At 44.9% G+C, this 144,179-nt stretch overlaps 1 protein-coding gene across 1 annotated transcript; it reads right to left on the reverse strand.

The window, feature by feature from the left end:
- Positions 1–209: 209 nt before the first annotated feature.
- Positions 210–69,064, reverse strand: EZH1 (enhancer of zeste 1 polycomb repressive complex 2 subunit). The gene is given in 25 exon segments (XM_040436081.1): positions 210–682; positions 1,453–1,510; positions 1,513–1,536; positions 2,253–2,333; positions 5,219–5,300; positions 5,380–5,475; positions 5,574–5,752; positions 8,129–8,254; positions 10,453–10,493; positions 14,390–14,437; positions 14,439–14,479; positions 15,377–15,573; positions 15,760–15,940; positions 17,231–17,322; positions 20,452–20,615; positions 23,081–23,183; positions 25,147–25,248; positions 29,501–29,644; positions 36,382–36,492; positions 37,086–37,206; positions 43,193–43,312; positions 43,415–43,543; positions 49,540–49,660; positions 56,581–56,685; positions 68,879–69,064. Coding segments are annotated over 24 exon segments (2,499 nt in total). The 5' UTR covers positions 56,625–56,685; positions 68,879–69,064; the 3' UTR covers positions 210–588.
- Between the last annotated feature and the right edge of the window lie 75,115 nt (positions 69,065–144,179).

Consider the following 144,179-nt stretch of genomic DNA (forward strand, 5'->3'; position numbering starts at 1 on the left):
GGGGAAGATCCTGTGTGTATTAGCAGTGTCATTGTACAGCTGGGACTTGTAGTTCTACACATACAACATGCTGCAGATTCTCCCAGCAGGCAGAGATACCACTCAGGGCAGATCTTGTATTCACTCCCTTAGCAGTGCAGGGGGAGGGGCAGAGATTGTTTTTATTGCAAGTAAACAAAGGGCCAGAAGAGAACCAGGGGAATGAGGAAATAGATCTTTTTTTGCCTAAAACTTGCTTAGCTTAGTTATATATCGCTGACGATCAGATTTACAGTGCTATATCTTTTTTTCCATAACTCGGACAACCCCTTTAAGCAAATTGAAATATACATAATTTTGAAGAGTTTGTGCTTTAAACTGTATGTGACCCACGACAAGCCATACTTTTCGCATTTGACTTAAAGAGCATCTATGAAATGTTCAGACCAATCAATAATGTCCATAGACAGCTTGGATATGTGACTGATTGTACAGCAGGCCTGTACATAGCCACATATTCATGGATCACCTCATGACCTTCCATAATCATTTTTACCACTACATTTATAAAGGAAATGTATTGTATTCACAATGGACAAACAGACAAATTTAGTAGGTTATTGCTTTGGGTGGGAAGGATATTAGGAGGAAATCAGTCTCTCTTTCTATGCCCACCATATTCAGAGCATCCGCCTGGCTGTACCTGAAAAGAGAAAGGAGAATATAAACCTGGGGTGACAAAAGGACAGATGTTCTCCAGTTTTTCTTTACAAGTAAAATGTGTGTATCAGTATATAAAGAGTTAGTATACTGCCTGTACAACAAAGCTTGGTGGCCCCTAAAAGTGCAGCTCCTTCTCTTTAAAGCGGTTTCTGAGACTTTAATACTGATAACCTATCTTTTGGATAGGTTATCAATATCTGATCAGTGGTGGTCTGATCAGCTGTTTCAGAAGGCACTTGCGCTCGCAGTAGCGGAACAGCCTTCTCACAGCTTAGCCTAGTCCATATGACGTCCTGTTCATCAGTCACATGGCCTAGGCACGGCTCTTCCCCATTGAAGTGAGTGGGGCTGAGCTGAGATACTAAGCACAGGAGTCATACAATGTATGACACTGTGCTTGATGAGCTTCCAGAAGACTGTGGCGCTACTGCAAGCACTTGTGCCTTCTCAAAACTGGGGGTCCCACTAATCAGATACTGATGACCTCAGAAAACCCTCCACAAATTGACCAGGACCCTGTAACATCTGTATAGATAACTTTTGGGTGTATTGTGCAGGGAATAAGATTGTAGATTTATATTCTATCAGATCATTAGGTATTTCATATTTGCACATGCTGATGTTCGCACCAGTAATCTCCTAATTCTCATGCATAGTTATCATTCAGCATATTGGGCAGACTAGTTGGGCCAAATGGTTCTTATCTGCCGACACATTCTATGTTTCTATAAATACTCAGTCAATTCTCACCGATAGTCAAAAAACAATTCTTCTCCAGCCTGGATTCCTCGTTTTGCAAATATTCCATGCGGTGGTCTCCATTCACCATAACCACTGCAAGACACATAAAATACAAAACTTACACATGTCAGTGGTGCAAGGTTTTCAGCAAAATGTGTTCTTCATAGGAGAAAACATCCAGAAACATGTAGAAGATGGATTAGATGATAACTGATAATCTGTAAATAATTGTAAGGCTATTAACAAGTAATAAAGATTACAAACCATTTAACTCTGGTTCAGTGTTGCATACAAGCTTGTAGATAGGTTCCCATGAAAACAGCCAGACTGAGAATACAGCTGTGCATACACCAGCGAGTAAAGCTATTGTTTTACAAGTTCTTATGTTTTTATATAGAATATCCATTTAAGTTGTAAAATTGTGGCAACAGGTGACAAACCCTTAACCGGAGGTGTACCCATTTTCCTGGAACATGTAAAGCCATATTCCCATCTGTGTCGGAAGCTCTGTTAAGGGGATGCCACTGCATATTCCATATAAAAATCCAGATAAAATCGCGCACCTGTACTAATTTATCTGGAAAATCCAGCTCCCTGATGGAAAACTAGAGGACCCCGTTATCGACAATGGGAAACACTGGCATCATTCTTTCTGTCATATGACGAATCTGATGATGCCTCTTTTTTTTTGTTTTTGTTTCTTGAATGGAAGAGAAAAACAGAAAAGCTAGCGCAGATGTTGTGAACGTAGCCCAAGATGACTGACCCATGGTTCCCCATCTTCTGTCTATGCAAGGAAAATACACCACCTTTAGCATAGCAATTGGGATTCACAGAGTGGGTTTGCAAATCGGATTTTATTTCCTTTCTTGTAGCGTCCACAACAAAATCTGTCCAGGTGAAAAGACAAAGTGGAAACGTTATGAAATTTTTTTCTCTTAATTTATATCTATAGTTTATGGGAATGTATAAATGATAATACTAGGTCTCCATAACAACTCTGCACTTGATAGAAATCACAAGAGGGTTTGGGGCCTGTGTCGTCAAATGATCATTTATCAGTATAAAGACAGATCTCCAAAAGAAAAGTCCCCACCTCCCCCTTTTGTCTGCAGAGGACTATCTGGAGACTGGACGTATTTCCATTTAAAGGTGTCCAAGGCCCCCATACACATTAGTGTATTGTCAGGCAAAACCGTGGAGAACAGGTTCGGCTATAAATCTAATGTATATAGGGAGCTCCCAACTCTTCTCTACAGATGATGTCAAGGGAGTGAGGGATCAGGCAAACTGAATAATTTTGCCCAATCCTTTTGTTCTCCCAAAAGATAAGCAGTGGTTTTCTCCTCTCTCCCCACTGACAACATAAACAGCCAGGTACATAAATATTGTGACATCGACACAATTCTAACATTTTTGACTCTATACACCACCACAATGGATTTGAAATGAAACAAAGAAGATGTGCTTTAACTGCAGACTGTCAGCTTTAATTTTCAGGTGAACGGTGAACGGTGCAGGAATTACAACAGTTTGCATATGTGCATCCCACTTGTTAAGGGACCAACAGTAATGGGACAGAATAATAATCATAAATCAAACTTTCACTTTTTAATACTTGGTTGAAAATCCTTTGCAGTCAATTACAGCCTGAAGTCTGGAACGCATAGACATCACCAGATGCTGGGTTTCATCCCTGGTGATGCTCTGCCAGGCCTCTACTGCAACTGTCTTCAGTTCCTGCTTGTTCTTGGGGCATTTTCCCTTCGGCAAGTGAAATGCATGATCAATCGGATTCAGGTCAGGTGATTGACTTGGCCATTGCATAACATTCCACTTCTTTCCCTTAAAAACTCTTTGGTTGCTTTTGCAGTATGCTTTAGGTCATTGTCCATCTGCACTGTGAAGCGCCATCCAATGAGTTCGGAAGCATGTGGCTGAATATGAGCAGATATTATTGCCCAAAACACTTCAGAATTTATCCTGCTGCTTTTGTCAGCGATCACATCATCAATAAATACAAGAGAACCAGTTCCATTGGCAGCCATATATGCCCACGCCATGACACTACCACCACCATGCTACACTGATGAGGTGGTATGCTTAGGATCATTAGCAGTTCCTTTCCTGGTACTCTTCTCTTCCCATCACTCTGGTACAAGTTGATCTTGGTCTCATCTGTCCATAGGATGTTGTTCCAGAACTGTGAAGGCTTTTTAGATGTCGTATGGCAAACTCTAATCTGGCCTTCCTGTTTTGAGGCTCACCAATGGTTTACATCTTGTGGTGAACCCTCTGTATTCACTCTGGTGAAGTCTTCTCTTGATTGTTGACTTTGACACACATACACCTACCTCCTGGAGAGTGTTCTTGATCTGGCCAATGTTGTGAAGGGTGTTGTCTTCACCAGGGAAAGAATTCTTCGGTCATCCACCAGTTGTTTTCCGTGGTCTTCCGGGTCTTTTGGTGTTGCTGAGCTCAGCGGGGTGAGTTCCTTCTTTTTAAGAATGTTCCAAACAGTTGTTTTGGCCACGCCTAATGTTTTTCCTATCTCTCTGATGGGTTTGTTTTGTTTTTTCAGCCTAATTATGGCTTGATTCACTAATAGTGACAGCTCTTTGGATCTCATCTTGAGAGTTGACAGCAACAGATTCCAAATGCAAATAGCACACTTGAAATGAACTCTGGACCTTTTATCTGCTCATTGTAATTGGGATAATGAGGGAATAACACACACCGGGCCATGGAACAGCTTAGAAGCCAATTGTCCCATTACATTTGGTCCCTTAACAAGTGGGAGGCACATATGCAAACTGTTTTAATTCCTACACCGTTCACCTGATTTGGATGTAAATACCTTCAAATTAAAGCTGACAGTCTGCAGTTAAAGCACATCTTGTTCGTTTCATTTTAAATTCATTGTGGTGGTGTATAGAGCCAAAAAATTTTGAATTGTGTTGATGTCCCAATATTTATGGACCTGACTGTATATACATGCTTGGCCGAACTGAACGTGTATGGGGAGACAAATGTCAGCCGATTGGTCTTGAATGGCTAATTTTAGATAGCTGGCAGATAAACACATATTCTGCAGAATGGTATTCCTCCCAATCTCCTTATACACATGTTCCCTCAGTTCTCCCGAGCATACACAAGTGTACTACGCAGAAATATTGTAAATTTTGGTACAATTGTCATTTACATTTCTTTAAAATCTTTATATGATGACATTTTTATCATCAAGTTTCTTCTTCATTTCCATTGGTCAATTATCGCTATGTTTGCTCAGAAGGTTCCTACCACTTGTTTGGCTGGGCGAAACGTGTCTGATTATGCTATGGGGAGAGCTGAGAATGCCGCTACTAGACATTTCTGGTGGCGGCTTATCTCCCAGGAGAACAAAAGGTTTGGGCGAAAATATTCACAGTCAGGAACCAATTGGAAGCTCTCCACACACATTAGTGTATTGGCCGAACCCACTGTTCCCAGCGTATAAGGTGTATGGCCAGATTAAGTGTAGTGCTGAGTATGACAAAGAGCAAACATAGATTTTTCTTACAATGACTGAAAAAAGTGGCAAAAATTAAGGTTTATTGTGGCAAAAACCCATACTGTTTATATTCTGCATCCACCAATTAGAGAAACGTCAAACCACAACACAATTACATGACTGCATTGTCCTGCATAGGAACCATAAGCCCATAGAGACTGTAATAAAGAAAAGTTACAGAAGCTATCCACCAATTGCTACCAACACAGGTAACAAAGATCTTACCATTGTTGAGGTTGAACAGGAAACTTGACATGTATTTATCATAGACCTTTCCTCTTCTATCTGCTTCATCCTGGGAAATGAGCTAAATAAAATACATATTGTGTATTAATATGAGAAAAGGACAAAAGCTCCATTCCCTTCTGTATCGTTAGGTTACTAACCTCTCCGCAATATTCAGAGATGAACTCATTCTTTTGGACAGACTCTTTGATGAAGGTTCCCCACCCAGCAACATCTGATGGAGCCATGAGCAAGTGCTGCAAAAGCAAATAAAAATCAAGATTATGGCACCAATCCAGAGAACAGGGGTCCCTGTACCTCAATTTTCAAAAGACTCTACCGATATCTGTCTTACCTTTTTTAGACCACGTTGGATGCTGCAGTTTTTGCAGGACACAATTTTAGAATCCCAGTGCTCAGCAGCACCACATGTTAGACAGAGATCTGGATCACATTCCCGTACAGCCAGATAACAGGGGCATTGCTTGGTGTTACATTGGGTCTTACACCTGCACCCGGGGAAGCGGTTCTGACCTGTGAAAAATAACAGTGTTAGGCCTCATGCACACGGCCGTTGTTTGGGTCCGCATCCGAGCCACCGTTTTGGCGGCTCGGATGCGGACCCATTCACTTCAATGGGGCAGTCCGCATCCGTTGCTCCGTTCCGCAGCCCCGCTAAAAAAATATAACATGTCCTATTCTTGTCTGTGCTTGGGGACAAGAATAGGCATTTATATTGACGGCCGCCCGTTCCCCAAATTGCGGAAGGCACACGGGCGGCTTCCGTTTTTTTTGCAGATCCACGGTTTGTGGACCGCAAAAAACGAACAGTCGTGTGCATGAGGCCTTATACTTCAAACGAATTAGCAGAATTCAAGCAACCCCCACTAACCACCTCTGACTATTATAATCTTCTCAAACCTTATCCGTACACCTCAGCAGAACCTCATCCAGCACTCCACTCAGTTTTCATAGATTAAAGGTGACCATAAACATTAGATGAATGACATACAAACCCATTAATTTCAGTGAGATTGGCCGGTGTATGTGGGTGTCCCTAGTCCCCCAGATTTTGGGAGAAAGGAGGATTGGACAGCTGGATTTCAACATGTCCAACACTTTTGTTCTTAAGAGAGACAATCTGCTGCAGCGCCTTACTCCACATGCCTTAATGAGAACATATGCACACTTAGCCCAGCCAAGCATGCATGTGTAGAAGGGGGTTGACAGAAATAGCTGTCAGCTATCTCATGTGCATGAGTAGCCTTAGAAATTGTGTCGATTTGTTTCAGTATACAAAATCCTGAAATGCAGCACAGTACGGGTGGACGGGTGCTTTTGATTACTCATGCAGCGCACCCATAGACCCTCAGACTATGCCAGCACAAGAGTGCATGACAGAAGAAACCAGCACTTTACAAGATGTGAGGAATTTATGTGGAGAAGCCCAGGCTATGAACGTCAAATGAAAACTCTGTGTTTTATACCCAGATCCTTAATTACCATGATTTGTACTTCTAGGCGCAATGACCCACATTTTAAAAAGTGACTGCACCTAGACCTTGTCACACAATGAGGGGCATTTACTAATGAATTTATGAAACGACAGTGACGTTAAAAAGAAAACAATGTATTGGCCAGCCTCTGGATACAGGAGCGCTTTGCTACGATCAGGTGACACTGGGTGGGCATGGCCTCAACATACCAGGGGAGGGGTTTTGTGTTTAAAAGTCTGTGACTGCGGCGGCCGCTTCACGGCTGCACTAGTGCCGGAGCGCTGCCTCTGTGAGGGTGGGCAGCGATACACCGCCTTGATAACTGAAAAAACAAAACTATGCTTTTGATAAGGGGCTCCTGAGGAGGTTTAGAATTAGGAAACACGTCGAGCCAAGGATGTATAAGCAATTACCATAGTCGTATTATCTCAGCTTCTATATGAGCCGTTAGCAGTAGTAGTTAATAGTTCCTGACTGAGCGCAAGTAGGTGTATGGGCTGATGCCAGCTGTGTGGAGTGTCAGCGTGTGTGTGGTGTATTCAGCCTTCTAGGTGATACAAAATAAAGTGATTGAATATCACAGAAGATACATTGTAGCCAGTCAGGTATTTTAATTAAGTGGCATGCAGCGTTCAGCCTGTGTTTTCTCATCATACCCGGCTAATGCTGCGGATTATGATTAATGGTGCAGATTGTATTGGTTTCCAGCTGTGGGGATGATCAGCTAGTTTATAGTAGCTGTGAATTTGTGATGTAGTCCCACATCTACACTGCAATCCTGCACCATTGATTGACACACACAAAAGTGAAAGTATTTATATCCCCTTCTGATTTTTATCTTTCAATCATAAATTAAGATTTTTAGTTTTCTTTTTAATGTCTCCAAATCACTAAGAAATACGAGCTTAAAAGGTGACGTAAACCAGTGTTGGCGCAAATAGCCTTTTGTAAGCACATCAATGTGTGCAATAACTTGAGACTTTTGATGCTTCGACACTTTCCTAAAGCGTCAAGAAAAGGGACAGGGCTTACAAAGAAAGGGAGGGGCTTAGCACAGCCTCCTGGATTCACTATAACTAAGGATGAGCGAACTTCTTTTTTCAAGTTCGGCGTACACGGTTCGGGCACGGGTTATCTAAGAATTCCGTTATGGATTCCGCTACCACGGACCATAAATTATGGTCCGTGGTAGCGGAATCCATAATGGAGTTCTTAGATATCCTGAACCCGAACCTTGTACGCCGAACTTGAAAACAAAAGTTCGCTCAACACTAACTATAACTTACACCTGAAACTGGTGTAAGTTACAGCGGAAGCATATGCCAGCCCCTAGATGGTGTAGATTTTTAAATCTGCCCAAATGTTAAAATGTACAGGTGATCTGTGGAAGGCGTTCCTATATATAAGTACTCACAATCGGGATTGCACTGACAGAATTTTTCACAGAAGTTCTGTGTCATTATGCAGGGACAAGTGCTGTCACACGAATGATCTGGGTGATCGCAGGGCTGATAGTTGTACACCTGGTTTGCTGAATTATCTATTTCCAAGAAAACAACACAAAATTTGTTATTTATTTTGTGATTAAAAGTAATGAACAAGTTAAGATTTTCAATGTTAGGACATGAAATAGTAGGGATATTGCCCATTTTACACAGTTCAGTTGCAGATACACCACTTTCATGTCATTGAGGGGTTCTCAAGAGCATTAATACCTGCACCCATATTTCGACCATTAGTATTATAATGATTCAGGACCTTTTTGAAATTATGGTTTTCTATGCCTTCTGCACCAATACAACACCAATTAATTTTATCACACACTCTTCATAGCATATAGCAAAGGACCACCACTCACTTTCTTAATGATATGAAGAGACTTTTATTCAAAGCATAATAGCATCCTCAGTGACTAGTTTCCGCTCAAGCCTGAGCCTTTTTCAAACTGAAAAAAGGCTTATGCTTGAGCTGAAACTAGTCACTGATGATGCTAATATGCTTATAATATCGTCAAAGTAAGTGTTGGTCCTTCTTCCTTGAACGCGTGCACCACGTGCAAACCGCAGTGCCTATCCTTCTTCGATACTACTCATAGCATCCCTGATTAAAACAGTATAAAGGAATACTATAACCCATATTAAAACAACAAGTAGGATACACATAATTTTGTATATTTATGAGACGTCCTGGGTTCCTATGCCAAAATCTGTTTATATAGCTGAAGCAATCACCTGCTGTTATCAGCATAAGGCTACTTTCACACCTGCGTTCAGGTGTCCGCTCGTGAGCTCCGTTTGAAGGAGCTCACGAGCGGTCCCGAACGCAGCCGTCCAGCCCTGATGCATTCTCAATGGAGGCGGATCCACTGAGAATGCATCCGCCTGCCAGCGCTCAGCCTCCGCTCCGCTCAGTGAGCAGACACCTGAACGCTACTTGCAGCGTTCGGGTGCCCGCCTGGCCGTGCGGAGGCGAACGGATCCGTCCAGACTTATAATGGAAGTCAATGGGGACGGATCCGTTTGAAGATGACACAGTATGGCTCAATTTTCAAACGGATCCGTCCCCCATTGACTTTCAATGTAAAGTCTGAACGGATCCGTTTGCATTATCATGGGAAAAAAAAAAAAAAAAAAATAATAATTTTTTTTTTTTTTTTTTTTTTTCATGGTTATGCAAACGGATCCGTTCTGAACGGATGCAAGCGTTTGCATTATAGGAGCGGATCCGTCTGTGCAGACACCAGACGGATCCGCTCCTAACGCAAGTGTGAAAGTAGCCTTAGAACGTTGAATCCAGTCACAGGCCACACCGTTGCGAAAGATTTAAAAGGGTAATATGAGCAGATTTGTTATTTTAGTCCACATGCAGCTGAAAGTTTTTTTTTTAATGACCAGTGCTGTACTATGCAGGGCTGTGGAGTCGGTAGATAAATGGTCCGACTCCTCAGTTTTTGGTAACTCCGACTCCTCTGTATTTAATATGCAAATGTATTTTATAGTATAAAATACATTTGCATATTAAATACAGAGGAGTCGGAGTTACCAAAAACTGAGGAGTCGGACCATTTATCTACCGACTCCACAGCCCTGGTACTATGATATTGTAAAAGCATGATACAGTGAAGGTGAGGGCTCAGAAGCTTGGACCCCTCCATCGCTTGCAGGTGGCAGCTGTATTATACTGCTAGCATCCTCACAGTCAGGATTGGAGATATATTAAATCCAGGCAATTTAATCCCTCAGATGCATGGTTCATGGCAGCCATGGCATCGGAGCTCCCACTGTATGCTGATTAGCAACCTAAGAAGGCAATCATGGCATGTCAAATAGTTGTCATAGCAGCCGGTGGCCTTCTGAAGGCTCCCAAGCCTGCCATGTTCCAGCCACTAGTACATCCTGCCTCTGGCAGAATGTATTATATTGCATATAACAATCCCTGTACATTGTAATACAGAAGTATTAAAGTATGGTGGTTCAAGTCCCCTTAAGGACTAAAAAAAAAATTTAAACAGAGCTGCTCTCTGTTCACTTCGGAGGTTCCAGTCTGGTGATAGGAACCTATCTCACAGTGATGGCATATCCTAGTGATATGCCATCGATGTCTGAGACGGGCCAACCCCTTTAATACAGTCTTATGATAATTATCTTGATGTCTACATGGAGGGGGATTAATAAGTTTAGTGATAGCGATTGTTCTTCTCCATATTATATGAAAGCAGATGTGTCATTCACAACTTACCCTTTTTAAGCTGAATCTTTCTGCAGTGTGCGGCCCACAGTCTGTAAAGGAAACAAAATGTGCATAAAAAGATAAAAAATTACCCTAAACTCAACTTATGTCAGCAGCATGATATACTGATGCCTATCCTATAAAAGTTAAAGGGGATGTCTATTCATACTGTCCTGCCCAATCTGACAGAATACAACTGCCCGTAATGATCCAACTGCATTGACGCCCTGCATTTTAGGTGACCAAAATCACTGAGTAATTGAAATCTATTTTCAAGCATTTTATTTTTCACAATATACAATAAAATAACCATATACTTTACTCATATACACTTGAGCCATTTACTCCTGTTCATGACCAGACTCATTTTAGTTTTTCTACTGCATGTGACTTCAAAGACAATAACTTATTTCCGTTCAGTTAAAGAGGACCTTTAATGCGATTTTATACCTGTACTTGCGGGGTAACCCCCGCTGATGCTGCCACCCTGCTTGTAAAAATATGCCTCCTATGCCCCGCCGAATTTCTCCCGCTCAGTATGCGAATACTGAGCATCGCAACAGGGAGGAGGAGACGCCAGGGGTTTCTCAATGGGCGTCTCCTTCTCCCTGGCTGTAGCGCTGTTCAATCGCAGTGCAGAGCGTCACAGCCAGGGAGAAAAAAAAATTTCAGTCGAAAAGATGACGTCTGGGACAGATAGATTGCGAATGGCTCGTACCAAATCCAGAGTGTGGAGCGACTGCTCATGAGTATGAGGATGAGACGGGGCAGGACAAACGGAAGGTAGAATCATCTCTTCATTGAGATGGAATGCTGACACAACCTTCAGAAGGAAAGACTGAATAGGGCGAAGAACTACTTTGTCCTGATGGAGGATCAGGAAGGGCAACCGACAGAAAAGAGACGCTAGTTCCGACACCCTATGGCTTGAAGTGATTGCCACCAAAAAGGCCACCTTGTAGGACAGGAAGCGAAGGGACACTTGCGCTGAGCACTAGATTAAGATCCCAAGGATTTAACGGAGGACGGTAAGGGGGGTACAGCGTGTGCAACTCCCTGCAGAAAGGTCCTAACCGCAGAGAGCGAAGCCAAATTCCGCTGAAAAAGAATAGAAAGAGACGAAACTTGCCCTTTTAGGGAGCTAAGAGCCAGCCCCAACTGCAGGAAAGATAAGAGTCGTGGCAACAAAAAATGAATTGGAGACAGCTGGTGACACTCGCAGAAACAAAAGTAGAACTTCCAGGTCTGGTTGTAAATTTGGGAGGACGAAGGCTTCCTGGCACGAATCCTGGTCTGGACAACCGCATCCAAGAAACCCCGAGTCCTTAGTACGGCGGCTTTAACAGCCAAGCCGTTAAATGTAGACTTTAAATATCGGTCCCTGCAACAAGAGGTCCTCCCAAAGGGGAAGGTGCCAGGGTTCGTCTGTGAGGAGGGCGATTAGGGATGAGTGCCACACTAGGTGCGGCCAATCAGGGGCCACGGGAATGACAAGCAGACCTTTGGACCTGATTTTCTGGAGGAGACGCGGAATGAAGGGAAGAGGGGGGAACACATAAGGAAACGTGAACTGACTCCACGGAATCACAAGGGTGTCGTACGCCAGGGCCATGGGATCCTTGGACCGCGCAACGAAGTTCTCTAACTTGTGGTTGAAGCGGGAGGCCATGAGATCTATGTCCGTACGACCTTAACGCTCGCAGACGGCTAGAAAAACTTGCAGGTGAGGTGCCCATTCGCCGGAATAGAGGAGCTCCCGGCTGAGGAAGTCGGTGATCCAGTTGTCAACGCCAGGGATGTGAACTGCCGACAGCACCTATACATGGCTCTCTGCCCAGCTGAGAATCAGTGCTGTTTCCACCATGGCTGCCGGGCTCTGGGTACCGCCCTGGTGATTGAGGTACGCCACAGCTGTGGCGTTGTCGGACTGAACTCGAATCGAGACGACCCCGGAGATGGTCGGTCCAATGAAGCACAGAGAGACGATTCACCCTGAATTCCAGAATGTTCATTGGGAGGGAGCACTCCTCGCGTGACCACATGCCTTGAATGGAAAGATTTTCCAACACTCCCCCCAGCTCCGGAGGCTTGCGTCCGTTGTCAGCACCCTCCAGCGGAGGGGAAGGAAAGAGCGGCCCGACGTCAGCATCAGGGTAACCAACCACAACCTGAGGGCCCGGCAGGTCGGGGCAGGGAGACGCATGAGCCGATCCAGGGAGTTTGGGGAACCGTCCCAAATTGGTTAGAATGGCTCGCTGAAGAGTCCTGGTATGGAATTAAGCATAGGGCACCGCTTCAAAGAGAGAGAGCATAAAACCCAGAACCCACATGCAGTGACGAATGGGAAGAGGACAGGGCCCCAACAAGGGAAGAATCTGAAGACTGAATTGAATAGCTTTTCCGGGGGCAAGAGTACCTTGGTCTGACAGGTGTCGAGTAACATGCCCAGAAAGGTTAGCCGCTGAGATGGATTAAGACAGGACTTTGGTCGATTCGGGATCCATTCGAAGCGTTCCAGGGTGTCCAGGACTATGCATAGGATGTCCGCTGTTGCCCGGAATGACGGACCTTTTATCAGGATATCGTCCAAGTATGAAATCGCCACTATACCCCAGGCATAGAGCAGATCCATGACCGCCGCCAGAATCTTCGTAAAGACTCTGTGAGCCGTGGCCGAACGGGGGGGGCCCACAAACTGGTAGTGAAAGGGACCACTGAGAACCAGAGAAATTTATGGTGACTGATGCAAATGGTGACGTGGAGATAAGCGTCCTTGATGTCTATCAAAGACAGGTACTCCCTGGGCTCCATGAACATAATGACCAATCTCAGGGACTCCATCCGGAATCGGCGGAGCCGAAGGAAGCGGTTTAGTGCTTTGAGGTCTAGAATGGGACTGAACGTACACTCCTTTTTGGGGACCACAAAGAGATTGGAGTAGAACCCGCGAAAACAGTCTTGCGCAGAAATTGGGACGATCACTTCCTGCCGCAGAAGTGTGTGGATGGCCTGAAAAGAGGAATTTGTGGCGGAGGGAGAGGTCGGGGGAGACAAGTGAAAAAAACGACATGGAGGGGGGACCTGAATTCCAGTTTGTAACCCTCTGAAATGACCTCTCTCACCCAGGCATCCGAGACGTGAGCCAGCCAGACATGACTAAAAAGATGAAGATGGCCACCCACTCGACCGGAGGGTGCTGAAAACTACAAAGTCATGCAGAGGAGGTCTTGGGGTTATAGGACTTGGAGCCCTGTTGACGGGGATGCCAGGAAGGACGGGTTTAAAGGAAAGCTTTCTGATCCAGGGTGGACTTGTCGGTTGGCCGCTTGGGGCTGGAAAAATTCTGAAAGGGACGAAAAAGAGGTCTACACTTTTTTGACTTGTTAAAATGAGCCCTGTTTTGTTGTAAATGAGTGCTCTTACCACCTGTAGCATCAGAAATGATCTCGTCCAGGTGTTTGCCAAAAAGGCTGCTGCCGGTAAAGGGGAGGGCCGTCAAGGCCTGCTTTGAAGCATTGTCTGCCACCCAGCAGGAGGGCCATAGGGTACGGCGAATAGCCACTAAAAAGTCTGGCTGCGTCCAGAGAGGCTTCACAAATATATACGAACTGGCATGGGAGAGCTGCAGGGCAATCTCGGAAAGTTCCTCTGAGGGTTCCCCCCGAGGAGAGACCCTGACGCAGTTTGTTTGCCCACTCACCCATAGCTTTGCTCACCCATGTAGAGGCAAAAACCAGTCGCAGTGCAGTGCCAACTGCTTCAAAGGATAATTTAGCAAAGAATTCCAATTTCTAAATTTCTAAAGGGAATTTATTTGTATGTACGAGAGACCAGCTCTACTACAGTTACTTATAGCAGCAGAACCAACAGATTGTAAGTCCAGGCCTAACAGGTACATTTACACCTCTTTTTGAGAGACAGATACATTCAGGTTCATCGACTATACCTGTGCCTTCTTTTCTTCTTCTGTGCAGTACTCATCATTCCTTGGCTGCACTTTGAGAATAAGTGAATCTTTCACAGCAAACTGAAAAACCTGTATAAAAAGTTTAAGACAGGCAGATGATGACCACTGACTGACCACTGAGTGAGGACTACAAAGGATAAAATAATTGCAATTAAATCAGATAAATGGTCTAATACAATACAGATGAAGCAGTTATTACAAGAACGGCCAGTGTGCTACATCTATGTCACTAATGCAAAGTGAATACATGGTGTACTACGTAAATAGCATAGGTGCACTACACGTTGGATGCAGCACCACGGCTATTCCTTTATCAGCTTCTACATGTGTATACGGTCACATATATGATGATGCAAAAAACATATGTTCACAATCAGTAGCAGCCTTTTCACTAAAAGTTGATTTCCCTGGCTGTGCAGAGAACTGCAGCTGGCTCCATTTACTTGAATAAAGCTGTGCTGCCGTTGTTCCTGCACAGTGTATAGGAACATACAGTGAAGGGGCCATAGAGCTGAATCAGTGCTGCAGTCCTTTTATTCTCAGGATCAGTGGGGGTTCCAAAAGGTCATATCCCCAATGATATGCCATCACTTTATGAGATGGGAATACAACTTTAATTTCATGTTACGCTGAGACTTTCTAGGTCTAACAGTAGAAGTGTCAGTAATAAAAGCACTGGATGAAGGTCTCTTCACCAATGGGACCAAGTATTACAAGATGACTGCATATCATCATTCATGAATATCACTAGGCAGAGTTATAATTAAAGGGGCTTCATTACATTTTAAACAATGCCAAATGCATGCCTGCGATCTAACTAATTTACTGCTAAAATCCAAATCATAGGCACTGCTGTCCAGGACCAAGCCAACAGAGAAGAGGTGATGGTACGCATGTCCATGTCCACATCCCATTGACATGTACGTGTCGTTAAAAAAATTAAACCCATTTGTTTCCATTTTGTACCTGCTTGCATGTCTTGGTCTCCATGAGTCGGGCAATAGAGCAAAAGTTGTTGAAGTAGGTCCCATGGAAGACTCTGAAGAGAGATTCCTCAGCTCCAGACCATTCCACTGGTTCGCTGGTTTCGGAACCCTCCGGCAAGTCTCCACTCATGCTTCCTCGTCTCTGCCTCGTGGGGGTTTGGCTGCGAGAATTTCCTTCTGTTTTAAAATTATACATGCATATATTTTAGATTAGTAATAGTCCACCTCCCTATATACTAATAGATTTCATAACTTCCCACATTGTCATAGTAATTCATGAGTGACAAGCACAAACCAATTTTGAAATGGTCTTATGCAAACTGTATGCAACCAAGAACACAGAGGCAAACCAGGCCTTCTTACCTGAAGAGCTGGAAGCACATTCATTCCCTGTGTCCCGATCACTGTCTCCTTCTTTGGCCTCAGTCACTGTTGAGGTGGAAGCACCTGAACTGGAAGTAGCAACTGTTGGGGTTTTTCTTCTACGCTTCCCTAAGCACTTGAACCTAGGGTTGTTCATCATGGCATACTCTTTAGCTCCTTCCTGAAGGATTGAGAGTTGAAGGCTAAAAAAGCAATTGACTGCAGACCTAATACTATTATATGGAGGAAATCAATCATAAGGCTAGAAACCAAGCAGGTGGCACTCTACTAAGTGGGCAGAACTTAGGCTACCTTTACACCTCTGGTGTGAATTCTAGCAGGCTGTTCCTGCACAGAACAGCCTGCTGGAATTCACCGGACCCAGCACTGCCTAATGCAGACAGAATGGCAGGCTGCCCCATTAAAGGGGTTGTCCGGGTTTTTACTATTGATGACCTATCCTCAATATAGGTAATCAATATCAAATCGGCGGGGGGTCCGACACCTGGCACCCATACCGATAAGCTGTATGAGGAGACAGCGCACATGTGCCGTCTACCTTCTCTCACTGTGCTCGTCCTCTCCTCATACAGCCGATATCCTGAGGATAGGTCATCAATAGTACAAGCCCGGACAACCCCTTTAAGCATAATGGGGTCTGGCGGAAATCTATACGCATTTCAAGAGGAGAACTGGCCAGACATCCTCCGCTTGTCTGCCGGAGCATCCTGCTGAAGTTTCACACCAGAAGTGTGAAGCTAGCCTTAAAACTAACAATGTGAAATGCACAAATAAAGTCCAGGCAATAATAACTGCTAATATTCCTATGATCTCCATAATTCCATGACTTTTCCCTGTTAGTGTTGCAATTTTATTGCTAAGGAGTCCTAGTTTCGGCATGCATAGATAATAAGAAAATGTGATCTGCTAGGACCTTGACGCAGTTAATTTCAAAAAATGCAAGCAGTTTTGTAAAGATTGATCACTGGATGTTTTGCTACAGGTATAAGTTGGAAAATAAAGGGTTGCGCCATACTCTTTAGGCTAGGGCTACTTTGGTTGTGCCACATCAAGTCTGGGGATTAATGTACAAGATTTGTCTGCAACCTGCTGTTGGACTAAAGGTGCAAGACTATTTTAAGGTGCGATTTAAGATTTGAAACATCATTAGATATGTTGAATTCAGCTCTAGGCTGGAAAAGTCACTTGTGATTTGCGATAAAATAAATCTAGCAGGTTTGGATTTTTTGTAACTGTTCCATCACTGTGCAGCAAAGTACCTTCACAATCATTACTTGCGTTGTGCAACCAAAGTTGCCATGTAGCTCAGGCCCTTACTGATAAAAAACAAACGGGAAGTTTTTTTTAACCCATAACAACACATTATACGCACACTAAAAACTAGCATCCAACTTTCAAAGTGGAAAAAACTACAAATCTGCATGTAAAGAATAAGTACATGAAAACCTACCAGCCACAAGAAGCACTGACTTCCACATGGTTCTGTTTCAATCTTAATTTCTCGATTCCTTCTCCTACACATATTAGGACTTGCATGAAAGGCTAAAAGGCACAAAAATTACAAGGCTTATTCATAAACCAGTCATGTTTGTGCACTACTATCGTGTTCATGGTATTCACAAACATGATGACACCAAATACACATATTCAATTAATGTGGTACACACGTAAGTAAATTACAGAGTACAAAATACTGAACTGTAATAAAAAGTCACTTTACTAAATAAAGTACGCACAGAACATGTCCTCATCACACAGTAGGACAAGTTACTTCACTACACTGAGCGAAAGAGCTGCCTCATTCTCCACTCTGCTTGTCACAGATTATGATTAGGGATGAGCGAAGTGAGCTTCGGATCCTAGATCCAAAGTCACTTTGGTTCAAACTTTGTTTTAATGCGGTACGGAGATCTGTCTCCGTACAGCATTAAAATATATGGGCCGGGCATATTCTAGATCTACGTCCATAACCCACAAGGAGAACCAGCTAAAGATTTTAACTTTCTGTTATCACACACCAGAAGTACTACATGCTATGAACCCGGGGTTAATAAGCCTCTCTATTCCACATATTTTGGGCTTGCCCAATTATAGAGCCATTCTGGTTACAGGTTACTAGAATAGCGCAAGATATCTTAGATGTTCATATCCCTAGAGACCCTCTGACACTCCTCTTGAATGTAGTACCAGATAAACTAGGGGGCCACGGTGCCGGGCTGCTTCTCTATATACTAACTGCAGTCAAGTGTCTGATTGCTCTTCATTGGAAACGTCCTAACTCTCCTACGAGTTATGATCTATACGCCTGGATACAGCAAACTAGAACCCTGGAACACTCGGTTGCACTCTAACGGAAGACAATTGCCAAATTCCAGAATTGCTGGCAAGCTTGGGACACTCGCAAGACTGCAATCCAATTCTAAACACGGACAGACTATTTTTTTTCCTTTTATATAATTTTTATTTATGTTTGCGATTTCTTTTTGTATACTGTTAACTGAGAAGGTCTGACTGTTCTGGACCGCTATCATAATAATAAAAAAATGTATGGGCTCCGATGAGGCGAAATGAGTGATCACCAATAAGCAAAATGAGTTATCTCTGTACAGTATTAAAACGAAGTTTGGAGCGAAGAGACTTCAGATCTAGAATATGCTCATCCCTAATTATGATCCTGAATACAGATAAGATCTTTAGCTGAATCTCTGTAGGAATGGAGTTCATGAGGAGACATGAAGTACAGAGAGGTGGGTAGGGGTGTGGCTGGTGAACTGCAGCATTTGTATGCAGTCTCCATTACCACAGCCCCACATTACCACAGTTTGTCCTGTTCGTCCTCTCTGTTCTTCATGTCTCCTTATGAACTCCATTCCTACAGAGATTCAACTGAAAATCTTTTTAGCTGTATTTGGGTTTATAATTCCTGACTATTCAAACAGAGAGGAGGATGAGGCACCTCAGTGAATTGGACAAGAAATAAGAAAATGAACAAACAGCAGGTGGCGCTATACAGATACATTTCATTTAATAACTCAGAGGCTATACTAAATTTATAATTATATGTAATTACAAAAGTATTCAGATCCAGATGATGGCATGAAAAAGGTAGATTTTTTTTGTTACATAACCCCTTTAAAAAGAAAACCTATTTTGTACATGTAGTCCTATCAGTGGGCTGCATGTTTTAGAGCAGAAGGAGCGGAGCAGATGGATATATAGTATTGTGGAAAAACACTACGTATAACCTGTATATTATACATTTAAATCACAGATCTTTCTATGCTCACGAGTCCAGGGGGCAGCCCTATTAGTGATTGACAACTCATAAATGAGGACATTTATTAAAGGGAGTCTGTCAGCAGTTTTGAACATGATAAACTACTGACAGCACTAGATAGCACTGGGGAGAACTTTACTTTGAAGTGCACTCTGCTGTGAGCTGCTTCACTGCTCCTAGCGACGGATGTAGTGGTCTCCTCGTTGGAGGCTACAGTTATCACTCAGAACAGTGTGGAGGGGCTGTGAAGCAGATCAATGCAGAGAGCACTTCACAGTGAAGTCCTCCAGGGCACCTGAGAGACCCCGGGCATAAAGTATAATAAAAGTGCCAGGCTAAATAGTAGCGAGTGGGACGAAAAAGTGTGACTTTTTTATGGTAGTTTTCTGCACTACATGGGTCACAGTGTAGGTTTTTAATGACTCATAGGTCCACCCACTGGACTCCTAAACACAGAAAGAGCAGAGATTTAAATGAATGAAACATAAGTAATACTGCATATTTTCCACAAAACTATATATCAATCTGCTCAGCCACTACAACTCTATAAAATGCTGCCTGCAGGTCAGCCACCATGTTTAACATGATAATTGTTTCTGATTAAAAGGTCAAAAATTTTAATACAAGGTACAATTCTATTTGTTCAAAATACTGTAGTTGCCAGCTTCACCTCAATGTAAAAAGAGTATGTTAATAAATATTTTGTTTTACATTTTATGTGCCCAGATATCAAATATATTTTCATGTAAGATAGTTTTTTTTCCCCATTTACTTACGTTGTGATTCTACTGAATTTCTTCTGTGTTTTTTAATCAAAATGGCTGCTCAGAAATATTTTTGTAAGGACTTTTATCACATTTCTACCCTCTTAAAGAGGACCTGTCACCAAAAAATGCAATGCAATCTGAAAGAACCATGTTATAGAGCAGGTGAAGCTGAGAAGATTCATGTATATATTTGTGGGAAAAGATTCAGTAAAAGTTATAATTTTTACATTTACATCTCTGCTTTTTCTACCTTCTATGAAGAGCTATCGATACATGAAGGAGGGGTTATCAGTGATTGATAGCTCAGCTTCTCCTGCTCTATAACACGGTGCTTTCAGATTGCATGGCATTTTTTGGCAAACAGGTCCTCTTTAAAAAAAAATTGCTGCTTCCTTTACATGCTGAGCAATGGTGAATGTAATATGTTCAGTAAGGCTTTTCACCAGTCTACAAGTTCAACCCCACAGACTAACAGATGCTGAGACCCATCCCACCAGAAGAGGCTCTGGCACCTTCAGTGTACTGTACCCCATGTACTATCAAGTTCGCTTGGCAGCGATCTATTAAAAGTATAATTTATATATAGATATATTGTATAGAAGGAGTTACAGGTGGCAAACAACTTACGGTGCAAGAAACAGTCATACTTAAAACAGCGGCGGCAGAACAGCGTATGAAAGGAGTGCAAGGACTGTTCTCGGGGAACAGATTTCGCCAAGGATCCATCAATATTTGGAGTGCATTGTGGTGGAAGTGTGTTGGGATCCATAGCTGCAGTCAGTTCCTTGTACCTGAAAATAATTTAATAAAACGAAAATACTGACAGTCTCGATTTGTTTAAAGCGGTTTTCTTGTTTCATGATACTGGTGAGCTATCCTCGGGATAGGTCATCAATATCATATTGGTGACAGTCCAACACCCAACACCTCCACCGATCAGTTGTTTAAAGGGGGTGCAGCACTTCATTCTCTTTGTTTACCTGAACATCATAAACATTGTAGTGGCTGCGCAGGGAAATTACAGCTTCTTCCCTAATTCACTGGAAAGGAAGCTGTAATTACCTTGCCCCGCGGCTACAAGGAACACCGCATACAGGTAAACATTAAAGACGACGCAGAGCTTGCACGAGGGACACGTTCCCTTCAAAACTGCTCACAGAGAGACAGCTGGGGTCAACTCAATATACTCAACCATCATGAGATACCTGAGATGCATCAATCAACAAGCCTATGGACTAGTCTTATAGTGGCTTTTTAGACTATAGTATAGTTACGCTGAGTTCCTAAGATGGCAGATCCCATATGACCATATACATACTGAAGATACATGTATTGCAAATATAGAAACCCATCACACCTTTCTGTGGCCAGAACACCTTGCTTATTCCTATGTGTACAAGTATGCCAACTACTGAACTTCAAGAACGCAAACAGGCATTAAATAATGATCGTGAAGATTGAGCTGGCGCTTTCAACCATCCATGCCATAAAGCCTCACATTTGGAAAGACATTTTCTTTTCACATATATTCCCCTTTCAGGTTTAATTATAACATTCATTTTCTTAATGAACTCCTGTTTAGTGGGAGGATTCGGCTGGATCCAGTGGCAAGCAATTAATTTACGTGCCTCGATCAGCGTTCTTTGAATACCTAGCGTGAGCAGCGTATGCCCCACCCGATTGTCCAAAATCCCCAAAATGCAAACTATGGGATCCAGAGGAAGAGATATTTGAAATGCCTCCCTAATAACCTCAAGTATCTCCAATACATCCCTAGTTTAGTGCAGTCCCACATCATATGCAATAAAGAGGCATTGTCCGTGCCACATCTGGGACACCGCACATCACTCCTCACCCCGATCTTGTGCAAGAATATAGGAGTCTTATACACCCTGTGCAATAGCAGAAGCTGTGACATATGTTAGGCCTCACTAGGAGTAAGAGCTAAGATGCCGGCCCTCTACTCTCGAGATATAGGGCCAACATCCCTGTCCCATTTGGCTTTGATTGGTAAAGGACCAGGGTGAGTGGAATCCTCAAGCAGTTGTTTTATAAATTAGTGAGATCAGTCCTTTGGTACTGCCTTTGTCTAATATCTTCTGCATCAAAGGGGTAAGGGCCGCTAGCTCTAGTCCATACATAAACTGTGTTTGAAAGGCATGCCGCAACTTTAAAAATGGATAAAACGGCACCTGTGGAAATCCAAATTCTGTCCTTAATTGTTCAAAGGATTTGAATGTGCCATCAGTTTGTAGCTGAAGTAAGAACAGGACACCTGTCTTCCGATGGAGAGAAACCCTCTAGACGGAACATTTCTGGTGGGGGTTGCGCCATATAGCTGTAAATTATGTCCATCCTTGTACATTGAGTAACACATTGAATTTAGACTAGATCTTACACATTAGTCAAAAGGTTGGAGTTAGTTGAGTATTGCCACGCAACCCACCCGCTTCCAATAGAGCTATTGGTGCCTTATCCCTCAAAGTAATTCTCGCAAAGGAACCCAAATCTCTCATGTTGACCCCATCCTTTAAAATGATGAAGTTCAGAGGCTAGAAAATAGAGCCAACGGTTTAGTATAGACACGCCTCAAGTTTGATTTTAGCTATTTGTTTTTTTTCCAGATCATCGCTCTAAATATATACAGTATTTTATAAAAAAAATCCTGTGGCATCCACACCGGGGAGTTGTGAAGAACATATAGTAATTGGGGCATTAATATCATTTTAAGGAGGTTACTTCTCCCTATGGCCCCTTTAAAGCTTTTATCCCTCCTTCCACCAAAATCATGAATACATGAAAAGTGAGGCTCCAGTATTACTAGTGTTATTTGCATGTTTTGTTACTAATCATGTTACTCAAAGACTAAATCTTGCTATACACATTAGATAGCTGTCGGCAGGATGCCCGTTCGGCCGATAGCCATCTTTCCTGATTCTGCCATACACCTGCATGCTTGGCTGACTATGCATAAGCAGTGAATGAGAAGAGAGAAGAAAGCCACCACCAGACTCTTGTCTCAGTGACTTATCTCCCCACTAGCAAAAGAATGGAGGCAACTGAATCGAACTTGCCCGACCCTTATGCTTCCCTCCCACCCCTACAAAAAAAAAAATGTTTTGGTTGTTTTAGTGGGAGATATGCTAACAAATAATTCGGATTTAGAATAGGTATCCATTATGTTCTCAATTGTATACTTTGCAAAATTGACTAAAATAATAATAATACAGTACTATAATAATTTTGGATGATTTACCTTTTCTTGACTTCTTCTGGAAAGCCTCTTTCCGGAAAGACAGCAGAAATAGCACTAAAAATAAGATCACTTGGCAGAAGGCTTTTAGAGTTTCTCTTGCTGCCTAAAAAACATTGCAAGCAAACAACTTTACTAATACATGTAATGTTTAATTGGGGTACCGTAAATCTACGTGTTAATAAATTCAGGAGTGATGCTAAAATATAACATATATAAATGGTATTGTCCCAGTTTTTAGACAAATTACTCTTGATATAAATTAAAGCTGGAGCATGGTCCTCACAGTTCTAATCTGTGGATAAACCTCAAAAGAGCAATGCATGCAAGAATCTCACAGAACTGGAAGACACGGATTAAAATCCCTCAAATAAAAACTGAAAGACTCTTGGATGGCTACAAAAAACATTTACAAGCTCTGATACTTGCCAAAGGGGGTACTACTAGGTACTAGCCATGCAGGATTCTCAACCTTTTGCTTCGGGACCTTTTCCTTTTTTTGTTATTTTGAAAACGTAAAAGATGAAAATAAAAAAATTGTTTTTGCTTAAAATACAAAAGGAATGAGTCCTCTTTAACTTAATGCCTTTTGAAGATTATTCCATCTTCAACTTGCTTAACTGTTCACAATAACAGTAATTTTGACCAGGAGTGCCCAAACTTTTGAATGCCACTGTATATTTTCACCCTCCGTTCATGTCAGCTGTCATATAATGTGACCCCCCCCCATCAGATTCTCTGGATTCCACAGTGTTTGCTGTGTAGACCAGTCGCCGGTTTGTCTATTCTTTTTTTGTGAGGGCCTTAATGTCAGTCTCATAGGAATGAATAGAGTACGGGTCCACAATTATTTTTTCTATGCTACATTAACAAGAGTGCTAAAAGCAATTTATCTTTGTAAAGATTCCAACAACAGACTCAGGGCAAAGTATACAGTGTGGATACTTTAAAGTTATAATTAAGCACCATTAAATCAACATCCAGCAAGCATATGAACAGTATTTTTAGCAATATGTTATTTTTCCTGCTTGGATCTTCACATTTCTGAATAGTAGATTTATTATTTCTGTAACAACATCCATCCATTTTGTTGCCAGTTGTCCTCAACACTTCAAGTGTAATCACCCTGAGTATAGTCCCAGATTATCACGACCACAACTGGACAGCTTCATTTTGGTAACCTGGTCTTCAAGTATAAGTAAAGGTTCAACCAGTCTGAAGAACTCATCACTGACCACAGAATTCCCAGAAGTCTTTGTCCGTACCAAAATATCTATAATTCCCCAGTCTCACAATTTCATAGATTAGTTCTAACAATCAGGAAGAGTCACAGAAATACTGTGGCATTCACCTTTCTGATCCTTGATTTTATAGACCATCATTAAATTAAAATTCTTTCAATGGTCACTAATTGTTTCTCTGCCAAGTAGTGCCTCATTCATATCTCTTCTCTGCTAGCAGAGAAACACTGTCTACTATGTCTTCGTCTATAACTCAATAGTTACCTTTCATGCTGTCACAACTATTGTTTCCTTCATAACTCTCTCAACTTCAATTGTGTCAGCATATTTATTAATTTTCACTAGGGTCACCCTTTCAGCTATTAGTGACTTCAATATAGAAGGAATAAACACAATGGAGACTATTCTGAAAGGATCTGTGTAAATAATGAGACTCTGTACATGGAAAATAATAGCGGGTTTACATGTTGATCGTTCAGTGAAGGAGACCCCTGCCTTTACATGCAGTGATCTCCTTCACCATAAGAGAATGAAGGATCGCTATTGCGATCGCTCATCCTCATACAGCTGCACTGTTTCTGGGCAGCAGATCTCTTTTTAGACAGCACGATCTGCTGCCAAGAAATGATAATTGATGTGCCTACATGAACGACAGGATCACCCAATGAACAAGCATTTTGCTCGTTCATTGGGTGATCGGCAGCAAATTTAGATGGGCAGATTGTCTGGAACAAGTGTTCATATGAACGTTCATTCCCGATAATCTGCCTAAATATCAACCGGGGAAATTAACCTTAAGTCCAGCAGCATTATAAAATGGTTTCTAACCTCGTGTTTTGCCCTGAGCAGAAACGTTATCTTCTCCATCTGCTTTGGTGTCTACTTGGCCTTTTTTTTGAGCAGAATTACTTCCTGTGCTTTGGACCTCACCTGTACATTTGAAAGAAAAAGATGTAAAAACAAAATTCGCTGAAAAAAAAGAAAAATATTTGTGGTTTATCCTTCTGGCTGGACATGTCTCAGCAGAAGCACAATGAAAAGGAACATGGCTTAATATTATTTGTGCAAGATACAAAGAATGGTCAAAAGCATTCTGCAAGGAGAAATCACACACTCCTCATCAGTACAGAGAGAGGAGAGCAACCATGGCAGACCCTGCAAGGAGAGCAGGGCTTTAGAGTTGGTAAGCCAAAGTTCTGACTCTTGACTCCTGCATTTCATCACACCCCAACTACAGATCCAACTCCTTTATAAACGTTACTGTAGTAAAATGGTAACATCAAGCTTTTTCTTACTTATTATCATAAGTAATCAGGCTACTTAGATGGAACACAAGCCACATTTATTGGAATACAATTTCTGCAATTTCTGAAATGTTCTAGGCTCCTGTAAGTAAATATGCAATGCACTATGCATTTAATAACTGGATAACACTATTAAGAAATCTGTGAATTTGCCCTTAGAAAAAAATTAGGCCCCTTTCACATAGGCGTCGCGGAAGAGGTCCGGATGCATTGCGGGAAACCCGCGCGAGTGTGCACGCAAATTTCTGTCAGTTTTGTCTGCAATTGCGTTGTTCAGTTTCTTCCACGCGAGTGCAAAGCGTTTTAATGCGTTTTGTACGCGCGTGATAAAAAACTGAATGTGGTACCCAGACCCGAACCCGGACTTCTTCACTGAAGGTTTGGGTTCGGTGTTCTGTAGATTTTATTATTTTCCATCACAACATGGTTGTCATGGAAAATAATAGCATTCTTTAATACAGAATGCTTAGTAAAATGTCCCTTGAAGTTAATAAATAATAAAAAAAAAATTACTCACCTCATCCACTTGATTGCGCAGCCGTTATCGTCTTCTTTCCTCTTCTTGCAGGACCTGCAAAAGGACCTGCGCTGACGTCACCGCTCTCACCACGTGGCGAGCGCAATGATGTCAGCGCAGGTCCTTTTGCAGGTCCTGCAAGAAGAAGAAAGAAGATGATAACGGCTGCGCGATCAAGTGGATGAGGTGAGTAATTTTTTTAATTATTTTTTAACTTCAAGGGACATTTTACTTAGCATTCTGTATTTAAGAATGCTATTATTTTCCATTATAACCATGTTATAATGGAAAATAATAAAGTGAATGGACCTCATCCCTATTTAATAACATCATCTCCTTAGCAACCATCCGTGAAAATCGCATAGCATCCGCACTTGCTTCCGGATGCAATGCGATTTTCATACAGCCCCATTCACTTCTATGGGGCCTGCGTTGCTTGAAAAACGCAGAATATAGAACATGCTGCGATTTTCACCCAACGCACAAGTGCTGTGTGAAAATCACCTCTCATGTGCACAGCCCCATTGAAATGAATGCGTCAGGATTGCACCCAAGCGGAAAACTCGCCCGTGTGAAAGGGGCCTTAGAAAAGCTCTTTATGTATGTCGTGGAAACGCAGGGAATCATGTGCAAGTCTAAATGGAAATTAAAGAAACATGTAAAAAGTGTAGCTGCTATATTCAGTGCTTGCCGGTTGTCTGGGAATAAACAACTTTTCATAAGTGCTCTCAGCTTGCCTCCACTATGGAAATATTCATACTTAAATGTTATCCGCAGCTCCGGTCCTGGGCACTGGGTCCTGTGGGTCTACTGAGGTTCGTCTCTCTGGCATGAGCATGATCATCTGCTGCAGCCAATGACTAGATTCAGCAGTCACATGTTGATAAGAGACATCATCGCTGAAGCCAGTTATTGGTTGCAGCAGAGCAGAATATCATGCCTGTGCCAAGGACGAATTAAACAAGCGACGGACCGGTAGATGGACATATGTGAGCCAGCATGCAGGACTAGAGCAGCTGCATTCTTTCCATAGCAGAGGCAGGCTGCAGGCACCTGTGAAAAGTTACCTATTCCTGGACAACCCCTTTAATGCTGTCTTCCTGTTCGGTCTAGTAATTTGGAAATAACTGCAGGCATAGCCATTAGTGAACTTTCGCCTCTGGTCTTCACTAATGAGCATGTGCAGCACTGTTTCAGGCGTTGTAACAGCATGAAGATACTTAGTATAAAGTACAGGAGAGGTAAGAACTCATTTTCTATCACCACTAGAACAACCTGCTTATCACTGATTCTGATTAGATCATAAAGTATATGTATGATTAATATTTCTAAATTTATATGAAAGTTTATACATTAATTAGACAATAAAAATTAGGGATAATATTCTTTTTAAGCTGGAGTTGGTACATTTCTTCAGATTCCAACTCCACCGAAAACTAGATTTGACTCAAACTCCACAGCCCTGGAGGGGAAAAAGGGTATCAAGCTCTCCCAAATATCAGTGTCTATAAGCACATGGGAGAAGAGATTTCTCATGGGCTCTACAAGGGGAAATAAGTCCAGGGATGTATCTGTGTTGATGCATGACAGCTAATGAAGACAGCAGCATCCTGGACATACAGATCCCATACCCAGCATGTATTACAGGGATTGAAACAACAATGTGAGAAAAGTATAAAAATTAGTAGCAGGTTGCAGGGGGGCTGAAAATAACTGAAGGAATAAAGATTGCACAATGAAAATGAGTGCAATCTTTTGTAACTCAAAGTAACTACAAATATACAGTACAGACCAAAAGTTTGGACACACCTCGTTCAAAGAGTTTTCTTTATTTTCATGACTATGAAAATTGTAGATTCACACTGAAGGCATCAAAACTATGAATTAACACATGTGGAATTATATACATAACAAACAAGTGTGAAACAACAGAAAATATGTCATATTCTAGGTTCTTCAAAGTAGCCACCTTTTGCTTTGATTACTGCTTTGCACACTCTTGGCATTCTCTTGACGAGCTTCAAGAGGTAGTCCCCTGAAATGGTTTTCACTTCACAGGTGTGCCCTGTCAGGTTTAATAAGTGGGATTTCTTGCCTTATAAATGGGGTTGGGACCATCAGTTGCGTTGAGGAGAAGTCAGGTGGATACACAGCTGATAGTCCTACTGAATAGACTGTTAGAATTTGTATTATGGCAAGAAAAAAGCAGCTAAGTAAAGAAAAACGAGTGGCCATCATTACTTTAAGAAATTAAGGTCAGTCAGTCAGCCGAAAAATTGGGAAAACTTTGAAAGTAAGGGCTATTTGACCATGAAGGAGAGTGATGGGGTGCTGCGCCAGATGACCTGGCCTCCACAGTCACCGGACCTGAACCCAATCGAGATGGTTTGGGGTGAGCTGGACCGCAGAGTGAAGGCAAAAGGGCCAACAAGTGCTAAGCATCTCTGGGAACTCCTTCAAGACTGTTGGAAGACCATTTCAGGGGACTACCTCTTGAAGCTCATCAAGAGAATGCCAAGAGTGTGCAAAGCAGTAATCAAAGCAAAAGGTGGCTACTTTGAAGAACCTAGAATATGACATATTTTCAGTTGTTTCACACTTGTTTGTTATGTATATAATTCCACATGGGTTAATTCATAGTTTTGATGCCTTCATAGTCATGAAAATAAAGAAAACTCTTTGAATGAGAAGGTGTGTCCAAACTTTTGGTCTGTAACTGTATGTAAAAAAAAAAATCATTTTTTTCCATGTTATATTTGTCCATAGGCTTAGGGTATGAAAACCTAATTTCAGTAACTCATCACTGTGTACAGACTTCATTAATTAAACATACAGGTGCTAAATTCTACATCTCCATTGATGAGTGTTGTACTCACCATAGAGGCAGATCCCACTACTACTATGTCGCTCAACTCCTTCCCTTGCTTTCGGATATAAAACCATGGCATTTTTCTGCAGCGACCACTAGAAGGAACTCAGAGCATAGAGATTTTTACAGCTTCCATTAAGCTCAATGATAACTGTATAAATCCCTATACACTGAGCCCCCGATAGTGGTGGCTGCAGACAGCCACTTTTATAATATGTGATGGAAGCTGGATATTTGAAGATGTAAGGGGAGCTTTATCAATTTACTCATGCCAGTTGCCTGGTGTAAATATACTGAGAAATATGGTATTCAGAAAGAGCACCAGGTTTATAAAGCATCCCTGCTCCACTTTTTGAGTTAGGCAGTCAGAGAGTGTAGCAGTTAACATAAGAATAAACCAAAAATAAACTTGTCACAAGTAGTGCTTTAATAAACAAGATGCATGAACTTTAGAAGGAGCAACTACAAGGGTCTACATAACAAATTATTTACCTTCCTCAGCAATTCTCTTTCTTTTACGTGTCATGGGTCCTTCTCCTTCTGACTTGCGTCCTGACTCACTCTGTTTACTTTCACCTTCATCTGTAAGAGCACCAACCAGCTCCAGAAAGCTGGCATCATCCAGAATGCCAGCACCTGCACAGAACCAAGTCAGCTTTCTTAAGATTCTTCCAAACAAAACCTAAGAAATCTCGCAGTTCAGTCATAAATTTGTACATTTGAAACATCAAAAGGCTTTAAAGAGCAAAGCATAGCCGGTAAAGACATGTAAGAGATCCACATAGCCCCTTTGCTCTGAGTGACAGCTGTAGCATCCTACCAGGAGACCAATACAGTTGTCACTCAGGGCATAAAGGCACCTCACGGGCAGTTGCAGAAACAGAAGCTGGCAGAATAAAACTTTATACTCACACTACTCCTGACGAGAAAAGCTTCTGAAAAGGTATGTTTGTACAGGTCTCCTTAGCCTCAAATCTAGGGCTGTCAGCAGATTTGCATGGTCAAAACTGCTGACAGACTGCATTTAATATACACCACGAAAAATGCAAACTAATAAGCACATCAGATGGAAGCATTATATTAGTCAGATGCTTCTCAGCATAAATCTGTGTAAAGCATGAAGCAAATTAAGCATGACATTCAGCACATCACACCAACCTAGATGACTTTAAAAACTGAGTTCTAAAGTAAGAACCCTTTTGAGCAGGTTAAGGTTTATACCAGTGTTTGGACTGGCAACATTATTTTTACTATAAAGAGAAAACAAGGTGTGCACTCATTTTTTAGTTTTGCATATAGGATGAACTATTTAATATAAACATATAAAAGCGGAAAAATAAAATAAACCATTACATTACATATATAATCCCCCAGAAAAAAAGTAAAAAAACCATAAGCATTAGTACTTCATTCTCAATTGCGATACATGATGCTGTAAATACATAGATGAATATATGCCAATTCCAATACAACGTTGCGGAACGAATCCGGACCCATTCATTCTCTATGGGGCCGAAAGAGATTTGGATAGCACACAGTGTGCTGTCCGCATCCGCATTTCCGGAGCGCGGCCCCGATCTTCCGGTCCGCGGCTCCCGAAAAAAAATATAGAACATGTTCTATTCTTGTCTGCAATTGTGGACAAGAATAGGCAGTTCTATAGGGGTGCCGGCCGGGTGTATTGCGGACCCGCAATACACTACAGACGTGTGAATGGACCCTAAAGCTTTAGCAATACTGCCCCTCAATATTCAGTGGTATTTAATATAAATTCATGGTAAAAAATTGCATATTATATGGATGGTCAGTATGGCTAATATTCTGTAATATTTGCTGACACTTATAAAAACATTTCACATTATTCCATAAAAGCGCTGACTGTTCTAAATAAGTAGCAGCACACGTGTCTCGCCTGGCTTGAAGAGCAAGAAGTAAGTTCATCATAACCAGCACATTGAATTTAAATGTCCTTCTACACTCATTATACAGTCGCTGACTGGTTGAAATAGGTAAAGATGAAACAGTTGACAAACTAGACACACATATCTTGCTTGATTTAAAAGCAGAAGATGAGTTCATCGTTATTAGCACATTGAGTATTGATATCCTCTTGCAGTCACTGCGTAATAATGATGAGAATGTATCGCCAACTTTGTTAACGAATATCGCTAGTATTGTTTCCAATATTAATCACTTTCTTGTAGCAAAGCTCATCAGTCCTGAGGGTATGGGGTTTAGATTTGTGCACTTACCCTTCCTCCTCTCGTATCAGTGCTAGGTAATTTTATACCTTATGGAGATCTCTATGGCAGCAAGCTTCCAAGTTGCGGATCCCCAAGCGGTTGGTTAACGTTGGATTTGTAGGGCGCCATCTCCTCCAGCAGTGGCAAGTTCGCTCCAATATTAGTGCTGTTGTATATACCTTAGGCCCAGACCATATGTAAATGTATATAGGTATATTATAAATCAGTGGTGGCGAACCTATGGCACGGGTGCCAGAGGCGGCACTCAGAGCCCTCTCTGTGGGCACCCACAACCTGGAAAAAGTCTATGGTGTACCAATATGCCTTAGACTTTTCCTGCCATTCAGCAGCGCAGGGCGCACTATGAACAGCACAGGCAGTGCACTGAATGTAGGCAGGATATTGTAAAAAAATTATAAAGTACATGGAAGATATTCTATATTGGACTGTAGTATTCAAGGTAAATTGCTGTGTTGGCACTTTGCGATAAATAAGTGGGTTTATGTTGCAGTTTGGGCACTCAGTCTGTAAAAGGTTCGCCATCACTGTTATAAATGATTGCCAAACGTGTTTTTCTTTAGTGGCTTATATTTGTAAATGTGGCGATACCATCTTTTTACAGTGTTGTGTAATAGTAACAAGGCTGGATCAAGTTACAAATTGGGTTGCAAAAAAAAAACACGTGTATGGAGTCCTTTTGTGTCCCACTAACATTGCAATTACATTCTCTCTTTTTGTTGCGGTATTTGTATATTTTCCCACCATAGAAACATAGAATGTGTGTCGGCAGATAAGAACCATTTGGCCCATCTAGTCTGCCCAATATACTAAATACTATGGATAGCGCCTGGCCCTATCTTATATGAAGGATGGCCTTATGCCTATCCCATGCATGCTTAAACTCCTTCACTGTATTTGCAGCTACCACTTCTGCAGGAAGGCTATTCCATGCATCCACTACTCTCTCAGTAAAGTAATACTTCCTGATATTACTTTTAAACCTTTGCCCCTCTAATTTAAAACTATGTCCTCTTGTAGCAGTTTTTCTTCTTTTAAATATTCTCTCCTCTTTTACCTTGTTGATTCCCTTTATGTATTTAAAAGTTTCTATCATATCCCCTCTGTCTCGTCTTTCTTCCAAGCTATACATGTTAAGGTCCTTTAACCTTTCCTGGTAAGTTTTATCCTGCAATCCATGTACCAGTTTAGTAGCTCTTCTCTGAACTCTCTCCAAAGTATCAATATCCTTCTGGAGATATGGTCTCCAGTACTGCGCACAATACTCCAAATGAGGTCTCACTAGTGCTCTGTAGAGCGGCATGAGCACCTCCCTCTTTCTACTAGTAATGCCTCTCCCTATACACCCAAGCATTCTGCTAGCATTTCCTGCTGCTCTATGACATTGTCTGCCTACCTTTAAGTCTTCTGAAATAATGACCCCTAAATCCCTTTCCTCAGATACTGAGGTTAGGACTGTATCACTGATTGTATATTCTGCTCTTGGGTTTTTACGCCCCAGGTGATTTATCTTGCACTTAACAATAATATCTATAATACTTCATTTAGCCCTATGTCTATGTTTTTGCAAGAGGAGATGAACTCATCTTCTGCTTTATTAATCAAGCAAGATATGTGTGTCTAGTTTGTCAACTGTTTCATCTTTACCTATTTCTACCAGTCAGCGACTGTATAATGAGTGTAGCAGGACATTTAAATTCAATGTGCTGGTTATGATGAACTTACTTCTTGCTCTTCAAACCAGGCGAGACACGTGTGCTGCACTCAGCCAATTGATTTAGCGCTACTTATCGAACAGTCAGCACTTTCATGGAATAATGTGGAATGTTTTTATAAGTGTCAGCAAATATTACTGAACATTTGATCTGCGGTATTTGTCTACATTTTCTATAGCCATACTGACCATCCATATGATATGCTATTTTTTTTTACCATGAATTTATATTAAATACCACTGAATATTGAGGGGCAGTATTGCTAAAGCTTTATTCAACATATGCTAAATTTCTCTATATCTTGTGAGAATTGAAGACAGACCCATTTTTTTGCAATCATATATTGGAATTAGCATATATTCATCTATGTATTTAAAGCATCATGTATCGCAATTGAGAATGAAGTACTAATGCTTATGGTTTTTTTACTTTTTTTCTGGGGGATTATATATGTATGTATTGGTTTATTTTATTTTTCTGCTTCTATATGTTTATATTTTTATTAAATAGTTCATCATATATGCAAAACTAGAAAAAGGAGTGCACACCTTGTTTTTTCTTTATTTTTATTCACTATTTCTACTGGGATTGGGTGACCCAGTTAGGTGGTGAACCCTCAATATCCATTGTATTCGGGTGTAAGCCCCCTTTCTATCTTTTCTTATTATTTTTACTATGTCGTCATACACATTAGACAATCGCTGGCAGAAACTGCTGATTTTAGCTGGACTAGTCAACCATCTAAGGCTACTTTCACACTAGCGTTCGGGTGTCCGCTCGTGCGCACCGTTTGAAGGGGCTCACGAGCGGCCCCGAACGCATCCGTCTGGCCCCAATGCATTCTCAGTGGAGGCGGATCCACTGAGAATGCATCCGCCTGCCAGCGCTCAGCCTCCGCTCCGCTCAGTGAGCGGACACCTGAACGCTGCCTGGCCGTGCGGAGGCGATCGGATCCGTCCACACTTACAACGTAAGTCAATGGGGGCGGATCCGCTTGAAGATGACACCATATGGCTCAATCTTCAAGCGGATCCGTTCCCCATTGACTTACAATGTAAAGTCTGAACGGATCCGCTCAGACAACTTTCACACTTAGAAAATTTTCTAAGTTTTAATGCAGACGCATCCGTTCTGAACGGATGTGAACGTCTGCATTATCGGAGCGGATCCGTCTGATGAAACATCAGACGGATCCGCTCCGAACGCAAGTGTGAAAGTAGCCTAATGTGTATGGGGTGTCCAGACTTTATTCCGATGTCAGGGAGAAAGAATGGTTGAACATGCTGGTTTTCAACTTATCAGGTCTTATGTTCTCAAGGGAGAAAAGCCTCCACCAGGAGTCTGACAGCAGCTTGAGAACTCAGGCATGCTTGGTCGAGCAGAGTGTGCATGCGTACAGAGGGTTCAGGAGAAATAGTCATTGGCTTAACGTGCGTTCGGCCAGCTGCTGTATAATGTGTGTGGATAGCTTTACTAATTTGATCTTGAGCAAAAACGTGCCATAATATATTCTGAATGTTTGGTAATTCTTTTCAATGTACACACAAACTAAACTTTTTACTTTTTGGAAAGATAAAAATAACAGCAAAATATAAAAGCTACCCTACAGTTTCCATAAAACTTCACCAGCTGAATATTAGTCCGACCTACACAAATCACATTAGTGGCTATAAGGCAGGCTTTAGGCCACTGCTTGCCTGCAAGGACCACAGCAAGGGGCGGCAGTCTATATGGTCTCCAAAGTAGACATGAGGAGTCACTTGAATTTGGAAAGGCAAATAGTGGCGTGTGTGCCCATCTACTGAAAAGCAGAAGGAGGTGTGTTTTTTTCTATTAAGTCCAGCATTGTGCTCTGCAGGGATTAGAATGTCCTTTTAATAAATCTTACATGCATGGCTTGTTAGCGAATGAGTAAGGACTATATTAGACTGGCCGGTGTTTGGATAGGACGAACATCGATCAACAATAAACATATCAAACAGCGCTAGTTTGCATCGGCCTTAATACACTGGCCATCGCAACAAAATATGAGCCCCAGTCCTTCCTCCACAATTCAGCTGTACTGATTATCAGCAGTACATCACGGATTACACTGGGTGACATGCTGGCGATAGTAGGCATCTTTTATTATGAATGATATGAGTTTCCTCATTTGCCAGATGAAATGCAGGACAATTACATGGGCCAACTATCCCTAATTATTCATATAATTGGCCCAAAAATCAGCCAGTGTAATATGCCCTTAAGAAAATATATGAAATGTAAAGACACGAGAGAAACTGGGTAGCTGAGCTTCATACATGAGCCAATTGTAGCACTACAAGTGGACGCATATGCCATGAGATGCAAGCCATCAAATTCAGAATTCCTTAGAATGTAATAATTCCCAAATGAACAAAGCTAGAATGGATCGAGTCCACCATACACATACGTGCACGGTAAGCTCTTCTCATCTCTGGGAGAACAAAAGGATCAAGCGACAAAATTCAGTCCACCCAATCCTTCTCTCCCTTGGCATCATCTGGTGGGGAGAATTGGGAGCTCCCCATACACATTAGACTGCCAGCTTGTTCTTGGTGGTTTGGCAGACAATACACTAATGTTCATGAGGCCTTTACTGTTTTTCCAGAAGTATTTAATAAGCTAATAAATCAACAGTTCATTAACATAGGAGGTGAGGGAAGAACTTTTCAGTATACTCGTGTCCTCCCACATCAAAACACAATGCAACCATCTGGCTTCCTACAAAACTGCATTGCGAGTGTGTTTTTCTGAGAATGTTGAGCACCACTATGTTGGCACAAAGGGCAGGTAATAAAAAGGAGTCAGGACATCCTAATTAAAGGGGGTGTCTGCTCAGGACATTGCCTGTCCATACACAGGGAACACCTACTATGGAGCCCAATTATTTACTTGCGTGTGGGGCAGCAGCCAAGGGCAGGTCTTACTCTGGAGGCTTCAGCATGGCATGTTTTACATTGTCGTCTACTGAATTACTATTTCCCTTGCAAAAGGTCTACGTAGTTGTAGCTCTTGCCCCAGAAAAAAAAAACAGCTGTTGGCTAATAGGTACAGTTGCTGGACTTCCAGTGATCAGCTGATTGCCAGGAGGGCTGCACTGAATTTGGAAAAGGAGTCAATTACAAATCAATGCATGCAAGACTTCGGAAAGCATTTCACAAACACAATGGAATAGGCAGAAAGAAAAGACAAATTAAAAGAGCGTCAACCAAGAAAGGACAAGCAAGACATTGTTACGCACTCAGAATAAAACCACTTTGCTATCTTGTCTTACATACAATACTGCATTGCCAGTTAACCTTAGAAATATGTGCAAAATGGTAACTGTACTATCAGCAGGATCCTTTTGGCTTCCTCATGTCAAAGGGATGCATACCCGTTTTCGTTGTGCTGTTGCGTCTGGCCGAGAAAGAGTGACCGTACATAAACAGACGCTCACGTTCATGTAAGCGTGGACTAGAGGTCATTGCAGATGGAAAATCCACCTCTGTGATTGGAAAACAAATTAAATGCACTATGAACAATCAACAGTAATTATTACAATTCACTCACTATGTGAACAACTGTTTATTAGAGATGAGCGAATCGCCTTCAGATGAAACATCCGAAGTCGATTCGCATAAAACTTTGTTTTAATACTGAATACTATACGGAGCAGGAGCTCCGTACAGTAATAGAATGTATTGGCTCCAATGATCAGAAGTCATTGCTTTGCGAAGTCTCGCGAGACTTTGCACAATAACTTCATAACTTAATTTGTACTTGTAAAAAAACATTTCCCGAACTCGGGTTCGGTTCCAAGTGGTACCTTGTCCTGTCCCCTTCACAGTATGAGTTCAGGAAATGGTTTTTTACAGTACAAATTAAGTTATGAAGTTATTGCGCGAAGTCTCGCGAGACTTCGCAAAGCAATAACTTCAGCTAATCGGAGCCAATGCATTCTATTACTGTACGGAGCTCCTGCTCCGTACAGTATTAGAACGAAGTTTTACGCGAATCAACTTCGGATGTTTCATCCGAAGTCTATTCGCTCATCCCTACTGTTTATCTGAAAGCCTATTAAATGTCACAAAAACCCACCTTCCTCTCCGTGGACCTTTCCATCATAGTTACTGATCAATTCCTCAATAAACATTTCATCCTCCTCTTTAACGTGGTCCCCCATGTAAGGGATGTTACACAAGACCGTCTCATCTTCCACCTAAAATTCATGCAGAGAAAGGATATGGATAAAAACCGACCATTAACTTCCTTAAAGGTGTTGTCCAGCTTCTATAATAATTTTATCTAGGCACAGGTCAGCATAAAAAGACACTCATCTTCTCCATCTAGAAGTTATAAATGATTAACTAACAGTTTGCAATGAGGGTCCAGTTGGGTGTTACTAGTTGAGGGTGTGTCCCTGCACAGACTGCCATTGCCAACACTGATTGGATAGTGGCAGACTGTGCATGAATACACCCCAATTGATAGCACCCTGCTCCTTCCTATTGGAGTGAATGGGACGGAGCAGTTATAATTACATCTGCTTGCTGCGGCAACAGCAATGGCGAGCAGGTAAACAGTGAAGAGAATGCAGTGCTCGCAGGAGCGCTGCGTTCTGCTCAGCCAGCTGATCTGGGGGGATGGCAGGAGTCGGACCCCCGCTGATCTGATATTGATGACCTAACCTGAGGATAGGTAATCAATACAGGGAACCAGACAATCCCTTCAACAGAATGGAGAATATTTATTAAAGGACAGAGACATCACTGCTGAAGCCAGCCAATGGCGGCAGTGGAGCAGGTGACCATGCCTGTGCTGGGGAGGAAGTAAATAAGCCGCAGACCGGAAGATGGACATGTGTTAGCCAGCACGCAGGGCTGGAGTGGTGGGAAGCAGGCAAGTACGATTCTTTCCCTAGCGGAGTCAGGGTGTGGGCAACAGGGAAAAATTAGTTATTCTCGGACAACTCCTTTAATATTGTCTTAAAGTTAGACACTTGGAACTAGATCAGGTAGGTATATCACAGTGACTCATGCTACGATAAACCTGGCATTTCTCCTGTCTTTATGCCTTCTATGGGTTGGCTTTTTTTACAGCAAGATTTTGCATTGGCACATTTTAAGCCACATGGTTTCCCTGCAAGCCACACCCCCTTTTCTCCAAGTCACGCCTCATTTTCTAGACACTAGTGAGGGGGAAAAAGTGTCCAAACACAAATCTGGCATAAGGCATGTTTGCCAGTTTTCTGTGAATTGCCCTGATTATCTATGCAGGTGATTTGGAGCTCTTTAAAATGTTCAAATCAAATGCATTGTTAGGACATAGACTGCAGGACTACATTCATGTGAATGGAAAAATAATCGTTTTCATAACTAATAGAAGTCTATGGGGCTATTCACATGGACTTTTTTTTTTTTTTTAAACGACCAGTGGATAGTGGGCGTCAAAAAATAGAACATGTCCTATCATGTCCTATTTATGCCCATTTTCACGGCCAGACGGACTGAATTGAAATCAGTAATCCTGTTTTTAATGGGCGTTTAGACAGTAGTACACCCATCTAATGGATGTAAAAACAGGTAATAGTAGATTTCAGGGGTAAAAAAATAAATAAAAAACACCTCAAGGGAACACTAGTTCTGCACTGGAGGGAGCAGGACCTGTGGCTCCTAGTGTCGTGATGTCACCTGTGAAATCACAACTCAGAGTGTCAGGTCCTGCTCCCTCCAGTGCAGAAGGAGTGTTCCCTTGTGTTCAAGTAGATGAGTTTTTATTTAAATTTTTTTGGACCCAGCAGAATGGAGGGCACTATTGGGGGTCAATATTTATACTGGAGGGCTCTCTTGGGGGGCACTATAGACGCTGGGGGGCACTATATATACTGGGGTTGGTATTGTGGCCATTATTTAAACTGGGGGCACTGTGGTGGTGTATAATATATACTGAGGGTACTGCAGAGGTTGTGAGGTTCCAAAAAAAAAAAAACGCCATGAAAAACAAATGCAAAATGGCCATTAACACCTTAAGGATTGGGCTCATTTTCACCTTAAAGCATATAAAGTGACATATATTCTTCTATTGGTCTTAATATGCTTAATTAAACTATACCATTATCACCCCTCGCTGCCTTTCCTTTACTTATAAAAAGTGTTTATCAATATGCAAATTACCTTACTTTGTGCCCAAGGGGCTGTCCCTCATTCAGTTGTGTGCCCAGCCGCGCCCCAACTGCCGTCTCCTAGTGCCTAGTTTTTTTTTCTCCCGACGCAGTGAAATCCCGCGCATGCCCATCAGACTCATCTTGTCGCTCCGTGCCTGCGCCGGATAAGGTCCCCGGCACCCTCCAGCTTCAGTAGAAGATAGTACTGGGCATGCGCGGGATTTCACTGCGTCGGGAGAAAAAAAAACCGCCCAGTGCAGTGAATACTAATGAGCTGGGCGGCACTAGGAGACAGCAGTTGGGGCGAGGCTGGGCATACAACTGAATGAGGGACAGCCGCTTGGACACAAAGTAAGGTAATTTGCAGATTGTCAAAAACACTTTTTATAAGTAATGGAAAGGCAGCGAGGGGTGATAATGGTATAGTTTAATTAAGCATATTAAGACCAATAGAAGAATATGTCACTTTATATGCTCTAACGGCCTGTCAGTGTCCCTTTAAGGACAAGGCCATTTTTTGCAAATCTGACCAGTGTCACTTTATGTGGTGATAACTTTAAAACGCTTTGACTTATCCAGGCTATTCTGAGAATGTTTTTTCGTCACATGTTGTACTTCATGGCACTGGTAAAATGGAGTAAAAAAAAATCATTTTTATTTATAAAAAAATACCAAATTTACTAAAAATTTGGAAAAATTTGCAAGTTTCAATTTCTCTACTTCTATAATACATAGTAATACCTACAAAAATAGGTATTACTTTACATTCCCCATATGTCTACTTCATGTTTGGATCATTTTGGGAATTACATTTTATTTTTTGGGGATGTTACAAGGCTTAGAAGTTTAGAAGCAAATCTTAAAATTTTTCAGAAATTTTCAAAAACCCACTTTTCAAGGAACAGTTTGGGTCTGAAGTCACTTTGTGAAGCTTACATAATAGAAACCACCCAAAAATGACCCCATTTTAGAAACTACACCTCTCAAGGTATTCAAAACTTATTTTACAAACTTTGTTAACCATTTAGGTGTTCTACAAGAATTAATGAAAAATAGAGATAAAATTTCACTTTTTTGGCAGATTTACATTTAAATAATTTTTTTCCAGTTACAAAGCAAGGGTTAACAGCCCATCAAAACTCAATATTTATGGCTCCGATTCTGTAGTTTACAGAAACACCCCATATGTGGTCGTAAACTGGTGTACGGGCACACGGCAGGGCGCAGAAGGAAAGGAATGCCATACGGTTTTTGGAAGGCAGATTTTGCTGGACTGATTATTTGACACCATGTCCCATTTGAAGCCCCCCTGATGCACCCCTAGAGTAGAAACTCCAAAAAAGTTACCCCATTTTAGAATCTATGGCATAGGGTGGTTTTGTTGGTACTATTTTAGGGTACATGTGATTTTTGTTTGCTCTATATTACACTTTTTGTGAGGCAAGGTAACAAGAAATAGCTGTTTTGACAGGTTAGATCATGTGGTATTTTTATAAAGCTGGTTGTCACGGACGCGACAATACCAAATATCATGGTTGTTTGTTTCAGTTTTATATAACAAAGCATTATTATTATTTTTTTTTTTTAAATGATTCTTTAGGGTCTCCACATTCTGAAAGCCATAGTTTTATTTATTTTTTGGGCGACTGTCCAGGGCTCATTGTGTAGGGGCTCATTTTTTTTCGGGATGAGATGACGGTTTTATTGGCACTATTTTGGGGTGCGTATGACTTTTTGATCGCTTGGTATTACACTTTTTGTGATGTAAGGTGAAAAAAAAAAATTGCTTTTTTTACACCGTTTATTTTATAATTTTTTTAACGGTATTTACCTGAGGGGTTAGGTCATGTGATATTTTTAAAGAGCAGGTTATTACGGACGCGGCGATACCTAATACGTATACTTTTTTAAATTTACTTGAGTTTTACACAATAACAGCTTTTTTAAAACAAAAAAAATTAATTATGTTTTAGTGTCTCCATATTCTGAGCTATATTTTTTTTTATTTTTTGGGCGTTGTCTTAGGTAGGGGCTCATTTTTTGCGGGATGATGTGACAGTTAGATTGGTGCTATTTTGGTGGGCATACGCCTTTTTGATCGCTTGCTGTTGTACTTTTAGTGACGTAAGGTGACAAAAAAATTGTTTATTTAGCACAGTTTTTATTTTTTATGGTGTTCATCTGAGGTGTTAGGTCATGCGATATGTTTATAGAGCCTGTCAATACGGACGCGGCGATACCCAATATGTAAACTATTTTTTTTCCTATTTTTTACCTTTTTTTTTTTTTACTTTATTTGGGGAAAATTACGTTTTTTGTTTTTTTTTACTTGAAACTTTTAATTGTTTTTGGGGGGAAACTTTATTTTTTCAACTTTTATTTTCACTTTATTTTTTTCCCACTTTGGGACTTCAACTTTTGGGGGTCTGATCCCCTTCCAGGCTCTTCACCGGAAGGCAGCCCCGATGCCTAAGGAAGGCATTGCGCTGCCTTCCCTGCTATCGGGTCCCCGTCACAGCAGCACGGGGACCAGATAGCTACTGCAGTAGCTGCCTGATGACCCGGAAACGCCGCAAACCGCAGGTCTGAATTGACCCCCCCCGCGCATTGTCCCAGGGTGCCTGCTGATTGATTTCAGCAGGCACCCAGTTCCGATCACCGCCCGCCGGTGATCGGAAATACACATGACGTACTGGTACGTCATGTGTCCTTAAGTACCAGGACATCATGACGTACCGGTACGTCATATGTCCCCAACCGGTTAAAAATGTCCAAAAGGCCAGAAAATGGATACACACATGGATGCAGAAGGGCCATGAAATACTGACAGTGTGTCTGATTTTAATGACCATGAATGTAGCCTTACAAGTATCTGTCTATAAAGAGTAATCTCATTCAAGTACTACTTTATGCACTCTTGATTTTAACGGGCATTTCTGGCAGGGTGGATTTGATTTAAATCAAACTGATTTAAATCACTAGTCAGTAAGGCCTGATTTAAATCATAGTTTTCTACATAAAGACTAATTCTTGCTGGTATAACTTATAATATGTAAGTAGATGAAGATTTTTAGAATAACAACTTTTTATATTAGTTTGATTAGATGGATTCTGTATTTATAGGTTTGTAGAAGTTAGGATTAAGGTCTTTTTCTCAACTCTGTTCATGTTATAACATTTTTGCTGTGAAGAAGAGGCATGTGATCTCTGCGGAGTCAAATTCAGTTTTGAAAACTGCAAAAGTAAACCAAGCATCTGTGATGATATCTTGTAGGCAGAGAAACTGCTCAATAATCTTACAAAAACCTCTGGAAGAGAATGACATTGTGAATGGATTAATGGAGTTTATTTACCAAAAAAATTAAACATATACAGCCTTATTCTACATAATTAAAAAACGAATCTTTATTTCATGATGAAATAACATTTGGATGGTAATATATTTTCCTCAAAATGCATTTTATATTAAAAAAAATCAGATTTAAATCAAAAAAAATCTTTTTTTTTTTTTTTTTAAATCATAGATTTTTATCCACCCTGATTTCTGGCCACTTCCCCCCCAAATTTCAGCACATTATCGGGGGATCATCAAATGAGCAGTAGGTTTTTAAACTGCTCAACTCCTTTACAAGTTACATCCATTCATAATATAATTAATTAAGCTTAATTTGTTTCCATTTGTCTTTGTGGCCTGAAGTACCTGTAGGGTGAATGCTGGTTTGGATGACATCTATCACTACCAGCCCCCCCACACCTTCACCATACACGTCTGCTTAGCCGAGCGTGCATGTGTTCTATATGGACAGACCAAAAGGATCAGGCAAGTTGATATCTACCAATCTGATTCTTATCTCACCAATATTTGCAGACAGGGAGGCCTCCATACAGATATCCGTCCAATCCCGACAGAAATCGGATGGCTCGGCAGAAATACATCTAATATGTATGGTCAGCTTTAAAAGACTGTGCACATGATCACATCATAGTAACATTTAAAAATTAATGCAGTACCTTCTGAAGACATTAGTGAGCTGTAACATACCATAAAGTTTTGCTGGAGGGGAGACCAAGAGTACATGATGGGAACAAGTGCTACCGTATTCAGAGACCTTGTACATATAGTCTGGGTGGCAAAATCATCAAAGGTGCTTTCAACCGTACACTGGAAGGAGAATATAAGTGATTTACTGTTACATTACACTTACATGGAGAGGATTTCTTAGAAGAAAATTTTCATAATTGGGGGTGAAAAGCAGAATGTTACCTTTTTCAGAAAAGGAAGTGTATTCGAAGGTTCCATTATCTCAAGTGGTTGCAGTTTTAGATTTGTCCACTCTTCGTTTAAAAGTTTTGTTCTCTCATGTATTTTCATTGTGTTCTCCACATATTGAGACTGATTATTAGAAAATAGAAAAATTAGCAAAATATTACAGTAACATCATAGACTAAAGCCGCCATAAACACGAGGAAGCTGTCGGCCAAACACCGACAGGGAAGTGGGGGGGGGGGGAGGCTATCCAGTATATACTGCTAGTGTCAGACTATGCGGGGATACAACCCCTACTGGTAACCCCAGGTTAGCAATTTTTTTTCATAAACTTCTAGTAGGAACAATGGAGGAACGACACAACATAGGGTGATAAGACTAGATGCTTCAGAATGGTCAATTCACGTGGAATACAATTATTTAGAAAAACAGACAGGAGAATGAATTATAGAAAGGAAATACATAGCTTTTACCTATAGTAAATCTATGCATTTCAGCACAGTCCACAACACACAAGGATTTATAAAAATAAATAAGGTTCCAGGCGGCCCTCCCAGGGAGTGAAACTAGTCCAGCATTCTCCATTTAAAGGACCTTTCATGGGTCCAGACATTATAAACTAAGCATCAGGACACGTAGGGTATAGTACAGGAATCTAACTGTACTTACTATTTTTTCTGGGCGGCGCTCCGTTCGCCCGCTGTGGCCCCCGTTGTATTCTCCCGATTGGTATGCTAATTTTAGCATCGGAGCAATAAGGAGGAGACTGAGTCTGAGTCTTTCTCTGTTGGCGTCTCCTTCTTCCCTGGCTGTGAGCTGTCCAATCGCAGCGGAGAAGGTGAGGTTTTTTTCTCCCTTCTGACGCTCTCCGCTGCGATTGGACAGCGCTACAGCCAGGAAAGAAGGAGACGCCAATGGAGAAAGACTCAGTCTCCTCCTCATTGCTCCGATGCTAAAATTAGCATACCAGGTGGGAGAATACAACGGGGGCCACAGCGTGCGAACGCCCAGAAAAAATAGTAAGTACAGTTAGATCCCTGCACTATGCCCTACGTGTCCTGATACTTAGTTTATAATGTTTGGACCCATGAAAGGTCCTCTTTAAAGATGATCTGTCATTTCTCCTGACTTGTCTGATTTAGTAAGTACTTCTGTTTCCAATGCAGTACCAATTCTGGATTTTTTTAATAGAACTTTGTGTTGTACAATTCCTCTGAAATAAATCTATTCATACATTGACCAATAGACACTACTATGTGATTAGAGTGTTTCCCTACACAGTCAAGATTTGGAGATCTTTGCTTGGCATGAGTAAACATCACAAACACGGAGTTGAATCAGGAGTCTTCCGCGTTTCAGGAATTCCAAAGTCCCCTTTATTAGGTTACAAGTGAATGAGGAAACATACATGTGCACTCAAATACACGCAAAATGGGCTCCAAAACTGACATATGGGACTGCCCGTAAGTCCCAGGACGTCCCACTTCAAAATAATTAAATAAGTAAATAACAGCATGAATTAAAAAGACATTTCAACAAACAAACAATTAGTTATACAGTAGTCACATACAGTCGGGTCCATAATTATTGGGACATCAACACAATTCACACATTTTTGGCTCTATACACCACCACAATGGATTTGAAATAAAACAAACAAAATGTGCTTTAACTGCAGACTGTCAGCTTTAATTTGAGGGTATTTACATCCAAATCAGGGGAACGGTGTAGGAATTACAACAGTTTGCACATGTGCCTCCCACTTGTTACGGGACCAAAAGTAATAGGACAGAATAATCATAAATCAAACTTTCACTTTTTAATACTTGGTTGCAAATCCTTTGCAGTCAATTACAGCCTGAAGTCTGGAACGCATAGACATCACCAGACGCTGGGTTTCATCCCTGGTGATGCTCTTCCAGGCCTCTACTGCAACTGTCTTCAGTTCCTGCTTGTTCTTGGGGCATTTTACCTTCAGTTTTGTCTTCAGCAAGTGAAATGCATGCTCAATCAGATTCAGGTCCGGTGATTGACTTGGCCATTGCATAACATTCCACTTCTTTCCCTTAAACTTTTTGGTTGCTTTTGCAGTATGCTTTGGGTTATTGTCCATCTGCACTGTAAAGCGCCGTCCAATGAATTCTGAAGCATTTGGCTGAATATGAGCAGATAATATTGCCCGAAACACTTCAGAATTCATTCGCTGCTTTGTCAGCAGTCACATCATCAATAAATACAAGAGAACCAGTTCCATTGGCAGCCATAAATGCCCACGCCATGACACTACCACCACCATGCTTCACTGATGAGGTGGTATGCTTAGGATCATGAGCAGTTCCTTTCCTTTTCCATACTCTTCTCATTACTCTGGTACAAGTTGATCTTGGTCTCATCTGTCCATAGGATGTTTCTCCAGAACTGTGAAGGCTTTTTTAGAGGTCGTTTGGCAAACTCTAATCTGGCCTTCCTGTTTTTGAGGCTCACCAATGGTTTACATCTTGTGGTGAACCCTCTGTATTCACTCTGGTGAAGTCTTCTCTTGATTGTTGACTTTGACACACATACACCTACCTCCTGAAGAGTGTTCTTGATCTGGCCAACTGTTGTGAAGGGTGTTGTCTTCACCAGGGAAAGAATTCTTCGGTCATCCACCACAGTTGTTTTCCGTGGTCTTCCGGGTCTTTTGGTGTTGCTGAGCTCACCAATGCGTTCCTTCTTTTTAAGAATGTTCCAAACAGTTATTTTGGCCATGCCTAATGTTTTTGCTATCTCTCTGATGGGTTGGTTTTGTTTTTTCAGCCAGGGCCGGTTCTAGGTGAAATGGGGCCCTGGGGCGGAAAACAATAAGGCCCCCCCCCCCCCACATGACACTTGCTGACTTTAACGTCCCTTATTGTAAACAAATGCAAGTGGCAAAGCAAGATGTACAAGTAAAAATCCCCCCAAATGCACATTTCTCCAGTACAACTGACTCCAAACAGAACCAGGGCGGGCTAGTACACTGGCACGGGTGAGATGGTGCCTGGGATGGATCCGACCCAGTTTAATCAACCAACCTACCAGACTGGGATGGATCCCGATCCATTTTAATCAACCAGTTACTGGTAGGTTGGTTGATTAAACTGGATCGGATCCATCCATCCCAGGCACCATCTCACCCGTCCCAGTGCCAGTATGCCCCGCCAACCCTGGCTCCCGGCGGTGTTCAGCATATATTGACAAGAATCTGGGGCATTACATGATGTAATACCACCCAACTTTCCTGCTGTCCAGCATGGCACATGCGCAGAGACATGAGAAAAGTTTGAGGAAGTGAGTGCCCCCCTTCCCCCCATCCTCTGTGTCATGCAGGACAGCTGGGAGACACTGACATTACTTGCTATCCTGCATGACACATGTGCAGAGACAGAAGTCTCTGGGAAAGCTGAACCCCTCCCCCCTGCCTTTCAATGTTCTTATTATCTGCATTTATGCCTTGCAGGATAGCAGGAAATCTGAGTGACATTACATGATGTAATAGCACCAAACTTTTCTGCTCTCCTGCATGGCACATGTGGAGAGACATGAGAATAGTCTGAGAAAGCTGAGTATAAGGCTACTTTCACACTAGCGTTCAGAGCGGGTCCGTCTGATGTCTGCCCAGATGGATCCGCTCCTATAATGCAGACGATGGGATCCGTTCAGAACGGATCCGTCTGCATTGTATTTTGGAAAAAAATCTAAGTGTGAAAGTTAGTCAGACGGATCCGTCCAGACTTTACATTGAAAGTCAATGGGGGACGGATCCGTTTGAAATTGCACCATACTGTGTCATCTTCAAACGGATCCGTCCCTATTGACTGACATTGTAAGTCTGGAAGGATCCGTTTGCCTCCGCACGGCCAGGCGGACACCTGAACGCTGCAAGCTGTGTTCGGGTGTCCGCTTGCTGAGCGGAGGCTGAACGCTACCAGACGGATGCATTCTGAGCGGATCCGCATCCACTCAGAATGCATTAGGGCAGTACGGATCCGTTCGGGGCCGCTTGTGAGAGCCTTCAAACGGAACTCACAAGCAGAACCCCAAACGCAGGTGTGAAAGTAGCCTAACACAACTCCCACCTCCCCTTATATCTTCTCATGCCTCTGCACTTGTGCCATACAGGACATCAGGAAAGCTGAGTCACATTACATAATAGCACCCAGCTTTCCTCCTGTTCTGAATGGCATATGTGCAGAGGAATAGCCTGGGAAAGCTGAGTGACCCCCCCCCCCCCTCCCTCCACACATACACCTCTGCACAGTCCTCACCTACAAGTCGTCCCTTCATTACTGGTGGGGTTGTGGCAATCCAGAGGAATCAGACGGGAGGCGGAGCTAGGAGGCGGGGCTAGCAGACGGGAGAAAGTTAGGAAGATAGATGGGGGGGGGGGACTCTCCTCCACTGGGGGCCCCCCTTCCTCACGGGCCCCATTGCAGCTGCGTGGTCTGCCTATGGTAGGTACGCCACTGCTTTGCTTCTCCTTCAATCCAAGTTCTCTGCTCTGGGCGGGGGGGGGCGGAGCCTGTGGCAACATAACATACGTCAGCCAGACGCTAGACGTGCCTGCCTTGCCTGTACTGTGCATGCCGCTGCTCCAGTCTCGGATCTCTTAAAGAGACAAGCAGCGCAGCCACAGCAGCCGCCGGCGTCCGGCGGGGGGCCCCTCCACTCCAGACTCCAGCCCAGTTTAAATTACATTACTGCGGCACGGCGCCACACAATAGAATTATAGATATAGTAGTAGTTGCGGCCGGGCCGGCGCTGGGGGCCCCTAAGGAGTCGGGGGCCCGGGAGCAATTGCCCCCCTTGCCTCTATGGTAGCGCCGGCCCTGTTTTCAGCCTAATGATGGCTTGCTTCACCGATAGTGACAGCTCTTTGGATCTCATCTTGAGAGTTGACAGCAACAGATTCCAAATGCAAATAGACTTGAAATGAACTCTGGACCTTTTATCTGCTCATTGTAATTGGGATAATGAGGGAATAACACACACCTGGCCATGGAACAGCTGAGAAGCCAATTGTCCCATTACTTTTGGTCCCTTAACAAGTGGGAGGCACATATGCAAACTGTTGTAATTCCTACACCAATCACCTGATTTGGATGTAAATATCCTCAAATTAAAGCTGACAGTCTGCAGTTAAAGCACATCTTGTTCGTTTCATTTCAAATCCATTGTGGCGGTGTATAGAGCCAAAAATGTTACAATTGTGTCTGTGTCCCAATATTTTTGGACCTGACTGTATGTCAAAGGTCACTGAAGCAGTTAAACAGCCTACTATTACAAGTGCCCAAGGAACCATGCAGAGACTCCACAAAATTAGGTTCAAATTGACTTTTGTTACATTTTTACATTGTGCAAATTGTCCAAATTAATAAAGAAAAATACAGTAATCTTTGTTTGACTGCACATCGTCTTGGATAAATATTTTTAAAAAAAGCAGAATTTTTATGAAAGGGGTTGTCCCATCTGGATATTTATGGCTATTTCTGGAAGTCCCATAGTAGTGAATGGAGAAGGCCGCACATACGCAGTGTGCTCTCCTTCTACGACAGGCCCCCAACAGGAGTGGATCCTATAGGACAGTGGTGATGAAACTATGGCACGGGTGCCAGAGGAGGCACTCAGAGCCCTCTCTGTGGGCACCCACATTCTGGAAAAAGGTGTACCATTATGCCTTAGACTTTTCCTGCCATTCATCAGCGCAGGGCATAGGCAGCGCATTGAATGTAGGTAGGCTATTATAGCTGAATGATAAAGTACATGGAAGATACACTATATTGGACAGTAGTATTCAGGTTAAATTGTTGTGTTGGCACTTTGCGATAAATATGTCGGTTTTGGGTTACAGTTTGGGCACTCGGTCTGTAGAAGGCTGGCCATCACTGCTATAGGACATTTATGGCATATCCAATCAATATGTCATAAATGTCTAGAGGAGAAACCCCCTAAGAAGGAAACTGTTTAGGGAGCAAAAACATGTAAAATACAGTCCCTGCATTTGCTAAAGGACTACGATAGATTCATTTTCATTGTCCAAGTCCAGAATGAAGCTTATTTCATACCACATCAGATTATAAGCTGTCATGTCTTCTACTCACCCCAGCAGCCTGGATGACCTGTAATTTCTTCAGCTGCTGCAGACGCATATACTCAATGCGTACTTTCTTCTTCCAATACAGAAGAGACTTATTATATTGTGAATTCGGAGGCTCCATTGTACTAGAAGGTAAAATCAAAAATAATAATTTAATATTGTTATTATGCCATAAGGAGGAAAAATGTAACAGCTTTATTGGTGATGGGGAATCAAGTTCTTCTAGTAGTAAAATTTTAATGACATATCCTCGGATAGGTTATTAATATCTGATCAGCAGGGGTCTGACTCAAAGCACCCCTGCTGTTCAGCTGTTGCAAGAGGAGGCGGTGCTCCAGCGAGCGCTGTGATCTTTGTACAACTTTGGATAATCCCTAAGATAGGGATATTAGATCGGCCAGGGTCCGACTTTCAATACTCCCACCAATAAGTTAAAAAATTTTTTTTACCAGGGATAGCGCCATACATTTTGTAGTGGCTACCTCTAGTACTGCAGCTCAGTCCACTAAACTGCAATATGAAGCGCAGCCACTACAAAATTTAAGGATAGGGCATCAATGTTAAACTTGTGGAAAACCCCTTTAGGACCCATGACATACCGGTACAGCATGGTTCCCGAGTCCTTAAGGACCCATGACGTACCAATACGTCATGTATAGTTCCGATCACCGCCGCCCGGTGGGCGGTCATCGGAACCCGGTGCCTGCTCAAATCATTGAGCAGGCACCTTAGCTAAATGCGCCGGGGGTCCTGTGACCCCCCATGTCGGCGATCGCAGCAAACCGCAGGTCAATTTTAGACCTGCGGTGTGCTGCGGTTTCAGAAGTTTCTGAGATCAGAAACTTCAAATAATCTTTATTTTAATTTTTAACCACCCCCCCTGCTGCCCTCGTTATCTGTCGGCGGGTGCAGCGCACGGGGGGGGGGAGTGGGGGAGTGCGGCAGGGAGGGAGGGCGGGCGGTGCTTCCCGCTGCATTGAAAAGGTTAAAAAGGGAGGGAGCTCCCTCCCTCTCCCATCGGGGGCTGCTGTGCACAGCAGCCCCCGATGGCAGAGTCCGGCTGTCCATGGTACTGATCAGAGGCTGTCCATGGTGCTGATTAGACTTCTGCTAAAGGCAGAAGTCTAATCAGACTTTGTAAAGTGAAAATACAGTACAGTACAGTACTGTATTATACAGACATCAGACCCACTGGATCTTCAAGAACCAAGTGGGTCTAGAAAAAAAAAAAAGTAAAAATAAAAAGTGAAAAAATAAAAAATAAAAAACACATTTATCACCGATTAAAAATGAAAGAAATAAAAATTCCCTACACATGTTTGATATCACCGCGTCTGTAACGACCTGATATATAAAATGGTCATGTTACTTTACCCGCACGGTGAACGCCATAAAAAAATAAAATAAATAAATGTTGAAATTGAAATTTTGCCCACCTTACTTCCCAAAAAAGGTAATAAAAGTGATCAAAAAAGTCGTATGTACGCCAAAATAGAACCAACCAATTAAACCGTCACCTCATCCCGCAAAAAATGAGACCCTACCTAAGATAATCGCCCAAAAACTGAAAAAAACGATGGCTCTCAGAATATGGAGACACTAAAACATGATTATTATTTTTTTTTTCAAAAATTTAATAATTGTGTTAGGCCTCATGCACACGAACGTTTTTTTTCACAGTCCGCAAAAACAGGGTCCGTAGGTCCGTGACCGTTTTTTCGTCCGTGGGTCTTCCTTGATTTTTGGCGGATCCACGGACATGAAAAAAAAAGTCATTTTGGTGTCCGCCTGGCCGTGCGGAGCCAAACGGATCCGTCCTGAATTACAATCCAAGTCAATGGGGACGGATCCGTTTGACGTTGACACAATATGGTGCCATTTCAAACGGATCCGTCCCCATTGACTTTCAATGTAAAGTCCGGAGTCCCTTTTATACCATCAGATCTGAGTTTTCTCCAATCCGATGGTATATTTTAACTTGAAGCGTCCCCATCACCATGGGAACGCCTCTATGTTAGAATATACTGTCGGATATGAGTTAGATCGTGAAACCTCATTTCCGACAGTATATTCTAACACAGAGGCGTTCCCATGGTGATACTACAAACTGTGTACATGACTGCCCCCTGCTGCCTAGCAGCATCCGATCTCTTACAGGGGGCCGTGATCAGCACAATTAACCCCTCAGGTGCCGCACCTGAAGGGGTTAATTGTACTATCATATCCCCCTGTAAGAGATCAGGGCTGCCAGGCAGCAGGGGGCAGACCCCCCCCCCCTCCCCAGTTTGAATATCATTGGTGGCCAGTGCGGCCCCCCCCCCCTTCCTCCCTCCATTGTAATAAATCGTTGGTGGCACAGTGTGCGCCCCCCCCCCCCCCTCCCTCCCTCTATTGTAATAATTCGTTGGTGGCACAGTGTGCCCCCCCCCGCCCCCCCTTCCTCCCTCTATTGTAATAATTCGTTGGTGGCACAGTGTGCGCCCCCCCCCCCCTTCCTCCCTCTATTGTAATAAATCGTTGGTGGCAATTATTGGCCCCCCTCCCTCTATAGCATTAACAACATTGGTGGCCAGTGTGCGGCCTCCCATCTTGCGCCCCCCCCCCCCCCCCGATCATTGGTGGCAGCGGGTTACTAGCAATAGTACAAGATTCATACTTACCTGGGAGCTGTGATGTTCGTGTCCGGCCGGGAGCTCCTCCTACTAGTAAGTGACAGTTCATTTAGCAATGCGCCGCACAGACCTGTCACTTACCAGTAGGTGGAGCTCCCGGCCGGACACGAACATCGCAGCAGCAGCCTGGAGCAGGTAAGTATGAATCTTCTACTATTGTACTATTGCTAAGTAACCATGGCAACCAGGACTGTAGTGGCGTCCCGGTTGCCATGGTTACCGATCGGAGCCCCAGCGATTAAACTGGGACTCCGATCGGAACTCCGCTGCCACCAATGATGGGGGGGGGGGGGGGGGGGAGAGATGGGAGGCCGCACACTGGCCACCAATGTTGTTAATGCTATAGAGGGAGGGGGGGCCGATGGGGGGCGCACACTGTGCCACCAACGAATTATTACAATAGCGTGAGGGAGGGGGGGGCGCACACTGTGCCACCAACGATTTATTACAATAGAGGGAGGGGGGGGGGGGGCCGCACTGGCCACCAATGATATTCAAACTGGGGAGGGGGGGGGGAGGGTCTGCCCCCTGCTGCCTGGCAGCCCTGATCTCTTACAGGGGGCCGTGATCAGCACAATTAACCCCTTCAGGTGCCGCACCTGAAGGGGTTAATTGTGCTGATCACGGCCCCCTGTAAGAGATCGGGTGCTGCCAGGCAGCAGGGGGCAGTCTTGTACACAGTTTGTAGTGTATTCTAACTAGAAGCGTCCCCATCACCATGGGAACGCTTCTGTGTTAGAATATACTGTCGGTTCTGAGTTTTCACGAAGTGAAAACTCAGCTTTGAAAAAGCTTTTATGCAGACGGATCTTCGGATCCGTCTGTATAAAAACTAACCTACGGCCACGGATCACGGACACGGATGCCAATCTTGTGTGCATCCGTGTTCTTTCACGGACCCATTGACTTGAATGGGTCCGTGAACCGTTGGCCGTGAAAAAAATAGGACAGGTCATATTTTTTTCACGGCCAGGAAACACGGCTCACGGATGCGGCTGCCAAACGGTGCATTTTCCGTTTTTTCCACGGAACCATTGAAAGTCAATGGGTCCGCGAAAAAAAACTGAAAACGGCACAACGGCCACGGATGCACACAACGGTCGTGTGCATGAGGCCTAAAACGTACATAAATAAATAAAAAGTATACATATTAGGTATCGCTGCGTCCGTAATAAACTGCTCTATAAAAATATCACACGATCTAACCCCTCAGGTGAATACCGTATAAAAAAAAAAAAAAGGGCTAAAAAAAAGCAATTTTTTGTCACCTTACATCACAAAAAGAATAATAGCAAGCGATCAAAAAGTCATACGCACCCCAAAATAGTGCCAATCAAACAGTCATCTCAACCGGCAAAAATCATACCCTACCCAAGATATTTGCCCAAAAACTGAAAAAACGATGGCTCTCAGACTATGGAGACACTAAAACATGATTTTTTTTGTTTCAAAAATAAAAAAAATTGTATACATATTAGGTATCGCCGCGTCCGTGACAACCTGCTCTATAAAAATATTACTTGTTACCTTGCCTCACAAAAAGTGTAATATAGAGCAAACAAAAATCATATGTACCCTAAACTAGCACCAACAATACTTCCACCCTATCCCGTAGTTTCTAAAATGGGGTCACTTTTTTGGAGTTTCTACTCTAGGGGTGCATCAGGGGGGCTTCAAATGGGACATGGTGTCACAAAACCGGTCCAGCAAAATCTGCCTTCCAAAACCGTATGGCATTCCTTTTCTTCTGCACCCTGCCATGTGCCCGTACAGCGGTTTACGACCACATATGGGGTGTTTCTGTAAACTACAGAATCAGAGCCATAAATATTGAGTTTTGTTTGGCTGTTAACCCTTGCTTTGTAACTGGAATAAAATTGAAATGGAAAATCTGCCAAAAAAGTTAAATTTTGAAATTGTATCTCTATTTTCCATTAAATCTTGTGCAACACCTAAAGGGTCAACAAAGTTTGTAAAATCAGTTTTGAATACCTTGAGGGGTGTAGTTTCTTAGATGGGGTCACTTTTATGAAGTTTCTACTCTAGGGGTGCATCAGGGGGGCTTCAAATGGGACATGGTGTAAATAAACCAGTCAAGCAAAATCTGCCTTCCAAAAACCATACGGCGCACCTTTCCCTCTACGCCCTACTGTGTGCCCGTACAGTAGTTTACGGCCAAATATGGGGTGTTTCTGCAAACTACAGAATCGGGGCAATAAATATAGCATTTTGTTTGGCTGTTAACCCTTGCTTTGTTACTGGAAAAAATGTATTAAAATAGAAAATTTGCCAAAAAATCTAAATTCTGAAATTTTATCACCATTTGCCATTAACTCTTGTGGAACACCTAAAGGGTTAACAACGTTTATAAAATCAGTTTTGAATACCTTGAGGGGTGTAGTTTCTAGAATGGGGTCATTTTGGGTGGTTTCTATTATGTAAGCCTCACAAAGTGACTTTAGACCTGAACTGGTCCCTAAAAAGTGTGTTTTTGAAAATTTATTAAAAATTTCAAGATTTGCTTCTAAACTTCTAAGCCTTGTAACATCCCCCAAAAATAAAATATCATTCCCAAATTGATCCAAACATGAAGTAGACATATAGGGAATGTAAAGTAATAACTATTTTTGTAGGTATTCCTATGTATTATAGAAGTAGAGAAATTGAAACTTTGAAATTTGCTATTTTTTTTACAAATTTTTGTTAAATTTGGTATTTTTTTTATAAATAAAAAATAAATTTTTTGACTTCATTTTACCAGTGTCATGAAGTACAATATGTGACGAAAAAACTATCTCAGAATAGCCTGGATAAGTCAAAGTGTTTTAAAGTTATCACCACTTAAAGTGACACTGGTCAGATTTTCAAAAAATGGCCAAGTCCTTAAGGTGAAATAGGGCCGAGTCCTTAAGGGGTTAAAGGGCGTGTTTGCCTAAGACAACTTATCTCCTATCCACATTAGTACAGAGCTGTCAAAATGAAAAAGAAAACTGGTTTTCTGTGAATACAGAGTTTAAAATAAATAACCCCCTCTGATGGATATGACCCTACAAAAGGGTTATCCCATGAAAGTAATGAGACTAGGTTTAGGGTCTGGAAAGAAATAGCCTCTACCCCCCAACCCACCCCCTTTCTTACTTCCTCTGCAGAAGTTAGATTCCTACCCAGACAAGCAGGACAGAAATCTATTTCTATTGGCTGCAGTGAATAGAGCAACCCTAAGGCCTGTGTTACACCAACAGTTTATCTGACAGATTTTATGACCAATCATTGGTCAGATGGCCATTTAGACAAACAGATCTTTTGTTATACACAGCAACTATAGGTCTGATTGGACAGAAATTGGTCAGATAATCCGTTGGTGTAATACAGTCCTAAGCACCTTGCTGTGCAAGTGTGACCAGCTGCACCCAGCTCATTAGCTGGCTGTACCCACTGCCATACTCTCTAAACACCAGGTGGCACTATACTATTTAGGTAAACATCATTGCCCTTCACTGGATCATAACAGCATGTCCACAATTTACCAAATGTTGCTGGATAAATTTCTAAACTCACACCCGCTCCTCGTATGAGAGCATGGTAAAGGGATCTAGGGGAGATAAGAGCAATGGGGAGATATTCTTGAAGTGGTCCCACAGTCATCGCTGAGTGAACATGGGAAATTGTCTCAACTCTTCATTATACACAGAGTGTACAATACACCAATATTTTTGCATCGCATTGGTGTCAGACCAGATGCAAAATGTCCGCGTTGTCTGATGAAACAGGCGGATTTACTGCATATGCTTTGGCGATGTCAAAGATTGGATGCGTACTGGGAGGGAGTACTGAAGACAATACGGAGGGCCTTCTCAGTATGGATCAATCAAGACCCTAAAATATGCATCTTAGGTTATGTTACAGAAGTTGGCGCCGATGAGTTGGCCAGAGTAGCAATAGGGAGGTTACTGTATCTAGCCAGGAAACTAATAGCCTTGCATTGGATCCAAACGAGTCCCCCATCGGTTGAGGAATTTAGATTTAAGGTTAATACAATGCTGATGTACGAAAAAGCAGCGTTTCTGAAAAGATGGTGTACGACAGGTTGTGGTCTCAATGGACAACCAGTAGTAGTCTTACAACCTGAGTGCCTACTGATATGATCAATGTCGGATTGGGAAGGGTTTCTTTCAGTTTGGGTGGGTGAAGCGGTCGGGAGGCGGTTGGAGGGGAACTGGTTAGAACTGTACCTGATTTGTTAATCCTAAAATGCCATTGTATTGGAATACTTTTAAAAACATATTTTGTATCTGGAAAGTGATTGTATAAAATAAAAAAGCTGAGCTAGGGATACTATAGTGTTGTCATGTATACACCATATGTGTAGGTACCTTGGTAAGGAGCTGGTTGAGTCCTTAATGGTTATAGATTTCATTTCACAAACAGTAAGTTCTTTCTTATTCCAAAGGATGGAGTTTTTCTGGTAATATCCAAACCTGAAAATAGGAAGCATAATAAAACAAAACTGTTGATAATGAAACAATGCTACAAGCACTTAAAGGGGTTGTCCGGGTTTACAGCGATTCAGCGCAGGGCAAGGGGGAGCATCGGAGCATGAAAAGCTCTGATGCTCCACTCATTCATGATGAATGAGTGCAGATCGGGTTATGCTGAACCTGGACAACCGCTTTAAGGAGTTTTAATATTCTTTAAGACAACAGCATATCCTACTGACAGATCCGCGTCAGCTACCCCCCCCGCCCACCCTTTACCGCCGTTCTCCATTTCATTCTCATTTGCGACTCCCAGCCATTTTTCCGTTCACATAGCCATATGAGGGCTTGTTCTTTTGCACGGCGAGATGCTTTATATCAGCAATATTTTAATTTCCATACAATATATTGGAAAGCTGGAAAAAATATTAAAGGGGTGGGAAAAAAAAGGCAACTGCACCAATGTTTAATGAATTTTCTTTTTATGACATTCCCTGTGCAGTAAAAATGCCACATGACCTTTATTCTGCGGGTCAGTACAAACATAATGATACTAATTCTATATACCGTAGTTTCTGCAATGTTTTAATATGTTTGAAATGTTTTAAAATGTTTTTCTTTGCATAACCATATTCCGACACCCAGAATTATTTTTTACTACAGTGCTAGGGGGTCTTTTTTCATGAGCCAGGCTGTAGTTTTTAATGATACAATTTGGAGTATGATAACTTTTTTTTTTCTTGAAAGGAGGTGAAACTGGCAAAAATTGGTGATTTGGCCATTTTGATTTTTTTTCCCCCAACACAACGTTCACTGTACAGGATAATTACCTATAATAAATTGGCCATTTTCAGATGCAGTTATATCAGTGATTTTTATCTCTCACTAGCAGAAGGACCCGACCCGGGTATATTTCATCTATTTCATTTAATGTTTCTGTGTCTTTAAACGATATCGACAGTATCCCCCATAACAGTGACCTCTACAGTACCCAGCCCCCTTAACAGTGAATTCCACAGCCCCTCACCCCTTAACACTGAGCCCCCCAGAAAGCCTCTTTAAAATGAGACCTCCACAGCAGCCCATCCCCTTAACTTTGACCTTCACAGCAGCCCACCCCTTTAACAGTGAGTTTCACAGCACCCCAATCCCTTGACATTGACCTCCTCAGGGGTCCGCCCCCTTAACAGTGACCTATACAGCACCCCGCCCCTTAACACTGACCTCCATAGGGGACCGTCCCCTTATCTGTGGCCTCCACAGTTCCCTGCCCCTTAACAGAGACCTCCACAGCACCCGTCCCTTTAACAGTGACTAACACAGTACCCTGTATTCTTAAGGCCCCTTTCACACGAGCGAGTATTCCGCGCGGGTACAATTTGTGATGCGAACGCATTGCGCCCGCACGGAATCCGGACCCATTCATTTCAATGGGGCTGTGTACATGAGCATTGGTTTTCACGCATCAGGGTACTTTCACACTAGCGTTTTTGCTGGATCCGACAGGGTCCAGCAAAAACGCTTCTGTTACTGATAATACAACCATCTGCATCCTTTATGAACGGATCCGGTTGTATTTTCTTTAACACTGCCAAGACGGATCAGTCATTAACTCCATTGAAAGTCAATGGGAATGGATCCGTTTCTATTGTGGCAGATTGAGTCAGGACATAGTAACATAGTATATAAGGCCGAAAAAAATACATTTGTCCATCCAGTTTGGCCTGTTATCCTGCAAGTTGATCCAAAAAACTGTGAGGTAGAAGCCAATTTTCCACACTTAAGGGGAAAAAAATTCCTTCCCGACTCCAATCAGGCAATCAGACTAACTCCGTGGATCAATGACCCATCTCTAGTGGCTGTAATATTGTAATATTATTACACTCCAGAAATACATCCAGGCCCCTCTTGAACTCTTTTAGTGAACTCACCATCACCACCTCCTCGGGCAGAGAGTTCCATAGTCTTACTGCTCTTACCGTAAAGAATCTCACAGTCACAATCCTGGGGATAAATAGATGATGGGATAGATCTCTGTACTGACCCCTGATATATTTATACATAGTAATTAGATCTCCCCTCAGTCGTCTTTTTTCTAAAGTGAATAACCCTAATGTTGATAATCTTTCAAGGTACTGTAGTTGCCCCATTCCAGTTATTACTGAACCCTCAACAGCTCTGCCTTGTTCACAGGAGCCCAAAACTGCACGCAGTACTCCATGTGTGGTCTGACTAATGATTTGTAAAGTGGCAGGACTATGTTCTCATTGCGGGCAGATATGCCCCTTTTGATGCAACCCATTATCTTATTGGCCTTGGCAGCAGCTGCCCGACACTGGTTTCTACAGCTTAGTTTGCTGTTCACTAAAATTCCTAGGTCCTTTTCCATGTCAGTGTTACCCAGTGTTTTACCATTTAGTATGTACGGGTGACTTGCATTATTCCTTCCCATGTGCATAACCTTACATTTGTCAGTGTTAAACCCCATCTGCCACTTCTCTGCCCAAGCCTCCAATATATCCAGATCCCTCTGTAGCAGTATACTGTCCTCTTCCGTGTCAATTACTTTACACAGTTTAGTGTCATCTGCAAAAATTTATATTTTACTATGCAAGCCTTCTACAAGATCATTAATAAAAATATTGAAGAGAATAGGGCCCAATACTGACCCCTGTGGTACCCCACTAGTGACAGTGACCCAATCTGAGTGTATACCGTTAATAACCACCCTCTGTTTTCTATCACTCAGCCAGTTACTTACCCATATACAGACATTTTCTCCCAGTCCGAGCATTCTCATTTTATATTCTAACCTTTTATGTGGTACAGTGTCAAACGCTTTGGAGAAGTCCAGATATTAGGGCTGCGCATCTTCACTCGTCTCACGATTCGATGCGATTACGATTATCAAGTCCACGATTCGATTCGATTCGATTCGGCGATGCATCACGATGCATCAAGATTATTACCCAAGTCCCCTTGTTTTTCAGAGGATTCCGGCAATCTGGACGCAAACGGATGCATTTGTCAGGCGGATCCGTCTGACAAATGCATTGAAATACCGGATCTGTCTCTCCGGTGTCATCTGGAAAAACGGATCCGGTGTTTATTTTTTTCACAGATTTAAAGGTCTGCGCAGATCGGAAGAACGGATCCGTCAATGCAGCTTTGATCACCACAGTCATTGATCACGCCCCTGTAAGGCTTCATTCAGACGTCCGGATGCGTTTTGCGGATCCGATCCATCTATCAGTGGATCCGTAAAAATCATGCGGACGTCTGAATGGAGCTTTACAGGGGGTTGATCAATGACAGGGGGGTAATCAATGACAGGGGGGTGATCAGGGAGTCTATATGGGGTGATCACCACAGTCATTGATCACGCCCCTGTAAGGCTTCATTCAGACGTCCGGATGCGTTTTGCGGATCCGATCCATCTATCAGTGGATCCGTAAAAATCATGCGGACGTCTGAATGGAGCTTTACAGGGGGTTGATCAATGACAGGGGGGTAATCAATGACAGGGGGGTGATCAGGGGGCCCCACCTGACACAGACGCTGACCCCCACCTGACACAGACGCTGACCCCCACCTGACACAGACGCTGACCCCCACCTGACACAGATGCTGACCCCCACCTGACACAGACGCTGACCCCACCTGGCCACCTCACCTGACACAGACGCTGACCCCCACCTGACACAGACGCTGACCCCACCTGGCCACCTCACCTGACACAGACGCTGACCCCCACCTGACACAGTCGATGTTGCACGGTCTTCGGCTTCTTTTGGCAACTCGTGACGCACAGTATGCGACGGTCGGAAGCCTGTCAATCAAATAGGAACGCCCAGTCCCGCAGAAGACCTACCCGGAAGCGGCGGTAAAAAAAACAGCCGACAAGCTGGCCGGGACTTGATTCCGGGACTGAGCAGAGCAGAGGAGCGGGCGCGGGAGAGAGAAGAGAAGAGATACTCTTCCGCGCCCGAAACAGAGGAAATAGTCCCTACAGGCACAGCAAGCAGGCAGGTAGTACTGAGCGGCGATTTAAAAAAAAAAAAAAAACGTAGAAAGCGGGGGGGGGCCGGGCCCGGTACAACTGGGCCAGCTGTACCTATCAGCGGCCCTGTCAACATGCATCGATTATTTAAAGCAACCGCATCGATGCAGAATCGCCGGGGGTCGAATCGCGATGCATCGATGCATCGATTATATTCGACAGCCCTACCAGATATACGACATTCATTGATTCGCCGCTGTCAAGTATAGAACTTACCTCCTCATAGAAACTGATTAAGGCTACTTTCACACTAGCGTTCGGGTGTCCGCTCGTGCGCACCGTTTGAAGGGGCTCACGAGCGGCCCCGAACGCATCCGTCTGGCCCCAATGCATTCTCAGTGGAGGCGGATCCACTGAGAATGCATCCGCCTGCCAGCGTTCAGCCTCCGCTCCGCTCAGTGAGCGGACACCTGAACGCTGCCTGGCCGTGCGGAGGCGAGCGGATCCGTCCACACTTACAATGTAAGTCAATGGGGACGGATCCGCTTGAAGATGACACAATATGGCTCAATCTTCAAGCGGATCCGTTCCCCATTGACTTTCAATGTAAAGTCTGAACGGATCCGCTCAGACAACTTTCACACTTAGAAAATTTTCTAAGTTTTAATGCAGACGCATCCGTTCTGAACGGATGCGAACGTCTGCATTATCGGAGCGGATCCGTCTGATGAAACATCAGACGGATCCGCTCCGAACGCTAGTGTGAAAGTAGCCTAAATTAGTTTGACATGACCAATCCCTCATGAAGCCATGCTGATATGGCGTTATTTGCTTATTTTCTTTGAGATCCTCCAAGATAGTATCTCTTAGAAAACCTTCAAACTGTTTTCCCATGACAGATGTTAAACTTACCGGCCTTTTACATTCTGCATTTCATCTGACAGTTTATTTTCCTCAGTGAATACCAGGGTGAAAAAATAAATAAATAAATAAATCAGATTTTTTGGGATTTACAGTATTTTTCGCCCCATAAGACGCACTTCCAGAGGTTTTTGTAAGATTATTGGGCAGTTTCTATGCCTACAAGATATTATCTCAGATGCTTGGTTTACTTTTGCAGTTCTCAAAACTGAATTTGACTCCGCAGAGATCACATGCCTCTTCTTCACAGCAAAAATTTTATAACATGAACAAAGTTGAGAAAAATACCTTAATCCTAACTTCTACAAACCTATGAATACAGAATCAACCTAAACAAACTAATATGAAAAGTTGTTATTCTAAAAATCTTCATCTACTTGCATATTATAAAAGTTATACCAGCAAGAATTAGTCTTTATGTAGAAAACTATGATTTAAATCAAGCCTTACTGACTAGTGATTTAAATCAGTTTGATTTAAATCAAATCCACCCTGGTGAATACAGTGGAGAAAAAAAATATTTAATAGCTTTGCTTTCTCCTCATCGTTCTCTGCAACTCCCCCCTCAACTCTGTAAAGGGCCAACACCTTCAGATTTATACTTTTTACCATTTATATAATTGAAGAACATTTTAGAGTTAGCATTACTCTCTTTGGCAATTAATCTCTCGGTCTCTACTTTGGCTGCTTTTATTCGTTTTTTATATATTCTATTTTTTTCCTTATAGTTTTTCAGTGCTTCCTGGCACCCCTCCTGTTTTAGTGATTTAAATGCTTTCTTTTGGTCATTTATTGCTTTCTTTACAAATCTATGTATCTACATTGGTTTCTTCTTGCTCCTTAACCCTTTATTCCCATAAGGTATGTACCTCTCACAATTAGATTTTAGGATGTTTTTTAAAAATATCCCATTTTATAGCTGTATTTTTATTTTTAAGGACTTTGTCCCAGTTAGTTAGGCCTATGGCCTCTCTTAGTTGGCAAAATTTTGTTTTTTTGAAGTTTGGTATTTTTGTTCCTCCCTGTAGAAACGCTCTTTTGAATGACAATTGGAAGATTATGACTTTATGGTCACTATTTTCTAGGTGTCCCCCAACCTGCACATCTGTTGTTCTGTCAGGTCTATTGGTTAATACTAAGTCCAGTATGGCCGTCCCTCTAGTCGGGTTCTGAACCAGTTGGGAAAGGTAATTGTCTTGGGTTATTGCCAACAACCTGTTTCCTTTATGAGATGTACAGGTTTCGGTTTCCCAGTCTATATCTGGGAACAAGATTTTCTGTGGACTTTCTGGTGTTTTTGCCTCCATGTATTTCTACCCACAGTGACTCCACATGTTCATGTCCCTCACTTATATCTTCTCGGACTGTGGGCTTTAGACAGGACTTTACATAAAGGCAGACCCCTCCCCCTCTCCGGTTCTGGCGATCCTTTCTAAACAGACTGTAACCCTGTACATTAACTGCCCAGTCATAGCTATCATCCAGCCATGTCTCAGTAATTCCCACTATGTCATAGTCCTCCTCACACATCACTAATTCCAGCTCCCCAGTTTTATTAGTCAGGCTTCTGGCATTAGTATACATACAATTAAAAGGTTTATGTATATTTTTACCCTACACCTTTCCTTCTGAACTGTTCTAGTCCCTCCTTCCATTCCTCCCCCAGTCCCACTACCTTGCCGCCGGTCTCTATCTCATCTTCACATTCTGTAACGTAATTACCCTCCCCCCCAGTCCCTAGTTTAACCTCCTCAGGACCGGCGTACGCAGGATTGCGTCTTTGCGGCGGCCCTGCTCTTCTGGGTGGACGCGCCGGTGCGTCCTCTCGCGAGACGCGAGATTTCCTGTGAACGCGCGCACACAGGCGCGCGCGTTCACAGGATCGGAAGGTAAGCGAGTGGATCTCCAGCCTGCCAGCGGCGATCGAAGTCTGGGATCCAAATGTCTAAAAATGCCCTCATAAAAGGAATGTGGGCCCCTTTGCGCATCTAGGCTGCAAAAAAAGTGTCACACATCTGGTATCGCCGTACTCAGGAGAAGTTGGGCAATGTGTTTTGGGGTGTCATTTTACATATACCCATACTGGGTGAGATAAATATCTTGGTCAAATGCCAACTTTGTATAAAAAAAAAATGGGAAAAGTTGTCTTTTGCCGAGATATTTCTCTCACCCAGCATGAGTATATGTAAAAAGACACCCCAAAACACATTGCCCAACTTCTCCTGAATACGGCGATACCACATGTGTGACACTTTTTTGCAGCCTAGGTGGGCAAAGGGGCCCACATTCCAAAGAGCACCTTTAGGATTTCACAGGTCATTTACCTACTTACCACACATTAGGGCCCCTGGAAAATGCCAGGGCAGTATAACTACCCCACAAGTGACCCCATTTTGGAAAGAAGACACCCCAAGGTATTCCGTGAGGGGCATGGCGAGTTCCTAGAATTTTATATTTTTTGTCACAAGTTAGCGGAAAATGATGATTTATTATTATTTATTTTTTTTCCTTATAAAGTCTCATATTCCACTAACTTGTGACAAAAAATAAAAACTTCCATGAACTCACTATGCCCATCACGAAATACCTTGGGGTGTCTTCTTTCCAAAATGGGGTCACTTGTGGGGTAGTTATACTGCCCTGGCATTTTAGGGGCCGAATGCGTGAGAAGTGGTTTGAAATCAAAATCTGTAAAAAATGCCAGAAGGTGCTCTTTGGAATGTGGGCCCCTTTGCGCACCTAGGCTGCAAAAAAGTTTCACACATGTGGTATCGCTGTACTCAGGAGAAGTTGGGGAATGTGTTTTGGGGTGTCATTTTACATATACCCATGCTGGGTGAGAGAAATATCTTGGCAAAAGACAACTTTTCCCATTTTTTTATACAAAGTTGGCATTTGACCAAGATATTTATCTCACCCAGCATGGGTATATGTAAAATGACACCCCAAAACACATTCCCCAACTTCTCCTAAGTACGGCGATACCACATGTGTGGCACTTTTTTGCAGCCTAGGTGGGCAAAGGGGCCCACATTCCAAAGAGCACCTTTCGGATTTCACCGGTCATTTTTTACACATTTTGATTTCAAACTACTTACCACACATTTGGGCCCCTAGAATGCCAGGGCAGTATAACTACCCCACAAGTGACCCCATTTTGGAAAGAAGACACCCCAAGGTATTCGCTGATGGGCATAGTGAGTTCATAGAAGTTATTTTTTGTCACAAGTTAGTGGAATATGAGACTTTGTAAGAAAAAAAAAAAAAATCATCATTTTCCACTAACTTGTGACAAAAAATAAAAAGTTCTATGAACTCACTATGCCCATCAGCGAATACCTTAGGGTGTCTACTTTCCGAAATGGGGTCATTTGTGGGGTTTTTCTACTGTCTGGCCATTGTAGGACCTCAGGAAACATGACAGGTGCTCAGAAAGTCAGAGCTGCTTCAAAAAGCGGAAATTCACATTTTTGTACCATAGTTTGTAAACGCTATAACTTTTACCCAAACCATTTTTTTTTTTTTACCCAAACATTTTTTTTTTATCAAAGACATGTAGAACAATAAATTTAGAGCAAAATTTATATATGGAAGTCGTTTTTTTTGCAAAATTGAAAGTGAAAAATGTCATTTTTTTGCAAAAAAATCGTTAATATTCGATTAATAACAAAAAAAGTAAAAATGCCAGCAGCAATGGAATACCACCAAATGAAAGCTCTATTAGTGAGAAGAAAAGGAGGTAAAATTCATTTGGGTGGTAAGTTGCATGACCGAGCAATAAACGGTGAAAGTAGGGTAGGTCAGAAGTGTAAAAAGTGACCTGGTCTTTAAGGGTGTTTAAGCTATAGGGGCTGAGGTGGTTAAACAGTCCTCCAACCTTCTAGCCATCTTCTCCCCCAACACAGCTGCCCCTTCCCTGGAAAGCAAAATACAACATGTTGCTGTTTGGGAACGCAACTAAACGGAATGGAATGCATTTTGGAGGATTCAGTTCAGTTTTTCAGGCAACGCTGGCGCCATAGAAGTGAATGGGGCTGCGTGAAAAACGCATTGCATCTGCAAGCAAGTGCAGATGCAATGCGTTTTTCAGGGATGGTTGCCAAGAGATGTTGTTTGTATACCTTCAGTTTTTATCACGCGCAAAACGCATTAAATCGCATTGCAACCGCGCAATAAAAACTGAATGCGATCGCATACAAAACTGAATGCCCTTGTTTGCGAAATCACGCATTTTTCACTGAATGCATTCGCAACGCATCCGGACCAAATGCGCACACGCTTGTCTGCAAGGGGCCTAACAGTGACCTCCACAGTACCCCACTCCCTTAACAGTGACCTCACAGTACCCTGCGGACTTAACAGTGACCTCAACAGCAGCTGCCCCTTTAACAGTGGCCCCTGCCCCCTTAACAGTGACCTCGACTGTGCCTGCCCCTTTAACAGTGACCTCCACAGCAGCTTCCCCTTTAAGGCTAGGGCTATATGACGACATATGTCGCACAATAATTTTTGTTATGATAGGTTATGGTGTCACAAGAAATCCATCCAAGATCGATGCATGTAGCAGTGTAGTTGTGCTCTATGTGTCGTGCGACTTATTGTCATCATGTAGCCCTAGCCTAAAGCTGACCTACAGCAGTGAAGAAAAACGGCTAGGTTGTTATGGAAACCTGGTGTAAAACTGTGTGCATGTGGAGACTAAGGGCCTGCAAGCTTCTATTGGCTGATAAGGGACATGTGACCGTGTGTATGGCAGTTGGTATATGAGTGAAAGACTTGCAGGCTTGTATTGGATTGGCTAATGTAGGTCATTTTTTGGGAATCTCTCAGGAACGGTAAGTCCTAGAGAGCTAAGACCCGGTCTAAAACCTTCCCGGACACCTGATGTACCTATGTGCCAAATTTGGTGAAGATCGTTCCAGTCGTTTGGTCGAGCATAAAGAACAGACAGACATCCAGACAGACACTCATTTTTATAAATATTGTTTAGGTTTATATGTAAAAAGGGGATAGGAGGTGATTTGAATTTGTTCTTTTTTTTTTTTTTTCTTCTTTAAAAACTTTTTTAAACTTAATTTTTAATCCCCCCTAGGGGACTTGAACATGAGATCATTAGATCGCTTATACCATAGTCTGCAATAGTATTCTGGCTTGCTTGGCTATTTTCAGAAGTCAGATAGCGGTGAATTGAGAAGTCGACACCCACACATATCGGACATTTATAGCATATCCTATCGATATGCAATAAATGTCTGCTCCTGGCAGGGCATCGCAATACCTACTGCGCATGCGCCCACTACGAATTTGACCGCGCAGCTGCAGTGGAAAAGGACAGAGGAGGGGAGTAAACGGGCGGGCAGAGGCACACGGAGGGCGGGGTTATGAGCCGTTGAGGAGGTGCTGCCTGGGGCTCGGAGGATTGAGACGCCGCCCTGGGCACTTGAGAGGGCTCATTTACATAATCTTAAAAGTTCATTTTCGGCTAAAAGAAAACTCTGTTACATACAACAAAGGTACCGTTGTTAAGTTCTGGGTGGCACATATAACGCTATTTGATCAGTCTAATATGCCCAAATGTGGTGACAGACTCCCTTTAAAGGTGGTAAAAGCGGTGAAAAATGAAACAAAGTAAGCATGCTAGTTTTCCGTACTGAAAATATCCACAGCATGTGGATGGGATTTACAATGAAATGTCTCTGTCGCAAGGGCAGTACTAAAGCCCGCCCATTAGAGTCGGTGACATCACCAGGCTCACTACTAGGGAGTAGCCTCCGCCTAGCATTCCCATACAGAGACACCGTACATCACCGGATCTGTTGAAAAGGCCTTTGCCCTGCGCGATTCCGCTGCTCCACTCAATGGGGCTGCCTGGGTGAAGAAGCGGTTATGTCCAGGACCCCGAACAAACCCCTTTAAAGGGTTTGTCTCATTAAGACAACTTATTCTCTTTCCAAAGAATGAGGGATAAGTGTCTGATCATTGAGAGTCCAACTCCTGAGGCAACCGCCAATCACGAAAACGGGGGCCCATACTCTCAGTTTGACAGGAGCTGCAGACACACATGTATTTCCGGTGCTCCATTTAACTCTGTGGGACTGCACAGGATAGCCAAGTACAAGCGCTCTGCTCTCTCCGGCAGCCCCATAGAGCTACATAGATCAGCATCAAGCATGCGCTACCGCTGCCCCATTCAAACTGGAGAGCACAGGCCCCAATTCTCATGATCGGAGGTGACCCCAGCAGTTGGACCCCGATCCAATCAGACACTTATCCTCTATTCTGTGGAAGGAGGATAAGTTGTCTTACTAAAGATAACCCATTTAAATCAGCCTTCCATTGTTTTCAATGGGACGCAGTGACCGAAGTCTCTGTTTTCAATGCACTAAATAAAAAAAAGCGTCCTTCCTTATAAGTCATCTTTTCCCGTGGCTTAGCCTTGGCTTTCTGCTGCAGGTTCCACGGGCAAAATACTCAAGGATTTTCCCAAAAAGTCTTCTGCCTGTGTGAACTTACCCTGAATTCACCATTACTTGAGAGATGTCAATAATGGGGAAGATGTATCAAACTGGTGGAAAGTAGAACTGGCTTAGATTCCCATAACAACCAATCAGATTCCTCCTTTCATTTTCCAAATGAGCTGTGAAAAATGAAAGGTGGAATCTGATTGGTTGCTATTGGAAACTAAGCCAGTTCTACTTCACATCAGTTTTGATAAATCTCCCCCAATGTCTTTATGTGGCTCCGTGGCAGGTGCTATTCCATGGGGCAGAGTTATGACACCATTAACATTTTACAGAAATCTAATAACACGTAGTAATATAATAGTATAATATCCTAATAATAAACTGGATAAAATAATAATATAACAGTGGATACAATAATATAATAATCATAATATAGTAATAGGTAACATAGAATACTGCAAACAGTAATCTACTAATGATAATACATAATGTAATATACTGCATCCAATAATACTTAGAATATACTTAATAGAATAATTAAAATAGACAATATACTGAATAATAAATAATAATAAACTAAATATGATAATACATAAATATAATATACTAAATACAATTCTAGATATAATAATGACTAAATACGGTGATAATATATCTGCAATAACAGTAGATAATATATTGAATACTATAATACACTAGATAGGATGATAATAATAAAATACATGCAGTAATAATAATCTACTGAGTCTCTATGCAGATGAGGAGGTCCCTCCCCTGTCAGGTGTCAGACGCCCTCCGTACACACACATACCTGACCCTCCTCCTCCACCGCGCAGCGTTCAGGCTCTGTTCTTCCAGTCTGTAATGCTGCTCACCAAGGCACGGGCGCCATGTTGTCTTATTCCCAACTGCGTGGTTGTCAGGCACTCGAGCTCACTGACAACAGAAGCCATCTTGCTGGATGAACGTAGAACGGAGGAGCATAGAGGGAGTCTAATCCTTCCCAGCCAATCAGAAGGCCGCAACTTGGTGATGGGTGGGGTTAGCGTGACAAATAGGCGGAGATACGGCGATCACAACAACTAAAGTGAGAATCCGGAAGTTTGCGTTCCAGGACTCGCTTCCGGCTTTTACGCCGCAGTTTCTGACAGCTATTTTGTTGCCATTTAAACAAGATGGCGAACGGTTGCCATGGTGGCTGCTATAATTTACACACTCATTCACTTAAAGGGGTTATCCCATCATAATGATCACTGTTAAATCTGTTAATGATTTGACAGTGATCATTTTTGTAAATATACTTTATTAACAAATTCCCACCGATTAGGAGAAAATTCATCCCCACTTACCTTATTGTTGTGACTCGGTCTCCCCTGGTTACGACCACCGCTCTTCCGCAAAATCCCGATGGTCGCGCTTGCCCAGAAGACTTCTTCTTTTCTCCCGGCCGGGCCACTCGCTGTCCTGAACGCGCACGCTGCCGCGCATGCGCGACGGTGACTTCTTCCCGGCCAGAATAGTACAGAGCTGCGAACGCGCACGCCGGCTCTGTACTATACTGGCCAGAAATAAGTCACATTGCGCATGCGCGGCAGCGTGCGCGTTCAGTCCAGCGCGCGGCCCGGCCGGGAGAAGACTTCAATCAAGATGAAGCCCGCCCCCAGCCAGAATCCAGGAAGTGAACGCGCGGTGGCAGCAGGTAAGTATGAAACTGCTAAGTGGGATAACCCCTTTAAACGAAAAATTAAGTATCTGATACGAAATTAGATTCATTCTTAAAGGGTTTCTACCACCAGAAATACTGTTATGTAGCTGACTGACATTAGCGATTCGCTAATGTCAGCACTACATATCAGTATGTTTCTAACATTAGTCCCTGCAGCCGTTTTTGTTAAAAAAGCACTTTTATAGATATGCTAATCAGCCTCTAGGTGCTATGTGGGCGTCATTAGCACCTAGAGGGCTCCGTCCACTAACCATTTCAGCCGCCCATCGCGTCCCTCCAGCCCGCCCCGCTCCTGTTGATTGACCTGAAACTTCTCAGTATCTCGTACCAATTCCCACGCCTGAACCGTGCGCTTCTGTATTCGGCGCAGGCGCAGTGAGTGAATGCCGCGCTCCTGGTGCCGGCTTCCTCATTGTAATGTAGTTGGCGCAGGCGCAGTGAGGAAGCCGGCGCCGGGAGAATACAGAAACGCAGGCGCGGGAATTGGTACGAGATACTGAGAAGTTTCACGTCAATCAACAGGAGCGGGGCGGGCTGGAGGGACGCGATGGGCGGCTGAAATGGTTAGTGGACGGAGCCCTCTAGGTGCTAATGACGCCCACATAGCACCTAGAGGCTCATTAGCATATCTATAAAAGTGCTTTTTTAACAAAAACGGCTGCAGGGACTAATGTTAGAAACATACTGTTATGTAGTGCTGACATTAGCGAATCGCTAATGTCAGTCAGCTACATAACAGTATTTCTGGTGGTAGAAACCCTTTAACCATCTCTACAAGGATTTTCACATGTCCTTTCTGTGTGCACTGGGCCCTCACTAAGTTCCCCTAGGAGTGAAAGCAAAAGTGTCAAACACAGGACTCTAAGGAGTGCCTCCACTGAGACAACCACAGTTCCCCTATGACCCCACAGTGCCTCTGCAAACGATAGCCACTGTGTCCCCATAACACCGTGCCTCCCAAGTGTTCCTCTTTTGGAGAGACAGTGCCTCTTTTTGACCCAAGTCCCTCTATCCCTCTTTGATCTTTAAATGTCCCTCTTTATGACCCTGGAAATTAATACATAAATGTTCATTAATAAATTTACTAAACTGCTCCTTACTAAAGTGTCTGTGTGGTTTCTACATGTATATTAGTAATGACCGGCATCACGCAAAGGGAGGGAAATGGGAAGGCACTGTCCAAGGGAGAGGGAAAGGTGGTGACCCCTGACTCACCTTGCGGCTGGCACCTGACTGCCCTGACGTCCCTAGACGGGTTCCTCACCCGTACGCCGATCACGTGCCTAAACCCTGGCTTTCCCTAAGATGAGCCCTGTGTAGTGAACAGGGCGGTGGGATCACTAGTCCGCACCACTGACACTGAGGAAAACACCAAGGAGAGGACAGACAATACAGACAAACATATAATCCTAGGTGGGCGACAACAGCAGACCACCAAGGCCCAACAGGGATCCGGAGGGTAACGTTCTGGAACAACAACCAGGGAACACAGCTACACAGCTCCAGTGGGTCAGTATAGAAGTCCAGGCAGGAAGCTCTATATCTGGCAACCAGAGAAGTGGGAGATGGGAATATAAGGAGGTTGGGATTGCTGGACAAGAAACAGCTGAGGAGGAGAAGCTACGGATCCCTGAGTGAGCCAAAAAGGATTGCAAGGCAAACCCAGAAAGCTACCATTACGAAACAGCACTGTCTTTGTACATCGAACGCGCAGCCACCCGCTGCGACTTCCTGACCCTGGGTATAACGGAGTCAGACGTGGCTCTTGACACCCTCGTGACAGTACCCCCCCTTCCACGAGGGGCCTCCGGACACTCAGGACTAGGTCTCTCAGGATGAGAGGCATGAAAAACCCGAACTAACCTGTCGGCGTTTACCTCAGACGCTGGAACCCACATTCTTTCCTCGGGACCGTAACCCCTCCAATGCACCAGATATTGAAGAGAACGGCGGACCCGACGAGAATCAACAATTTTGGATATTTGAAACTCTAGATTACCATCCACAATAACAAGAGGGGGTGGCAGCGGTGATGGTTCTAGAGGTGGAACATACTTTTTGAGTAACGATTTATGGAAGACGTTATGAATTTTAAAAGTCTGAGGTAGCTCCAGGCGAAAAGCCACGGGGTTAATGATGGCTACTATTTTGTAAGGACCAATAAACCTAGGACCCAGTTTCCAAGAGGGAACCTTTAATTTAATATTCCTAGTAGATAACCACACATAGTCATTCACTCCTAGGTCCGGACCTGGCGACCGTTTCTTATCAGCAATGCATTTATATTTACCTCCCATATTTTTCAAATTAGCTTGCACTTTCTGCCATACAGATGAAAGAGACAACGAAAACCGTTCTTCTTCGGGAACCCCAGAAGACCCCCCCTCTTTGAAAGTACAGAATTGGGGATGAAAACCATATGCACCAAGAAATGGTGACTTGCCAGTAGATTCCTGACGGCGATTATTTATGGCAAACTCGGCTAACGGTAAATATGATGACCACACCTTGGTTTTCAGACACAAAACATCTTATATATGTCCCAAGGTTTTGGTTGGTACGCTCAGTCTGTCCATTCGACTGAGGATAGAAAGCTGAGGAAAAGGACAAGTGTACCCCCAAACAGGAACAAAAAGCTTTCCAAAACTTAGAAATAAACTGGGTTCCCCGATCCGAAACAACATCGGAAGGGACCCCATGAAGCTTCACGATTTCACTGATGAATACCTGAGCAAGAGTCTTAGCATTAGGTAGTGCGGGTAACGCAATGAAGTGTACCATTTTGCTAAACCTGTCCACTACTACCAAGATAACTTTTTTACCTGCAGACAAAGGTAAGTCAGTGATAAAATCCATTGACAGATGTGTCCATGGCCTATTGGGAATGACAAGTGGCAATAAAGACCCTGCAGGACGTGTATGAGAGACTTTCGCGCGCGCACAAGTAGAACAAGAAGACACAAAATCCATTACATCCTGACGCAACCTTGGCCACCAAAAACGACGAGACAATAGCTCCAAGGTTGCTTTACTACCCGGGTGCCCAGCAAGTGCCGAATTATGATGTTCCTTTAATAATTCGAGACGCAAGTTCAACGGTACAAACAATTTCTCTGAGGGGCAAGAGACCGGGGCGTCCCCCTGGGCCTCTAACACCTTCCCCTCCAGAACAGAGTGTACCGCAGAGACAACCACTCCTCTTTGTAGAATGGGTACCGGATCACTCACATTACCCCCTCCAGGGAAACAACGCGATAATGCATCTGCCTTGGTATTTTTTGCCCCAGGACGATAGGTAATAACAAAGTTAAACCTGGTAAAAAATAGCGACCACCTTATGGAAAGTTGGTAGGAAAATGACGCATAAAGAAAACATACCTGCTACATTAATGGGTGTCTTTGACTCATGGAATAAGTTATCCTCAATTCTGCATCCCTCCAGAACGATTTCTCCCATGACTCCTATTAGACTTTTGCCTTATCTAATTATAGATGGATATAGGGACGACATGGGATTATGGGAGGCCTTGGGAGATATAGCAATAGGTGATTTATTAACACATCGTCAAATTCCAGAAGTAGCACTTTTAAAAGAATCCTTTAATAGGGTTCCTTGGTCCTTGTCACATGTCTCACAGTTCACCAAGATTTGTAAGAGTTACCTTGATATCACTCAGGCAAACTATGTCCCTACATGGTATGATGCAATTTGGAGTCAGTCAGCACGTAGTAAGGGTACAATCTCCCGTCTGTACAACAAAATCCTAGTATTTAATCCTGACTCCAAACCGCTGTTCGTAGAGCAATGGGCCAAAGATATAGGGGTTCCTATTGATGACAAAACATCAGAGAAAATACTCACCCATACTCATGGATTTTCAAGGTGCATAAAAATACAAGAGAACTCCTTTAAGATTGTAACTAGGTGGTACAAGACCCCTGATAAACTACATAAATTCTCTCCCTCTGTATCCGCAGACTGCTGGAGATGCGGGGCTGCTAGAGGTACTATGTTTCACATATGGTGGTCCTGTCCACTAATAAAGGTCTTTTGGGATAAGGTGTCTAGTAGGGTGCAAAATATTTGCGAGATAGGGGCCCCTATCACTCCACTAGTAGCCATCCTTAATGTACCAGACTGCAATTACAAGTTAATGGCACATTCTCTTTCAGCACACCTGATCTCAGCAGCTAAATTGTTGATCCCTAAATATTGGCTGGCCAAGGAAACCCCTAATATGCAGGAATGGAAGTATAAAGTTCAGGAATTGTGCCAACTTGAGGAATTAACGAGCTGGGAATCGTTGTCCCACGACAAATTCCTTTTGACTTGGGGAAAGTGGAAAGAATGGTATAAAACCACATCAGATGGAGAATAGAGAGGAGTACTCCCCAAAGAGCTATAGAGTAGTAGAACCCTAGCTTACGGCCTATGAAAGTTATAAGGGTAGTGAGGGACTAGCATACTCACACTAATGAATCTTATTTACCATGTACTGGGGTGGAAAGAATTTGATGGAATTAGGTTGTCATTTTCTTTTATACCTAACTGTATTGTATCCTTGCATGCATACTCAATTATTGACTCAAAAGGACCAGTGATGATTTGTCTTACTTATGGAGCAGTTAAAATGTTATTCTACTAATGTTTTGTATTGCTAAAAATTTGAAAATAAAGATTTGAAAAAAATAAATAAATAAATAAAATAGCGACCACCTAGCTTGTCTAGGGGTGAGACGCTTAGCTGATTCGAGGTACAGAAGGTTTTTGTGGTCCGTAATCACAGTGACGGGGTGGATTGCCCCCTCTAAAAAGTGACGCCATTCTTCAAACGCTAGTTTAATAGCTAATAGTTCCCTATTGCCAATATCATAGTTCTTCTCTGCTGCAGATAGTTTTTTAGAAAAGATAGCACAAGGACGCCATTTGCCAGGAGACAGACCCTGAGACAGCACAGCCCCCACTCCCACCTCTGACGCATCTACTTCAACAATAAAAGGCTGGGAGACATCAGGTTGGATTAGTACAGGTGCCGAGGTAAACCTCTCTTTTAGAGAGGAAAAGGCAATTTTAGCGGCGTCAGACCATTTAGAAAAATCAGTCCCCCTCCTAGTCATGTCAGTAAGGGGTTTTACAATAACCTAATAATTTTTAATGAATTTTCTATAGAAATTTGCGAAGCCCAAGAACCGTTGCAGTGCTTTGAGGTTCTCAGGAAGATCCCAATCTAAAATTGCCTGGACCTTCCTAGGATCCATACGGAAACCTGAAGCAGATAATAAATACCCTAGGAACTGTATTTCCTGAACGGCGAAAAAAACACTTTTCAATTTTAGCATATAATTTATTCGTCCGTAGGACCTGCAGTACCTGTCTGACATGCACCTCATGTGTTTTCAGATCCGACGAATAAATTAAAATATCATCTAGGTATATCACCACAAACCTGCCAATAAGATGACTAAAAATGTCATTAACGAAATGTTGGAAGACAGCAGGAGCATTGGTCAGACCGAAAGGCATGACTAGATTTTCATAATGCCCCTCAGGGGTGTTAAAGGCTGTCTTCCACTCATCCCCGTCCTTGATACGAATCAGATTGTAGGCCCCCCTAAGATCAAGTTTTGAGAACCACCTAGCACCCACAATCTGATTAAACAGGTCAGGAATGAGAGGAAGAGGGTATGGGTCTCGGATGGTTATCTGGTTTAATTCGCGAAAATCTAGGCAAGGACGCAGGCCCCCATCTTTCTTTTTAACGAAGAAAAACCCTGCAGCCACGGGTGAAGAAGAGGGTCTAATGTGTCCCTTAGCCAAGCTCTCGGAGATATAATCTTTCATGGCTTGTCTCTCTGGACCCGAAAGATTATATAACCTGGTTTTGGGTAATTTTGCACTGGGAATCAGGTTAACCGGGCAATCATAAGGACGGTGAGGTGGTAACTTCTGACAACCCTTTTCAGAAAAAACTTCCTCAAAGTCCGAAACAAATGTGGGTAGGGTAGCTATGGAGGCGACTAAGCAATTGCTATTTAAGCAATTTTCTCTTCACTGCTCACTCCACTCCAATATCTCCCTGGCCTGCTGTTAAAGGGGATATTAATTATAGTTGTTTATGCCAATCTCGCTAATTAATATTCATAAATAGGCGTGCGTCGTCTTATGATAGCTCCGCCTATTTATGCCTTACTTAACAACAAATCGCTACTGATTGCCTTACACTAATCACTAAACTAGCTGCGTGCGCCTTACTGACTACCGCTAGTAACCACACGTCACACAATAAGTATAAATAACACAGTATTTATTAATCCTTACAGAATATAACATACGTAATACACTAATCATACAGTACCAACAATACACTACAAACTATTGCTGCGGTGCCTTACTACTACAAAGGAACATATGTTTATAACCATACATATCTATATCAAGGGAATAGATACATATAGTTATAGCAGCACACAGCAATAAGTACACATACTATAACAATACACTAATACGGTCCTAACTACACTCACAGTCCCAATTCCTCCCCAGAATTTATCTACAATCTCATACATACACTTTATACGGAGCCCACCCAATCCTGGCAATATACTATCCCTACGGGGAATTACAAGGGGTAAATACAGACACTGCGGCGGCTGGGGTAAACAGGGCAGCCGGGAAGGGGGTAACACCAGGGTAGCGGGGATCCTGGGGGAACACAGGAGGATTGGGCTCAGGGCAGGGGAAGGTAAGGGTTACCAAGGGTGCAGGGGTAAGGGTAAATGAGATGAGGGTTGCCAAGGGTTAAGAAACCAGGGAAAGCAGGGGTAAGGGTAAATGAGATGAGGGTTGAAGGGTATAAAGCAGGGGCTATAGGGGAACACAGGGGAATTGGGGTCTGATACAAAGGGTTAAATGCAGGGACACAGGGTATATCGTTGGTGGTATAGGGTTAATGCAGGGGAAGGTAGATATGACAGGGGATCGTTGGTGGTATAGGGCAGGGGGATAATATATATATATATATATATATATATATCTCGTTGGTGGTATAGGGAGGGTAGTATACTTAGCGGTAATATGCTCGTTGTCCAGGGGGGCTCGTTGTCCAGGGGATGCCTCGCTTGCTGGTGGTGGTGGACTTACCTGACTGCAGAGCGGAGCGCCGCCGGTCTATTTAAACTTCGCGGCGCCCGCTCGCAGTCCTCCTCTTGGCGCCGTGCGCATGCGCACCGCCGGCCTCAACCCGTGGGCCGGCGTGGTGATGTGACGTCACCGCGCCGGCCCGAGGATCTCGGAGCGCGCTTCCAGGGGGGGGATCCTTTGATCCTCCCGCCTGTGAAGCGGACGCTTACCTCCGGCGCTGTAATTACAGCGCCGGAGGTCAGCCACTCACAGGGGCATGGGAACTCTTTGTTCCCATGTCTCTGTTAGGCGCACCATCTCCGGCGCGGCCGGAGATGGTGACAAAGGGCAGAGGATCTTATTGATCCTCTGTCCTTTGTAGAGGCCGATGCTGGACATAATTGTCCAACTGTCGGTCTCCTCCACCCACCTGGCAGGCGCACTTCGGCGGGATTCCGGCATATATGCGTATAGATGCTTGGGGCACATCTATACGCATATATGAACGGACATTATAACATAGGGGCAGGAATAAGCCCTCCTATATTATAGGGGCCCATATACATCCATAGATGTCTGGGCCACATCCATAGATATATATGTACCCATATGGCTTACACACATAGAGATGCATGCCGCCCAGGGGGCACACATACATCTCTATGTGTGCAACACATCACAACTGGACGGGCCCAGAAGAAGGGCCTATATATACATATATACATACATATACATACACACATACATACATATATATATACATATATACACACATATATATATATATATATATATATATATATATACACATATACATACACATACACACCCGGATATGTCCCTTCCCTCAACAATCCCCCTGTTGTCGGGAACACGACAATAAACATTTTGGGGGAAGGGTTGGGATGTATTAGTCTCCTCTCAATCGCCCTCTAGGTGACGATTCAGGAAGGACTGAAGTAATATGACCCTTAGGTACCTAGACATCACCTATAATGACCAACATCTCCGACCTGCCCTTCACCAAACGCTTCCACCCACCGAATACATCGTCTTCTCTTTGGATAACTTCCTTGGCCTCTTATATTATGATCCTCAGGTGTCAGCCACTCCCTATGTAGTCTATTTCTGACTCTGGAATGGCTTCACCCTCACTGTCTTTAAATCACTCCACTCAGTGACCGTGTTCTCTCTTTGCCAGTGTTGTTCTTCTGGCGTCCGTTACCCCCAATGTTAGTGCCGGAAATTAATGTAGCACCTCCTTATGGGGTACGGACGGCCGTAGGCTGACCTTTCAACACCAGTATGACTTTCATCTTAATTTAAGACTCAGTTGTTGGAGAGGTTCTCCCATGGACAGATACATAGGTTTTTACAAGGCAGGTCAGATTTTCAGGTGAGAGGTGATGTCATAGTACCTAAATCCTACCTGCGGGAGGGAACCCCGCACTACCATCATTCAGTCCAACCCTTACAAAAAGTCACCATTGTCGATATTGAAGCGGCAAATACCTTAGTGATGAGGGGCCTGACCCTAGGGAATCTATCCTACCCCACTCATACAAACATGTCACATCCCTCCCAATACAGCCCAATTCAATTCAGTGTGTACCCATAGAGACTCATACCATAGGATGCAAGTGTGCGTCCAGCCATTTTGTATCATGGCTGTCGCACACCTGCACCCAGAGTGTCCATGGGTACATGAGGAACTCCCATGCAAATAATCAATATAAATCTATACACGATATGATGAGGTCCTAGGGTGGCCTATGATTATACCCCGAACCCTCCTACGAAAATCTACTATAATACGTGTATACATACACACAATGCTATGAGGTCACAGGATGGCTTTGGAGGTACATCCTGAACCCTCATAGGAAAAGCTACTACCACACAATATTTATATACACACACAATACTATGAGGTCACAGGATGGCTTTTGGATTTTCATCCCGACCTTCATAGGAAACCGTATGTCCATGCGATCTCTGGCTTCAGGACTTTGTTGGAGCTAAGTCCTGAGCCTCCTACGATTAACTTCGTGAAGTTCTGTCTGGTTCTGGTTTAGCTGGTCCGCAAGTCTCTTGACCCTCCTGTAGATTAGACACAGTCCCGTGTACATGACGATTACCAGAACCAGAAGAACTATCACCGGATGAATCAATAGGTTGAAGAAGGATGTTGCCTTTGGACTGTAGCCGAACAGACTTTCCCACCAGGAGATCTTGGAGTCTTTGTCCAACGCAGTTGTGATTGCCGTTATTTTATTCTTGTCGTGCATCAGTTGGATGGTGGCCTGTTTCTCTGTTTCTCGAAGATTCTTAATTATTTCGTCTTCTTGGCTGAAGTCTAGCAGGAGATGTTTGAGTTCTATCCCAAAGCCAAGAGGGATCTTCTGGAGTCTCACGGGTACATCAGGGCGGATGTCGAGTCTCTTCTCCGGGGTGATTGGTGTCCTTCCTTGTAACTCTGCGACATCTAAACCTAGGACGGGACTAAGGGTGCAATACGCTCCAGGGAGGAGTTCTCCTCTCTCAGTGCAGTTAGTTCCATAGATTGTATAAGACATGTTTTGCCTTTGGTACCAGCACCAATACCCCTGTCCCAAGTATTTAAGGGATGAGGGTATTGGGCTGGCCTTCATCTCACAGGACCCCTCGGTGCTCCAACATTGGTGTCTTAACACCCGATCCTGACTACCTTGACAGAGGATAGCATCCTCTTTCTTCCAACATCCCTCTGTGTCTAACAGATAAGGATGGCCTCTCTCATAGGTTAGAACGCCCGGGGGGAGTTGTGGATGAAGCACCGTCTGGTTATTTATGACAATCCCTAAGTTAATTGCACTGTAACCCTGTCTAAGATGGCCAGATACAGGAGCCAATGACGAAGCAGTGCAAGTGAGATTCCTACAGCCGTGCCACTGGACTACCCACCAGTTGGTGTGATTGGCTGCAAAAGGAGATATAAGAGGACTTACCCGTTGGCGGAGGTTAAATGGGAAGTGGCCGCCGTACAATGATGATACAATATGTTTAAGGTTGCCCGAGAGTTCACTCTGGACCTGCGTACACGCCAGTGCGAGCTGAGCTCTATCCTGTTCTTCCAAGAGACCCACAACTAACCTTCTAAACTTCTCTCGTAAAGCAGAAGATAGAGAGGTAGTGGCATCTATGTGCGAATGTTGCAAACCCTCTAAGACGTGGTTTACATCAAGCTGGGTCTCGAATCCTTCTCCGGCGTGTCGCGCAACATCCCCAAGTTTACCTCTCAGGACTTCCATATCCATAGTGTTCAGGGCGCCCACTCCCAATGCACCTCCGCCTAGTCCCATGGCTATCAGGTCTCTTCTTCCCCTGTGATTTCTGTGTATGAGATCGTCCTTTCTTACCTCTTGCCCCGCCTCTATCCAACCTCTTATCATGTCAATTTGGTTCCTCACAAACTCCCCACATCTGTGATCCCACTGGTCGACTCGGAAGTCATCTACAGAAATTCTCCAAGTAAATAGGACGAATTTTGTCCCCGTGATGATCTTCCATGGGGAGGACAGTTGAGGAGCTATAGGATCTGCCAATTGATGGATAGGGGCGTTGCAAGAGTCTAAATGCATTTTTACAGGTTGTAGACCTGTCGCTTCATAGGGGATCCTCACCACCGTTACACAAACTTGCCCTCTACCTCTGAACGGATACCATTGGTCATTTTCTCCAACCTGTAGCACTAGTTTTCCTACGGGTTTGGATTTAGACAGATAGGCCCATTGTGTAAATGTCCAGCACCCTTCATCTACTGCCTCGCAAAAAGGCCATCTAAACGAACCATCTATATTGATGTCAAAGTTAATATCCCTGCCACTGGGGTCTTTCCAATCGGAAGACACATACCTACCCCGGTATTCCTCATTCATAGGGGTACCGTCCATCCATACATCCACTGTAGGGGTATCCACCCCATTGCACACTAAATCCCAACTCCAGGGATTAGTGTCCAAGGTTACCATCTGGGTATCTTGTTCCCAGTGGGCATAGGTGACGAAATAGTATCCAGTCACCTCCTGAACACAATTGTCTCTCATGATGGTGATCATAAAGGACCGTATGGATGGAGATCCCTTTAACTGAGCATACCTGGGATCCTTGGCATCTGTCCGTACTTTTAAAACGGTGGCTCGGTAAAAGCCTTCCAGTTTTACCGGACCACTCTGGTCATTCCATAGGGCCTGGCCAGAGTTACTGCAGTTTAACTTTAGCATCACTATACTGGTTCGTATGTAATCTGTGGACACATGTCCTTGAACATAACTGGATTCCCTAGTGATAATCATCTGGGAATCTCTTAACATACAATAAGCTTTTAGGGTGCCCTTTACCGGAATGGGTCTGTCAAAATATGTCCTTACCCTCAGCCCATCTTGGCTATCCCTCCTTATGAAGGTAGCTTTAAGGATATACCAGCCACTATACTCTGCACCCGTGACATCCTCGGGACTCAGAACCCCCTCCTTGGTACACAACACTGTGGTAGTGTTGGCTTCCACTTGTTTGTAAGGATGTAAGTGAGGGTCCTTAGACACCCATCTTAAGGATCTCATAGGAGTAGGGTCAGAGTCCCGAAAATGTCTGAATTCTTTGAGGCAGAGTGCATGTAAATCATGTTGTATGGCAGACACATTCTCCACAGGGGTATAATGTTGAATTACACCTTGGGCAAAACTCTCCCTCTGGAAACCATACAGATACCACTGTCCTGGTGTAAATGAAAAGTTCTCGTATGGTTTCAGGATTTTGCCCTCCAAACATTCCACCATTAAAAGGCCGGGTTTATTCATAGATATGTCAGCCATATCTATCTTAACTCCCAGGCCCTCCCCCAAAGAGGTTTAACCTGCCATCATCATGCTTACCACCAGTGCCACAAATTGGGGATATGCCATGTTCAGAGGATTTGTATATCTTTTCAGGCTAGTCGTAACCTTGGTGAGTCTCCCTCCCGTGATCTGTTAATTCAATGTGAATGTAATTAGTTTCATGGATCCACCCTCGACCCACCAAAACACCCCCCCCCCCCCCCCCCCGGTCACCCACTCTGTGAGGGTTTATGTTATTGAGTTGGGGAGGCTCGGGTGACCTTGGCCTGGTCGATATGGATCCATAAAACTCCCTGTCGCCTACGTGACTTTTTCTTGGTCGTCATCGGCCTTTGCACCTTTAGCATGGTGTCACCCATTACTTCAAGAACCTGATAGGGTCCTTCCCAGTTTGCATCCCAGGGGCCGGCCCGACGGAAGATTTTCACCATCACTAGCTCTCCTACAGAGGGCATTGGCGTTTCCCCCTGTAGATACGGTTTGTGTAGCCGTATCGCTGCATGAGGCAATAACTCCTTCAGGTTTAGTTGTACCTGTTGGAGAAACAGGTCTCTGGCGATGGCGTTCTTCACTGGTTCTGACACTAGGGGTTCATTGGGTAGGCATAGGGGCATTTTGCGTCCGGTCATTAGTTCAAATGGGGTGATACCGGTACTAGTAGCCTCGGTAGCTCGGATTCCCATTAGCACGGCTGGCAGAGAGGTTACCCATGAGGAACCTTTCTCCAGTAGTGCTTTAGAAAGTCGTGTTTTTATGGTCCGGTTCATCCGCTCCACGATGCCCGCAGACTGAGGGTGGTAAGGCACATGAAACCTTTGCTTTATATCTAAAAGACCACAAAGTGCTTTCATTACCTTACCCGTGAAATGGGTCCCTCTGTCCGACTCTATCAATCTGGGGATACCCCATCGTGACAGAACCTGTTCCCAGAGAACACGGGCAGTGGTTGTAGCCGAATCATTAACCGTGGGGATGGCTTCTACCCACTTAGAGAAGACATCCACTACCACCAGTGCGTAACGATAGTTACGACTTCCTGTTGGTAAAGGTCCGATAAAATCTATTTGTAGTGCGGACCACGGACCATCTGCAGGAGGAACTCGCTGCAACACCGGCTTCAGGGCTGACGCCCTTGGGTTAACCTGAGCACAAACCAGGCACTGTTGTGTTACTTCCTCTACTGTGTGGGACATTCCCGGCCAGTATAATTTGTCTCTCAGGAGAGACAAGAGTTTATCCCGGCCCAGGTGTCCAAACAGTTGGTGGTTCAATCTGGTTAGCTCTGCTTGCAGATGCTGGGGAACCACGGGAAGAGGAAGTTGCTGTGTACCGGTATCGTAACACAGGATCCCCTGTTGTATTGACCAGGGATGCTGTGGAGATGTGAGGTGTGTCATTAGAAGAGGATCTTTTGCTTGTTCCTCCTCAAATGACACCGGGCCTTTACTCAGGTTGGTACGAACTGCAATCTGGTAGGCCGGTAACGGCTCAGTGTCTGTTTCCTGAAGGATCCCAGACACTGCCGCTAGTTTGGCCAATTCATCCGCCTTGTTGTTACCTAACGTCAAAGGCTCATCCCCTTTCTGATGCGCAGGGATTTTTATGATGGCTGCTTCCGCCGTGTGTGCCATGCCCCATTCCCAAAGTTCTTTCAGGACCGACAAATGAGCCAGAGGTTTGTTTTGGCTATCCACAAATCCTCGTCTTTTCCAGGTGTCCAGGTGCAGGGTGAGAGAACGAACTACATATGAACTGTCGCTATATATAGTTCGTTTCCCTGGGGGTTGAAGAAGCAAGGCTTCCTTGACCGCCTCCAGTTCCGCCCGCTGTGCCGACATGTGACCTGGTAACTTGACAAGATTCTGGGTACCTGTGGTCTCATCCAGCACAGCAAAACCTGTGACATAGGTCCCATCCATGAAAAATCGAGAGCCATCCACAAAGATGACTCTGTCTTCTGGATGTTTATCGGTCCTGAAAATTTGTGGCGCGTTGATATGCGCTGGTTGGCCACAGTCATGTTCGGTGCCAGTTAGGTTCAATAACTGGGACAGAACATACTTGGCTTTGTGGTTCACCTGCAGACTCCGGCCACTGAGATCCATAATCCACCTCCCGAATCTCTGTTGGGAGACTCCAGGGAGTGTATCACGGAGCAAGAGGGCCAATGGAGAGTGTGGAGTCTGTAAAGTGAGGGGCCTGAAGCCTACAATATGCTCAGTGGTTTTGACGGCATAGTGTATGGCTGCCAGTTGTTTGGCACACTCATCGAACCCTCGTTCAACAGGCGAAAGTAACCTGGAGAAGTATCCCAGCGGTCTAGTGTCATACCCTATCTGCTGTAGGAGGACCGCTGAGATAGACTCCGTCCCTGCATGCGCCTGTATGGCTATTTCCCCTTCAGGATGGGGAGTGGCCAATACAGGGGCAGAGGAGAGGTCCCTTTTCAAAATAGAAAAGGCCTCTTCCTGTGCATCAGACCAACCTTTGATTGAGGGGTCTTCTCCTCTGAGGAGTTCATAGAGGGGTTTTGCTTTGGCAGCAAAATCCTCTATGAACTCCCTCATAAAATTAGCAACTCCCAGGAATTTTCTCAAATCCTGTAGAGTGCCCGGTCTAGGTAATTTTACCATGGCTTCCACTCTGGCTGCCACGATTCCTTTGGCTCCAAAAGAAATTTGGACTCCAAGGAAAGTCACCTCTGTTCTGGCCAAATTTGCCTTGTGGGGACTCAGCTTGAGTCCTGACTTGGCCAGGAGTCCCAATAGCTCTTTTAACAGAACCAAGTGTTCTTCTATGGTTTCTGTGTGTAAGAGCAGGTCATCCACGTATTGCAGAAGGCATTCTGGCCGTGAGAATACACTCAGAACAGCTGCCAATGCCTGGTGAAAATATGTGGGACTACTGTGGAACCCCTGGGGGAGTACACCAAACATGTACTGTTTGTCCCCTACTGTAAAGGCAAATTTGTACCTACAGTTTTCAGTGAGTTCAATTGAGAAGAACCCATTGGCAACATCTATGGTTGAGAATATGCGACTTTTGCCGCTTATTCTGGCCATGATGTCGGGAGTCTGTGCCACCACTGGAGCGGACATTGGGGTGTATTTGTTGAGGACCCGGAGGTCTATGGTGAGCCTCCATGCATTGGTGTCCTTTTTCTTTACTGGCCAGAGGGCATTGTTGCATTTAGAATTGCCCTCTATGACCACCCCCCTAGTTTTCAATTCTTGGACGGTGTCCAAAATTGAATAGGTGGCTTCTGGCGGAAAGCGGTATTGGCGTTGAGGTGGAGGGTCGGGACCCTGTATGTCCACCTGAACACCAATCAGTCTGCCACAATCGTTTTTTCCCTGGGCCCACAGATCGGGGTACTCATACACAATAGGCTCAAGGTCTGGATTATGCGAGATCTCAGGCCATTTGTGTTCAAGTACCTCAGTAGAGTCATCTATTGTTGGCAATGGTGGTCCCAGAAACTGGCGTTGGATGACAAACACCTTGGATTGTCTGGGACCCTTCCATACAATACTATTTGCCAGATCTAAGATCCACCCATTTTGTGTCATTACGTCGGTTCCAATAATGTTGTCAGAACCGGGGTAATACCACATGGGGATCCTAAGGGTCGTGTGACTGGTAATCTGGACAATTACTTCTTCTATTCTGTGGGCCCTCACCCCCCCTTGTTGGTGATCAAATCCGATCACCACACACTGAGGGCTGTTGGGATGTAAATCATGTTTGACATTGGTAATGGAAATTTCCGCCCCAGTGTCAAGCATGATTTCGGCGTCCTGATTTTTGATTTTGGCCTTTATGTGGGGTCTCCCTGAAGAATCCAGTATGATGGGACATACTGGCGCCAGATCTTTAGGGATCCCTGATCTTCAATCAATTTCTACCAGACTCCCAGTAGGTACCTGTGAGGTACATACTGCCACTTGTGGGTTCTTGCTATGGACCCTTCGTGTGGATTCCTGGGATTCCACACTCATTACCGAACGCGCTGGGTCATTCACAACAGCCACACGTTTTGGTGTCTGGACCTGTGAATGTCCCAGATATTCCCCCACTGGTTTGGCATAATTAGGTTTCATCTTGAAACCGTTATTATTGCCTGTTCTCTCAGGATTTGTCCGGTTGTTACGTGACCATTGTGGACAATTCCTCTTTATGTGCCCGTATTGTAAACATAGGAAGCATCGAATGCCTCCCATCCTTTCCAATGGCGGGGCTGTGGGGCGAATAGCCGAGTTCCCTTTTGTGTGCTGTACCCGTTCATCTTGAGATGTATCGTGTACAGGCGCACGCTCCGTCACTTTGACGGATTTCCTATTGAGCAGTGTATCCTGTCTGCACTGCTCAATAATCATAGCAGCATCCGTGAGGGATGGCTCCCTAGCTGCACTCAACCGGATTGCAGTGTCAAGGTATGGGAATTTTTCCACAAACATACGTATCATACCCTGTGGAATTCCAATACCGTGATCCTTTGTAACCCTTCTGTACATCGCTTCAAACCGACTACACATAGACAGAGGTTCGTCATGTATAGTGGGTTTGAACTTGGACAGGATATCCGGAGTGACGTCCCAATGGCCCGTTGCCAGTCTCATGAGTATGGAGAGACGTTCCTCCTTGTCATAAAACTGTCCATTCATGGGTTGCGTCCTCCCCGTTACCTCATACCTTTGGTTTAGGTGTGTAGGTAACCATAACTTGAATAACTCCATGCGATATTCGTGAGCCACTGAATACTTGTTACAGTGACCCTCGAAGATATCACATGAAGTAAACGGATCTACACTGGGATCATATGTTGGGATCTCCTTGCAGATCCGTAACAGGAAGTTTATCCTTTCCATACTGGAATGGTTAGGATAAAAATCTTCCTGTCTTTCCGGACGCGTTGGCGGATTGGAAGTGGTAAATGGCCAACCACTTTCCTCTCTCCAATCATTGCCCTGTTCCTGGCATCGGTTGCTACTATTCTCCCTGGGTGTGTGGGTGAAATGTAGCGTCCGTTCCACCTGTCCCCTAGTGTCTACTGTATCGGATGTTTGATCCGTGGAAGATCTTGGCGCTGTCGCCGCTATCTCCCCTGTGCCGTTTCCGAAACACAAACCTGTTTCGTGGGCACCATACTGTTAGCACCAGGCCGTGACAGATTCGAGATGACCTGCTGCAAATCCGCAATGGTTTGCGTTTTTGCAGCCAGGTCCTCTCGAAGTTGAACAATCATGTTATCCATAGATACCGTATTGTTCCTGAACTGGTTTATCTCAGTGTACAGTCTGAGCAGTTCCTTATCCATGTCAGAGTAGAAACTCTCCTTGTCCGAGAGTCTAGACTCTAACACGCAAATCTCCCTGCCCCTCTCGACCGTACACTGGGATTTCTCTTGTAATTGTGTTTGTAATGTGTGCAATTGTTTAATGTTCTCAACACAACAATTGCAGTGGAAGTTTGCAGTGTTGGAAACTTCCTCTGCCTTTGACGTGCTGTTAAGTGTTTCCAGATGTTCCGGCTTCCAAATGATATCCTCAAAGGTGTGAACCAATTTGGCTAACATTTGGAGTCGTTTTTTGTTTTTTTTAAACATGCTGCGATTAATGTAGAGTTTGTCATGAGCGTATGCCTGGTCCAATAAAGTGGACCATAGCAGCTCAGTGGATTTGTACGTGGTGGGGATGATGGGGTTGTATGTGCTATGTTTGCTGAGGTGTTGCAGTGTGGCGAAGTTCATACTTACTTTTTGACGAGAGGCCATCTTCATTGGTGTCGTTTGTTGTGCTGTGTTGCTGCGTGGAGGAGGTCCTTCAATATTCGGAACGCCTTCTCCCGACCAGCCAGACGACTTATGTTCGACTTCAATGACGACGGTACTCTCTTCAGTGGGCGTGTAAAGGAATCAGAAAATATTAATACAGAAAAATTTTTAGATTCTCTGCTGTAGAGATTGCTCTGTGTCTGGTTCTGATTGAACAAACCGCTTTACCTGTACGAACTATCAGGCAATGGACGCTCAGAATCCACTGACCGCGTCCCTCCCGCCTGACTAGTTCACAGCGTAAGCGATTCTTTTCACCAAAACCAAACACAGAAAACAAATTCCTAGCAGTGGGCCTGGCTCGCCAATGTTAAAGGGGATATTAATTATAGTTGTTTATGCCAATCTCGCTAATTAATATTCATAAATAGGCGTGCGTCGTCTTATGATAGCTCCGCCTATTTATGCCTTACTTAACAACAAATCGCTACTGATTGCCTTACACTAATCACTAAACTAGCTGCGTGCGCCTTACTGACTACCGCTAGTAACCACACGTCACACAATAAGTATAAATAACACAGTATTTATTAATCCTTACAGAATATAACATACGTAATACACTAATCATACAGTACCAACAATACACTACAAACTATTGCTGCGGTGCCTTACTACTACAAAGGAACATATGTTTATAACCATACATATCTATATCAAGGGAATAGATACATATAGTTATAGCAGCACACAGCAATAAGTACACATACTATAACAATACACTAATACGGTCCTAACTACACTCACAGTCCCAATTCCTCCCCAGAATTTATCTACAATCTCATACATACACTTTATACGGAGCCCACCCAATCCTGGCAATATACTATCCCTACGGGGAATTACAAGGGGTAAATACAGACACTGCGGCGGCTGGGGTAAACAGGGCAGCCGGGAAGGGGGTAACACCAGGGTAGCGGGGATCCTGGGGGAACACAGGAGGATTGGGCTCAGGGCAGGGGAAGGTAAGGGTTACCAAGGGTGCAGGGGTAAGGGTAAATGAGATGAGGGTTGCCAAGGGTTAAGAAACCAGGGAAAGCAGGGGTAAGGGTAAATGAGATGAGGGTTGAAGGGTATAAAGCAGGGGCTATAGGGGAACACAGGGGAATTGGGGTCTGATACAAAGGGTTAAATGCAGGGACACAGGGTAGATCGTTGGTGGTATAGGGTTAATGCAGGGGAAGGTAGATATGACAGGGGATCGTTGGTGGTATAGGGCAGGGGGATAATATATATATATATATATATATCTCGTTGGTGGTATAGGGAGGGTAGTATACTTAGCGGTAATATGCTCGTTGTCCAGGGGGGCTCGTTGTCCAGGGGATGCCTCGCTTGCTGGTGGTGGTGGACTTACCTGACTGCAGAGCGGAGCGCCGCCGGTCTATTTAAACTTCGCGGCGCCCGCTCGCAGTCCTCCTCTTGGCGCCGTGCGCATGCGCACCGCCGGCCTCAACCCGTGGGCCGGCGTGGTGATGTGACGTCACCGCGCCGGCCCGAGGATCTCGGAGCGCGCTTCCAGGGGGGGGATCCTTTGATCCTCCCGCCTGTGAAGCGGACGCTTACCTCCGGCGCTGTAATTACAGCGCCGGAGGTCAGCCACTCACAGGGGCATGGGAACTCTTTGTTCCCATGTCTCTGTTAGGCGCACCATCTCCGGCGCGGCCGGAGATGGTGACAAAGGGCAGAGGATCTTATTGATCCTCTGTCCTTTGTAGAGGCCGATGCTGGACATAATTGTCCAACTGTCGGTCTCCTCCACCCACCTGGCAGGCGCACTTCGGCGGGATTCCGGCATATATGCGTATAGATGCTTGGGGCACATCTATACGCATATATGAACGGACATTATAACATAGGGGCAGGAATAAGCCCTCCTATATTATAGGGGCCCATATACATCCATAGATGTCTGGGCCACATCCATAGATATATATGTACCCATATGGCTTACACACATAGAGATGCATGCCGCCCAGGGGGCACACATACATCTCTATGTGTGCAACACATCACAACTGGACGGGCCCAGAAGAAGGGCCTATATATACATATATACATACATATACATACACACATACATACATATATATATACATATATACACACATATATATATATAAATATATATATACACATATACATACACATACACACCCGGATATGTCCCTTCCCTCAACACCTGCCAATCCACCACTGGATTGTGCGCTACCAACCAGGGAAGACCCAACACCACCGGAGTGGGAAGCCCCTCCAGAACATAACATGAAAGCAACTCGTTATGGTGGTCCCCTACCCGAAGGTGTAAGTTATGGACAATGTGAGTGAGGTTTCTCTGAGACAGAGGAGCAGAATCAATAGCGAATATGGAAATAGGTCTCTGTAGCGTACAGAGAGACAAACCCATAGTGTGGGCAAAATGGGCATCTATCAAATTTACTCCTGCTCCACTGTCTAGAAAAAAAAGAAATAGTCTCCGTCTTATCGCCAAAAACAACAACCGCTGGCAACACAAATTGCGATGTTCGTATGGAGGAAACGTATACCCCCCGGCTGACATCCTCCACACAGCCTGGGGTTAGTAGTTTTCTGACGGTCTTTTGTTTTTGAGGAAGGAAGGACAGACATTAATAAAATGACCCCTCTCCCCACAGAAAAAACAAACCCCACACCTACGGCGAGCCTCAGGAGGATGGACCTGACGAGTAGTTCCTCCTAGCTGCATAGGCTCGTCTAAGTCCGTACAGACTAACTGCTGCTTGAGAGGGGTTACCAATTGCTCCGGATTTTTCAATCTGTCCCTAAGACGTCTATCTATTCTGATAGAAAGGGACATCACCGCATCAAGGGAAAAACGAGTCTCATACAGCGCAAGCGCATCCTTAATCCTTTCGGATAACCCAGAGCAGAACTGACTCCTGAGAGCCGGGTCGTTCCACTGGGTATCTGTAGCCCACCTACGGAACTCTGCGCAATACTCCTCTACTGGCCGCTCTCCCTGTAGGAGTCTCCGTAATTTTGATTCAGCCAGTGCGACTCGGTCAGGGTCGTCATATATGAGACCCAAGGCCCCAAAAAATTCATCCACTGACCGGAGAGCCTGGGAATCAGTGGGTAAAGAGAACGCCCAGGATTGCGGGTCCCAGTGGCGTTGCTAGGGCTGGTGTCACCCGGTGCGGTAGAAAATGGTGTCACCCCCCCCCCCCAAGCCTCCGCCCCCCAACCTGCATGCAATTTTTGTTGTGGTAAAACTGGAAACGTCATTGTATATATTTTTTTCTTTTGATTGGGTGACTAAAATAATAGATAACAAAGGTGCAGTAGACATTGCTTATCTAGATTTTAGTAATGCTTCTGACACTGTCCACATAGAAGACTTATCATTAAACTGTAGTCTATGAGCTTGGACTCCCATATTGTTGAGTGGATTAGGCAGTGGCTGAGGGACAGACAACAGAGGGTTGTAGTCAATGGGGTATATTCAGAACAAGGTCTTTACCAGTGGGGTACCTCAGTGATCTGTACTGGGACCTATTCTAGGGGGTTGTTGCTGGTGGATGATGGGGGTGCTACTGCTGTAGGGGGCATCCGTTAGCTCAGCAGACTCCCCCAAAGCTTAGAGCCCCAGCACCCCCTTTCCCCCTGCCGGCAGCAGCTCACCTAGGTCAGGTGCACCCCACTTTCGCTGGCTGGCTGACCGAGACACCAAATGCTGTTCAATTTCTTCTGGTGACCGCTTCTTCGTGTGGTCATCGTGTTCAGACCTATGTGGACGAGTCACGTAGAGGACGTCCATCAAGCTCCGCCCTGCTGCTGACGTCCCTTCACTGAGCCTGTCGACCGACCCAAGCACTAATGGGGGTGGGGTGTTTTAGATAGTAATCAGACCGCTGACGTGGGGGGGCTAAGCAGACAGATTGCCGACGGGGGGGGGCGTCTAGGGGTTGGGGGTGCTAGCAGACAGATCGCCGACGGGGGGGGGGGGGGGGGTACTAGCAGCCAGATCGCTTACCGGGGGGTGTTAGTGGTGTTGGGTTCGGTGGATGACGGCACTCACCCCATCAGATTGGTGTCACCCACACCCCCCTCGCAACGCCACTGCTCTTCAACACAAGAAAAAGCAGCTCCAGGCATGGGGGGACTAACCTATTATATGTGCAGGATCTAGGCTGTCATTTGGTGATAGAAGACAGCTGTTCAGGGCTGTTCGGCCTGCTTTTAACTTAGTAATATAGTGTGCCCTTTCATTCGCAGCCAGGGGAGCGAGCAGGGCACAGACAAGCTGTGGGTGTGATTACAGCGCAGCATATGCCATCAATCAAGTAAAGTGTGACCACCCCCAGAATGAACTGAAAGTGCACAGCTAAAGATCCACGCTGTGCTCAAATTGCAAGGTGAGAAAACCCCTTTAAGGATATATGTGACAGGACAGGACCTTGAGCAGTGCCGAGAACCTGACATATTAATTTAGTAGTGTTTGGCCATCCATTATACCCTCAGTAGTCATATGTAGTTTAGTTTGTAGTGCTCTTGCCCACTAAATCCTATGTCTATGCCCCCTCCTCAGCACCTGCCCACATGTCCCCTTATTCAGCCTCTGATACTAAGATTAATATATAGTATATAAAGTGTATTTATAGAAGGGTAGACTTTCTGTTCATATACTTACTACAGGGATGTGTGGTGGAGTCATCCGAAGGGCTTCCACTGAGACCCAGTCAATATGTTGGAAGACATGATGGCCTCGGATGTTACCGTGGACTCCTAAGTAGGGATGACCAAACCCGAACTGTATAGTTCGGGTTCGTACCGAATTTTGGGGTGTCCGTGACACGGACCCGAACCCGAACATTTCCGTAAAAGTCCGGGTTCGGTGTTCGGCGCTTTCTTGGCGCTTTTTGAAAGGCTGCAAAGCAGCCGATCAACAAGCGTCATACTACTTGCCCCAAGAGGCCATCACAGCCATGCCTACTATTGGCATGGCTGTGATTGGCCAGTGCAGCATGTGACCCAGCCTCTATTTAAGCTGGAGTCACGTAGCGCCGCACGTCACTCTGCTCTGATCAGTGTAGGGAGAGGTTGCAGCTGCTGTTAGGGTGAGATTAGGCAGTGATTAACTCAGCAAAAACAGTGATCGATCTACAGCTGTGGATCATTGAACTGCTGCTATTTAATTGCTCACTGTTTTTAGGCTGCCCAGAGCGTTTTTATGTCACTTTTTTCTTGGGTGATCGGCGGCCACTTTGTGTCTTATGGTGCGCCAGCACAAGCTGCCACCAAGTCCATTTAACCATCAATAGTGTGGTTATTTTTTTGCTATATCCTACATCAGGGGCTTGGCTGTGCTTGCTATTTTATTGAGGGGTAAAATACAATTGCCAAAATAGCAGTACCCTAAATCTGGTGTTTCAGCTGTGGCTAGCCAATTGTAATACTGTCTGCTGTCTGGCAAAGGATATATTTTTGTTCTAGGTTGAAATACAATTCCCAAGTTAGCAATTCCCTAAATCAGTGGTTTCTGCTGTATCAGGTCAAGTTTAAATCGATCCATAAAAGGGTATATTAGATTTAAGGTGCGGATAGTGTCATCCTCAATAACTTCATACGCTACCGTGCATTTCCAAGTTTAATTCTGTCCGTAAACGTATACCTGTCACCCAGCGCCTAAATAATAGGTCTAAAATTTATATTCAGCTAAATCTGTGTTTATTGCTGAGGCTGGTCAATTCATTTAGTGTCCGCCAAAGCACAGTTTTTGTTCTGGTTTGAAATACAATTCCCAACTTAGCAATTCCCTAAATCAGTGGTTTCTGCTGTATCAGGCCAACTTTAAATCTATCCATAAAAGGGTATATTAGATTGAAGGTGCGGATAGGGTCATCCTCAATAACTTCACACGCTACCGTGCATTTCCAAGTCTAATTCTGTCCGTAAAAGTATACCTGTCATCCAGCGCCTAAATAATAGGCCTAAAATTTATATTCAGCTAAATCTGTGTTTATTGCTGAGGCTGGTCAATTCATTTAGTGTCCGCCAAAGCACAGTTTTTGTTCTGGTTTGAAATACAATTCCCAACTTAGCAATTCCCTAAATCAGTGGTTTCTGCTGTATCAGGCCAACTTTAAATCTATCCATAAAAGGGTATATTAGATTGAAGGTGCGGATAGGGTCATCCTCAATAACTTCACACGCTACCGTGCATTTCCAAGTCTAATTCTGTCCGTAAACGTATACCTGTCATCCAGTGCCTAAATAATAGGCCTAAAATTTATATTCAGTTAAATCTGTGTTTATTGCTGAGGCTGGTCAATTCATTTAGTGTCCGCCAAAGCACAGTTTTTGTTCTGGTTTGAAATACAATTCCCAACTTAGCAATTCCCTAAATCAGTGGTTTCTGCTGTATCAGGCCAAGTTTAAATCGATCCATAAAAGGGTATATTAGATTGAAGGTGCGGATAGTGTCATCCTCAATAACTTCACACGCTACCGTGCATTTCCAATTTTAATTCTGTCCGTAAACGTATACCTGTCATCCAGGGCCTAAATACTAGGCCTACAATTTATATTCAGCTAAATCTGTCGTTACTGCTGTGCCTGTATTAGTGTAATACGGTACCTAAATAGATAGCCAGATAGTGTTAGGTGTCTGTAAAAAAAGGCCTGAATTTGAATTCAATACATTGGGCCAAATATTTTTTTCCTTATTGTGGTGAACGGTAATAATGAGGAAAACATCTAGTAAGGGACGCGGACGCGACATGGTCGTGGTGGTGTTGGTGGACCCTCTGGTGCTGGGAGAGGACGTGGCCGTTCTGCCACAGCCACACGTCCTAGTGAACCAACTACCTCATGTCCCAGTAGCCACCAGAATTTACAGCGATATTTGGTGGGGCCCAATGCCGTTCTAAGGATGGTAAGGCCTGAGCAGGTACAGGCATTAGTCAATTGGGTGGCCGACAGTGGATCCAGCACGTTCACATTATCTCCCACCCAGTCTTCTGCAGAAAGCGCACAGATGGCGCATGAAAACCAAGCCCATCAGTCTGTCACATCACCCCCATGCATATCAGGGAAACTGTCTGAGCCTCAAGTTATGCAGCAGTCTCTTATGCTGTTTGAAGACTCTGCTGGCACGGTTTCCCAAGGGCATCCACCTAGCCCTTCCCCAGGGGTGGAAGAGATAGAATGCACTAACGCACAACCACTTATGTTTCCTGATGAGGACATGGGAATACCACCTCAGCACGTCTCTGATGATGACGAAACACAGGTGCCAACTGCTGCGTCTTTCTGCAGACTGAACAGGAGGTCAGGGAGGAAGACTGGGTGGAAGACGATGCAGGGGACGATGGGGTCCTAGACCCCACATGGAATGAAGGTCGTGCCACTAACTTTCAGAATTCGGAGGAAGAGGCAGTGGTGAGACCGAGCCAACAGCGTAGCAAAAGAGGGAGCAGTGGGCAAAAGCAGAACACCCGCCGCCAAGAGAGTCTGTCTGCTACTGGCCACCGCCATCTGGGACCGAGCACCCCAAAGGCAGCTTCAAGGAGTTCCCTGGCGTGGCAGTTCTTCAAACAATGTGCTGACGACAAGACCCGAATGGTTTGCACGCTGTGCCATCAGAGCCTGAAGCGAGGCATTAACGTTCTAAACTTTAGCACAACCTGCATGACCAGGCACCTGCATGCAAAGCATGAACTGCAGTGGAGTAAACACCTTAAAAACAAGGAACTCACTCAGGCTCCCCCTGGTACCTCTTCTGCTGCTGCAGCTGCCTCGGCCTCTTCCTCCGCCTCTGGAGGAACGTTGGCACCTGCCGCCCAGCAAACAGAGGATGTACCACCAACACCACCACCTCCGTCACCAAGCATCTCAACCATGTCACACGGCAGCGTTCAGCTCTCCATCTCACAAACATTTGAGAGAAAGCGTAAATTTCCACCTAGCCACCCTCGATCCCTGGCCCCGAATGCCAGCATTTCTAAACTACTGGCCTATGAAATGCTGTCATTCAGGCTGGTGGACACAGACAGCTTCAAACAGCTCATGTCGCTTGCTATCCCACAGTATGTTGTTCCCAGCCGCCACTACTTCTCCAAGAGAGCCGTGCCTTCCCTGCACAACCAAGTATCCGATAAAATCAAGTGTGCACTGCGCAACGCCATCTGTGGCAAGGTCCACCTAACCACAGATACGTGGACCAGTAAGCACGGCCAGGGACGCTATATCTCCCTAACTGCACACTGGGTAAATGTAGTGGCGGCTGGGCCCCAGGCGAAGAGCTGTTTGACGCACGTCCTTCCGCCGCCAAGGATCGCAGGGCAACATTATTTGCCTCCTGTTGCCTCCTCCTCCTACTCGGCTTCCTCCTCCTCTTCTTCCACCTGCTCATCCAGTCAGCCACACACCTTCACCACCAACTTCAGCACAGCCTGGGGTAAACGTCAGCAGGCCATTCTTAAACTCATATGTTTGGGGGACAGGCCCCACACCGCACAGGAGTTGTGGCGGGGTATAGAACAACAGACCGACGAGTGGTTGCTGCCGGTGAGCCTCAAGCCTGGCCTGTGGTGTGCGATAATGGGCGAAATCTCGTTGCAGCTCTGGGACTAGCCGGTTTGACGCACATCCCTTGCCTGGCGCATGTGCTGAATTTGGTGGTCCAGAAGTTCATTCACAACTACCCCGACATGTCAGAGCTGCTGCATAAGGTGCGGGCCGTCTGTGCGCGCTTCCGGCGTTCACATCCTGCCGCTGCTCGCCTGTCTGCGCTACAGCGTAACTTCGGCCTTCCCGCTCACCGCCTCATATGCGACGTGCCCACCAGGTGGAACTCCACCTTGCATATGCTGGACAGACTGTGCGAGCAGCAGCAGGCCATAGTGGAGTTTCAGCTGCAGCACGCACGGGTCAGTCGCACTGCGGATCAGACACACTTCACCACCAATGACTGGGCCTTTCCTGTTTGTGGTGCAGTGTCGTTTAAGGGCCCGGAGATCACGGGCATCCAGTATGGTTTTACGGCCTTGACCCTTACGCACAGAGATTGTTCCAGATTCTCTGAATCTTCGGATGATGTTATGCACAGTTGATGATGATAGATGCAAAGTCTTTGCAATTTTTCGCTGGGTAACACCTTTCTGATATTGCTCCACTATCTTTTTGCGCAACATTGTGGGAATTGGTGATCCTCTACCCATCTTGGCTTCTGAGAGACACTGCCACTCTGAGAAGCTCTTTTTATACCCAATCATGTTGCCAATTGACCTAATTAGTGTTAATTGGTCTTCCAGCTCTTCATTATGCTCAAATTTACTTTTTCCAGCCTCTTATTGCTACTTGTCCCAACTTTTTGGGGATTTGTTGACACCGTGAAAATTGGAATCAACGTATTTTTCCTTTAAAATGATACATTTACTCGGATTAAACGTTAATCTGTCATCTACGTTCTATTACAAATAAAATATTGACATTTGCCATCTTCACATCATTGCATTCAGTTTTTATTCACAATTTGCTTAGTGTCCCAACTTTTTTGGAATCCGGTTTGTATTAATGTATATCTATATATTTACTCATTGGTATTTTATGCGGTTTATATGCGGTTTATATGCGCATAAATATGCACATGTGATCATGTATGCAGATGTATTATATATGCATAGGAGTTTTTATATATTAGGTGTATTCAAAGGAGAGATGAAGGGAGATGAGTGCCGCTGTCTCCCTTCATCTCTCCTTTGAATACACCATCGTGTCTATCTCAGCAGAGCACCACCGTATCCATTTGCTGAATCGCATCTCCTGTGTCTTCCTTGCAATCCTGCATATTGGTCAGGTGTAGCAGTGCCGGCAGCGCTTTTTCCTCTTGATGTTTTTTTTATATATTAGGGGTTGCTAATGAACTTGAGATTTATTCACACAATACTGAATCCGGTTCCAGGATTTATGACAATCCCTATTATCCCAAAGACCTTAGGGTATATAAAGCCCATACAAGTAGTCTAATGTTATAGCCACTGATGAAGGGGTGTAGACCTTGAAACGCGTTTGATGCTGGACATTAAACATTTTGCTCATGAATTCATTTATGGACATTTGATGTGACATTCCCGTCACATCTTTACCTCCAAGGTAATGGTAGCGGAGGCTGAGGGAATTTAGGACCCAGGAAACTGAAGACCAGCTTCAGGAAGCGGCTGCAGAGTCACGTGGGACGCTACGTTTGACTCAGAAACCACACGGGACGCCGCGCTAGGTAAGCCAAACCAAGGAGCAACAAACCTCCACAACAGACAACCGGAGATCTCAGGAGCGGTAATGTACCAATATAGTACTGTTTATTAGACACAGTGTACCTGAATAGAAGAGGATTATACCCTCCATCAAATACACCATTTAGGATTATGATCCTGCTGTTGCTTACCTGCTTTCATTAATCCGGATTCTGTCTACCATACCACATATGGGACATAGCGGGCTTGTAAACTCAACCACAATAAGTGCAATCATTTCGGTAATTTACCGCAATATCCTACCATCAAGCAGCGTCTTTGTAGTGATTGTATATGTGGTGATTGCGGACCTGTGAGATCTACGCGGGTCTGCCAGATTTTCATTCTATTTAGCTACACCACTATACGTTATTTCAGCCTATGAGTGAAGTTGTTTTATTATTGCTGGTTTTATGTTATTTTAGCATCTATGTACTACTATATACACTCACCTAAAGAATTATTAGGAACACCATACTAATACGGTGTTGGACCCCCTTTTGCCTTCAGAACTGCCTTAATTCTACGTGGCATTGATTCCACAAGGTGCTGATAGCATTCTTTAGAAATGTTGGCCCATATTGATAGGATAGCATCTTGCAGTTGATGGAGATTTGAGGAATGCACATCCAGGGCACGAAGTTCCCGTTCCACCACATCCCAAAGATGCGCTATTGGGTTGAGATCTGGTGACTGGGGGGGCCATTTTAGTACAGTGAACTCATTGTCATGTTCAAGAAACCAATTTGCAATGATTCGAGCTTTGTGACATGGTGCATTATCCTGCTGGAAGTAGCCATCAGATGATGGATACATGTTCTCATTCTGTTTACGCCAAATTCGGACTCTACCATTTGAATGTCTCAACAGAAATCGAGACTCATCAGACCAGGCAACATTTTTCCAGTCTTCAACAGTCAAATTTTGGTGAGCTCGTGCAAATTGTAGCCTCTTTTTCCTATTTGTAGTGGAGATGAGTGGTACCCGGTGGGGTCTTCTGCTGTTGTAGCCCATCCGCCTCAAGGTTGTGCATGTTGTAGCTTCACAAATGCTTTGCTGCATACCTCGGTAGTAACGAGTGGTTATTTCAGTCAACGTTGCTCTTCTATCAGCTTGAATCAGTCGGCCCATTCTCCTCTGACCTCTAGCATCCACAAGTCATTTTTGCCCACAGGACTGCCGCATACTGGATGTTTTTCCCTTTTCACACCATTCTTTGTAAACCCTAGAAATGGTTGTGCGTGAAAATCCCAGTAACTGAGCAGATTGTGAAATACTCAGACCGGCCCGTCTGGCACCAACAACCATGCCACGCTCAAAATTGCTTAAATCACCTTTCTTTCCCATTCTGACATTCAGTTTGGAGTTCAGGCGATTGTCTTGACCAGGACCACAGCCCTAAATGCATTGAAGCAACTGCCATGTGATTGGTTGACTAGATAATTGCATTCATGAGAAATAGAACAGGTGCTCCTAATAATTCTTTAGGTGAGTGTATAGAGTATTAATAAATTATTTTATGCAATTGTTTTAATACCATATTCCCATCTAGCGAGTGCCCCTCCACATTTTATCTATTAAGGTTCTAGGTCAGTGTTCCCACCCATTTCCTTTCCCATCCCTTCCCTTCCTTCTTTTTCCAGTTATCAGTTCTCTGTAGTGATCTGATTAAGAACTATCCCTGGGCCATATTTGTCTACCGGTCTATCACGCGAGCTAGTTTCTCTATGTCTTCCATAATAGCTCTTCACTTCTTGATGAGTAGGGTGAAGCAACCCAAGATTATTTTGTTATTCTGTAATTACAATGTAAGAGCTGTTATCTATACCCGATTGTACTGGTGTCTCATGCATATCCAATGCCTAATTACTTGATTATTTGATTGCATTCTATGTTTGTTACTTTTCCTCATAATAAGGGTCCGTCCACACGTCCGCAAGTGTTTTGTGGTCTGCAAATTGCGGAACTGCAAAACACGGACACCGGCCATGTGCGTTCCGCATTTTAAATAGAATTGCCTTTTCTTGTCCATGTCTGCGGACAAGAATAGGACATGCAATAAAGGATAAGCAGGCACACTCTTGATTTGGGTACAAACTGTAATTTATTTATATTCTATTATTCATGTAATAGGTAAAAGTATAAATAGGTAAAGATAGGGGGTGTTGGAGTGATCACCTGTAGGTGAAAAAGTGATGGATGCCCTGGAAAAAGGTCCTAGGAAAAAATTGAGAGTGTATTTTAGGATAGGAATACCCGGGTAGGGGTCTTAGTAAAAAGATCCTTCAAAAGTATATATGGTGTGCACAATGTCTGTTCTAGGACAGATGATATTATAAGTGAGAAAACAATGAGAAAGGGATAAAAACTTAGAAATGATAGTCCTTCATAGAAATATGAAAAATATGAAAAAATTTGAAAAATTGAAGAAATTAAAAATGTAAAAATTGTCCTTCATAAAAATATGGATAATGGAACAGTCTGTTTTGCAGTCTTTTATACGGTAACCACTGTATGGTGGATAAAATCCAATAAAATAAAAGATGTTGTAGCGAGGATATTACCCTATATTGCCCCTTTGTATGACTTAGTTCATGGGGTATAAGGTAAGTAGTAATTTGGCAATATATTGCAGAACAGAGGATGGTACGTCTGTTACAGATATGGTTGATAATATTACATATAAGTAATACTTGTTAGTGGTGATGATCCATATATTTCTGTAAAAGGCAGAGGTGCTCTGTGCTACAGAGATCACTTACCCTTCTTGGCGCTTGTATCCTTTTGGTCCTCTGGTAGTGGTTCCTGGTGGTTTGCTGTTGTGATCCAGTCCAGCTCTCCGGAGTCAGCGGCGTAGCCTCGTGTTGCCTAGGACGCCGGGGGGCGTGGTTCGCGCGTCTGAAGAGTGACGTATGTGGTCACGTGATCGCGGACTCTGTAAGGCTTGCTCGCAATGCTTCTCCTGCTCTGTAGAGAGTGGTGGATAATCCAATAATCCAATGATCCTCTTAAACGCGTTTCGGGAGTCTATCCCTTCATCAGTAAGTGGAGGATTATAGTGGATACTGTGGTTTTTATAGAGCGGAGTCAATCAATTAGTTTGTCAATCAATTAAACCTAACAAGGAGGTTGATGTGTTCAATGGGTTGTTTTATTTCAGTTTTCTTTGGCCAATTCAGTTTGTGGCCAAATTAAAATATACAAGTTATCAGGAAGATAGATAGATAGGAGTGTATAGTAAAAATTATATAACTCAACATGTTTGTGTAATCTAGATGGTGTTGATCAGTCCTATAATAAAGTTATTATTTATACAGCTTGATAGATCTGACAAATTTTATGGTTTTTATTTTTTATTTTTTTTATTTTTTATTTTTATTTTCAAGGAGGAACCCTCAAATAACCTTTACATCTATTACCTGTTTGATGATATATAGAAATAGTAGTACTGAGTGTAGTTGAGCTATGTAGATTGCTTTGTAAACAGGTATTTGGTTGTTAGTAGTATTTATTGTATAGTGGACTTGTTTAGTTTTTAGGGGTACAGATATATTATGCTTATTACTTTTATTTGTAGGCCTATGGAAATCCTGATGTGCTCAAGCCCTGGGTACATGTGGGGGATATGCCCATGATGTCACTGGTCCGTAGTATAAAAGACCCAGCGAACATCTGGATCCATCATTCCCGCATGTGCCGAAAGGAGATGGATCATCAACCTTTGCATCTATTACCTGTTTGATGATATATAGGAATAGTAGTACTGAGTATAGTTTAGCAATGTAGATTGCTTTTTAAACAGGTAGTGGGTTGTTAGTAGTATTTATAGTATAGTGGACTTGTTACTTTTTAGGGGGTACAGATATATTATGCTTATTACTTTTATTTGGTGTTGCCTCTCAATATGAGGCCTATGGTAATCCTGATGTGCTCAAGCCCTGGGTACATGTGGGGGATATGCCCATGACGTCACTGGTCCGTAGTATAAAAGACCCAGCGAACATCTGGATTCATCACTCCCACATGTACCGAAAGGAGATGGACCATCAAGGTATGACCTGTAGTATAGCATTTGAGGTGTAAGGAGCTAGTTAGTCTCAGGAGATACACGCATATTATAGTTTTCGTAATTTTTTGTTTCTTTGTTTTCTAGTAGTGAGTATTCTATCCCTATAGAAAGCCTGTGGTGGTGCTAATGTGTTCCAACTGTGAATGCGTGTTGGGGACATGCCTATGGTCCGCAGTGTGAAAGATCCAGTGGGTATTTGGGTCTGTTACTCCTGCATGTACCCAAGGAAAAATACTACTGACAATATAGCCTAAGCAGTGAGATTTATTAGTTATGAACTCAGAAGTCTTGATATAACTTAGTTACTGGCAACAATCCTTTTTGGTACACAATGGGAGATATCCATTGCATCACTGGTCCGTGGTATGGAAGACCCAGACGATACTCAGGTTGATCGTCCCTGTGTATATCCAAGGAAGAGGGACAAGGAAATGGGATCAAGGAAAAAATATGTTTGTATGGATGGGTATCTTGGGTATGGTAGTGATATCAATATGATGACAGCCCCAAGTTTGGGGTATGTCAGACACTGGGCATATTTCCAAGTGTGATAGGACATGTTCTATTTTTTTTGCGGAACGGAAGTGCGGATGCGGACAGCACACTGTTTAATGTCCGCATCTTTTGCGGCCCCATTGAAAAGCAATGGGTCCGGATCCGTTTTGGAACAGATCCGGACCCATTTTGCAGACGTGTGAATGGACCCTAAAAAGAGAATTATAAAAAAAAAGAAAGATAGAGCATGGCTGCCACAGTGCGTATTGCGGTACACACTTAACAGAGCCTTAAAGGGAACCTGTCACCGGGATTGTGTGTATAGAGCTGGGGACATGGGTTGCTAGATGGCCGCTAGCACATCCTCAATACCCAGTCCCCATAGCTCTGTGTGCTTTATTGTGTAAAAAAAAACGATTTCATACATATGCAAATTAACCTGAGATGAGTCCTGTCCCTGACTCATCTCAGGTTAATTTGCATATGTATCAAATCGTTTTTTTTTACACAATAAAAGCACACAGAGCTATGGGGACTGGGTATTGCGGATGTGCTAGCGGCCATCTAGCAACCCATGTCCTCAGCTCTATACACAAAATCCCGGTGACAGGTTCCCTTTAAAACACAGTCATCAGTACACTTACTTGGTTGCAGGGCTCCACAGTCTGGCTGGGTCACTGCCTCATGTCACTAACCCTTTCAAGACCAACCCATATTTCATCTTCGTGAGTAGGCCTAATTTTTCAAATGTGACGTGTCACTTTCTGTGCTAATAACTTTGGAATGCTTTTACTTATCTAGGCCATTCTGAGACTGTTTTCTTGTGACATCTCGTACTTGAGGGGTAAAGTTGGGTCGATATGTTTTACCTTCATATTATAAAAAATACAAAATTTACTGAAAATTTTAAAACAAATTGCAATTTTCTAAATTTGAATTTCTATTTCTATATTAAAGGGTTTCTACCACCAGAAATACTGTTATGTAGCTGACTGACATTAGCGATGCAGCCTTTCTGATAAAATAAGCCGTTCTGATAAAATAAGCAGCCGTTCTGATAAAATAAGCACTTTTATAATATGCTAATGAGCCTCTAGGTGCTATGTGGGCGTAGAATCAGCACCTAGAGGCTCTGTCTACTCACCCTTTATCCGCCCAGGTCCCCTGTTCCGCCCGCCCCGCTCCTCTTGATTGATGTCACGGTTCGAAGCATCGCTCACGAAATCCTGCGCCTGCGCCGTTCACTTCTGTATTCGGCGCAGGCTCAGTGAGTGAAGGCCGCTCTCCTTATTCCGGCTTCCTCACTGTGACGTAGTCGGCGCAGGCGCAGTGAGGAATCCGGCACCAGGAGCGCATCATTCACTCACTGCGCCTGCGCCGAATACAGAAGTGAAGGGTGCAGGCGTGGGATTTCGTGAGCGATGCTGCGAACCGTGACATCAATCAAGAGGAGCGGGGCGGGCAGAACAGGGGACCTGGGCGGGATAAAGGGTGAGTAGACGGAGCCTCTAGGTGCAGAATCTACGCCCACATAGCACCTAGAGGCTCATTAGCATATTATAAAAATGCTTATTTTATCAGAACGGCTGCGGGGAGAAATGTAAAAAACACACTATGTAGTGCTGACATGGAATTTGCTGAAATAGATTTTAACCACTTGCCATCTGGGCCATTTGCCCCCTTCCTGACCAGGCCTAATTTTGCAAAACTGACATATCTCACTTTATGTGGTAATAACTTTGGAACGCCTTTACTTATCCAAGTCATTCAGAGATTGTTTTCTCGTGACACATTGTACTTCATGATAGTCATAAATTTGATAGTCTTAATCAATTTCTCTGCTTTTAAAACAGAAAGTGATACCTCATAAAATATTTATTACTTAACATTCCCCATATGTCTACTTTATGTTGGCATCATTTTGGAAATGTCATTTTATTTTTTTAGGACGTTAGAAGGCTTAGAAGTTTAGAAGCAATTCTTCAAATTTTTAAGAAAATTGCCAAAACCCACTTTTTAAGGACCAGTTCAGGTCTGAAGTCACTTTGTGGGGCCTACATAGTGGATACCCCCATAAATGACCCCATTGTAGAAACTACACCCCTCAAGTTACTTAAAACCGATTTTACAAACTTTGTTAACCCTTTAGGCGTTCCACAAGAATTAAAGGAAAATGGAGATCAAATTTTTAAATTTCACTTTTTTGGCAGATTTTCCATTTTAATCAAATTTTTTTTTAAACACATCGATGGTTAACAGCCAAACAAAACTGAATATTTATTACCCAGATTCTGCGGTTTACATAAACACCCCACATGTGGTCATAAACTGCTGTATGGGCACACGGCAGGGCAGAGAAGAAAAGGAACTCCACATGGTTTTTAGATGCCATGTCCCATTTGAAGCCCCCTGATGCACCCTTACAGTAGAAACTCCCAAGAAGTGATCCCATTTTGGAAACTAGGGGATAAGGTGCCAGTTTAATTGCTACTATTTTTGGGTACATATGATTTTTTGATCATTCATTATAACACTTTATGGGGCAAGGTGACCAAAAAATTGGTTGTTTTAGCACAGTTTCTATTTATTTATTTTTACAGCGTTCACCTGAGAGGTTCAGTCAAGTAACATTTTTATAGAGCAGATTGTTACGGACGTGGCGATACCTAATATGTATACTTTTTCTTATTTATTAAAGTTTTACACAATAATAGCATTTTTGAAACAAAAAAATTATGTTTTAATGTGTCCATGTTCTGAGAGCTATAGTTTTTTTATTTTTTGAGAGATTTTCTTATGTAGGGGCTCATTTTTTGCGGGATGAGGTGATTGGTACAATTTTGTGGGACATACACGTTTTTGATCACTTGGTGTTGCACCTTTTGTGATGTAAGGTGACAAAAATTGCTTGTTTTGACACAGTTTTTTTTTTTTTTACGGTGTTCATCTGAGGGGTTAGATCATGTGATATTTTTATAGAGCTGGTTTTTACGGACGCGGCAATACCTAATATGTATACTTTTTTTATTTGTTTCACTTTAACACAATAATAGCATTTTTGAAACCAAAAAAATGATGTTTTAGTGTCTCCATGTTCTAAGAGCTATAAGTTTTTTATTTTTTGAGAGATTTTCTTATGTAGGGGCTCATTTTTTGCGGGATGAGCTGACGGTTTTATTGTCACCATTTTGTGGGACATACACATTTTTGATCACTTGGTGTTGCACCTTTTGTGATGTAAGGTGACAAAAATTGCTTGTTTTGACACATTTTTTTTTTTACTGTGTTTTTACGGACGCGGCAATACCAAATATGTCTATTTTATTTAATTTTTTCTATTTTCAACTTTTTTACATGTGAAACTTTTTTTTTATTTTATTTTTTCAACCCTTTATTATTATTATTATTATTATTATTATTATTATTTTTTTTTACACTTTTCGTCCCCCATAAGGTCATACAAGACCTCTGGGGGACATTTACTTCACTTTTTCTTTTTTTTTTCACTGTTGATTTCTCCTGTAACTGGGGCTGACATAGTAGCCCCAGTTACAGGAGAAATACACCCCCCAGAGAGGCTGTACAGCATAATACTGCGCTGTACAGCCTCAGTGCAGGGCTGATCGAGGTCTCTGAAAGACCTCACACAGCTCCTGCACTCTCCGGTCCTGGCGGTCACATGACCGCCTGGCCGGAACAGGAAGCGCATAGCGCTTTTTGCTCTGCATACACAGCGCTCGGTGAGCGCTATGTATGCAGCGATACAGAAGGCAGGGACACCTGGGCCCTGTCCCTGCCTTCTCTCTGGGTTGCCCTGCTGTCACTGACAGCGGGCAACCCGATCAGCAGCTGCACGATTAGCGTGCAGCTGCAGTTTCTGAACGGACGTTCTGGAACGTCCATTCAGAAATAGAGATCCACCTCCCGAACGTTTATATCCTATGGGCGGACGGGAGGTGGTTAAGGGCCATAACTTTTTTTTTTTGACTGAACTGTTTGGGGGCTCAGTTTTTGTGGGATGGACTGTAGTTTTTAATGGTACCATTTTTGGGTACATAAGACTTTTTGATCGCTTATGTACTAATGGACTAATATTGCGATTCTGGCAGTGTTTTTTTTTTCTTTCATTTTTTATGGGGTTCTTCATGTGGTATATTTGATAATTTTATTCTGTGGGTTTATACGGTTATACGGTTATGGAAATACCAAATTTATATTGTTTTATTCATATTCTACCACTTTTATATCATAAAATCACTTTTTATTAAACATTTTTATTACATCATCAAATTGAAGACCCATAACTGTTTTATTTTTCTGTCAATGTAGCTGTGTGAGAGTTAGTTTTTTTTGCAGGACGGGCTACAATTTTTACTGGCTTTTTATTCCATTTTTTGGTGAAGCGGGCAAAAATTGTATTTCTGTTTTATTTTTACTTTTTTAATGGAGTTCTCTATGTGGTAATAACTATTACAAAGACAGGTGCACTCTGCAGTCTTACTATACTCTCATAGTGATGTAAAATTGAGAGATTAGCCAACATATCCTACTGTGGATGTCTGAGCCCGAGCACCACGCCAAGGTTTGTCAAGTAGCTCGGGACCTAACGCTAAAGCTACCAGTGCCGTATGGGCAATAGTGATGGACGAACATCAGCTGGGACGGTTCGCAAATCACAAAGTTTGCGGCGGGCCACATTCACTTTAATGGCAGGCGAACCTGAAAAACCAAATACTAACAAGAAGTGCACAAATCATCTCACAACATGGGCAGTGACATACCAGAAGGGGATCAATGGCAAAATTCCCCCCAAAAATATGTATTTTAATAGGGGCCATTTTTATGGGTCTTAAATTGCTACTCTCAAAAATCTGCCATGCTGGAGCCTAGAAATTTTTTATTTTAGTCAACGGGAGTACAGGCCCCAAACATTAGGCATATATATGCCAATAAAGGGTTTTCTACATATAAGTGCACCAGCGAATGGCGAATGTATATTTATTTTTCTACTGATATACGTCAATAAAGGTCTTTCTACATATAAGTGCACCAGTGAATGACGAATGTATATTTCTTTTCTACTGCTATACGTGAATAAAGTTTTTTCAAGATATAAGTGCAGCAGCGAATGGCAAATGTATATTTCTTTTTCTACTGCTATACGTGAATAAAGTTTTTTCAAGATATAAGTGCAGTTTTTTTGGGGGGCAACTGGTAGTTCAAATAGCCTAGTTGCCTAGACTAGTAAACACCCGTTTCTGGTCAGTTTAAAACATAACGTTTATTTCATTTTATTTATTAGAAAAATAACATAACGGGAGAACAAAGAATAGTTTAAAATTCTAGGTGCGGTAGGGCGCTAGTGGCTGGGATAGGGGTTACTTCACCCATATAATCAACCCCATAGCATCCGTTCATCCCACTTTTTCTTTTTTATCAGCAATAGTTCTACTTTGTTTGCCTAGGTGAGCATAATGCTGAGAATGCACTTGTTCATTCACCCTAAGTCTCTGGAGTGTCCAGTGATTTTCCTTTTTGTGCAATTCTCAACCACTAGTGTTCAAGCACGATCGAGTCTGCAGTTACTCCGTGCTGTAACACTTGGTCCTACCTACTCCTAATCTAAAAACTAGCACAAGAGCTCCCCCAACATGTTTCACCACTAGATGTGGCTTCTTCAGGGGAAGGAGCTACTATCAACAAGAATGCTTTACCCGGGGTCAGGAAGTCGCAGCGGGTGGCTGCGCGCTCTATGTCTAAAGACAGTGCTGTTTATTAATGGTAGCTTTCTGGGTTTGCCTTGCAATCCTTTTTGGCTCACTCAGGGATCCGTAGCTTCTCCTCCTCAGCTGTTTCTTGTCCAGCAATCCCAACCTCCTTATATTCCCATCTCTCACTTCTCTGGTTACCTGATATAGAGCTTCCTGCCTGGACTTCTATACTGACCCACTGGAGCTGTGTAGCTGTGTTCCCTGGTTGTTGTTCCAGAACGTTACCCTCCGGATCCCTGTTGGGCCTTTGTGGTCTGCTGTTGTCGCCCACCTGGGATTATATGTTTGTCTGTATTGTCTGTCCTCTCCTTGGTGTTTTCCTTTTAGTGTCAGTGGTCCCTAGGCCAGAGTCAGGAGGACTTCTGGGCCACAATTCCCCAAAAGGTACTGGACTTTGTTACAGCCTGGAAGTGCTGGATTGTTAGGCTGGGAAAAGCCGCATGTTCTTCCCGTGTGTGAATGGGGCTTTCAGTGAGGTAGGGAGTCCTCATGTTTAGTTAGAGCCCAGCTGGGCAGGTGTTTTATTTGTATTGTTTGTTTTGGTTTTGCTGAGGTGCCAGATAAAACCAATGTTTGGCCCCTAACCCTGTGGTCGATGAAGATTATTGAGAATGACCCCCGAATAAGAGGCAATCCCTTATAATATATATCCTAATAGGGCATACCCTGTGACATGGTTCACGGAAGAGCTGGGATGCAGCCCCAAGCGCAGACACCTCGACGCGCGTTTCACCTCAAAGGATTCGTCAGGAGGTCGAGTGGAATAATGGAAAGATTTGTACTGTTCAGGATGTTATGATATTAATGTGAAGCCAATTACAATATACTGTAGATGTTTACAGAGTTTACATACCAAAGTTTGTAAAATAATGCACAATGCGCAGATGCCAAGTGTTATCTCTTTTCTTGTTTATGTATTTTAGTCAATGAAACAATGGCATGAGCCTTGGTAGAGGAAGGTTCTCTCTGATGATATAAAAACTGCTTAACTTCCTGTAATAAATTAAATCCGCTTTAAAACTTGGTATCAGTGTGGTCCTTCCGTGCACGATAAACTAACAGCTTGTAATTTGGAGCAGACAGTCAATAAGGCCCCTTTCACACGGGCGAGTATTCCGCGTGGTTGCAATGCGGGAGGTGAACGCATTGCACCCGCACTGAATCCTGACCCATTCATTTCTATGGGGCTTGTACACGAGCGGTGATTTTCACGCATCACTTGTGCGTTGCGTGAAAATCGCAGCATGCTCCTCTTTGTGCGTTTTTCACGTAACGCAGGCCCCATAGAAATGAATGGAGTTGCGTGAAAATCGCAAGCATCCGCAAGCAAGTGCGGATGCGGTGCGATTTTCACGCACGATTGCTAAGTGACGATCGGGATGGGAACCCGATCATTATTATTTCCCCTTATAACATGGTTATAAGGGAAAATAATAGCATTCTGAATACAGAATGCATAGTACAATAGCGCTGGAGGGGTTAAAAAAAAATAAAAAAAATTAAACTCACCTTAGTCTACTTGTTTGCGCAGCCGGCATCTCTTCTGTCTTCATCTGTGCTGTGAGCAATAGGACCTTTGATGACATCACTGCATGGTGATGGATCATGTGATGAGCGTAGTAACGTCATCAAAGGTCCTATTGCTCACAGCACTGATGAAGACAGAAGAGAAGCTGGGCTGCGCGAACAAGTGGACTAAGGTGAGTTTAATTTTTTTTTTTCCAGCGCTATTGTACTATGCATTCTGTATTCAGAATGCTATTTTTTCCCTTATAACCATGTTGTAACGGATCACCTGGCACCCCGACTGAGTACCTCCGTTGACGGATGCGCCTACCGTTTTCCTGAGGTTTCCAAGCACTCTGCCAGACACCACAATCACCGAACCGAAGCAGCATATAAATCCTCTTCAAGCCTCTGAATGCTGTAGGCAGTTGAATAGGAAACCATACGAATAGGTTTTCACTCCTAGCAGTCAAACTGGGACAGCATGCAATAAATCCTCCCCCAAGAATGAGACGACACTTCACCTTGAGGGTTAAAACAGGAACTCACTTTATTTAGACACAGCACACTACTTTAAACCCACCAGCCTCATTTACATACAATAGGGTACCTAGGACTATGGTACAAGGAAGGGTGGGGCCAGACAATAGCAAGGGCTGATGGGAGATTGAGGAGGGACAGAACAGCTGGTTCAAACTGGTGTCCCTGCGACAACACATTGCTGGGGAAACAATGGGACAGGAAAAAGGGAGAGGAGAAGAGGCACAGAACAGCCATGCCTGTAACCTAGCAACCATTACAGCAAGAGCAAGATATATACAGTCCACAACACACAGCAATACAAAATACCACATGCCCAAATTGCATTCAACGTACAAATTCACCAGGGGCCATAGTCAGTAGGTAGGAGGCGGGTAGCCAGGCCTCTCCAATGCCCAGTGGCGAGGCGGGTTCCGCCACATTTCTCCCCTTTCCCATTGAGACTATCCAGACTCCAGACCTCCAGGCGGTCTGGGGCTCTGATAGTCAGCCGGCCTTTCTCAAAAGGTGTAGTTGTCCCTATGGCCCCCTGCCGCTTGTGCCCAGTGGTAGATCCATGGCTTGGGGGGAAGGTAACCAGGGTGCCCTCTCCCCTGGTTGAACAAAGCTGTTGCTGGGGTGAAGGGGTAACAGGCTCCTCTCTCTGCGACACCCTCCCTTGTTGTAGGGGAAAACAGAATGCCTCTCCTTCCAATACATTGTCCTGTTGTTGTGGACCAGGACAGACTGTCCATATCTCCAGTGGTGCAGGTACAGAGACTACGGTCCCATCTGCACTGTTGTGGGGCTTACTGTCTCCCCTTGGTGTGCTAGGCAAACCGCTGGGGCTACTTGGGGAACAGCGGCCAGCGGTGTTCTGCACTGATGCCAGCACTTCTGCTGGGGCGAGGGGGGTACAAGCCAGTCCTGTAACAAGGGGGTCGGTGGAGCAGAGGCTAGCGGCGCTCTGCCCGGATGCCAGCTCTTCTGCTGGGAGGGGGCCAGAGGGGGCTAACGACTCCTCTACTGACCCCAGTACCTGGTTTGGAGTTGGCTGTGGAGGGGAGGGGTTGCTTACCTCCTCCTCCTGGTACTGCTGCTGTTGGGGAGAGAGACCGGCTGTCTCCCCTCCCTGTAAAGCACACTGCCGCTGTGGAGTGAGACCGGCTGTCTCCACTCCCTGTAGCTCACACTGCTGCTGGGGAGTGAGACCGGCTGTCTCCCCTTCCTGTAAAGCACTCTGCCGCTGAGAAGGAAGGATGGCACACTTCTCTCCCTGTATTACTCCCATCTGGAGTTGGAGATCTGGGCCGGCTGCCCAGTACCCCTGTAGGGCCGGTAGAGAGATCTCGGTCCCATCTCCACCTGCCATCTGTGGGTCTTCCCAGGACCAGTCGATAAGGTCCCTCATTTCTGGGGCTGGTTGGGGAGTAGGAGGTACCGAATGCAGGTCTCCTGATGACGGGCTTAGTTGTTGGGGAGGGGGAACGAAACTCCACGCTCCCAATGGTGTACAGTCCATAAGCCCCATCAGGTTAGAGACAGGCGGTGTCACTTGATCATATAAGTCTGCATAATTCAGTTCGATCTCCCACTGCTCTGGTGGTACTTGCAGGGTATAGGGTGACTGACTGGAGCTGACCAGGTGCTGGTAATCCTGCTCCAGTTCCCATTCCTGGACAGCCAGTTCAATCAGGTCTGGCCTTAGGTCTTCGGCCATAGGGAGATCCAGCACGGCCTCTCTGTAGTCAAGTATGTCCCAAAGCCGTGACTCTGCCGCACTCCCAAATTCCGGTTCTGCAAAGGCCCCCCATAATAAGCCAGGGCCATTATAATCCTTGCCCTCGGGTTTGTCAAATTTGGCCATTCCGGGAACCCGCTGAACCGCGTACCAACGTAGCACTTGGTATGCCTCATCGAGACCCAGTTCCCTCCATGCCAGTGAATCAAGTTGCCTCACCAATTCCTCCTGGGCCTGTTCTCCCAGCATAGGTATCGGTAGGGCCACTCTGGCTTGTAACCGCTGCTCCTTGCTGGGAAGACGCTCACCTCGCCAACGCTGGACACCTTCTAGGGTTTCTTCCCACATCTCTTGTCGGGCGCTCTCTCTGCAGTCCAACCTGGTTGCCTCTCCTATTGGCTTGACCAGTGGTGCCAAGAGGTTCTGTAACCTCCGGTTAAATTCCTTTTCTACCTCGAGCGTTGTCCAGGGACTCGCTGGTTCTATGCCGCTCCATAATAATTCCTGTGTCTCCAGGGTGTTGTTCCTCTCACACCAGGATGCCATCCCACTGCTTGCCACCAATGTAACGGATCACCTGGCACCCCGACTGAGTACCTCCGTTGACGGATGCGCCTACCGTTTTCCTGAGGTTTCCAAGCACTCTGCCAGACACCACAATCACCGAACCGAAGCAGCATATAAATCCTCTTCAAGCCTCTGAATGCTGTAGGCAGTTGAATAGGAAACCATACGAATAGGTTTTCACTCCTAGCAGTCAAACTGGGACAGCATGCAATAAATCCTCCCCCAAGAATGAAACGACACTTCACCTTGAGGGTTAAAACAGGAACTCACTTTATTTAGACACAGCACACTACTTTAAACCCACCAGCCTCATTTACATACAATGGGGTACCTAGGACTATGGTACAAGGAAGGGTGGGGCCAGACAATAGCAAGGGCTGATGGGAGATTGAGGAGGGACATAACAGCTGGTTTAAACTGGTGTCCCTGCGACAACACATTGCTGGGGAAACAATGGGACAGGAAAAAGGGGGAGGAGAAGAGGCACAGAACAGCCATGCCTGTAACCTAGCAACCATTACAGCAAGAGCAAGATATATACAGTCCACAACACACAGCAATACAAAATACCACATGCCCAAATTGCATTCAACGTACAAATTCGCCAGGGGCCATAGTCAGTAGGTAGGAGGCGGGTAGCCAGGCCTCTCCAATGCCCAGTGGCGAGGCGGGTTCCGCCACACATGTTATAAGGGAAAATAATACAATCTACAGAACACCGATCCCAAGCCCGAACTTCTGTGAAGAAGTTCGGGTTTGGGTACCAAACATGCGCGATTTTTCTCACGCGAGTGCAAAATGCATTACAATGTTTTGCACTCGTGCGGAAAAATCGCGTATTTTCCCGCAACGCACCCGCCTCTTATCCGGGCCAAAAATATGACGCCCGTGTGAAGGAGGCCTAAGACAGCACAGCTTGTGTGCATCCAAAACAGTACTTGTTCTGTGTTTTTGACCCGCACATGGTTTTGGCTCACAATAATTGACCAAATAACTAGTGTGAACCTGGCCCAATATAATAAACAGCACCATGTTTAATGTTAAAACTGGTTCAGGTTTACTAATTGTAAAGCATAGACAGACTGTCTAACCCTGCACCAGATTTAGGGCTAGTACATCAGTCTGCTTTTTTTTTTCTCTGTAATATAATTGCAGTTGCCTGCCAGCGTGTGTCAGGCCCACAGCGTGTACTGTGCCCACTAATGCCAGTGCCCACCACTCATATCTGGTGTCACAGTAGCTTGCATTTAAAACAGTAAAAAAAAAAATCTCTTAATATAATTGCAGTTGCCTGCCAGTGTGTGTCAGGCCCACAGAGTGTACTGTGCCCACTGCCCACCACTCATATCGGGTGGCACAGTACCTTGCATAGTACCACTAATCTAAAAAACAATGACAGGCTGAGGCAGGCCACCCCGCAGGGGCCGTCGTGGTCGTGGTGCTGTGATTTCCTTTGGCCCTAGAATAATGCCCAGTGTTCAGAGGCCACGTACCCTGAACTCGAAAAGTTCTGAGGACATAGTTGACTGGCTAACACAGGACACCCAATCTTCTACAGCTTCCGCTCGGAACCTTGACACACCATCCTCCTCCAGCTCAGCTTCGGGCACCTCTCAAGTTACCACTCGCCCGCCTGCCGCCACCACCAACACTAGCACCACAGCCGCTTCACTTGATCTGTCAGAGGAGTTATTTACACATCAGTTGGAAGAAATGAGTGATGCGCAATCATTATTGCCAGAGGATGTAGATAACATGGATATGTCTCAGTCAGGCAGCATTACACACATGGACGTACAGTGTGATGATGATGATGTTGTACCCGCTGCTGCTTCCTTTGCTGAGTTGTCAGATACAAGTGAAGCGGTTGATGATGACAATGTGTCCATGGATGTCACGTGGGTGCCCGCTCGAAGAGAAGAAGAACAGGGGGAAAGTTCAGATGGGGAGACAGAGAGGAGGAGGAGACGAGTTGGAAGCAGGGGGAGGTCGTCGCAAGGAGCTAGTGGCACAGTCAGACAGCATGTATCGGCACCCGGGGTCAGCCAGACAGCACGCCACTCAACGCATGCTGTTGCCACCACCAGAATGCCGTCATTGCAAAGCTTAGCAGTGTGGCATTTTTTTGGTGTGTCTGCCTCTGATAACAGCGATGCCATTTGCAACCTGTGCCAAAAGAAACTGAGTCGTGGGAAGTCCAACACCCACCTAGGTACAACTGCTTTACGAAGGCACATGATCTCACATCACAAACGCCTATGGGATCAACACATGAGTACAAGCAGCACACAAACTCAAAGCCACCATCCTCCTCCTGGTCCAGCATCTTCAGCCACGTCAACCACTGCTGTCCTCCTTGCCCCCTCTCAACCACCAGCCACTCCGCCTCTCACCTTCATCAGTTCCTGCCCACAGTCAGGTGTCTGTCAAGGAAATGTTTGAGCGTAAGAAGCCAATGTCACAGAGTCACCCCCTTGCCCGGCGTCTGACAGCTGGCTTGTCGGAACTCTTAGCCCGCCAGCTTTTACCATACAAGCTGGTGGAGTCTGAGGCCTTCAAAAAATTTGTAGCTATTGGGACACCACAGTGGAAGGTACCCGGCCAAAGATTTTTTTCACAAAAGGCAATCCCCAACCTGTACTCTATTGTGGAAAAGGAAGTCATGGCATGTCTGGCACACAGTGTTGGGGCAAGGGTCCATCTGACCACTGATACCTGGTCTGCAAAGCATGGTCAGGGCAGGTATGTCACGTACACTGGGCATTGGGTAAACCTGCTGACGGCTGCCAAGCATGGAATGCGTGGCTCTGCAGAGGAGTTGGTGACACTGCCACGTCTTGCAGGCAGGCCTGCTGCCACCTCCTCTACTCCTCCTACTCCATCCTCTTCCATAACCTTCTCGGCTGAGTCCTCTTCTGCTGCTGCGTCTTGCTCCACATCAACTGCATCCCCCCAGCTCCCCAGGGGCTATTCCACATCCCGGATACGACAGTGTCACGCCGTCTTGGGGTTGACTTGCCTGAAAGCAGAGAGTCACACCGGACCAGCACTCCTGTCCGCCCTGAACGCACAGATGGATCAGTGGCTGACCCCGCACCAACTTGAGATCGGCAAAGTGGTGTGTGACAACGGAAGCAATTTGTTGGCGGCATTGAATTTGGCCAAGTTGACACATGTGCCGTGCATGGCACATGTGTTGAATCTGATCGTACAACGCTTTGTGCATAAGTTCCCAGGCTTACAGGACGTCCTCAAGCAGGCCAGGAAGGTGTGTGGCCATTTCAGGCGTTCCTACACGGCCATGGCGCACTTTTCAGATATTCAGCGGCGAAACAACATGCCAGTGAGGCGCTTGATTTGCGACAGCCCGACACGTTGGAATTCAACACTCCTAATGTTCGACAGCCTGCTCCAACAAGAAAAAGCCGTCAACAAGTATTTGTATGACCGGGGTGCTAGGACAGCCTCTGCGGAGCTGGGTATTTTTTTGCCACGTTACTGGACGCTCATGCGCAATGCCTGTAGGCTCATGCGTCCTTTTGAGGAGGCGACAAACCTAGTCAGTCGCACCGAAGGCACCATCAGCGACATCATCCCATTTGTTTTCTTCCTGGAGCGTGCCCTGCGAAGAGTGCTGGATCAGGCCATAGATGAGCGTGAAGAGGAAGAGTTGTGGTCACCATCACCACCAAAAACAGCCTTATCAGCATCGCTTGCTGGACCTGCGGCAACGCTGGAAGAGGAGTCTGAGGAAGAGGAGTCAGAGGAGGAATGTGGCTTTGAGGAGGAGGAAGACCAGCCACAGCAGGCATCCCAGGATGCTCGTTGTCACCTATCTGGTACCCGTGGTGTTGTACGTGGCTGGGGGGAAGAACAGACTTTCAATGAGATCAGTGAGGACGAGGAACGGGACATGAGTAGCTCGGCATCCAACCTTGTGCAAATGGGGTCTTTCATGCTGTCATGCCTGTTGAGGGACCCTCGTATAAAAAGGCTGAAGGAGAACGACCTGTACTGGGTGGCCACGTTACTAGACCCCCGGTATAAGCAAAAAGTGGCTGAAATGTTACCGAATTACCGGAAGTCGGAAAGGATGCAGCAATTACAAAACAAGTTAAAAAGTATGCTTTACACAGCGTATAAGGGTGATGTCACAGCACAACGGGAATCTAACAGGGGAAGAGGTGAAAGTAATCCTCCTCCTACCACGACCAAGCCGGCAAGGACAGGACGCTTTACAGACATGTTGTTGATGGAGGACATGCAGAGCTTTTTAAGTCCTACGCATCGCCACAGCCCTTCGGGGTCCACCCTCAGAGAACGACTCGACCGTCAGGTAGCAGACTACCTCGCCTTAACTGCAGATATCGACACTCTGAGGAGCGATGAACCCCTTGACTACTGGGTGTGCAGGCTTGACCTGTGGCCTGAGCTATCCCAATTTGCGATAGAACTTCAGGCCTGCCCCGCTTCAAGTGTCCTGTCAGAAAGGACCTTCAGCGCAGCAAGAGGTATTGTCACTGAGAAGAGAAGTCGCCTAGGTCAAAAAAGTCTAGATTACCTCACCTTTATTAACATGAATGAGGCATGGATCCCGAAGGGACTGACAGTGGGGGATGCATTTGACTAAAAAAGGCCTGATGATATGCCTTGGGCTAAAAATGGTCCACACGCTGCTGTATTTAATCTCTGCATGCCGGGTGACTTGCGTGACTTCTCCGCCACCAACTAGGGTTCAAGCCGCAATGTTTTAGTGCACTTTCTGCCTGGAAAACATCAATACCTAATTTTTCAGGCATGTGTACATGCCTAATTTTTCTGGCCTCTGGTGCTGCACTGTGGCTTCAAAAACAAGGCACATACATGTGTCAATTCCCCTTCATGATCATTACCTTGTTGTGGTGAAGGGGCTTGCGTATCACAATGAAGCGATCACCTCTATGAGTGTGTTTGCAATGGCAATGTTGGCACACCCCAGATGATAAGGTCGTTGCTTCATTGTGAACAGACCAAAAGCGATCGACTGGATAATTTTGCATAGAAAAAACATAAATTTTCTTTGTGATCATCTAAGGCAGTGTTTACCAACCAATGTGCCTCCAGCTGTTGCAAAACTACAACTCCTGGCATGCTGGGACTTGTAGTTTTGTAACTGCTGGAGGCACACTGGTTGGGGAACACTGATCTAAGGTGATCATTAAAGCCTACTAGGCCAACAATGGGCCCACACTGCAGAATCATTGTTTTCTGGGTCACTTAACTGTCACTGAACTACCTCAGCATGACCATAGGCTTTGAAAAACCGCCATCGCCTGCAATCTCCCAAACGTGCGCACGAGCACAGTCATCACTACACCAAGATTGACGCATAGAGGAATAAAATTTATGTCATGAGTGTGTCAACTATTGACAACTCTTTGCGGTTGTCTAAACTCTATTCAATACACGTCCCCTTATAGGGGACGTAACAGGGATTAAACTGATAGGAATAGTACTACTTAACACACCACTCATATAGGGTGGCACAGTACATTGCACGGCGCACGCGCAGTTCCCTAAATTGGAAGTAAGAGGACCGACCAAGCATCTTTTTCCATCTCTCGGTTCCTAAAATCGATTCCATATACCGGCCCCTGATTGGGGACGTAACAGGGATTAAACTGATAGGAATAGTACTACTTAACATACCACTCATATAGGGTAGCACTGTACATTGCACGGCGCACGCGCAGTGCCCCAAATTGGAAGTAAAAGGACCGACCAAGCATCTTTTTCCATCTCCCAGTTCCTGGTAAGAACAGATTTTTTTAATTAAAAAAAAAGAGGACAGCCTCTGCGGAGCTGGGTATTTTTTGGCCGCGTTACTGAACGCTCATGCACAATGGCTGTAGGCTCATGCGTCCTTTTGCGGAGGTGACAAACCTGGTCAGTCAAACCCAAGGCAACATCGACCTCATCCCATATGCGTTTTTTCTGGAGCGTGCCCTGCGAAGAGTGCTGGATCAGACCGTAGATGAGCATGAAGAGGAAGAGTTGTGGTCACCATCACCACCAGAATCAGCCTTGTCGTCGTCGATTGCTGGACCTGTAGCAACGCAGAGAGAGGAGTCTGAAGAAGAGGAGTCAGAGGAGGAAGGTGGCTTTGAGGAGGTGGAAGACCAACCACAGCAGGCGTCCCAGGGGGCTTGTTGTCACCTTTCGGGGACCCTTGGTGTTGTAAAAGAGGAATCTGCAGCTGGTACCCCAGAAGATGCAGGAACAGGGAGAACCAGGGAGTTGTCCATAAACGACAAAGAATGGAGAAGATCCAGTAGACTCACTAGAGTGGTTGTTGTAGGCGAATTCAGCCCAAGGTAGTAATTGTACCCAGTTGTCGTGTTTGGCTGAAACAAAATGCCGGAGATAGTTCTCTAATATTTGATTGACCCGTTCTACTTGCTCGTTGGTCTGGGGATGATAACTGGAAGAGAACTCCAGCTCAATTTCAAGCAGCCGGCAAAGAGCTCTCCAGAGCTTATAGGTAAACTGGATTACGCGATCTGAAAGAATATGCCAAGGTAGACCATGCAAGCGGAATATATGTGTCTCACGAACAGTTTAGCAAGTTTAGCAGCCGAGGGCAGTCCAGCCAAAGGAACAAAGTTCACCATCTTGGAGAAGCAGTCCACACCCACCCAGATAGCTGTACATCCGGCAGAAGAGTGCAGATCTGTAACAAAGTTCATTGCAATGTGTTGCTGTTGAGGAACGGTTAAGACGTATGCATATATCCATGCATGCCTGCAAACACGTGCGGGCATGTATGGTATATATGTGCATACATTAACCACCGCATCATGGGACGATGTGCACAGATGTGCCTAGCATCTGTGCACGTCTGCCCATGGTGATCCCCAGGGGCTCATGGTGGCCCCTGTGGGAAATATGTGCCCCCTGGGAGCTGGGCCCCCTTATAATGTAGGGGCTTGTGCCCCCTTATAATATAGGGGCTTGTGCCCCCTTATAATGTAGGGGGTTTTGTGCCCCCTTATAATGTAGGGGCTTGTGCCCCCTTATGATGTAGGGGCTTGTGCCCCCTCATATAATAATGTGCCCCCTCTAGATATGTCTGTCCCTAATATTAATGTATACATGTGTATGGATGTGCCCCAAGCATCCATACGCATGTATATTATATATATTCCCCCCCCCCCCTACACCTGAAACCAGGTGCATCGGTGTGAATGTGCCCCAAGCATTCATACCGATGCAATCTGGCTAATTGCATCAGAATGACCGGACAAGGGTCCGGTCATCCTGATGGATACAAAGAGCTCAGATTCAACAGAATCTGAGCCCTTTGTTGTAATTATCCCCAGCGCCGCTGGAGATAATTACGCATGATAGAAGAAGGGGAGAAGCCTCTCCTCCTTCTATTATGCGCATTCCGACAGTGCGATTACTATCGCACTGTCCGGAATGCTAGGTGCAGCAGGCGGGAGATCAAAGGCTTCTCCCGCCTGTCTGCCTGAAGCGCGTCCCCGATGTGAGCACTCGGGCCGGCGCAGTGACGTCATATCGCTGCGCCGGCCCTCGTGGCTCAGATGGGCGCGCGCGCGCCCCCTGGTGCGCGGGAGTGCGGGCCACCGGAGATAAATATCCGGCGGCCCCGGCACTCCGCAGTTAGGATCGGGACCCCCCCACCTGGAAGAGGAGCGCGTCCTGTGCTCCGGAAGAGTTAGGGTCTGGGCCCCCAGAGCAGAGCGCCTGACCGGACCCCTCCCCAACTGATAGGAGAGCGTCTTCAAAATGCTTTCAGTGTTACTATGGCACCCAGGACGCTATTAAAGTCCTGGTTGCCATAGTAGGAGCGGGGAGCGGGGGAGCGGTATACTTACAGTCCGTGCGGCTCCCGGGGCGCTCCAGAATGACGTCAGAGTGCCCCATGCGCATGGATGACGTGTCCAATGCGATCACATGATCCATGCGCTTGGGGCGCCCTGACGTCACTCTGGAGCGCCCGGGGAGCCGCACGGATGGTAAGTACACTGCTCCCCCGCTCCCCGCTACACTTACCATGGCTGCCAGGACTTTAGCGTCCCGGCAGCCATGGTAACCATTCAGAAAAAGCTAAATGTCGGCTCCGGCAATGCGCCGAAACGACGTTTAGCTTAAGGCCGGATCCGGATCAATGCCTTTCAATGGGCATTAATTCCGGATCCGGCATTGCGGCAAGTGTTCCGGATTTTTGGCCGGAGCAAAAAGCGCAGCATGCTGCAGTATTTTCTCCGGCCAAAAAACGTTCCGTTCCGGAACTGAAGACATCCTGATGCATCCTGAACGGATTTCACTCCATTCAGAATGCATTAGGATAATCCTGATCAGGATTCTTCCGGCATAGAGCCCCTACGACGGAACTCTATGCCGGAAGACAAGAACGCAGGTGTGAAAGAGCCCTAAGTTGACTCAGTCTTATACTGAAGTCAAGGCCTTCAAGGAGCAGACTGCCTCTACTGACGTGACGGTAGCCAAATTGAAGGCTGAGGTTGCTGTAAGGTCCCAGATAATGACTGGCATGCAACAGGTTATCACCAAGTTGGTGCCGGCCCTTTCTTTTTCCGTAAAGCCAGGGTCGGAATCTCCCAAAACGTTGCCCTGTGCAGGGCCACAAGGGGGGAGAGTAGTCTGTGACCGGTCTAATCATCAGGTCAAGCCGGTCCAGACTAACAGAGATTTTTCCCTGACTTTGGGAAAAAGAACTGTCGTGAAGAGTGCGTCCCTGAGGATGGAACAATTCAGGAGAAGGGAGCACGGCTGCAGTGTAGATGGACCTGGGCCATGCAGAGCAAACTACAGATGTTTTGCATGTGGTGGCCTAGGTCACATAGCGAGACACTGCAAAACAGATAGGAACATAACACACAGGACAGGAAACCAAGTCACGTGTTTCAAGTGTGGGAACAAAGGACACATTGCAAGGAATTGCCCTTGTACAAGTAATTGCAATGTGTCCAACAGTATCAGCCAGGTAACAAATTGTGCAGTGGGGTCTAGTCAGCCTGGCCATAATGGGGTTACCTCTCGGCAGCATCACCAGCTGCTGAGGGGTCAGAGTGGCCAAGCTAGGCTAGGCAACATTTGACACCCCTGTACTATTTGTTACACCGTTTGTTCCCTGTGTATGTCCATGTTGTGTGTTTTTGTTATCTGTTTGTAAGTTTTTCTTGATGTTGATGGTGGTAGTCCTTGTCTACGGATGTGTTCTACCATGCTGATTTATGTAGTGTTGTAAGTCCCGTCTGCTGTCTTGTTTCATTCTGTGTCCCCTTGGAGTGGAACAGTGTTATACTGTGGATCGAGAACGTATAGGTTCGCGAGCAGATAATATCACACAGGAAATCCTGCTGCTCGGGAGAAGGCATAAGGACCTTCTCCATGCAGCACACAAAGGATGATGTGATATTATTCTGGGCAACCAGGGTCTCAGATCGATACGGATAACGCTGTTGTGCTCAAGGTTTTCGGTAGGGCTGTGTTGCGCTGGGGACCTCTGGCGGACAGACAACATTGGTGTAATGTTGTGCTGCACACTTAATTGTAGTCCGAGCAGGTAGCACAGCTCTGATAGGGATTGGACGCAGAGTGTTTGGCAGCAGAGTGTGGACTGTGTTCTTGTGTTGTGGGGTCCTGGGGAGCCAGGGCATGACCATGCCATTGGTTCTGCGGACCTCCACAAGACGGGATCACAGGGGGAAATCAGCCTGGGTACACATGAGTGGACAGGGATGCGGTGCCATCAATAACAAGCTGGTGCTTTGTCCACAGAACTCCAGTTATCCTAACCTAGTAGGGTGGCCATCCTTATCTGTTGGTGCAGAGGGATGTGCAGCAGAGGACGCTATCCTCTGAAGGTAGGGTGTTCAGACACCAGTGTTGGGATAACGAGGGGTCATGTGAGATAAAGGGCAGCCCAATACCTTTCTCTACCCATGGGTCAAAGGTATTGGTGCTGGGAATTTTCACATTTAATTGCACTGTTAGGGGACAAATTCCCCTGGGAGCGCCTGGTATTTTCTTCTGCCATAGGTGTGATTTTATATGGAGCGGAAGAAAAACCCAGGAGATGCCACAGAAGAGGCCAGCTATTCCCCCTGACACTCTTGTGAAGCTCCAGAGGATCCCACTGGATTTTGGCAACTAAGCGACCTCTGCCTAGAGGTGTTCTAGAGATGGAAGACTGTGCCACAATCCAGCGGGAGCGTTATCTCAGACTCTGGAAGAAGACTTGGAGACGTTCGGGTGGAAGAGCTACTATCACTTGTTTCACCCAGTGAAACTTCTTCTGGCTCTGGTCATAGTCATATCGGAGGGTCAAGGGACTTATTGACCAAATACACCAGAACCAGACAGAACTTTACAGAACTATCCGGAGGAGGAGGCTCAGGACATAACTCAAACATTGTTCCTGTAGCCAAATATTGTATGGACACACTTTGTTTCCTATGAGGGTTCGGGACGTATAACTTGTACTACCCTGAAACCCCATAGCACATTGTATTTATTGATTTTGTTTGTCGGTTGATTGTGTACCCATAGACACTCTAGGTGCAAATGTGTGACAGCCTATATTTGACTGTACACATTTGCATCCTATAGTCGTTTCCCATTGATACGGCGGTCTGCGACCTACCGGTGTCTTTGGAGGTGTAGAGTTATGCCAGGTTGCATGAGTCTCTATGGGTACACACATTTAGTGGAATTTGGTGGTGTTGGGAGGGATGTGACATGTGTTTTGTGTGAATGGGGATAAGGTTAGGTCACGATAGGGACAGGCATCATTCATTTGCCACCTTGAACCCTGGAACGGTGAAGTTCTTAAGGGAAGGGCTGGATGTGTAGTGTGGCGGAGGTGTTCTCCGCAGTTAGAATTTAGGTACCATGACATCACCTCGCGCAATGAAAAATCTGACCTGCCTTGTAAAGACCTATTAATCTGTCCACGGGAGAACCGCACCCATCAAGATGGAAACAGACGTTGGATAGAAGAAAGTTGGGACTGAGGTTGTGAGGGTGAACCCGCTCCAGATGCCTTGGAGGCGGGCCATACCTGAAGATCGGCAGAACTACCGAGAGACTGTGGGGGTGTGGTCACTCCAAAGTGGGGGTGGCCGACACCAAGAGACTGTTAAAGAAAGGCCAGTTAAAGACTGTAAGGGTGAACCCGCTCCAGAATTGGGGGGGGGGGGGGGACGACGATACCTGAAGATCGGCAGAATTACCGAGAGACTGTGGGGGTGTGACCACTCCAAAGTGGGGGTGGCCGACACTGAAAGACTGCAAAAGAAATGCCAGTTAAAGACTGCGAGGGTGAACCAGCTCCAGATTCCTTGGAGGCGGGCCATACCTGAAGATCGGCAGAATTACCGAGAGACTGTGGGGGTGTGGTCACTCCAAAGTGGGGGTGGCCGACACTAAAAGACTGTTATAGAAAGGACTGTGGGTGTGTGGTATAAGACGGTGTATCCTGTGGACGGAGGAGTAGGTTACGGTGAAGGGCAGGTTGGAGGAAGCTGGATTAGGGATGTCTAAGTACCTAAAGATCAGTGTGCACTACCGTTCTTCCTGAACTTCCACCAAAGATGAGGTTGAAGGGGGGAAAATATATCTCAACGCGTTCCCCCATTATATTGTCGTATTATATAGTCCGACAACAGGGGGATTGTTGAGGAACGGTTGAGACGTATGCATATATCCATGCATGCCTGCAAACACGTGCGGGCATGTATGGTATATATGTGCATACATTAACCACCGCATCATGGGACGATGTGCGCAGATGTGCCCAGCATCTGCGCACGTCTGCCCATGGTGATCCCCAGGGGCTCATGGTGGCCCCTGTGGGAAATATGTGCCCCCTGGGAGCCGGGCCCCCTTATAATGTAGGGGCTTGTGCCCCCTTATAATGTAGGGGCTTGTGCCCCCTTATAATGTAGGGGCTTGTGCCCCCTTATAATGTAGGGGCTTGTGCCCCCTTATGATGTAGGGGCTTGTGCCCCCTCATATAATAATGTGCCCCCTCTAGATATGTCTGTCCCTAATATTAATGTATACATGTGTATGGATGTGCCCCAAGCATCCATACGCATGTATATTATATATATTCCCCCCCCCCCCCTCCTACACCTGAAACCAGGTGCATCGGTGTGAATGTGCCCCAAGCATTCATACCGATGCAATCTGGCTAATTGCATCAGAATGACCGGACAAGGGTCCGGTCATCCTGATGGATACAAAGAGCTCAGATTCAACAGAATCTGAGCCCTTTGTTGTAATTATCCCCAGCGCCGCTGGAGATAATTACGCATGATAGAAGAAGGGGAGAAGCCTCTCCTCCTTCTATTATGCGCATTCCGACAGTGCGATTACTATCACACTGTCCGGAATGCTAGGTGCAGCAGGCGGGAGATCAAAGGCTTCTCCCGCCTGTCTGCCAGAAGCGCGTCCCCGATGTGAGCACTCGGGCCGGCGCAGTGACGTCATATCGCTGCGCGGGCCCTCGTGGCTCAGATGGGCGCGCGCGCGCCCCCTGGTGCGTGGGAGTGCGGGCCACCGGAGATAAATATCCGGCGGCCCCGGCACTCCGCAGTTAGGATCGGGACCCCCCCACCTGGAAGAGGAGCGCGTCCTGTGCTCCGGAAGAGTTAGGGTCTGGGCCCCCACGTGGAGGAGAGCGCGTCCTGCGCTCAGAGCAGAGCGCCTGACCGGACCCCTCCCCAACTGATAGGAGAGCGTCTTCAAAATGCTTTCAGTGTTACTATGGCACCCAGGACGCTATTAAAGTCCTGGTTGCCATAGTAGGAGCGGGGAGCGGGGGAGCGGTATACTTACAGTCCGTGCGGCTCCCGGGGCGCTCCAGAATGACGTCAGAGCGCCCCATGCGCATGGATGACGTGTCCAATGCGATCACATGATCCATGCGCTTGGGGCGCCCTGACATCACTCTGGAGCGCCCGGGGAGCCGCACGGACGGTAAGTACACTGCTCCCCCGCTCCCCGCTACACTTACCATGGCTGCCAGGACTTTAGCGTCCCGGCAGCCATGGTAACCATTCAGAAAAAGCTAAATGTCGGCTCCGGCAATGCGCCGAAACGACGTTTAGCTTAAGGCCGGATCCGGATCAATGCCTTTCAATGGGCATTAGTTCCGGATCCGGCATTGCGGCAAGTGTTCCGGATTTTTGGCCGGAGCAAAAAGCGCAGCATGCTGCAGTATTTTCTCCGGCCAAAAAACGTTCCGTTCCGGAACTGAAGACATCCTGATGCATCCTGAACGGATTTCACTCCATTCAGAATGCATTAGGATAATCCTGATCAGGATTCTTCCGGCATAGAGCCCCTACGACGGAACTCTATGCCGGAAGACAAGAACGCAGGTGTGAAAGAGCCCTAAGTTGACTCAGTCTTATACTGAAGTCAAGGCCTTCAAGGAGCAGACTGCCTCTACTGACGTGACGGTAGCCAAATTGAAGGCTGAGGTTGCTGTAAGGTCCCAGATAATGACTGGCATGCAACAGGTTATCACCAAGTTGGTGCCGGCCCTTTCTTTTTCCGTAAAGCCAGGGTCGGAATCTCCCAAAACGTTGCCCTGTGCAGGGCCACAAGGGGGGAGAGTAGTCTGTGACCGGTCTAATCATCAGGTCAAGCCGGTCCAGACTAACAGAGATTTTTCCCTGACTTTGGGAAAAAGAACTGTCGTGAAGAGTGCGTCCCTGAGGATGGAACAATTCAGGAGAAGGGAGCACGGCTGCAGTGTAGATGGACCTGGGCCATGCAGAGCAAACTACAGATGTTTTGCATGTGGTGGCCTAGGTCACATAGCGAGACACTGCAAAACAGATAGGAACATAACACACAGGACAGGAAACCAAGTCACGTGTTTCAAGTGTGGGAACAAAGGACACATTGCAAGGAATTGCCCTTGTACAAGTAATTGCAATGTGTCCAACAGTATCAGCCAGGTAACAAATTGTGCAGTGGGGTCTAGTCAGCCTGGCCATAATGGGGTTACCTCTCGGCAGCATCACCAGCTGCTGAGGGGTCAGAGTGGCCAAGCTAGGCTAGGCAACATTTGACACCCCTGTACTATTTGTTACACCGTTTGTTCCCTGTGTATGTCCATGTTGTGTGTTTTTGTTATCTGTTTGTAAGTTTTTCTTGATGTTGATGGTGGTAGTCCTTGTCTACGGATGTGTTCTACCATGCTGATTTATGTAGTGTTGTAAGTCCCGTCTGCTGTCTTGTTTCATTCTGTGTCCCCTTGGAGTGGAACAGTGTTATACTGTGGATCGAGAACGTATAGGTTCGCGAGCAGATAATATCACACAGGAAATCCTGCTGCTCGGGAGAAGGCATAAGGACCTTCTCCATGCAGCACACAAAGGATGATGTGATATTATTCTGGGCAACCAGGGTCTCAGATCGATACGGATAACGCTGTTGTGCTCAAGGTTTTCGGTAGGGCTGTGTTGCGCTGGGGACCTCTGGCGGACAGACAACATTGGTGTAATGTTGTGCTGCACACTTAATTGTAGTCCGAGCAGGTAGCACAGCTCTGATAGGGATTGGACGCAGAGTGTTTGGCAGCAGAGTGTGGACTGTGTTCTTGTGTTGTGGGGTCCTGGGGAGCCAGGGCATGACCATGCCATTGGTTCTGCGGACCTCCACAAGACGGGATCACAGGGGGAAATCAGCCTGGGTACACATGAGTGGACAGGGATGCGGTGCCATCAATAACAAGCTGGTGCTTTGTCCACAGAACTCCAGTTATCCTAACCTAGTAGGGTGGCCATCCTTATCTGTTGGTGCAGAGGGATGTGCAGCAGAGGACGCTATCCTCTGAAGGTAGGGTGTTCAGACACCAGTGTTGGGATAACGAGGGGTCATGTGAGATAAAGGGCAGCCCAATACCTTTCTCTACCCATGGGTCAAAGGTATTGGTGCTGGGAATTTTCACATTTAATTGCACTGTTAGGGGACAAATTCCCCTGGGAGCGCCTGGTATTTTCTTCTGCCATAGGTGTGATTTTATATGGAGCGGAAGAAAAACCCAGGAGATGCCACAGAAGAGGCCAGCTATTCCCCCTGACACTCTTGTGAAGCTCCAGAGGATCCCACTGGATTTTGGCAACTAAGCGACCTCTGCCTAGAGGTGTTCTAGAGATGGAAGACTGTGCCACAATCCAGCGGGAGCGTTATCTCAGACTCTGGAAGAAGACTTGGAGACGTTCGGGTGGAAGAGCTACTATCACTTGTTTCACCCAGTGAAACTTCTTCTGGCTCTGGTCATAGTCATATCGGAGGGTCAAGGGACTTATTGACCAAATACACCAGAACCAGACAGAACTTTACAGAACTATCCGGAGGAGGAGGCTCAGGACATAACTCAAACATTGTTCCTGTAGCCAAATATTGTATGGACACACTTTGTTTCCTATGAGGGTTCGGGACGTATAACTTGTACTACCCTGAAACCCCATAGCACATTGTATTTATTGATTTTGTTTGTCGGTTGATTGTGTACCCATAGACACTCTAGGTGCAAATGTGTGACAGCCTATATTTGACTGTACACATTTGCATCCTATAGTCGTTTCCCATTGATACGGGGGTCTGCGACCTACCGGTGTCTTTGGAGGTGTAGAGTTATGCCAGGTTGCATGAGTCTCTATGGGTACACACATTTAGTGGAATTTGGTGGTGTTGGGAGGGATGTGACATGTGTTTTGTGTGAATGGGGATAAGGTTAGGTCACGATAGGGACAGGCATCATTCATTTGCCACCTTGAACCCTGGAACGGTGAAGTTCTTAAGGGAAGGGCTGGATGTGTAGTGTGGCGGAGGTGTTCTCCGCAGTTAGAATTTAGGTACCATGACATCACCTCGCGCAATGAAAAATCTGACCTGCCTTGTAAAGACCTATTAATCTGTCCACGGGAGAACCGCACCCATCAAGATGGAAACAGACGTTGGATAGAAGAAAGTTGGGACTGAGGTTGTGAGGGTGAACCCGCTCCAGATGCCTTGGAGGCGGGCCATACCTGAAGATCGGCAGAACTACCGAGAGACTGTGGGGGTGTGGTCACTCCAAAGTGGGGGTGGCCGACACCAAGAGACTGTTAAAGAAAGGCCAGTTAAAGACTGTAAGGGTGAACCCGCTCCAGAATGGGGGGGGGGGGGGGACGACGATACCTGAAGATCGGCAGAATTACCGAGAGACTGTGGGGGTGTGACCACTCCAAAGTGGGGGTGGCCGACACTGAAAGACTGCAAAAGAAATGCCAGTTAAAGACTGCGAGGGTGAACCAGCTCCAGATTCCTTGGAGGCGGGCCATACCTGAAGATCGGCAGAATTACCGAGAGACTGTGGGGGTGTGGTCACTCCAAAGTGTGGGTGGCCGACACTAAAAGACTGTTAAAGAAAGGACTGTGGGTGTGTGGTATAAGACGGTGTATCCTGTGGACGGAGGAGTAGGTTACGGTGAAGGGCAGGTTGGAGGAAGCTGGATTAGGGATGTCTAAGTACCTAAAGATCAGTGTGCACTACCGTTCTTCCTGAACTTCCACCAAAGATGAGGTTGAAGGGGGGAAAATATATCTCAACGCGTTCCCCCATTATATTGTCGTATTATATAGTCCGACAACAGGGGGATTGTTGAGGAACGGTTGAGACGTATGCATATATCCATGCATGCCTGCAAACACGTGCGGGCATGTATGGTATATATGTGCATACATTAACCACCGCATCATGGGACGATGTGCGCAGATGTGCCCAGCATCTGCGCACGTCTGCCCATGGTGATCCCCAGGGGCTCATGGTGGCCCCTGTGGGAAATATGTGCCCCCTGGGAGCCGGGCCCCCTTATAATGTAGGGGCTTGTGCCCCCTTATAATGTAGGGGCTTGTGCCCCCTTATAATGTAGGGGCTTGTGCCCCCTTATAATGTAGGGGCTTGTGCCCCCTTATGATGTAGGGGCTTGTGCCCCCTCATATAATAATGTGCCCCCTCTAGATATGTCTGTCCCTAATATTAATGTATACATGTGTATGGATGTGCCCCAAGCATCCATACGCATGTATATTATATATATTCCCCCCCCCCCTCCTACACCTGAAACCAGGTGCATCGGTGTGAATGTGCCCCAAGCATTCATACCGATGCAATCTGGCTAATTGCATCAGAATGACCGGACAAGGGTCCGGTCATCCTGATGGATACAAAGAGCTCAGATTCAACAGAATCTGAGCCCTTTGTTGTAATTATCCCCAGCGCCGCTGGAGATAATTACGCATGATAGAAGAAGGGGAGAAGCCTCTCCTCCTTCTATTATGCGCATTCCGACAGTGCGATTACTATCGCACTGTCCGGAATGCTAGATGCAGCAGGCGGGAGATCAAAGGCTTCTCCCGCCTGTCTGCCAGAAGCGCGTCCCCGATGTGAGCACGCGGGCCCGCGTAGTGACGTCATATCGCTGCGCGGGCCCTCGTGGCTCAGATGGGCGCGCGCCCCCTGGTGCGCGTGAGTGCGGGCCGCCGGAGATAAATATCCGGCGGCCCCGGCACTCCGCAGTTAGGATCGGGACCCCCCCCACCTGGAAGAGGAGCGCGTCCTGCGCTCCGGAAGAGTTAGGGTCTGGGCCCCCACGTGGAGGAGAGCGCGTCCTGCGCTCAGAGCAGAGCGTCCGACCGGACCCCCCCCCCCAACTGATAGGAGAGCGCATCCTGCGCTCAGGAGAAGACCCCTACCGGACCCCTGCCGCCCCACCTTGAGAGCGCGATCGGCGCTCTGTACAGAGCGGCCCCCTGGCTGGCGAGGATCACCCTAGAAGAACGAGCAGAACTATAAGTATCACCCCCTTATATCTACCCCAACCCCACCAACAATATCCCTGATCCCCTAACCCTTACACCCCTGAGCCCAAACCCCTATACCACCAACGATCCTACACCACCTCCCCTTATTATGATTTAACCCCTGGGTTACCCCTACCCCTGCATCCCCTGGTTCCCTACCCTGTCCATATACACCCCTGGTAACCCTAGCCCTATTATACACCCCTGGTAACCCTAGCACACCCCTTGTTAACCCTATTGCCCCTGGCACCATACCCTAGTCCCTGCCCTGATACCCTTGCTGTGTTTTAACACATTTTGCAGGGTATTAACCCTTGCATTACGGTGTAGCTGTATTTGTGTCGGTGGCCTGCATACACCCCTACAGTGCCACCGTTAACCATCGTCGTACCCCGTAGGGACAGTGAGTAGCCAGGCGGGTGGGTTGTTAATATTACTTGTATGTGTGAACTGTATAGATAGTTTATGGGTGGAACTTGGGAACGTGTAGTGTAGTTTAGGATTGCATATTTAGTGCTGTATTGTTAGTGTATTGCGTGCATAGTGTATTGTAAGTAATAAATACTGTGTTACTTGTAACTATCTGTGTAACGTGTAGTTATTGGCGATAGTTAGTTCAGTAAGGCGCATGCAGTTAGCGTAGTGATTAGTGTAAAGCATAGCGAAGGTATTATTGTTATTATTATATAAAGGCATAAATAGGCGGAGTTATCACTAGACGGCTCCTCTTATTTATGAATATTAATTATCGATATTTGCATAAATATTGGTGATTAATATTCCCCCTTTACAGTTGCCATGGGGCATCAGGAACAGGAAGAGGCAACAACAGCCTGGGTGGTTTGGTCCGGGAGACTTTATTCTGAGCACAGACGATGAAGGCAGACACATAATCATGCACATTCTTAGACAGTTTGAACCACTAGTAGTGGCGAGACAAAAGTTCTGTGGTCTTGCGGATCCCTGGGTGACCAGCCAGTTTGGAGTTGTACTCCCAAGCTAGAATACGCTTTCGCTTGGCGGATGGCACGAATGTCTTCCCGGGAAGATGTCTTTTACCAGGACAGGGGTCCCTGTGATCAAACAAGCAGGATCTACAATGTACTGGGGCTCCTCCTGCTGAGACAGAGCATTCGCCTTGATCTTCTCGGCTGGGCGAAAGTTAAGCTAAAATCAAAACGGGAGAAGAATAGTGCCCATCTAGCGTGGCGAGGATTCAGATGCTGGGCCATCTGCACATATGTAAGGTTCTTGTGGTCGGTGAATATTATAACTGGATGCTTGGCCCTCACCAATAGATAACGCCACTCCTCCAAGGCAAGTTTTATGGTTAGAAGTTCTCTGTCTACAGTAATTCCTCTCAGCAGGGGAGAAGAGCTTGGAGGAAAATCCACATGTAAACATCTTGCCCTTGGAATCTTTCTGTAGTAAAACAGCATCGGCTCCTATGGAGGAGGCATCCACTTCTAAAATGAATTGCCGGGAGATATTGGGATGACGCAGAACATGTGCAGAAGCAAAAGACCACTTTAATTTGACAAAGGCGGCCTCCGCCTCAGGAGTCCAGACTCTGGCATTCACCCTTTTTTTAGTAAAAGCGGAGATCGGAGATGTAAGAGATGAAAAATTCGGGATGAACTGACGATAGGAATTAGCAAATCCAAGGAATCGCTGTATAGCACGAAGACCGTGTGGCGGGGCCAGTCCATTATGGCATTCAATTTTTCAGGATCCATCTGCAACCCAGCATCCGAGATTATTTGTCTGAGGAAAGGTATGGTAGATTTTTCAAAGATGCATTTCTTGAGTTTGGCATAAAGTCGATTCTCTCTCAACCGCTGTAAAACTAAATGTACACGCTTCCGGTGAGTGGTCAAATCTGGAGAATAGATCAGTATATCGTCCAGGTACACTATCACGCAGATATAGATCGTTTGCCAACTCCTGGAATACCGCAGGAGCATTTCACAGACCAAAGGGCATAACGAGATGCTTATAGTGTCCATTACTAGAGATGTCACGAACATAAAATTTTCCGTTCGTGAACGGCGAAAGCGAACTTCCGCAAATGTTCGCGAGCGGGCGAACAGCCATAGACTTCAATAGACAGGCGAATTTTAAAACCCACAGGGACTCTTTCTGGCCACAATAGTGATGGAAAAGTTGTTTCAAGGGGACTAACACCTGGACTGTGGCATGCCGGAGGGGGATCCATGGCAAAACTCCCTTGGAAAATTACGTAGTTGACGCAGAGTGTGGTAAGTTGAATTTGCGATTAATATAACCTGTATTAATCGCATTGCGATTACAACTTAGATCTGAGTTCCTAATGGTTGTATTGCCAGAATTGACGAATATAATGAATATAGCACTATATTCTCAATCTTCGTTATATTCTAGCAATACAACCATTAGAAACCCAGCTCTAAGTTGAATTTGCAATGCGATTAATATAACCTGTATTAATCGCATTGCGATTACAACTTAGTCAAATTTGTGACACTGCAGCTTCAGAATTAATCTAAGATGGATGCTGTCCAGGAGGTGGGAGGGTCTGGGAGGGAGGGTATGCTGATTGGCTGGAATGTGTCTGCTGACTGTGAGGTACAGGGTCAAAGTTTGCTCAATGATGATGTATAGGGGCGGACCGAACATCGCATATGTTCGCCCGCCGCGGCGAACGCGAACAAGCTATGTTCGCCGGGAATAGTTCAGGACATCTCTATCCATCACGAGTGTTGAAAGCAGTCTTCCACTCATCGCCCTTTCGAATGCAGATATATTTGTATGCGCCGCGCAGGTCGAATTTTGTGAAGACTTTAGCTTCCAGGATCCTGTCAAAGAGTTCGGAGATTAGCGGAAGAGGGTATCGATTCTTCACTGTGACCTTATTCAGACCTGGATAGCCGATACAGGGCTGTAAGGAACCATCTTTTTTCTGCACAAAGAAGAACCCGGCGCCGGCTGGTGAGGTAGATTTCTGGATAAACCCCCTCTCGAGATTCTCCTTGATGATCAGACATTGCTTGGGTCTCAGGAAGTGAGAGTAGGTAGACTCGACCGCGAGGAGGAGTGGCACCAGGCAGAAGGTCAATCGGACAATCATAAGGACGATGAGGAGGCAGGGTCTCGGCCTCTTTCTTACTGAAGACATCTACAAAACTGGCATACTGCTGCGGAAGTCCAAACAGGTCTACAGGTACAGTAGGTGAGGAAGCAGGTTGGACCTCTGATAAGCAGGTGGACTAGCAGGATGATCCCCAAAGAAGAATCTGACCGGAGTGCAAGTCCAGAACTGGAGTGTGCTGACTCAGCCAGGGAAGACGAAGGATAACTGTGTCACGGCAAGTGGGGATAAGAGGAACACCAAGTAAACAAACAGCAATAGGTAAACAGAATAGGCCCTAAAGCTAGGGAGGAAGGAATAGTAACCTCCTAACAATCCCTGAGCATCTCCCTGAGGCCTAGAAACAACACACGCACAAAGGAGAAACAGGAGGACTTAGCTTGAGACTAGCGGGAAGTAGAGGATCCCCAAACAACCAGTATAGAACTCCAGAAGGAAAATATCAACCGCAATGTTAGCAGTAAGAGGCGGACTTAAATAAAGCCTCTTAAACAAGTAACGAGCAGAACCTGTGGAGATGTGGGATCCTGCCCACAACAACAAACAGAAAGGAAACACAGAAAGACCTGTCAGATAGATTCACGTGCTGCAATTCTATCCTATCTTCTCAGATCTCTCACAGGGCAGGCAGTGACACATGGACGCTGGCAGCACATAGAAGGAGATCATCTCTGAATGCAGAACCCCTATTTGCAACTTAAGGAGTATAGTAACAGAAAGCACAGGTTCAGGGAGTGGCAGTCCATTTACGGAAACACTGACAGAGGCCTTTCTAGACGGATGGTAGGAAGCCAGTACTGATGGACCAGAGCTTGCTGAATAAAGTTACCGGCTGACCCAGAGTCCAAGAAGGCAGGCACAGACAGTGTGACTCCCTTGTGAGAGAGAGTCACCGGAACTGAAAGTTTTGGAGAGGACTTCTCCTTGTCTAGGACCACCTCTCCAACTGATCTTAGACATTGGCGTTTCCTGGCTTCTGTGAACAATTACAAAGTGAGTCTTGCCTCCACAATACAGACACAGGTTCTCTGCTTTGTGGCGTAAATGTTCCTGGTCAGACAATCAAAAGCGTTCAATTTGCATGGGCTCTTCAGATGGGATGGAAACTAGAGGAAGAACCGGCCTCTGGAAGGATGGAGACAAATAAGGTGGTCTTCCGATGCCTGCAACCTCCTTAGAACGTTCCCTGAAACGCATATCTATCCTTGTGGCCAAGGTGATCAGGTCATTCAGAGTAGACGGACGGTCGCGAACAGCTAATTCATCCTTAATCCGGTCAGAAAGGCCCTCCCAGAACACCGCCAGTTGAGCCTCATTGTTCCATGCAAGTTCGACAGCCAGGGTACAAAACTGGATGGCGTACTGACCCACAGACGAGGAACCCTGTCGTAGAGGCAACAGAGTTAGTCATAATGGAGGAGCAACCGAGATCCAACAAAAAAATACAGACCATAGCACTGATGTTTCGCCGCTCAGCTTCTTCCATTATGACTAGCATATGATTTGTTTATATTAATCATTGACTTACCTTACTGTGCAGCTCTGCATTGCAGGGACCTTGCCTTATTGCTTACCAGACACAAGTGAGAGGGATGACTTTTTAAGATCTCGTATTATACTCGCTTTGTGTATCTTGAGTGCTCACACAGTGGGGTAGGTGAATGATAGGGGAGAGGATATAGGGAGGCAATCTGGATTTTGCTCATTTATATATGTGTATATATGTGTCATTATCTTCCTCCTTATGTGATCCCGCAATCACGTTGTTATCTGTGTATGCAGTCTAATTATATGCGGGAGTAGTGTGGTTTCAGGTGGATATTGTAATTATTGCATATTTGCACATATAGAAATTACATTTTTTTTTTAATCTTCTCTGTACCTGATCATATGACCGAATTGTATTTGTCCCGTCGCCTACTGTCACATTGGTATCCATTTTTATTTATTAATTGTATTATGTATGGGGATTTTTAATATAAGTGATTGAAATAAAGATGTTGTCTAATAATGAATAGTGGTGTGGTATTGTGGTGGTGTATTTTTTTTTTTATAATTGTATGTTTATTATGGTATAAAACAGAAACGTGAATACACTTTTACAATAGCATAGTGCACAGAAGTACAAGGAAAGGATAATACACAAAATATATCACATACATATTGGATGGGCATATGTAACACTTGATAATATTCAGTGATGGAGCATTGAATTAAACTAACTGAGACTGCGTCTATCTGTAACCAGCCCGAGGAAGAACTGCTGTGCAATATATCTTAAACAAAGAAACATCAGGTAGAAGCGAGATAGCCATAAGGACCCTAAGGCCCAAAGTTTCACAACCAGTAATACCCAACCCAACAAAATCTCCAACAGACCTGACAAAAGACATGGACAAAGACATAAAAAAAAAAAAAAGGGAGGGGCGGGAAGGGAAGGGAACAATCCTTTCACCAGAGATCTTAAAGGTTGCCTAGTGGCCCAGTAAGTATCCCATATGTCCCATATGGCATTAACCCCTTAAGGACACAGCCTTATTTCACCTTAAGGACCAGGCCATTTTTTTAAAATCTGACCAGTGTCACTTTAAGTGGTGATAACATTAAAACGCTTTGACTTATCCAGGCCATTCTGAGAATGTTTTTTCGTCACATATTGTACTTCATGACACTGGTAAAATGAAGTTAAAAAAAAAATTTTTTTTTGCATAAAAAAATACCTAATTTACCAAAAATTTGGAAAAATTAGCAAATTTCAAAGTTTCAGTTTATCTACTTCTGTAATACATAGTAATACCCCCAAAAATTGTGATGACTTTACATTCCCCATATGTCTACTTCATGTTTGAATTATTTTGGGAATGATATTTTATTTTTTGGGGATGTTACAAGGCTTAGAAGTTTAGAAGCAAATCTTGAAATTTTTCAGAAATTTACAAAAACCCAATTTTTAGGGACCAGTTCAGGTCTGAAGTCACTTTGCGAGGCTTACATAATAGAAACCACCCAAAAATGACCCCATTCTAGAAACTACACCCCTCAAGGTATTCAAAACAGATTTTAAAAACTTTGTTAACCCTTTAAGTGTTGCACAAGAGTTATTGGCAAATGGGGATGAAATTTGAGAATTTCATTTTTTTGCCTAATTTTCCATTTTAACCCATTTTTTCCACTAACAAAGCAAGGGTTAACAGCCAAACAAGACTGTATCTTTATTGCTCTGACTCTGCCGTTTACAGAAACACCCCATATGTGGCCGTAAACTACTGTACGGCCACACAGCGGGGCGTAGAGTGAAATGTGCGCCGTTTGGTTTTTGGAAGGCAGATTTTGCTGGACTGGTTTTTTGACACCATGTCCCATTTGAAGCCCCCCTGATGCACCCCTAGAGTAGAAACTCCATAAAAGTGACCCCATCTAAGAAACTACACCCCTCAAGGTATTCAAAACTGATTTTACAAACTTTGTTAACCCTTTAGGTGTTGCACAAGATTTAATGGAAAATAGAGATACAATTTCAAAATTTCACTTTTTTGGTAGATTTTCCATTTTAATATTTTTTTTCCAGTTACAAAGCAAGGGTTAACAGCCAAACAAAACTCATTATTTATGGCCCTGATTCTGTAGTTTACAGAAACACCCCATATGTGGTCGTAAACTGCTGTACGGGCACACGGCAGGGCGCAGAAGGAAAGGAATGCCATACGGTTTTTGGAAGGCAGGTTTTGCTGGACTGTTTTTTTGACACCATGTCCCATTTGAAGCCCCCCTGATGCACCCCTAGAGTAGAAACTCCAAAAAAGTGACCCCATTTTAGAAACTATGGGATAGGGTGGCAGTTTTGTTGGTACTAGTTTAGGGTACATATGATTTTTGGTTGCTCTACATTACACTTTTTGTGCGGCAAGGTAACAAGAAATAGCTACCTTTTTGGCACCGTTTTTTTTTTTGTTATTTACAACATTCATCTGACAGGTTAGATCATGTGGTAATTTTATAGAGCAGGTTGTCACGGACACGGCGATATCCAATATGTATACAATTTTTTTTATTTATGTAAGTTTTACACAATGATTTTATTTTTAAAACAAAAAAAAAGTTTTAGTGTCTCCATACTCTAAGAGCCATAGTTTTTTCAGTTTTTGAGAGATTATTTTAAGTAGGGTCTCATTTTTTGCGGGATTAGATGATGGTTTGATTGGCACTATTTTGGGGTGCATATGATTTTTTGATCGCTTGCTATTACACTTTTTGTGACGTAAGATGACAAAAAATGACTTTTTTTACACCGTTTTTTTTTTATTTTATTTTTACGGTGGTCACCTGAGGGGTTCGGTCATGTGATATTTTTATAGAGCCGGTCTATACGGACGCGGCGATACCTAATATGTATACCTTTTTTTTATTTATGTAAGTTTTACACAATGATTTCATTTTTGAAACAAAAAAAATCATGTTTTAGTGTTTCCATAGTCTAAGAGCCTTAGTTTTTTCAGTTTTTGGGTGATTATCTTGGGTAGGGTATGATTTTTGCGGGATGAGATGACGGTTTGATTGTTACAATTTTGGTGTACATGCGACTTTTTTGATCACTTTTATTACCTTTTTTGGGAAGTAAGGTGGGCAAAATTTCAATTTCATCATAGTTTTTTATTTTTTATTTTTATGGCGTTCACCGTTCGGGTAAAGTAACATGACAGTTTTATAGATCAGGTCGTTACGGACGCGTCGATACCAAACATGTGTAGGGAATTTTATTTTTTTCATTTTTAATCAGTGATAAATGTGTTTTTTGATTTTTACATTTTTTTCACTTTTTTTTGACCCAGACCCACTTGGTTCTTGAAGATCCAGTGGGTCTGATGTCTGTATAATACAATACAGTACAATATATAGTGTACTGTACTGCATTTTACTTACACTTTGTCTGAACAGATCTATGCCTTTAGCACAGATCTGTTCAGCACCATGGACAGCAGGATGCCTGAGACAGCGTCCTGTTGCCATGGGAACCTTCCCCGATTGCTCAGTAGTGGCCAGAACTGCGCAGACGGGGAAGGGTAAGGACAGGGCTCTGGGGGCTGTCTGGGGGCTCTCTCCCTCTACATGGGGGGGCTGCAAAGGCACAGCAACCCCCCGATGGGAGAGGGAGGGAGCTCCCTGAGCTGTTAACCTTTTCCATACAGCGGTCAGTACGGACCGCGGTATGGAAAGGGTTAAACGGCTGACATCGCATCACAGATGTCAGCCGTTTATACCAGGGTGTCAGCAATGTGCTGACACCCTGGTATACCCACTCTACACCAACGATTATTCAAGGGGAGGCGGGCAGGGGATCGCGATCCCGCCTGCCGCACCGCCCGCCTCCCGCACCGCCCGCAACACCCCCCTGCACCTCCCAACGAGATAAAATCATTCAGGGGTGCAGGGGGGGTGAAACATATATATTTTAGGCACACTAAAGTTTCTGATCAGAAACTGCAGAAAGCGCAACAAACCGCAGTTCTGAATTGACCTGCGGTTTGTTGCGATCGCCGACATGGGGGGGTCACGGGACCCCCCCGCGCATTTAGCCGAGGTGCCTACTCAATAATTTGAGCAGGCACCTTGTTTTGATCACCGCCGGCCGGGCGGCAGTGATCGGAACAACACATGACGTACCGGTACGTCATGTGTCCTTAAGGACTCGGGAAACATGCCGTACCGATACGTCATGTGTCCTTAAGGGGTTAAAGAGAGCCATTTTGTCCTGAAACATAGCAGTGGAGTACTCCATTGTTCGGACCTCCATCACCCTGGTATACAAATCAGAGACCCGTGGTGGTTCGGGGCTTTTCCTGGCTCGAGAGACTAGACAACGAGCTGCTGTTAGTATCAGTAGTAGCAGCTTGAGTGCATGTTTTTTAACTTGTATGGGGACCACATTAAGCAGGAGGGACACAGGTTCCGGTCGGATTTCAATTCCAAAAACATAGCTCAGGAGGGCGCCTACTTCAGTCCAGTAAGGGCCCATCTTGGGACAATCCCAAAAAATGTGAGGCAATGTACCCCTATGTAAGCCACATCTCCAACAATCACCCGGAACTACTGGATTCATTCTATGGAGGGGGTCAGGAGTGTGATACCAGTACATTAAGATTTTATATTGGTTCTCCTGATGAAGTACCGACATAGAGGATTTCGGTGCCCTCCTCCATATAAGGTGCCAGAGTGAGTCCGGCAAGGCCCTCCCCAGATATTCCTCCGACCGCACCACGTAGGAATGCCTTTAGACCCGATCAGGGAAGGGAGTCAGCAATATGGAGTAAATCTCAGAAATTAAACCTTTCGCATGTACCCCTTCCCTGCATATCCGCTCAAAGGGGGTCGGAAGGGAAACCGTGACCCCTGAAAAGATGGACTGGGCAAAGTGCCTAATCTGGATATAAAAGAAGTTGGAGGAGGGGGGGGAGATCATATTTGGCCTGTAGGGTAGTAAACGGCAGGAGGACCCTAGTGAAGGGGTCCACAATATCAGCGAACCGAAACACCCCCTGTTGAAACCATGGTCTCGTTGTAGACATGATAAGACTAGCAGGAAGTGAGTGGACTCCAGAGGGAATTTACTACTGCACTCTTGCCAGATGCGTCTGGTACATGCCATGGACCCTAGGAGATCCTTGGCTGGCTGAGTCTTTCCAGGCCCGGCCCATAGCATGGAGTTAGGGTGTACAGGAGCTAGCCAGAGTCTTTCTATCTGCATCCAGACAGAATAAGGGTGCAAGGAAGCCCAGGCCGTGACAGAGCGTAGCTGGGCTGCCCAGTAATATTTAGATATGTCCGGAACCCCCAGACCGCCCCGATGCCTACTAGATAGAAGAACCGACCTCTGTATTCTGTGCCACCCTCCCGCCCATATGAATCTAATGAGGTGGGATTGAGTGGATCTCAGGTCTTTAAGGGGGACTTTAATCGGTAAGGTCTCAAAAAGGTACAAAAGCTTGGGCAGGATCGTCATTTTAGTTGCAGCAATACGCCCCATGAGAGAGAGTGGGAGAGGGTGCCACCTATCTAGAAGACCCCTAATCTCTGCATATATGCGTGGGAAATTAGCTTTGTAAAGCTCGCCATATCGGGGAGTGAGGTCAACCCCCAAATATCGCAGTGAATCCGTCTTCCAATGGAAAGGGAAGTTCACTTTGAGAGAGCTTAGGGCCGTCTGAGAAAGATTAAGAGGGAGGGCCTCAGTTTTATGAGTGTTGACCTTATATCCCGAGAGATGACCAAACTCCTGTAAGATGGAGTGGAGGTTTGGTAGGGAAATGTGAAGCTTGGTAAGGGTAAGGAGGATATCATCAGCATATAGCGATAGCTTAAACTCCCTATCCTTGATCATAACACCTCTAATATCCGGGCAAGCCCTGATCTTGGCCGCCAGGGTTCGATACGCATGGCAAAAAGTAGGGGAGATAGGGGGCAACCCTGCCTCGTTCCATTAGCAATGTTTATGGATCGAGATTGAGCATGAGGAAGTCTGATCGTCGCTGTGGGGGAGGAGTATAGACTATGAATGGCTCTAACAAACGGGCCAGAAAGGCCGTAAGCCTGGAGGGTAGCAAAGAGGAATGGCCAACCTAAACGGTCAAATGCCTTTTCTGCATCCAAACTAAGAAGTAATGCCTCCTCACCCGAGTGAGATATGACATCTATCAGGTCAATATTTCTTTGTGTGTTGTCGGCCCCCTGACGGCCCGGGACAAATCCCACCTGATCTTTATGAATCAGGGAGGGGAGAAAGACGTTTAGTCGGGTAGATAGGGTTTTGGTGAAAATCTTAAGGTCTGAGTTAAGTAGGGCAATGGGCCTATAGTTAGGACATTCGTGCGGATCCTTCCCAGGCTTCGGAATCATCGTGAGATACGAGTGGGACATTGGGGCAGGCACAGCATTGCCTGCTAGGAAATGATTGAATAGGGTAACTAAGTGAGGGATTAGTTTAGCCTTAAAGGTCTTATAATATTTGTACGAAAAGCCATCAGGCCCTGGGGATTTACCTTCAAGTAGATGTTCCACCACCTCCCCTATCTCCTCCGGCATGATCGGACTATTAAGAACGGCAAGGTTGGAAGCCGATAGGATGCTAAATAAGACCGGAGTGTACTATCTCTCAGTCCTTCATCCGGAGGGTAAGTTATACAGGGAGGAATAATAGGCTGAGAACCGCTCCGCTATCACCCGGGGGTCATAGTGAATTGTTCCGTCAGATCCCCTAATAGCACTCGGCCCCGTTTGGGAGCTGTGGTTCCTAAGTTGTCTGGCCAGCAAAGTGTGGGGTTTGTTCCCCCAGGCATAGTAGCGCTGTCGTGTGTAAAGTAATAACTTACTGACGCGACCTAAGGCTAGGGTCTTCAATTGGGTCCTAGTATCTACAATTTGTCTCAGTGTGCAGCGTGAGGGGTGAGCAGCCATCTTGCCTTCTAGTGTTTGAAGGCGGGACTGAAGGGTCTTGACTAAGGCAGTTGAGTCCTTCTTTAATTTCGAGCTTATTGCGATACAATGACCCCTCATGACCGCTTTATGCGCTTCCCATAAAGGGCGGACATCCCCTACCGATCCCTCATTTTGTTCAAAATACGTCTTCAGATGTTCACGTAGTTCCTCCCTAATGGTAGGTTGTTTCAGGAGGGAGTCATTAAGTCTCCAGTGGCAATGGCGTACATGACCCGACCCACTACTAATGTCAACTAGTACAGGAGCATGGTCTGACCAGGTGATTTGGCCCATGTCCGCTCCTTCCAATAATCTGAGGGTTGAAATGGTACCAAAGAGGTAATGTCACGGCTGTATGTGAGCAACAATAGTATACACAGTAAAAGAGCTACTGACCGGACCCAAACTAGGGAGGATAAAGGGTGACCCCTGTCAGACCCTCAAAGCTCTCCCTATGCTGCTAAAGCACATGCCCGGATCCAAATGGCGGAACGAGGCATGCCCACGTGCCTAAGACTGATGACCACTGTAACCCCTACAATAGTGGAAGGGGCATGGCCACCGGTGCCCTACTCAGTATATGGAGGGAACCGTGGCCACCTCAGATCCAGTCAGAAAATAATCAGGTACACAACAATGTCTGTACACTTAGCTGAAGGTGTTGCAGCCGCAGAGAAGACGGATCCAAGGACAGCTGGCAATATCCGGAGTGCTTGCTGCAGCAGAACACAGGTCCAGTGAACTGATAGCTACAAGTGAAGATACTAAAGCAAGAGCTACAACTGAAATGAGAACTATAATCCACGCCCTACAATAGGAGAAGGGGTGATATAAAGAGAGGGAAATCAAACGCATGAGGAACAGCTGGGAGGAAGGAAACCAAAAGTAAACAGAGCAGTGAGAACTCCTCCCAGCTCTAGTAGTGACATCATCACAGGGATGGAGAAACAGAGCTGTGAGAACGTCCCAAAGCTCTGGTAGTGACAGTACCCCCCCCTCTACGGGTGGACTCCGGACACCCAGGACCCACCTTCTCAGGATGAGCCCTATGAAATGCCCTGATGAGGCGAGTGGCTTTAATGTCCGACACTGGAACCCACATCCTCACCTCAGGACCATAACCCTTCCAATGAACGAGGTACTGAAGAGAACCGCGGACAATGCGAGAGTCCACAATTCTGGAAACCTCAAACTCCAGATTGCCATCAACCAAAATCGGAGGAGGAGGCAAAGAGGAGGGTACCGTGGGCTGGACATATGGTTTTAAGAGAGAAGGAAGAAAGTAAAGAAGGAAAGGAAGGAAGGAAAGGAAGGAAGGAAAGGAAGGAAGAAAGGAAAGGAAGGAAGGAAGGAAGGAAAGGAAGGAAGGGAAGGAAGGAAAGGAAGGAAGGAAAGGACGGAAGGAAGGAAAGGAAGAAAGGAAGGACAGGAAGGACGGAAGGAAGGACAGGAAGGAAAGAAGGAAGGAAAGGAAGGAAGGAAGGAAAGAAAGAAAGGAAGGAAATGAAGGAAGGAAGGAAGGAAAGAAAGGAAGGAAGGAAAGGAAGGAAAGAAGGAAAGGAAGGAAAGAAGGAAAGGAAGGAAAGGACGGAAGGAAGGAAGGAGGGAAGAAAAGGAAGGCAAGAAGGAAAGGACGGAAGGAAGAAAAGCAAGGAAGGACAGGAAGGAAGGAAAGTAGGAAAGAAGGAAAGAAGGAAGGAAAGGAAGGAAGGAAGGAAAGGAAGGAAGAAAAGGAAGGAAAGAAGGAAAGGAAGGAAGGAAAGGACGGAAGAAAGGAAAGGAAGGAAGGAAGGACAGGAAGGAAGGAAAGGAAGGAAGGAAGGAAGGAAGGAAAGGAAGGAAGGAAGGAAAAGAAGGAAAGAAGGAAAGGAAGGAAGGATGGAAAGGAAGAAAGGAAGGACAGGAAGGAAAGAAGGAAGGAAAGGAAGGAAGGAAGGAATGAAAGAAAGGAAGGAAGGAAAGGAAGGAAGGAAAGAAGGAAAGGAAGGAAGGAAAGAAAGGAAGGAAGGAAGGAAAGGAAGGAAAGAAGGAAAGGAAAAAAAGAAAGAAGGAAAGGAAGGAAAGGAAGGAAGGAAGGAAAGGAAGGAAGGAAAGAAGGAAAGGAAGGAAAGAAAGGAAGGAAGGAA

Source organism: Bufo bufo, chromosome 6 (genome assembly GCF_905171765.1).
Source record: "Bufo bufo chromosome 6, aBufBuf1.1, whole genome shotgun sequence".
NCBI lineage: Eukaryota > Metazoa > Chordata > Amphibia > Anura > Bufonidae > Bufo > Bufo bufo.